Raw genomic sequence first — 144179 nt, forward strand, 5'->3', positions numbered from 1 at the left:
ATCATGCCCCTTCCTTCCATGCCTTTTAGTATGCCTACTTTTAAACAGTTTTACTAAGATTGAAGCCAGGTAAAAAGCAAGTGAACCAGCCGCCCCATTCATTCATTACCTTCTGGCCACTCTAAAGGGCCCCAGGGCTCCACAGAGACTTGAAAACTCCCCTACTAGTTTACATACTGAATGACGCTCACAGCTTGCTTGCCCTTTAACAATTTGTTTTTGTCTTGAGACAAACACGCTCTAAAACCACCACGGACCCACTTAAGAGGGGATGCGTTGGCACACACCTTTATCCTAATGCTCAAGAGGCCAATTCCAGGACAGCTAAGGCTACACACGGAGAAACCCTGTCTCTAGAAAACAAAAACAGAACTGCACCGTGGGCTGGGCTAGGGTGGGCTCAACCTCAATCTTAGATTGCTGGTAATGAGCAGTGGTGAGTTCATTTAGCTTCCTGCTCTGCTGCCGGGCTGACGGTGGGCTCCTACCCTTCTAGAACTGTAAACCCTCTATAAGCTTTCTGTTCTGAGTCAACTTTGGGTTGTTTTATCACGGTTACCTTCTTCGAGGCTATAGGGAGGAGAGCTCTAAATTCAGGGCCAGCCTGGTCTACATAGCAAGTGCTAGATCAGCCAAGGCTACATAGGAGACCCTATCTCCCTATCCCAAATAACCCCCCCCCCAAAAAAAAACAAAAACAAAATCTGTTGGGTCCAAAGAAAACTCCAATTTCCAAACTCCAAAAGGCAGTCCAAATATCCAGAACTATAGTCAGGAGGGTTTCTAGCCCTTAGACAAAAGCCAGCGTTCCTCAGGAACTTGTGAAGCTGGTTCCCTCTATCAAGATGAGTCACTTCCCTTACTTCTGGTGGAAGGGATATACTTCATGGTGGCCCCCAGGCTCCCTCACACCTGTCACACATTTCAAAGTCCAAGCTAACATCCTAGCCCTTCTCCTCTTCCCTAAACACTCTCCAGCTCCTGAGCTTCCCTCCCCACTGCTGTTTTTACAATGCTTTCTCTCCCTCTTCCCCTCCTCTCCAGGGTCTCACTGTGTAGCCCTGGCTGACCTGGAGCTCAGAGATCTGCCTGCCTCTGCCTCCTGTGCAGCCTTAGGATCCCAGCACCTATACACAGATGTGGTCTCACTTGCACCTATAATCCCAGTGCTATGGGGCTGCCCTTTATGTGTGAACTATTGGCTATGTGCAGGTTCTCAGGAATGAGGAATCACTCCTCAGTTGTGTGACCTACTACTGAGCTCAGAAGGGCTTGAAACCCAGTCCACACAGATGGCTCAAGAAATTGTGGTGGACGTGAGATTTTTATGAGACAGGAGTCAGGGGAAGGGTGGTCAGTATGCAAAACTACTATTTAGGCTTGATGAATAAAAAGGCAAGGTCTACACCCTCCTGTGTGGAGCATGTTTGTCCCTGCTACACATGAACCTAGTGGTCTAAAGAGTTGGGCTTTTAATTTAAAAGTTGACAGGGCTGGGAGAAATAGCCATTTCTTACTGACAGAGCTGGGGGTGGGGGACATACCTGAGACCACCAGGCAAGGGGTCACTGCCACTGGGAACTTGAAAACCTGCTCCAGAAAGGGATGAGAACAGTGACTACTGAACCAGCAGGCTTCTGAAATTTAAACATTTTATAGTGTTTATTCTTTATTGAACATCACTGCCTACTTTTATAAACATAGATTTAGGGTTAAAAAAAAATCCAATCATAGCTGTCAGGGTAACTGAGACCTTAATCTTTTCCGTTCCTGCAGCTATCCAGACCAAGTAACCTTTGTCTAACCAGTGAGCATGGAACTGTCTAATAATACCTACCCACATAGACCTATATATGGCCCACACTGGAATCGTTTATAACAAAGGGCAAAGTGGAAAAACAAGCTTGTTTTTCCAATTCTAGAAAAAATTAAGAGAATGCTTAAGTTATTTCAGAATGTTTACATCCAGACTGTCTTGATGACAACCTGTCACAAACTAATCACATAATTTGTTAGTCTTCATAGCAGTGGCCAAACACTTGGGCAGATATTAAGTCAGACATGTAAAAGTTAGAGATAAGGTGATTTTCAGTACTGAAAAACAAGTGCTTCTAGGTAAATAACTAATATAAACTATAGAATATCCTGGTTTGGCAGCAATGACATGGTGCGTTTCACGGTCATCAGTCTGGATGAGGGGTTGCAGGCTGGCTTACCCATGCATCAACTCTGTACACTATACATGAGCTTAAAGCTGACTAGATCTAGAATTGAAGCTTATAAAATAGAGCCAATGAGAGGGTGCAGTCTCAGTGGGTAAACGCACTTGCTGCCAGGCCTAATAAGAGTCCACAATATGGAAGAGCCCTGAGCCCTGAAAACAGCCCTATGACTTCTGCATGCACAGTGGTACGCACACACTAAATCACGATTAAAAGTAGGCTTCTATTTTGTTATTTTTAACAAAAAAAAAAAAGAGTTCCTGTAACGAACACTTGAGAGGTAGGCTCAAGAGTTCAAGGTTATTCTCAGCTACATAGCTAGTTTCAGGTCAACTTGGACTGTTACACGTTTTGCAAATTCTCTTTACTAATAAGACCTGTGTCTGCCACATCAGGAGCTCTGCAATCTGAACCCTTCCTTCCTGCCTTTGACATCTGGAGATGAGAACCATGGCCATTTGAGCTACGTCAGTAGATACTATTGATCCCATGCACTCTCCGGGGGCCCTGAACATATGACACTAAACAGATGTGCTCCGTTTGCCTGTTTGAATAAGGCAGGCCATTAGGTTATCTAAAGAAATCGCCTAAAAGAAGGTGTTATCCACCTCAGCAGCTAAATATGGCTGCCCACTTTGCCCAGGGCAATCCATGCAAGTGCCAAGTGTAGAACAAGCAGCAGCCATGGGCAGTCGCTGGAGTCCCTCCTGACCTACATCAATCAATCAAAGGTTCAAGTTGCAATGCCTTATGAATTGATATGATCAGAAACGATCTTGGAAATTAACAAAGCAAGTTTTAGTATATGTGGAAGTGAAGATTTTTTAAATATCTTTATAAATAAAAGGCATATCTAACTCTAGAAAATGTAACTTGGTATTAAAACTATGAACCAGAGAACTGTTGTGAACATCTCCACATTGAAGCTGTAGCAGCTGCTGTGCTGCTCTGGCCCCAGCAGGGTTTGGAGGGGCTACTTTAAGTCCCTTGGAGATTTAAACTATGACCAGATTATTGATGTGTGTCTTCTGTCTCCTGAGACCATTTCACCAGGCAGGCCAGGCTGGGTTTGGGTATCCCCAACACAAACTTAGCTGCCTGCCAGCATCTATAACCATGTCTGAACTATAGAATTTAAGCTGTATACGTTCTTAGAAATAACCTAGTTCGCCACAATCATCTGGACAGCAGATCTGGAGGTTACAAACCATCTGCTGACTCACTTTCCTTGCTGAATGTCCAGAACCCACACAGTGCAGTTCACTCAAGCCTAAAAGACAAGGGTAACACTGTATCTAGACAAATGCTATGCTGGTATGTTTAATAGTTACTAAAACAATTGGAAAATCAAAGCTTATAAGTTTTCCCCCTGCGTGTAGTCTTTCTGGAATCAGCTGGCGACGCTCTATGACATGCGACTCAACAACAAGTTCAAGTATTCTTTATTCAAAGTTGAAAAATGTACCACACTGCATTATTGCAAAAATTCACTGGTACAAAAAACACTTTGCAGCTGGTGAGAAGGCAATAAAAAGTCGATTTTAAACTCATTACTATAAATTACTGTTACAGTACTTTGCAAATTCAGAATTTCAAACTGCATTTTCTTTTTCTAAATTGCCCACAGTACTCAAGGTTCCTGAAGCTAAGGCAGCTGTTTCAGAGAGGAGGGGAAGAGGTAGTGATGTCAAGGGATTTCCATTTCTCTTTCGATGCCCACATACTTGAGGGCATCAGCCTGGCTGTATCTGAAACGACATGAACAAGAAATGACTACTGTCCAATATTAGGAAGACCAAGCCTGCTGACATGGAGAATTAGGTCCCTAAAAACACACACACCCCACCCCAGTACACAGCTGCAGGCAGGAAGGGAAGCATGCACCCGCCACTGATGACAACCAGTGGAGAAGGCCTGTGCTGGAAGCATCCCCAGCCCTCCCTGTGCCCTGCTGTACTCTGCTCTGAACCAACTCCCCATTGTGATGTCTGGTCTAATACTGGGAAAGCCATAATCATGATTTGGAAAAAATGGCTGGTGCCACAGAGCAACCCCATTGGCTGTGCTGAGTCGGAAAATAGGCGCCAAGCCGGGCACTAAGGAAGCTGGACAGCTTTGCCTCTAACCCTGGCCTGCTCGTAGTGACCTCCCCACGAGGACCCTGTTCCAGTCGCCAGATGTCACCTAATTCCCTCCAGCTATACATACACCACAGTGTGCTAGAACTAGGCACACACAGGCCCCCATTGCAGCAACAGGAATTCTCTGACTAGAAATCTTTACCGATCACCTTAAATAACTGTTTGGTCAGGTTTGCCCCACAGCCCGGTGGACGACACTGCCAGCCTGCCTCCTGCCAGTGGGCTCTGCACTGTCAGTGGTTGGGAATAGCTTCCCCCAAAGAATCCAGTGACCACAGGGTAGCACACGCTAACAATTAAAACAACCAAGATATAAATGTGCCACCCATGAAGATATAAAAACTGCATCAACGAGAAAGGGTGCTGTAGAATACAGATGTGCTGTGAGACATAGCAAACCCCAGGGGCACAGCAGGGTGCTAAATGCAGGTTTCGGCATGGGGTTTGTTTGTTTGTTTGTTTGTTTTCAAATAAACATTGTATAATCAACACACGAGAACCTACATTGAGGGAACATATACCTCTCTACTGGTGCCCATGGCAAACAGGGACTCGAGTTAAAAGAATGCCCCTTCCAATGAAGATGGCAGATCTGGTAAAGAACTTAAAACTAGCCTTTTACCTCAGCCCACAGTACAGGAAGGGAAAGCCTGTAGATTATACTAAAAGTGTATTTTACCAACCTGTAATCAAAAAACAGCTCTTCACCAGTCTGGATGGCTCTCTTAGCAAAGATGCCTATCCTGTGGTCACCGTTCACCATCATAACTGCAAAGAGAAACAGGGGGGCTGGTAGTGAGCATGAAGATAGGCCGGGAACAGGGACTCTTCACGCAGCAAGTGCCCCAGAGGTACTGAAGTCTGCTCTCTCTTGATTGGTTTAAAAAAAGGAATTTTTACATGAAATTGGCAATTCCAACTTAAAAGCTTACCTTTTGCATAGCAGTTTGGATTTACGGAATGATTAGCAAAACGAATTTTGTTGCCCTTGCGGGTTGCGTCCACCACAAAATCTAAAAGGAAAAAACAATCCAGTGAGTAGTTTCAATCATGGATCAGCTATTACCATTTTATTTTAGGAGGAGTTCTTCGGGATTCCACTTCAAAGGCAAATAATACATTCAATTTCATTCAATATGAAATGACATTTGGAAGAAAATGCTATTTTAGATTAAAATGAATCCTTGGTTGTTAAATATGGCTCTCAAATGCCATGAGTTCTCAATTACATATTGCTGGGCAAACATGCCTTAAAAATGCGGTCCTGCCGGACTTCTCTGAACATCAACAAGTAGACATATTAACATTCAAGATTACAATATTTCTACAGAACATTTTCATTAAAAAACAAAACAAAACCGTTCTATTGGTCTAGCTGTAAGTTTCTCTGAATGTATTGCGTGCACATTTTCACAGACCGAGCTGCTCCCTTCCTCACAAGCTGTGGGCAGCATCCTGGGCTGTGGGTGCTTCCCCAAATGTGCCTGTCCTCCGAGGTCAGAGGCACTGACTGAGAGGGGTGCTGAACGACACAGACCCCAAGTCCCAGGGAACATGCGGCAAGCCACATCAGTGGGAGACACAATGTCCCTTCACAGCCAGAGTCTGTGGCAGTGGCTTGGACTCATTGTTTCCTGCAAACACAGCCCTTCTACTCAATGGGGACTTCCCCTCTCCTCACACAGCCCCAAGCCTAGGTCTGGTGATAAGAAATTCCAGGAGCTGTTTCTGTGGACAGATGCCTCATTTCCAGCATCTTGCTGACCTCAACCAGCAATCAGATCCCAAACCAATTCCAAAGCTCAGAACATACCATTGTTCAAGTTGAACAGGAAGCTGCACATATATTTGTCATACACTTTCCCTCTTCTGTCTGCTTCATCCTGAGAAATGATCTAGAAGGAAGAAGGTGTAGGGGATCAAGTGATGACACCTGTTAGGACATCAAAGAACCAACGAACAGAATTTTGGTCCCTCTTCAAAGGGTCACATTCTCTTCCCTTTTTAGGAATGTACAATAGTAAAGAATTTTTAAATTTTATTTATTAATTTATGGGGGAAGCAATTGTGTACCCATGCCCCAGTATGTGTGAAGGTCAAAAGACAACCTGTGGGAATCATGACTCTCCCTCACCATGTGAGTCCTAGGAACTAAGGTCATCAACTTGGCAGCAGGTACCTTTACCCACTGAACTGTCAAAAATGACTTGTTTTTTGTGTTTCAATACAGGATTTTTCTATGTAGTTTTGGGAGCCTATCCTGGAACTCGCTCTGTAGACCAGGCTAGCTTCAAACTCACAGAGATCCGCCTGCCTCTGCATCCCGAGTGGTGGGATTAAAGGCGTGCGCCACCACCTCCTGACACCGAAGTGACATTTTTAAGAATTCCTAATCAGAGAGGTTTCTAAGTCCTAAGCAATATGCCTAGAGAAAATGACAACATCGGCTTTCTGATGAGCAAAAAAACAAAACAAAAATGCAAACTGTGACTTTCAGAAGCTATCTTACAACTTTTTCCCCCAGCCCTACAACTAAAAAGGCCAAGTTAGTAATGCTGTTGTTTCTGGGTCCCATTCAGCTCATCTGCCAATTAAGTAGGACCACACAGCAAAGCTCTTGTTCCCAAGCCCCTTATCTCCAGGTAATAAAAGCCAAACATGACAAGAACTAAAGCAATCTAGGTAGTTACTATGCAAACCAAGTCTACAAGTAAGCCCGGGCTAACGGGTATTTAATATTAGTTCATTCTAATATGGACTTGTCCAGTGAAATCTATCCAAAACAATGCAAGCTGCTGCTCTACACAAAACCACTGCATTATGATGGCCTTACCTCTCCACAGTACTCTGAGATGAATTCATTTTTCTGTACAGGATCTTTGATAAAGATCCCCCAGCCCGCTACATCAGACGGTGCCAGCAGTAAGTGCTAGAAAACAAGCACACCCACATGTGAGCAGAGCGAGGCGGGCAGACTGCAGGCTGCAGAGACCGCAGAGCCGTCTTTCCCACGTCATGTGACAGGTTCAGAGTTGTCAAGTGTGTCTGGAAAAAGTTCAGGATAAATATCCCCTCATAGGAAACCAAACCAAGCCTTTGGTGTCGTGGCCACTGCAGCAAGAGAACTATGTAAGATCTGCTTGGCTCTTACTTCTGATCGTCCTCTACTGACTCACTTTCAACCAAACACACTCCAAATGGTCCACGTGTCCTAAGCTCGGGCCCCAGCATGTGGACTGATCACCTAGAGGTGACTGAATTGTGAGGGCTCTGAACTAATTAACAGATTAATCTCCAGGTAGACTCAAATTGACAGCATTCCTGGGAGGGGATACAGACTAAGTGAGCTCTGGTTTGGAGGAGGTGGTCACTGTGTGTTCTTCGTGATGCTCTGCCACACTCTGCACAGGCCAGGAGCAGCAGACCAACCTCAGCCCTCCCTTCAGCTGTTTCTCCTCGGGTATTTTGTCACCATGGCAAAACTGAGAAATACAAATTTTACTTTTGTTATTTATCTATTTAGTGTGTTTATGTATGTGTATGCATGTGTGTGTACATGTATGTTTGCCTATGTACGTAACATGTGCAGGTTAGGAGCACCTTCAAGTACTGTATCTATTGCTCTCCACCCTACTTTGGAGACAGCATCTCTCTCACTGAACCTGGAGCTGTTTCAGATAGACCCCAGGCTATGCCTGGGTTTCAATGTGGGTGCTGGGATATAAACTTTTGTCCCCACATCGGCACCCATAGCACCATCTCTCCAGACCCTGGTTTTTGGATTGAGACAGACATGGTGTCACTGAGGGACCCAGGCTGCCATTGAATAGGGTACGCCACCACAGCTGGTTGCCGAAACAAATCCAATGGAGCGCAGCACAAATCAACCTTCCACTCTGCAGCCTGCTCAAGCCCACAGCACATTCTGGGGTTTTTGTATTTGTTTTGTTGTTGTTTGCTTGGGGTTTTTTTGTTGTTGGTTTTTTGTTTTTTTGAGACAGGGTTTCTCTGTAGCTTTGGAGTCTGTCCTGGACCTAGCTCTTGTAGACCAGACTGGCCTCAAACTCACAGGGATCCACCTGCCTCTGCCTCCCGAGTGCTGGATTAAGGGAGTGTGCCACCACCGCCCTGCCATGTTCTGGTTCTACTGGTGTTTATTCTGGAGACACTGCCATTTCCTCCATAGCAGCTTCCTTCTAGCGATTTCTCATAACACAGAAAATTGCCATGAAGTGTGTCATGATTTATCAGTCCTACTAAGAAGGCCAAGATGACCACTGTTTTCTGTTTTCCGAGCCAAGGTTTCTCTATGTTGCTCTGGCTATCCTGGGACTCTCTGTAGACCAGGCTGGTCTCACACTCAGAGATCCGCCTCCCTCTGCCTCCTGAGTGCTGGGATTAGAGGTGCGCACCACCGCCTCCCAGGTGACATAACTTTTCCATCATGGCTCTTTAGCATGCTTCACTCAGAACCTTCTTGTGGCCTTTAAAGGGATTCCCAGATCAACCTATTCCTATTCTGTTCTACCCTTGTCAGGTACATTCCCAGTCTTTTACTATGCACAAAAAAATAAAACAACAGCAACAAAAGCCCACATGCAGAGAATGGACCTGTACTCTGACAGAAATCACCATCTGTTTCTACTGAGGGGACAGAATGTCTTTGTGTTAACAAAACAAGAAAGTTTGAACCAACTATTAAAATACTAGATAATAAAGCCTAATTTCGATAGCATTTCCAACTACTTTTCAGAACATCAGGGTCACCTTACCACCTAGTACGGCATTTATTTTATGGGAAATATGAGAGTGCAATGGCTCATTGAGGTGGCTGACTGTGTCAAGACGAGGCTGGGTATCTGCTCTCCAGCCACCAGCTGTCAACACTGCTCACTGAAATAGACAACGAATGCAAACTTCGCACATCTATAAGAAGTTCCCCACCACAGAAGAAGCTGCTCATGTGGTCCGAATCAGCGGTGGGAAACAAAAGAGGCTCTCCCATGAAGCAAAGTATCTTGACCTATGGCCAAGTGTGCACCTGCAATTGAGACTGGGCATTCTTGTTACAGACAAAGGAGAACTGGAAAGAGAAGTTCAAGTTTGTTTGTGGATGCCAATATGAGTGTTCTCAATGTGGTAATTTTGTTGAGAGAGAGAGAGAGAGAGAGAGAGAGAGAGAGAGAGAGAGAGAGAGAGAGAGAGAGCTATTTATTCCTGGACTGAAAGATACTGTTCCTCAGTGGTCTGGGCTTAAAAGAACTAGTAGAATCTGAAAGCTTTTCAGTTTCTCTAAAGATGATAATGACCACCAAAGTATTGCCAGAAATCCCTTAAACAAAAAAGGTTGAGGACTAAAGCATCCAAGATTCAGCATCCTGTTACTCCTTGTATCCTACAACACACACAACCAAGAAGAAACAACACACTAAGAAAAACAAGGAGGAAGCTACAGAATGTACTAAACTTTTGGCCAAGAGAATGAAGTCAAAGAAAAATGCCAGGAACAGACTGCCAAGAGATGGAAGCTATCCTTGTTGGGAGTTTCCACTTATAAGTTCAGTCAAAAATATAAGTCTTGAAGAGTAACAAATGATCAAACCTTCGATCTGGGATGGGGAGGGGATGACACCTGCATTATCCAAACAACACCTGAGCATTTCTCTCTCTCATCAGCTGTACCTTTAAGGGTCACTTTTATTTCTGTCATTGCCACATAAAATCTGAGACCATCTCCCAAAGGATGCGGATGAAGGTGAGCTCCTGGTAGAGTGCTTATCTAGCATGCACAAAGCCCTGGGTTCAACCCACAGCACCATATAAAATCACACGTGGGCCGGGCGGTGGTGGCGCACACCTTTAATCCCAGCACTCGGGAGGCAGAGGCAGGCGGATCTCTGTGAGTTCGAGGCCAGCCTGGTCTACAAGAGCTAGTTCCGGGACAGTGACCAAAAAGCTTCAGAGAAACCCTGTCTCGAAAAACCAAAAAAAAAAAAAAAAAAAATCACACGTGGTAGCATATACATAGGTACAGCACTCAGAAAGTAGAGGCAAGAGGATCAGAAATTCAAGTTCATTCTCAGCTACATAGAGAGTTGGAAAACAGCATAGGTTACATAAGATGCTATCAAAAAAAGTTTCCAGACATGACTATTATTTACCTTTTTAGAGCCCCGCTGAATACTGCAGTTCTTGCAGGACACGTTTTTACTGTCCCAGTGGTCGGCAGCTCCACATGTGAGACAGAGGTCAGGGTCACACTCTCGAACAGCCAGGTAGCATGGACACTGCTTGGTGTTGCACTGAGCTTTGCACCGGCATCCAGGAAAGCGGTTTTGACCTTCGGGGATAAATTCATCACCATCACCACCATATCCAGCAATCATCATCTTATACAATCCTTTATAGGAACGTAGCCAATGTCTTGCTGAGCCCATGAATCCTCACAGCCTTCCCCTTACTATTCCACTGTAGGGATGAAGAAATGGAACAGCAAACATGAAGCTGCTAGGACTGAAAAGGAGCACTGCTGGGGTTTGTTGTCCGTTTTATAATTATGAAATGGCATATGAGTTTAAGTTCTATGATTAAATATGTGAAGGGAGGTCTTGGACTGAATGGTATTCATGGCCCTTGACCATTCCAATAAGCCAGCAGTTCTCAACCTGTGGGTCAAAACCCCTTTGGCAAACTTTCATCTCCAAAAATATTAACATTATGGCTCATAACAATAGCAAAATTACAATTATGAGGTAGCAACAAGAATAATTTTATGGCTTGGGGTCACCACAGCATGAGGAACTGTATTAAAAGGTCACAGCATTAGGAAGGCTGAGAACCAGTGTAATAAACCGTATTTCTAATCCATCCCGTGGTATTCAAATTCTTTGTACAGCATCGTTAAGTGATTCTAAAAACCTACTGCCCGTATGCTATTTTCCTTTACTCTGCAAACTAAAACCCTAACTCACTCCTCTGATGCCCACAGAAGGCTTGGGGAGATTGTCCTTACAGTCTATGTCACTTTGCTGCAATTCAAATGACCAAAGAAAAGAACAGACAAATCCAATCCATTACTACAACTCTGCCTAACTCGTGTGTACACACACACTCACATTGCCCAAAAGGCTGACTAGACATTAGCACATAAAGGCTCAATGGTCCTACAGCAAGCAATAAGAGAGCACTCCCAGTCCTTAGGTCTTAATATAATCACCATTTCAGTTGCTGACCAAAGGCCTATTCAATTCTCATGCAATTTCACCAAAGCAACAAATACTTACACTCTGAACTACATTGACAAAACTTTTCACAAAAATTTTGTGCTATCACACAAGGGCACGAACTGTCACAAGGCTGTCGTGGATGGTCACAGGGTTGATAGTTGTAAACATGGTTAGAGGAGCCGTCTGAGTAAAGATAACAGCACGCAGCCAATGAATCCAGGGAGATGGGAAATGATCATCACAATTAACAAGACATTCTTCCCCAGTACCTCTGGAACGTCCTTTACTGGCTGCCTTCACTGAAAGACACACAGTCCTGCGGGAAAAAATCACCTCCCACCCCCCCAAGTGCTTAAAACCCTGCTTCACCTGTCAGCCCCCCTGCCAAAGTGCTACGCCCCTGCTTCTCACTGCCTCACTCCATCCAACTCACTTTCCCTTTCTGAACAGCAGTAACTGGAGAGCAACAGACACATTCCATTTAGATTGATTTGCTAAGCAGAAGTCAATTAAATCAGAATAACCAAAACTTCAATCCAGTTTCTATTCTAAAACAAATGACAACAAACCAAGTTTTAGGCTGATAATGAGGTTAGATGGGAAGATACTGACCCTTTTTCAGCTGTATTTTTCTGCAGTGTGCAGCCCACAACCTGCAAAAAAAGAAAAAAGAAACTTCTGTGTGAAGGTGCAAGAACAACCAGCTACAAATCACCCAAGACCTGTTTAAGTGAACCTGTCTGTGTAGTAAACGCGCGGTGCTGGAAAGTGCTGGAAAGTGCTGGAAAGCCACGACGAGCCTGCCAGTCCCTCTCTGCTGGCTTGTCAGCTCAGACTCACCTGGGAAGCAGCTCAGGTTGCTGTGCCACGCCCAAAAGCCGGGCAAGAAAGCACTTGTCCATGCGGCCTATAAGACTACGGAGGCCTTGTTTGTATCTACTGATTTAGTCTTGTCTGAATTACATGGATATTGGTACTTTTCATAATTTCAGCATCATTAACCATCCAATTGAACTGCATGGTAAGAAATTGTTCAACCAAAAATTTAGAAGCATCTACTAAAGCCTAAATTCCTGTTCCCATGGGAAAATTTCTCTAAAGTTTTAAATGATTTACAATAGCAATGAAACACATACAATATAGGCCTATATAGAATTTTTGAAGCATAACCTAACTGCTCCCATACCTACTCAACTACATTTTCATTTTAAAAAACAGTGGGTTGGGGAGGGGGATCCAGTCATCGTTTCCCTGGCTCTACATTTACAAAAGTATTCTGTATAGTCATTCACATAAGTATTTGTGAGCGGCCATAGCCACAGACTGGGAGGAGGCTCACTTTAAATATCAGAATGTAATGGTACACACTCAGAAAATCCAGGCTCCTAGAGTAAGACACTTCCAAACACTGGCCCAGAGAGCAAAGCAGGAATACATCTTACAACGTTCCACACCAAATGGCTAAAGGAACTGTTTATACAGTGTGTACTGCAATATGTCATTCTCAACCAAAACCAATATGGTGACATAACAAATATACTGAAGTGACCACATATAAAAAGTCACAGCAGCCATGAGAGAGAAATGAGGTTTCTCTAGGTCTATGTCTGAGGCAGTTTATAGCCTTTTTCATAATCACTCAGGTGAAAACTGACTCCTGTTCAGCACCGGCTCCTCAGCAGACTTACCGATGTTTTCTTTTCTTCTTTCTTGGCGGAGTATCCACATCCTCAGTGGGGACAGGCGCTATGACACTGGACTCTTTGACTCTGAACTCATACACCTAGGTGAGAGGCAGATTAACATGAACAGCCATTCCATGCTTTTCTTTTTTTTTTTTTTTCTGGTTTTTTGAGACAGGGTTTCTCTGTGGTTTTGGAGCCTGTCCTGGAACTAGCTCTTGTAGACCAGGCTGGTCTCGAACTCACAGAGATCCGCCTGCCTCTGCCTCCCGAGTGCTGGGATTAAAGGCGTGCGCCACCACCGCCCGGCTTCATTCCATGCTTTTCTATACTGGGAAGATGTTCGTCTCTCTCGCGACAGTGCCAGTACACTGTAGATACACAGTAGAAATCACTGCCATCCATCACACTGGGAGCATAGCTAAATTTAGAGTCTGGCCAAATTTCAATTCTGTCTATTTAGATATACCAGATTCAAATTGAATTCTAAACTGGGGAAATTCAGAAACTTAGCTAAAGAATACTATTGTTTTAATTTTCTTAAGGGAAGGAGAGAAATAATTCTTTTCAGAAGATGAACAGAATGAAATTAAGACACTCCAAGTCTGGACAATGAGCACCTATTATCCCTGTACTTAAATCTCTCTGAACACACATGCTTACCTGTCTACATGTTTTGGTCCCAATTAGCCTAGCAATGGCGCAAAAATTATCGTAGTAAGTACCGATGAGCACTCTAAACATGGAGGCTTCAGCACCGCTCCACTCCACGTTCTCAGGAGGTTCAATATTTGGCTTCATCTTTATTGGTGTTTGACAACGAGAATTTGCTTCTACAAAACCAAATGTTAGCACTAGTCAACAAAATAATGACTAAAAGATTGGGGAGATGAGTCAGGGGGTAAAAGCTCTTATCATGCCAGCACAAGGACCAGAGTTCAAATCCTCTCAACCACATAAGTCAGACACATAGCACAGGCATCTGTTATCCCAGCACTCCTACAAGGAAATAAGACAGAGACAAGAGACTCGCCAGCAGTTCGCAGGCCAGCTAGCCCAGAGAAGGCAGTGAAAAAGCAACCAGAAGATCTTATCTGAAATAAGATGGAAAGTGAGGCCCTACCCAAGAGTTTATTCCCTCCCATTCATATGTACACCATGGCATGCACACATGCACACACACACACAATATGAACAAGCAAAAACCGGGGTATGCTTAAGAAAAACACAAGGCACGTAATTGTATTTTAGAATTAAGTAAAGCTAGAAACAATATCAGAAAGATCTTCATCCTCCCCGACAGAGCCCATGAAATTCTGCTTCCTTTAACACAGACTTATCAAATAAACACATATGGGGTCTATTGTCATTTACAATATTGTTCGCAGAGTTGAAAGAACTAAAACTCAGTAAACAGAAGATAAACTCAGCAGCAGTATTGATTTTCTCCCTACCAAAACTATGCATAGGTCCTCAGTTTCATTGTGCTCCATCAAAGACAGATGGAACGGGGAAGGATCCAACAGCAAGAGCAAGGGGCAGACCTTCCTGCTGGAAGACAAGGCTGGCAGGAGGCACAGTGGGGAGAGAGCACAAACCATTCGGCCAGAGCACTGAGAGAACTCTCGGATCTTAGCAATGAAAGGGGAGAGAGCCCTGGAGAGATGGCATACAGCTCTTGCAGAGAGGATCTAAATTTGGTTCCCAACACGCACATCAGGTGGCTCACAGTTGTCTGTACCTACATGCATTCGGTGATCTGAACCCTCAGAAAGTTCAACTTTCAAAGCAATAGCAAACTCACTTATCCCACATATCTTACCAGAGGAGCTAGAAGTTTCATCTTTCTTCTCTTCTTCTTCTTTATCATTGTTCTCTCCCCCAGTTTCAGTCCCTGCTTCCCTGTCGCTGTCTGTATCCTTTGACTCCAGCACACTGATGGTGGGGGTGCTGGGTCTGCTGCTGTTATTTGGAAGTCTTCCTCTTCTGCGGCCCCCTGGGCGTTTGGGTGGTGTCTTTATCCTCTCAGCAGTAAGGGCAGCAGCAAACTCCTTAGCTCCCTCCTGCAAAATGAAAAATGGAGGAAGCATCAGGGTAAAGTTCTAAACCTTATTTTGATGGAATAGAATTAAGACATTGCATAACACAAGTTGGTCACGAATCTATCACGGTATCCATTACCAGAGTCATTTGTATAACAACATACCCAACTTTTCATCTGCTTTTGATAGTTCCAAGAGTTCAGAAACATAAAAATAGGTTCAATATTTTGTTCTAATGATGCAAAATCAGGCAAGGCAGCTCTACATGATGAATTTATAAAATATGTTAAAAGTATTTTGCATAATAAAGGTATTTTCTCTACATATACATACAGTATACTTAAAAGAGAATCTCACATACTAAAGTGTGTCAAGTCAGACTTCCTATTTCAAAACTTAAAATAATGCATACCTCTTTAAAGGCATTATTTAAAGTATACAAGGACACAAAACATATACATGCATGACTTAGTCACTTCCGGTCTTACTATTAAAACATCCAATATTTTTTCCTGTGAAGGATGCAAAGTCACAGGAAGACATGAAAGAACTTTTAGGAACAAGAGAAGGGTTACATTTTGCATTCTGAAGTATCACAATCCAATCTCAGAAAGTATAAAACAATGGTAAGAGTATGGTTTGTAAAAGAGACCACAGAAACATTTTAGATGAGCCAATAAAGTTCTGCCTTGTAAAGAATATAAAACAGTGCTCAAGAATTCCTTTTTGTAATTTTTATTTATTTTTTTAGTGGAAATAGAAGGGAAGTTTGAAAGGAGCCAACAGTTTTATACTTCACTCTACAAAACCAAATTGCTTAAAAATAGGATACCTTCTGTAGGTGCCATTCATTGAATCTTCTGTCCAAAATCCAACAGGCAATATATACCCACTTAGTTCCTAGGTAGGAGTGGCTTGGTTCAAAGAGGGGAAATGGTAAAAAATAAGATAGTACCCGTAAAAAACAACTTTCCTGCCTCATATTTTCCTAATCCCTTACTCCTAATCTCTATAACTTAAAAAAAAGAAAATCTGTGGGATCTATGGTACAGCTCAAACTACAAGTGGCCTAAAACATTCACAGAAGGGATATGTCCATGCGAAAGGCTTAGGAACGCCTGCACACGATTACTGAGTTTCTGGTGTCTTAAGTGGGCTATCTATGCCTCATACGCTCATAAACTTTGTAGAGAGTCCTTGATCCTAAAGACCGAGAAACATTGCTGAAGAAGTAACACAGATAACGAAGAGTAATACAGGATTAATAGACTACACTGTGCAGTACACAGCTATGAGAGGAACGAGGGTGAGAACACTGCCTGTCATATGGCCATGTAAGTGTGGATCCAGACAGCATTAGCACTGCTTCACCACCTCCACCAAGTTCTTAAGAGCCCTCCAGAGAAACAAAGCACTAAATCTCACCAGATGCTGGTAACACTGTGGTCCACAAGGCTTGTTGTCCAGAGCTGTCTCTGTGTTCTTCCGTTTATATGTATTAGGTGTTGCGTGGAAGGCTGTAAAATAAACACAAAGTATCTGAATATGGCTATAAAGTTTACTTTTTCATTTCCCCAAATCCACTGAAAAAAATCTCCAATATCTTTCAAGTATGCAGTTTATACAACTCCCTCCATCTATCACGGGGTATAGATCATTCTTCCTCCAACCTCCAAGAAAGTTAAAAAACATGGCAAACTCTGGAATGATTCATAATTTTTATTTTCCCCTTGCAAGTATGATTGATGGGCATAAAGTATGACTACAAACATTTACGTGAGTATTTAGTATCTCCAACAAGTAAAAATATTGCAAAAAGAAACCAAATTTCCTAATTTTATAAAAAATATTCTGGCATCTACAATTTCTCTGTGTAGGGAGGGTTTTTTGCGGGAGGGGGGGTGAGATAGAAGGGATGTATCTTTCCCAAGCTGTCTTTAAACTCAGGGCAATCTTCCTGCCTCGCCTCCTGAGTACTAGAATTACAGATGTTTATCACTGTGCTGAGCTCTGACATGATTCCTTGATTTCTAGAGGAAGGTCAGTTTACTCGGCATGGGGTAGAAAATGGTTCTACTTGCTATGTATCTACAGAGGTGCCCCCAATGGCGGGATTCAGTTCCAGGAAGTACGCACCAGTTGTTCTCACAAGATGGAAAACGCCATAACTATTCAAAATCACCAAGATGAAAATGATCTTAATTTGGCTAAATAAATGATATTAACAGAACCAACCATGTGGGATATTTGGCTGTTTTCTCTTTGGTGGTAGCATTTGTAAAGACCTTTTCCCATAAAGGCTCTGTTCTATCTTCTCCCCTCAAATATTAGGGATCCAAACCAGGGCCTTGTTAGGCAAGGCTCAACCATTGAGCTAAGTTCCCAAGTTGTTTTCAACAAACAAACCTTTTTAGTGGTAGCTGGGTTTTGTTGTGTTGGTTTAGTTTTGACCAAAGCTGTGCTATATAGCCTAGGCAAAGCAATCTTGCTTCTGCCTCAATAATGCCTTGTAACTGCCTGTACTCCAAGTTAATGGGAAGCAATAACTGGAATTAAATGTGTATAAAATGTCAGAGGAATCCTCTACCGAGGTAAAAATAACAATACAGGGATGTAACATACTTCTCAACCTTTACTACAAGATATATCGGCACACTCTAGCTGCGGTAGATGACAAAACTTGCTTTAATACATATTTCAACAACAAAAGTAGAAAATGAAAACGTACAATAATTGCACTTACGATGTAGGAAGCAGTCATACTTAAAACATCGCCGACAGAAAAGTGTATGAAATGAATGTAAGCTCTGCTCCCTCTGAACAGACTTAGCATTTGGTCCATCTATGTTTGGGGTGCATTCAGGAGGCAGAGCACCGGGGAGCTGCTGCTCAGTGAGTTCTTTATATCTGACAACAAGCGAAACATGTAAGTAGAGCAGGAAGAAAAATTACTTTTTAAAAATAATATTTCAAAAAGGTTTCCATGAGTTTGATTTTTTTTAATGTTTACCTTAGCTAAAACACACACACACACAAATATGTAACCCATAATAGTCTTTACTTATACAAAGAACCAGTCATGGTATCGTGCATGGCAAAGCAAGAATCAAGCTCATTAATACAATTCAGGCACACCACAGAAGAGGGTATTATATTAGTCTCAATTAAATATAAAAATCTCTGCCAGTACCCAGAAATGGTTTGCTACAATATACTAGTGCAAACTGTACATGAACACTCATGTGTACTTATTGTCTATGCAATAAACATTCTATAACACATAATACAAGAATGGGGTGTATTATAAGCTCAATGTCCTTTATTTATGGCTAGAAACCAAATATGAGTGAGTACATCCCATAATCCTCTTTTTGGGTCTGGCTTACCTCACTCAGGATAGTGTTTTCTATTTCCATTTATTTGTATGCAAAATTCAAGAAGTCCTTGTATTTTACTGCTGAGTAATACTCTAATATGTATATATTCCATACTTTCTTCATCCATTCTTCCGTTGAAGGGCATCTAGGTTGTTTCCAGGTTCTGGCTACTACAAACAATGCTGCTATGAACATAGTTGAGCATATACTTTTGTTGTATGATAGGGCCTCTCTTGAGGTAAGCCAGACCCAAAAAGAGGATCATGGGATGTACTCACTCATATTTGGTTTCTAGCCATAAATAAAGGACATTGAGCTTATAATTCATGTTCCTAGAGAAGCTAAATAAGAAGGTGAATCCAAAGACAAACACATAGGCATCCTCATGAATATTAACCTTCATCAGGCGAGGAAAGGAGACAGAGACAGAGACCCACATTGGAGCACCGGACAGAAACCTCAAGGTCCAAATCAGGAGCAGAAGGAGATGAAACACAAACAAGGAACTCAGGACCGCGAGGGGTGCACCCACACACTGAGACAATGGGGATGTTCTATCGGGAACTCACCAAGGCCAGCTGGCCTGGGTCTGAAAAAGCATGGGATAAATTTGGACTAGCTGAACATAGCGGACAACGAGGAAGAATGGGAACTCAAAAACAATAGCAATGGGTTTTTGATCCTACTGCACGTACTGGCTTTGGGGGAGCCTAGGCAGTTTGGATGCTCACCTTATGAGATCTGAATAGAGGTGGGCGGTCCTTGGGCTTCCCACAGGTCAGGGAACCCTGATTGCTCTTCGAGCAGATGAGGGAGGGTGACTTGATCGGGGGAGGGGGAGGGAAATGGGAGGCGGTGGCGGGAAGGAGGCAGAAATCCTTAATAAATAAATAAATTAACAAAAAAAAAGAATGGGGTGTAGGTGTGTATGAGAGAGAGACGTGAGCTGTAAACTATGGAACGGCTCATCAGACACAGTAATTCCATTTAGAATAAACTAAGACTGCCCATATTTTTTTTTAAAAAAAAAAAAGTTACTTACTTTTCTTTAAGTTCTTCTGCTGTGCCCTTATCTGGAAACATTGAGGAAATAGCTTCAAAAATTTTATCAGCGGGGAACTTCCGAGGCGGGCAGTGCTCTTTATTATCTGAAGTGAGTTGTGATGAGGGAGGTGAAAGAAACAAGTTCCAATCATTTTCTCTGCATCACAGTATCTCAACAAAGCTGACTTTCTAAGAAACTATCAACTTTGGTTCATTTTGGGGGAGGCTGGAAGACAAAGACTCCTACTATGTAGCTCTAGTTGGCCTGCAACGAAGTAGAACAGGCTGACTTCAAACTTTTGGTGGTTATTTTGTTATTTTTAGTGTGTGCACCATGTGTATGAGAGTCGGTGCTCTTCTTCTGCAGTGAGATTCGAGCTCAAGTCACCAGGATTTGCTCAACAAGCACTCTTGCCCGGTGATCATCTCGCCAGCCCACTTTTCTAGTCTAGTGTTTCTAGCTACGACTGGCTGGGGTTTTTGTTTTGTTTTGTGTGGGAGGTTTGCCTAGGGTAGCCCAAGACGACAGAAAACTCACAACGCAGCTGAGGATGACCTTGAACTTCTGACTCTCCTGCCTTCACTCTCAAGTGCTAAGATTACAGGCGTATGCCAACAAGCTCTATCACTTCCTTCTAATGAAAAAGCCTGTGGAGTATTTGATGAACAAACATAAAATTCATTTTAAGAGCTCTGGAAGACAGAACCCTCAGATTTTGATTATTTGCAACTAATAGCTTTGTGTCAGAGATGATCACTAATCTTACTAATCCACTTTCAGATCTGCCAGCAGCGTGCAGAACTTTGCGCTCATCCAGTTGATCCTTAAGGTGTGTTTCTGTTACAAAGAATCCATGCCTTGTGAAATCGCACTTCTCCCCTCAATTCTACTATGCTTTTAATACTAGGCTTGTTGGGAGAACAGTGTTATGGGCTCTGCCATAGGACAGACTGGTTTCTAATAATCCGTAACAAGTGCACAGGCAATGGCACAGCTCTGGAGTGAGACCTAGGTCATCGCCTTGGAGCGCAGGGTTCTACCTCCCACTATTGCAATCTTCAGTAAGTTCCTTAGCTTTTAGCCTCTCTAAGCCATTTCCATTATATAGTGGATCTGATAACACCTGCATGAGAGCTGTGGAAGGTGAGTGAGCTGGTGAATATGAAGTCAGAATACAACGTACATAATATATGATGTTATTATAAAGATTATGATAATTGATCAACAAAGTCCAAAAGGATGATCTTCCTTTGCCTGGCAAAGGAAATTAGCTCCAATGAAGAATGACATGCTGCCAAGAATATATTTGATTGTATTACTAAGATGTAACAGTTAATGAAGCCGGCAGTAGTGGTGCACACCTTTAATCCCAGCACTCGGCAAGCAGAGGCAGACGAATATCTGTGAATTTGAGGCCAGCCTGGTCTATGTAAGTGCCACAGTGTACACTCATGTGAAGATATGAGGGCAACTTAGGAGAGTCAGTTCTCTTCTCCCACAGTGTGGTTCCCAGGGATCAAACTCAATTCGTCAGCTTGATGGTGAGCACCTTTACCCACTGAACCGTCCACTGACTCCACACATTTATTTTAAATGATGGAAGTCCCATACAAAAAACTAGCATTAAACATACCATCTCGACTATCCTCTAGATCTTTCTGTTTTTCTTCTCTTTCATCAGGATCATCTCCATCATCATCATCGTCATCATCATTGTATTGGCCAAGAGCATTTACCAACTCCACAAAAATTTCATCATTTATAAATCCACATTCTAAGGGTCAGTAAGGAAGAGAGGGGAAGTGTAACTGACACAGATTATGTGTTTCCTAATCTGGAAGGACAGGCATCGCTATCAGCACAGCACTAGAACGTGGGGGCAGATAAGGCCAGTCAAGATCATTTCACAGCCAGCAAGAAAACAGTATCTATCTTTAGCATCTATTGCTCTCTCAGGAATCACCCCAACCTAGACGGTCCAGAGCCCATTATTCGCCTAATCTTTTAGGACCTGTGGCTTTAGCCTTCTCCCAACATGTGTCACTGACTGGCCACTTCAAACCTTATTTTCACTATAATATGACCATATCTCCCTTCTCATAGGTATCAAGGGAGCCTCCTATACACAGAAACCTGAACTCAGGATTCTGATGACTCACTCAATTTCAGGAGTTACGGCAGCCCTGACGAAAGGCATTTTGAGCAGGGAGGCTTTCTGAAGCACACATCCCATAAATAGAGCCTTAAACCTAATTAATTTTACTATTTAAAGCTTACCAAATACACACACTCCATTCCTATAAAATCCACATGTCGCTGCTACAGTTCATAACCAGTTACTGGTGGTTACCAAGTAGCAAATAAGATCTTCCAATGGAAAAACAAAAGAAACGCTAAAAATGTAGGTCTGTAAGTCCAGGCTAGCCCTTTATAGTCAAGCACAAAATTAATTTTATTACAATTTTTTTTGCAAGCCCTATGCTTAAGAAACCAAGCATTTCAAGTCCTTAGCAAAGTCTCCAAGAGAATATACATATAGCTCACCTCTGTCTCCATGAACTTTTCCATCATAATTTTTTATTAGTTCTTCAATGAAAGTGCCATCCTGATCTAGCACTTCATCTCCCATATAAGGAATGTTATGTAAAACAGTTTCATCCTCCACCTAAAATTAAAAAAAAATTAAAACCAAGTGTATTCTAATTATTGAAATATTTTTAAAACTCATTGCAAGGGCCAGAGAGATGGCTCAGCAGGTAAAGACGCTTGCTGCCAAACCTGACAACCAGATTTCACTCCGCAGATTCATGTGATAGGAGAACTCCCAAAAAGCTGTCCTCTGACCTACACACACACACACAATTTTAAGCCCTCAATGTGAGGAGTACTGCAAATATAGCTCATTAAATGGGAGACACTTGTTCAGCATGCTGAAAACCAAGCTCAATTCCCAGCACCACACAGAAAAGTCAATGAATAACTAAAAACAGTCATTTTCAAGAGCACTTGTCTTTACCCAGATCTCTAGAGCAAACTCTTAACTACTATAACTGTATTTAATCTCACATGTAATCCTCCCTTTAAGAACCTCTAAGAGTTGGGCGGTGGTGGCACACATCTTTAAACTCAGTACTCAGGGAGACAGAGGCAGGCAGATCTCTGTGAGTTCAAGGCCAGCCTGGTCTACAGAGTAAATTCCAGGACAGCCAGAGCTACACAGAAAACTCCTGTCTTGAAAAATCAAAGGGATGGGGTGGGTGGCAGAGAACCTCTAAGAAAGAAAACTGCTGCAGGTTACATGAGACAGAATGATTAATAAAAAACCAGAGACAGATACCAGGGTTCAACCTAAAGGTTAGAAAAGCAAAATAGCCACTGGCTCTTACCTCTACCTCAGTTTGAAATAGCGATCCTGCCTCCAGGAATCTCAGAATGAGACTGTGTCTGAGAGCTGTCTCCTCTTGTTTTATAATCTTCTCTAGAGTGCTGGGATTAAAAGCGTGTACCACTACCACCCAGTTTCTATGGCAACTAGTGCCACCAATGCCTGGGTGGTCTGTAAGTCTGACTAGTGTAGCAGTTTTATGATTTTCAGGCAAGCTTTATTTATTAAAATACAAATGAAATATCACTATAATAGCAAGTTTAAGACATTCTTATTGCAGATATTGAAATGGAAGGCATTATACTAAAACTGATGAATGTGACTTATTAAAATAAACTATAATCATCAAAAAAGTAAAGAGTTTTTCACTTCATTAGATGATCTAGGAAGTAAGGTATTCAATACAATAAAACTCTAAGCAATACTGCGGTAGTCTCAATGAGAAATATCCTCTATATATTCACGTATTTGGACACGTGGTCCCCAGTTGGTAGTGATGCTTAGAAGGCTAAGGAGGTGCAGCCTTACTTGAAGAAGCATGTCACTGGGTACAGGCTTTTAAAATTCCATAGCCTTACTTCACTTCTAGTTCTTTCTCTCCCTTTCTGCCCACCTTGTCTCTGCTTTGTAATTCAGTTGAGGATATGATCTCTCAGTTTCTTGCTCTGGCCACCATGCCCTGCCTGCCATGGTGGAGTCTTACCACTTCTGGAAACATAAGCCCAAATAAGTTGCCTCTATAAGTTGCTTGGGAATTGGTGATTTATCATAGCAACAAGAAAATAACTGATACAGATATAAAACAGAGTATCAATGATCCTGTTATAAAGTTTATGCCAAAATGGTTTGTGCTTCTAAAATCAGAATATTCTACAGCGACAGAAAATATTTTCAATACTTTGATGAACAAGACATACATCAAAGTTGATAGTGCTAATAAACAGGATGGGTAAGTTATATCAAATTCTAACTGACAGCTGGGAAGGGCAAAGAACAGTGTGGAGGAGACTAGAATAGTTGAGAACACAGAGGACAAAAACCAACAATATAGAAGGAAGAAAAGTTTCAAAAATGACAGCAACTATACACGACTGGATGGTTCTGAAGCATGTATAAAGAAACCAAGTTACAGCAGGCCTGTACAAGCCCTTAACAGGTACTAATTAAAATTTGAGTTTTAGAAAATTAACTCTGAAAAACAGGACAAACTGGCTAAGACTCACTCAAGGTCATGGGGAGTATTTTAAGGATTAAATGTTATAAGCCTAGGACCAGACTACGACAATAATCAACAGGAAAGAACACACTAGAAAAGACCATGAGAGACATAGGTGACCATCAGCCAACTAAGAAACAGGACGATACTTTTTTTTTCAAATGATCACTAGATAACAAACTGAGTTTATTATAAGTTTAGATAAAGAAAGAAATGAAAATTGAGACAAAAGCAAAGTCTGAAGTACAAAAGGATAATGTAGAGATTAATGTATTTGTTCAGGCTCAAGCATATCTGCACACTCTCTCAGGTCCACGAATATCTGCACACTCTCTCAGGTCCACGAATATCTGCACACTCTCTCAGGTCCACGAATATCTGCACACTCTCTCAGGTCCACGAATATCTGCACACTCTCTCAGGTCCACGAATATCCGCCCTCAACTCAAGTTTCATTTCATTTTGCATGCACAGCTCCCATCTAAACTGAGTACATTTCTTTGAAAGTAAGTCAAAATTAACTATCTGTTCACTTTATCTTCTCGGTGGTAGCCATCTAACCTTTGTTCCTGATGTATATGTTAGCCATAACAGCCATCTAATTTGTTTCTGATGTATATGTTAGCCATAACAGCCATCTAACCTTTGTTCCTGATGTATATGTTAGCCATAACAGCCATCTAATTTGTTCCTGATGTATATGTTAGCCATAACAGCCATCTAATTTGCTTTGGTCATTGACGAAAGCCCAAAAATGATCAAAACTGCCCTCTGGCAATTTTAAACATTAGATTCTTTCACAATCCCAATCTGAAAATATGAAGCCTCACTTAAGGTACCAAAATGGTTCTCAAATGCAGTATTTTTTAGTAAAGCCTTAAATGCAAACATCTACTCAACTTCACAAGAGTAACTTTAACTGACACTGTCAGAGTGGAAGAAAAGTCACTAACTGCAAATGTCTGCTGTTCAAACAGCAGCAAGACAAAAACCTTCCAGGAAGCTATTCTGTACAGCGAGTCTCTAACTTCATCAAGATATTCTCTCAACATTTCATTCCATACATCAAGTGAGTAAAGTTAAGGTGCTTTTATTTTGTGTGGTGTGTGCGTGCATGTCTGCATGCATACGCGCAGCATTCATGAGTACATGATGACTATGTGTGTGTTGCGGCCAATAGCCAACTTTGCCTGTTGTTCTTCAAGAGCATTCACCCTGAGTTATTCTGGACTTTAGACTACAGATTACTGATTAGGCTTGCCTGGCTGCCCAGCCAAGGAGCCTGTCTCCACCTCCCCAGTGTTAGTATTACAAGTCAAGCCTATACCAACATGCCTGACTTGCTCATGCATGCATAGAGCCATCTCCCTAGCCCCAATGTGTGTATTTTTTATTTAACAATACAAGCCAAGAATACACTCTTCAATTTCTTTTGTTCAATCTTCCTTCATTCTATTTCCATTAAGAACTAAATTAGCATTTTATTACTAAAGTTTGGACTGGTGTTCTTTGTTATGCAGACCAGGCTGGCCTCAAACTAACATAAAGGGATGCCACTATCTCTTAACTTTTCCTTAAACTGTTTGATGACAAGCTCTCAGTTAACAAAATGGAAAGTCAGGATGAGGTCACAGAACACTGCACTTTTAAAGAATAAGAACTATAAACTCCATCTTTTAACGTGTTTACTTCTACTTTTGTTGTGGAGAATGTAGGAAAAGGAGATTAAACAGTTTTCAACTATTATTTTTTAAAAATCACTCCAAGTGATATCGTTTTGGTAGCTTTTAAAAATTATTTTATCTTTATCACCATGACAAAAATTAACATGTTTCCTATTTAAGTACATTATCAGACAGACAGAAGCTATATTACTTACATACCATAAAGTTCTGCTGTAAGGGTGACCAAGAATACATTATGGGCACCGATGCGACCGCATTCAGGGTCTTTAATGGGATGACTTGTGCTGGAAAATCCAAGTCACTGGTCACTGAACACTGAAAAAGAACACAATAAAATTTCCTCTTAAAAATAAAAAGATCAACCTTAAGCTACAGTCATCATACTGTGAACAGATGCTGAATTCTTAAGTAGCTTGGAACAAGATTTTTACCTAAGATGGAAAGGCTCATAAAATCTCAAGGTGAAAACATTTTAGAATTTGCAAGTTTTAAATCCTTCCAGCCTTTCTCATAACTGTTAATGGTACAGTTAGGATCAAGAACAATTTTCATATTAGCCTCAGAAATCTAATCTGCTGCTGCAAACTTTCTCTAAAAACTTGAGCTTATATTAAATTCTGACCACCCAACCATATAGAATAGAGTGTAATATATATACCAACTGTGTACTTAAATCATAAGATTAAGAATGTTACATTGAACTTTGTTTTTAGAGATGGGGTCTTGTTATTGAACTCAATGTGCAGACCAGGCTAGCCTTGAACTCACAAAGATGGACCTGCCTCTGCCTCTTGGAATACTAAACCCAGGCACATTAAACTTTCCTTTTGATTTGCATACTACATCTTTTTTCTGTTTGTTTGGGTTTTGAGATTGTCACATTATACAGATCAATCAGGCTGTCCTCAAATTCAGTCCTCCTTCCTCAGCCGAGAATGCTAGGATCATAGGCAGACATCACCACATGTGTCTAACCTTTCTTTTCTTTTATCTTCCTTTCTGTAAAATGCCATCCTTTATATCATCAAATAATACATTAAAAGTAACAGATTTGGGCGGGAGAGAGGGCTCAGTGGTTAAGAGCACTGACTGCTCTTCCCGAGGACCCAGGTTCAATTCCCAGCACCCACATGGCAGCTCACAACTGTCTGAAAATCCGGTTCCAGGGGATCTGACACCTTCACACCAATGTACATAAAATAAAGTTAAATAAACCATAAAAAGATTTAAAAAAAAAGAGTAACAGACTTAAGTTTCAATTGCAAAACATATATTCTAATCATTTTGTATAATCTCTAGCTGTTCTTATGAAAAGCACTACATTGAGCAGAGTAAATGTCTCCCCATAGTTCTTATTATAACACTTATAAGCTCTACTTATTATAAGACCTACTTTGCAGTGAGAAGTACAGGTAAAGAAAATACAAGTAGTTTGCCCAAGTCATACATAGAGCTGTGACATAAACACAAGTCTGACTGTGGTAATACCGCTCTGACCCACTACACGCTGCCATGATACTTCACCTGTATAATGCTTACACCTTCTGATCCCTTGAAATGCCATTTTATATCATCTATGATGATAATGATTTAATGTTAGATTTCTGAGGCGGCGTAAGAAGACAGAATTTGATAGGTAGAACTGTTTATTATTGCACACAGAGGGGGACAGCTTCTCTTGAGAGGAAGAAACTGAGGGGTCCGTCAGGGACAATTATAGGTGTGGAGTGGCTTGAGTGAGGAAATTGTAGCCACGGTCTCTCCTTCCTGAGACTGTTTGCCCGAGGCCAGACTATACAACTGTAATCTCACAGGAATCCTGTTTCAGCACTGAGGCTCTCCTTTTTCATAGCACACTATTTCTCCTGTATCAGAGAAAAACCTGCCAATTACACTGTGATGGAATGTTTTCTTAACACAGTGACTTTAACAAGTATGTTCCTTTAAAACTGTTAATTTTTGCAATTTTGATTCTAACATATGGTACAAGTCTGTTCTAATAACCATATTACTTTCTATCCTGGTGAGGACTCCATCTTTTCTTAGAATTAATTCTGTTCTCAAATGTCAAGACCCCAAAGCCATAAAATACCCTATATATGTATGTAATAAAAATAGAACAGAAGGGCTGGAGAAATGGCTCAGTGGTTAAGAGCACTGACTGCTCTTCCAGAGGACCAGGGTTCAATTCCCAGCATCCACATGGCAGCTCACAACTGTCTGAAGATCCAGTTGCAGGGGATCTGACACCTTCACACCAATGCACATAAATAAACCATAAAAAATATTTTAAAAAAAATAGAACAGAATAAAAGGGTCCCATATCAGTCATATATGTACACACACATATACAGAGTCAATGTCTAAGTTTTATATAGTGTGTTTCCAAGTCAGCAAGATCAGAAATGGATCACACACAGGCCATGAGCCCTCAGCTCTACCCAGCTACTGGGTTGTTCTACCACAGTGCTCACTGCCAAAGATGACCTCTTCCTGATAGAAGTGAAAGAAAGTCAGTACAGTTCCAAACAACTACAACAGTGATGTCTACTAACGTGCTTTCCAAAAAGGCAAAGGCAAAAATAACAGTACGAAAAGCTCAAAGTCAAGTAAATAAGGTGGGAATGACTTGTCAATGTTCTCTTCCTGCTAAATGGCTTCACATACAGATCTTTGTCCCTCCATTCACCAAAAACAACAGTTAGTGGTAAAATTTATTGAGCACATACTATGTTCCAGCCACTGTGCTAAGTAACTGCTTATATACATGATCATAAAAAGCTTTCATTATGACTTTACGATAAAATTTTAGTATCACAATCCAGGGGCCAGAAGTCAAATCTTCCTAAACAGAAAGTAAATTTAGAAGACAGGATTAAAAGCTAAATCTAACTGCAACATCCAAGAACTTCTTTAATTTATTGTGCTCTAGTTCTTTCTGCCAGAGCTCACGGGGAAAACTCCTGACAGCAGCCTACAGCGTCTGCTGCAGGGAGCAGACAGCCAAGGTCACACAGCGTCTCTTCAGTCCCTCACCTGACTCCTCTAGCACAGTTCCTTTCTTTCACCCTAGTCAAGAAAATTTAGGTATGGAAGTGGTTATAATTTTATTCTTAATTTTATTTACTTCTTAAAAAAGTTATTGATGAGCCGGGCCGTGGTGGCGCACGTCTTTAATCCCAGCACTCGGGAGGCAGGGGCAGGCGGATCTCAAGGAGTTCGAGGCCAGCCTGGTCTACAAGAGCTAGTTCTGGGACAGGCACCAAAGCTACAGAGAAACCCTGTCTCGAAAAACCAAAAAAAAAAAAAAAAAAAAAAAAGTTTTTGATGTTTGTTTTATATTTGGTGGTGAAAAACTAATTCTGAGGCTTTAATTTTAAAGAGACAGGTTAGCTCTCCAGCTCTGACTTACCTGTTTTAGCTTGTGAGTCCAAGCTCACACGTAGACAGTTAAATATTCTTTTCAACCTCTAGATGGGGGATAACGGCTCTGCAGAAAACTCTCTGGATACACTAAATAAATGAAAGCTAGGTAGACCATAAGCAGAACTGACAGAAGCAGAGAAAACAGGACGGCATGGGCTGCAGCATAAATGACCACACCTCCTGTGCCGCATCTCTGCCACATGGCAGGCACCCATCACTTCAGTTCTGCGGCATCCACAAGCCCCAAGGGATGAAACATAAGCTCTGTAAGGGGAAAAGTAACTGAAGGAAAAAGTACGATTCTCCCTCTCTGCCTCAAAATAATGCTCAGCACAGTATCTCAAACAGATTTATGGAATCACAGACTGCGTTTGCTGATTGTCCCCAACAGAAAGTTCGGTTCAGAGCCCTGAGAACACCTACATGGAAAACTGACCTGAGCTCTGCAGCACCTCAGGATCCTACCCCACCCTTAGCCGCTAACCATGATGTAAGCATACCCATCTCCCTAATGAAATGATCCGGAAATGCCACGGAATTTGCAAGTAAGACAAGTAAGGAAATGTTATGTGTGGATTTACAGGAAAATTACACAAAACTGCCAGCTACTTAGCAACTTTACCTTCTTTGAATCTTTCACATTCAATACTTTAGTCATAATTTAGCAGGCCAAAAACTGTTGCAAGTCTCTGTAACATTTTTACCAGTTCAGTTGTGTCTCTAGGAGGTCTACTTTAGCAATTTGAGTTTCTAATTCTAATTCCAATTTCAAGATCACACAGGACATTACAGAAGATTCGCCAGCAATAGTGAAGACAGAAAACTAGTTATAACGGTGCCACATTTTCAGAGAAACACAGCTCACTGCTAAGTAACAAGGCTCTTCTGAGCTTGGAGACTCACATCAACCAGCTGGTACAATAGGCAACTGTGGCTGGAGAGGGAAATCAAGCCAAAAATAGTAGTTGTAGGAATACACAACCAAACAGACTCTTGGCAGAAGAGTGGTTCCCAGTAAAAATTGTGTTATGGAAAATCGTAGAGGGAGTGCAGGTGAATGAGTGCTGGAAAGGGGAAAAATTAACACATCCTACTATGTGCCAGGCAGAGACTTTACTGAAGCTGACATTAAAATTCACCACTACCCCATGAGTAAATTGTCCCCATTTTAGGTAGGACACCCCAAAGGACAACAACAGCTATACCCATTGCGCCTCTGTGTGATCTTTAGCCTGTGGTCAGTTAAGACCAACTCAAAAAAGTACATGGGAGTTATACCAACAGCTACCAAGTGTGTAATCATACATCTTGGATACTCGGCTCATTTAATTAGTTCATGCTGAGACACAATGAACTGTCAATAGTTTCACACATACTTCTATTTCTCCAGGAGAACAATGAAGAAGGTACAGGAAAGCGTTCATCCCAAAAGAAAATGTAAGCTACCATCAACTCTAGGAAGGCCACAGCCAAGAAAAGAGGAGAACTCAGCTTCCATCAACCCTAAAGAGAAGCTGAAAATTATTTCTGAAACTACCTTAATTTTTCTTCAAGACTTAAGGAAAGAAAGGGAGCAAACCCAAGTTTTTGTGCCGTGTTTGTTGTTGTTATTGTTTGTTTGTGATAAGATGTCATGGTGTCCCTAATTGGCCTAGAACTTGCTTTATAGACAAGGCTATCTTTGAACTCAGAGATCTTCCTGCCTCTGGCTGGGTTAAAGCTATACACCAGCACATGTATCCCTCTGCATCTGTTTCCAGAGTAATAAGATTATATGCAGCCTTTCAGGTGGATTAGTATGACAGCAATTCTTGATTTTCACCTTGAATTAACTAAAACCCTAATTAATTAAAACCCAATTAACTAAAACCCAAATGGCTAGGTACACCTGTGAGGGAATTTTTTATTTAGTAAATCATTTCAAGTGGGAAGACCCACTTCTAATCCTGATCTTTGAGGTAAGAAGATACATCTTCAATCCAGATCTTTTGAATGGGAAGATCCACCTTTAATCTGGGCCACACGTTCTGCTGGTAGCCTATATAAAAGTCACAGAAGAAAACTTGCTCTCTCTTTGCTTGCCTTCAGGTCCTTCACTGGCATTAGAACACTGGATTAAGTGTACACTGAAGACCAGCTGAAGCATCTAGTCTCATGGACTAAACAACTACTAGATTTTGGACCTTCCATTGGTAGACAGCCATTGCTGGACTAGCTGGACCAGCCTTTAAGCCATTATAGATAGATAGATAGATAGATAGATAGATAGATAGATAGATAGATAGATAGATAGACAGACAGACAGACAGACAGGTGATAGATGGACGGACAGATTCATTCACTAATTCAATCAGTTCGGTTACACACACACACAAAAAAAAAACCTGAATACAGATTTTAATACCAGAAGAGGTTTTAGAGCAACAGAAAAATGAGGATAAATCTTTTAAGTATCTGGAATAGGCTTTCCACTTTGCCAACACCTATTACTGAAACCTCTCTAGTTACTGAAGCCTCTCCCCGATGCTCAGAGAGTACTGAAAGCCCAAGGTGTGGACTACTTTACAAACTTGGGACAAATGCATTTGATTTTCCTGATTCACAAAATGTGAAAGGCAATGGACTCAATAACTCTGAATATAAAACTTTTGACAATTTGTGGAAACATAAGGAAAGTGATGGTACTAGTTGGTTGCCCCAGCATCTCTGCATAAAGTTTCAAAGGAAGGGGCTGGAGAGATGGCTCAGAGGTTAAGAACATTGCCTGTTCTTCCAAAGGTCCTGAGTTCAATTCCCAGCAACCACATGGTGGCTTACAACCATCTGTAATGAGATCTGGTGCCCTCTTCTGGCCTGTAGGCATACACACAGAAAGAATATTGTATACATAATAAATATTAAAAAAAAAAAGAGTATGGGCTCTGGAAGCTGGGGGGCAGGGTAGCGCATGCCTTTAATTCCAGCACTCGGGAGGCAGAGGCAGGCGAGTTAGAGGTCAGACTGGTCTACAAGAGCTAGTTACAGGACAGCTAGGCCTGAAACAAAGATAAACCTTGTCTCGGAAAAACCAAACAAACGAAAGAAAAAAAAATTGACAAAGGAAAAGAATCATGATAATGTTAACCCAATTTCTAACATCTCAGAATAAAGTTAAGGACAACGATGAACTCAGTTATAAAACTGACCAGCCCTAGATGCATATACAGCCTAAAGTAGTGGTTCTCAACCTATTGGTCATGACCCTTGGCGGGGGGGGGGGGGGGGGTGTCACATAGATATCCTGCATATCAGATACTTGCATTACGATTTCTTTCTTTCTTTCTTTCGGTTTTTTTTTTTTTTTTTTTTTTTTTTTGGTTTTTCAAGACAGGGTTTCTTGCAGCCTAGGCTGGCCTCAAACACCCAGAGATCCACCTGCCTCTGCCTCCCAAGTGCTGGGATTAAAGGTGTGCGCCACCACCGCCCGGCTTACATTACAATTTCTAAGAGTAGCAAAATTACAGTTATAAAGTAGCAACAAGATAATTTTAAGAGTAGAGCCACCATAACATGAGGAATTGTATTAAAGGATCATTATTAGGAAGGTTGAGAACCACTAGTCAAGGTTTCTATGTATGCCCTGGAAGAGAATCTTCTCACCAACAGCCACTGCTCAAATTGCAGAAAATCAAACTAAAGCCTTTATTATATTATTATAAGACTGACTGAATTACAAAGAAAATTCAAACCCCAGCCTCAGAGAGTGTTAAAAATTAAGGGCACTAATTGGTAAAGAATAAAATTTAACTTGGGATGTAGATGTGTGGAAGGACCTTATTGAAACTAAAAACTCTGAACTCTCAGATTCTAAAAAGTTTTATTTATCTCACCCAAGGAAGTAGTTTCTCCACCCTCAGTAGAAAATGTACTCCCACTCCCACCCCCTGAAATAGTGCCTTTACAGTTTTATCTCAAGGATCTATTAACTCTCTGATCCTGTGTCATAACTTAGTTCAAAGAGATTGTGAATGTCTGTCTCTTCTGCAAAATATCACACTGTTTCACTATACTGATGACATCAGTGAAATTCTTAGGAGTTCAGTAGTGTGGGGCATGCAGGTATTCCTTCTAAGGTGAAAGATAAGTTATTGCACCTGGCCCCTCCTACCACCAAGAAAGAAGCACAATGTTTAGTGGACCTATTTGGATCCTGGACACAGTACATTCCACACTTGGGTGTGTTACTCTGGACACACATTATCAAGCTTTGAGTGGGCCTGGAACGGGAGAAGCTCTTCAACAGATCTAGGCTGCTGTGAGGGCTCATCTACCAACTTGGACAGTATGATCCAGCAGACCAGAAGCGGACAGCTGCAGCATTAAAATCTGGGACAACCCTGAAAGATACTGGCAAAGGGAAATCTTCACAGTGGCAGGACTTCAGGTAATACAAATAGCCATATGCTTTGTTTGGAAGGAAAAATGGCCAGATGTACCACTGCTCACTGACTCATGGGCTTTATCCAACAAAGTGGCTAAATGGTCAAGAACTTAGGAAGAGCACAACTAGATTAGTAAGAAAGACATCTGTGAACAATCTCTCCAAATGGGTGAAGGATGTGAACATACTTGGTTTCCTTTGTAAATGGTCATCAAAAGGTGACTTCAGCTGGAGGAGTTCAATAATCAAGTAGATGATTTGTCTTATGGATAGCCAGTCTCTTTCCCCAGCCATTCCTGTCATTACCCAATGGACATATAAACAAAGTAGCCATGGTGTGACAGAGATGGGAATTATACATTGGCTTGACAACATGGACTGCTACTCACAAAGCCCAAACTGGCTGCAGCTGCTGTTGAATGCCAGATCTGACAACAGTGGACACCAACACTGAGCCCCAGAGGTGGTACCATTCCCCAGGAAGACCAGCTAGTAACCTGTTGGCAGGTTGACCACACTGGACTACTTCCTCCATGGAAAGGACAATGCTTTGTTCTTACTGGAGTACATACTTTCCTTTACCTAATGATTCTACCAAAACTACCACCTATGAACTTTCAGAATGCCTTATCTACTGTCTTGGTATTCCACACAGTATTGTTTCTGACCAAGGAACTCACTTTATAGCCAAAGAAGAGTGGCAGTTGCCCAAGATCCTGAAATCCACCCATCTTACCATGTTCCCCATCATCCTGAAGCAGCTGGCCTAATAGAAAGATAGAATAGCCTTTTGAAGACCAATAGAGCACCAATTAGGTGGCAGCAGTCTGGGGGGCTGGGGCAGAATTCTCCAGAAGATGCTATATGTTTTTAATCATATTGGTACATATTGGTACAGCTTTTCCCAGAGTTAGAATTCATGGTTCCAGGAATCAAGGGGTGGAAAAGGAAATAGTTCCACTCACTATCGTCACTAGTGATTCACCAGAAATTTTTGCTTCCTGTTCCCGTGACCTAGAAATTTTGGTTGCAGAGTGGGAGTTCTGCCAGTAGACACAACAAACATTCCATTGATCTGGAAGTCAGACATCTCCCTGGCCTCTTTAAGCTTTTGATGCCCTGAAAGCCAACAGGCTAAGAAAGAAATAGCCTTGTTAGGGGAGGTGGTTGATCCAGATTACCAAGAGGTAATTGGATTGCTTCTCCACACTGAGGAAAGACTGTCTGCAGTGTAGGAGATCCTTTAGGGCATCTCTTGGTGCGACCGTGTCCTGTGATTAAAGTCAATGGGAAACTACAACAAGCTGTTCCAGGCAGGATGACAAAGGCTCCTTCAGGAATGAAGATGGGTAACTCCTATAGGAAAAGAGCCAAGACCAGCTAAGGTTATTGCTGAGAGTGGGGGAAATACAGAATGGATAGTAGAGGAAGGTAATTATAAAAACCAGCTCAGACCACACAACCAGCTGCAGAGACATGGATTATAAGGTACACAAGTAGTTCTGATGTACTTTGTTTGTGTTTGTAAAGATATTTGTATTTTCTTTCCTCAGTTTCTTTATCATGTACTACAATATCAATTAAGAGAATATCAATGGTCATCAAATTTAAATTTGAGATACTAAAGACTGTCCCTCAAAGGACATAGCCACCTATTCTAAATTTATAATGTGTTTCTATGAGGGATAGTTATATTGTGCTAGATTTAATTATGAGCTATTGTTTTCATTTGGAAATTAAGCATGACATAAGGAGATATGATTGTATGTCCAGCTGACAAGGGGTGGCCTTGTAATAGCTATTACTGGTGTCAACTTGACTACGCATGAAATTAACTAAAATCCAAATAGCTGGGCACACCAATGAGGAATTTTTCTCAATTAAATCATCTGAAGTGGGGAAATCCACTTCTAATCCGGACCTTTGAAGTAGGAAGATTCACCTTTAATCTGGGCCACACTTTTTGCTGGCGGCCTACAATAAAGGACATGGAAGAAGGAAGTTTACAATCTCTGCCTGCTTGCTCTCACTCTCATTAGCAAGTCAATTCCTTCACTGATGCTAGAGTTTACTTCTTTGGGATTCTGGTGTAAACCAGCTGAGACATTCAACCTCATGGACTGACTAATACTGGGTTCTTGGATCTTCCATTGGCTGAACTAGTTGGACCACAGCTGTAAGCCATTCTAATAAATCATCCCTTTATATAAAAGGCAGACAGACAGATTCACTATATAAGTTCTGTTCCTTAACGCCCTTCCTTGTATCCCCTTCTTCAGAAGTTTAATCCTAAATGAAGGGTTCATAAACAACAAACCTAATCCTATGGTAAAATCCAAGACAGTCTGTTGGCTAAGGCCATGAGGTTAAACATATCCTTCATTATATGCTGTTCTGCTAAAAACCAGTTTTGTTAAAACTCAAGATCACAAACAGAGCATAGCCCTAAGACATAAATTATAAAATGCTCAAAACTCTAGGTGTTTTGGTGTATGTCTAAGCCCCAGCACTTGATAAAGATGGAATAAGGAGTTCAAGAGTTCAAGGTCAGCCTGGGCTATGGAACCCTTTCCAAAACAAAAATCAAAATTACAGGGGAAAGTCGGGCAGTGGTGGAGCACGCCTTTAATCCCAGAACTCGGGAGGCAGAGGCAGGCGGATCTCTGTGAGGCCAGCCTGGTCTACAAACGGAGTTCCAGAGAAACCCTGTCTCGTAAAACCAAAAAAAAAAAAAAAAATCACAGGGGAAAAATAAAACACCAAAAGAAAAGGAAAGCAGGCGTGAGGGGCAGGAGACAGATAATGGGACACCAAACTATTGTGCACATGCAGTCTCAAGTATCTACTTCAATAATGGCGCTGTGACATAAAACTAAACCATTACTACCACAGAAAGGAAAGAAACTAAAACCTAAACAGAGCATTATGTGAGTTTGGGCCACCTATAAGCTGTGACAGCAAACCTGTTCCAAAAACTAACAACGCAGAGCAGTCCCACTAAACATGAACAGGCAAAGCTATCACAACTCCGGAGTGAGCTACACTTAGGTTTTGGTACAAGAGACCCTGCAGAGTTGGCAGCTTCTGCTGACTTTGCCAACAGATAATTAAGCGCTCTCTACTGTTGACTGACTAGTCAAAATAGTATTAAAGCAACCAGACAGCTCAACAAAAAGGTACACCCCACCTTCACTCACTGTTTTTGCCATGAAAATCCTTAATGGGTTAAATGGTTATTAGAATACAAAACTAAACAGAAAACTAAAAGATAGGTAATTTATAATCCTGAATAATTTCTAAGTCCTTGAGGAATAAAAAAAAAATCAAAAATTTAAAATATAACTAAATTTACTAGAGATGATATCAAAATGGAAAAATATGAAAGATGTGAAGAATAAAAAACTACTATTTCTAATCCAAATTGTATGAAAATCTCAATTAACTTAGGCCAGATACCAAAGTAGTCAAATACAAAACAAACAGAGGAGGCGGAGAGATGGCAGCGCTGGCAGGGACTGCAACAGTCACTTGGCTGAGCTGTAGACCCAGGGCTTCAGATAATCTTTTAAAGGATTATTCAGCATCAAGATGCCATTAAGCAATACCAAGAATACATACCTATTGCTATTAAGTGACCACCACACCAGCTTCAAAACCTTAAATTCTTATAATCTCAAAACTTGCAAGAAAAATGCTACTGTACTGAAGCTTAAGAATGTATCTGAGGACTGGGGTGTTGCAAAATGGTAGTGCTGTTTTTAATTATGTGCCTGTGGGTATGTACACCTGAGTAGGGGTTCTTGAAGAGGCTCAAAGGAAGCTATGGAACCCCTAGAGTCCCGGAGTTACAGGCAACTGTGAGTCACATAACAGTGGTTCTGCAGCTGAACCCTGCTCCTTCTTTTACTGCATGTATGTCTGTGTGAGGATGGCAGATCCCCTGGAAGTGGAGTTACAGACAATTGTGAGCTGCCATGCAGGAGCTAGGAATTGAACCCAGATCCTCTGGAAGAGCAGCTAGTGTTCTTAACGGTACTAACACCTTGCCTACACTACGATTGTTTTTTCTTTGCAAATTGTAACTAAACGTCCTATTTACAATCACCTGAGTAAAGGCACTAAGCCATGAAATCAAGTATTTACATACCTGTAAATCAGACCCAGTTTTTCTTCAACAAAAAATGATCAGTTTAAATTGCACTTACATGTTCTATTATTTTAACAGAACTTTTTAAAAAATATTACTTGTATCATAAGTCAATTATTTTAATTGCCTCAGATATTACCAGAAAGAGCAAACCTGCATAATATATTTAAAAGTCCAAAAGTTTTAAAGTTCTTCATGAATATAAAAACTACTATATCTACCTAATGCTATTTCTATTGCTAACAACACCACATTTACATGCAGACCAAAATTCTCACTTTTCTCATTAATAAGACACAGACACTTACAAACATTCTCCTAGAGATAGATATACATGGTGAGTTATTTTATTACTTATCACGTCATTTACCAAGCAGACAGACATTATCTAAGCAAGGCATTCACAGTACAAACAACAATCTACACTCAAAATAATGAAGGGCAAGTGTAGCGGCATGCGCCTCTAACTCCAGCAGGCAGTGAGTTCCAGGCCAGCTAAACCTACATAGTGAGATTCTAGCTCAAAAAGCAAACAACAAATCACTGAAGAAAAAATACTTCATAGTTTTTAGTGGGGAAAAATGACAAATATGAGGAATACACTAAGAACATCAAGAGCAATGCCAATTTCTTTACTAAACCTAGGTGGAAAACAACTAAAAAAAAAGTGAAGACTCAAAAGTTTTTCTAGTTGTTAAGATAAAGTTAGTCACTTGGAAACTGTATTTTGGTGAACAATCACTTAATAGCAATAGGTATGTATTCTTGGTATTGCTTAATGGCATCTTGATGCTGAATAATCCTTTAAAAGATTATCTGAAGACCAAAGAAAATTAATGCAAAACATATTGTCACTGCCTTCAAGTCAGAAATATATATAAATAATATATAATATATAAATAAATATATAAATATAAATAATAAAATATTTTATTTAAAAATAAATATAAATAATAAAATAATAAAAAGAAATATATTTATATATAATATATAATATAAATAAATATATAAATATATGTGAATATATAAATATGTGATATATAAATAATATATAATAACATATATTTATATATATTAATGAACAAAGGCATTAAAGAGATGGCTTAACCATTGAAAACCTTATGATTCTTGCAGAGGACCTGAGCTCAGTTCTTAGGATCCATGTCAGGTTGCTCAAAACAGCCTGTAACTTCAGTTCCAGAGGATCTGATGCCCTCTTTTGGCCTCCCCAAAAGAGTGGGAGGAGTGATGGGAGTGATGGAGGAGCAGAACGGTGCAGGTACCAGGGCTAAGATCAATGGTGGTCATGTCCTGTGCAGCAGCCCGGAGCGCAAGCAGATGCAGACTCAGCCCCGGACCAAACAAAAGTACAAGCACCATTAACTGGACACAGTAGTGTGTGTGTGTGTGTGTGTGTGTGTGTGTGTGTGTGTGTGTGTGTGAGAGAGAGAGAGAGAGAGAGAGAGAGAGAGAGAGAGAGAGAGAGAGATTAAATAATTCATGAATTTACTCCTGAATGAAATACTATAAATTTTAAAAAGGTCACCAAACAAAACTTTCAAATGAAGGGGATAGAGAGATGGCTCAGTAATTGAGAGCACTTGCTGCTCTTGCAGAAGACCTGAGTTCAGTTTCTAGCATTTACAAGGTAGCTTATAACCAGCCTTAATTCTAGTTCCAGGGGAATGGGTTCCTTCTGATCTCTACAGATACAAGGCACATACAGTCCATTTATACACATACAAACACTCATACACATAAAAATAATTTTTTTAGATGGGGGCTTTATTATGTAGCCCTAACTAAACTTGAATTCACAGGTTATCTGCCTGCCTCAGATGTAGGCTATTATACCCCATTCAAAAATAAATCTTAAACAAATAAACAAACCTTGCAAAAGAATCACCTGAAAGGCCTGTCTTAGAATGTTCAGGCATAGAGAAGCACCCTTTATCCTTCATATGATAACGAAAGCTATCACCTCCAATGTCTACTCTTTGATTTGCATGAGATATTGGGGAAGGTATCAGTATAAAACATGTATTTATAAAATTATAAATCAGACTTTAAAGAGTTGCCACCTAACAAATTATAAATAACTAGGAGCCTTTCCAAATCATGTATTCTCACCAAAACCACACCATTAACATCTAAGGATCACATAGCTACTTAAGCCTTTGAAGCCTGTGTGTCACACCACCTCCACAAGCTTCATACGACAGCAAATTATGCCTTGTTTATTGTAATATGGTATATTTTAAAATTCTCATTGAATAATTCCTTTAAAACAAACAGATGTTCCCGTTTATACACTCATAAATAATCTACTACAATGGTATAATCTTAATTCCAAATTACTTTTTTCCTTTGGTTTCCATTTAACACCCTATACCAAGTCTTTCTACATAAAACAGGCACCTTAAAAGAAATGGTCAACCTGAATGCTAATAATGACCTCTCTTCTGTTTAGACCTTTGCCATTCCCCTCATCTGCTGGCAGCATGCTTTGGTGAAATATTTAATTACAGACCCTACCATAGGACTGTTGAGATTATAACCTGATGGTGATTAAGATCTACCTCACTCAGAAAAGAAAATACCAATCTCAACACTGAATTTTTTAAATTCTCATAGAAGCCTTAGCCTTTAAACAAAATACATAATAAGCTTTCTAAGCTCATAAATATGAAAAAAAGTTTGCTTACCACATGGCTAATTTATATTAAGGAGACAAGGAGGAAAGCAATTGCAAGTTTGAAGGCTTTGCTCTAAATACTGAACTGATGAGCATTTTAGAGATTTGATTTCAAAGTTATTTTAATATGCTTGGACACTCTGACCAGGAATTGCGAGTAGTGTGATCGAAGGCTGCCATTCGCACAACATCCTGAAGCCAGGGACTTCTTCCCAATAAGCAATAAACATTCCAACAAGAAAAAAAAATGTGTGTGGACAATTATCACAACACGTTGTGTTCACCAACCTCCCTGGTCCCGCGCAATGAGCTCACAGAAGTCATGATGTGCACAGGTTGTATCCTTCGCTGCTTCCATTCTTGGTTTAAGGTTTCTGTTCTTTCCAAAATTCTCTGACGATTGGAACTAAACATAGTCTTTTAAAAACAAACAAAAATGGTTCACTGTTACAATATAAAGCATCTCTAAAGCATGTTAAACTCTAGTAAATCCTCAGAAGTACCATGACCATGTCCTCAAATGAACACAGACTGTATACAGTCACTACAGTTCCCACACTCTAATACATACAAAAACATCGCCCTGCTACTTCACTGTAGATGAGACAGGAACCGGAAACTACTCCCATCCTCTTTAACTTTGTACTTCAGAAATCACAATGACTTTAGAAACACAAACAAAAGTCTGTTTGGGCTGAGTCTACACAAGCAGTGCAAAGGTACACTGAAAAGACTAATTTCCAATCAGGCTAAATAATCCTTAGACTAATGTATTTCTGTTACCATTAATGAGCACGATTTTTTTTTTGAGAAATCTCATGTATCCCATGCTGACCTCAAATTCATTTATATCCCATGATGATCTTTAACGTCTTTATGATTTTATTACATTGTTGATTCACGAGCTGTACATGTATATGCCACAGGACTTCTATGGAAGTCAGAGGACTTGTGTGACTTGGTTCTCTCCTTCCACCATGAAGGTCTCAAGATCAAATTAGGCCATCAGGCTTGGCAGTGAGTGTGTTTACCTGATAAGCCATCTACTCAGTACAGTCCTGAACTCCTGATCCTCCTGCCTCTACCTCTCAGGTGCTGGGATTAGAGGCTACACCACTCCACCAAGCAGTCATAATGCCATTTTAATTAAGAAAGATCAAGGACCATAGCTTTCAAGTCTTTGTTGACTTTACTGTAAATATGACTGTAAATTTGACTGAAATGTATCATTTCAAAGAAAAACTATTTAACTTGGGGGGTGAAGGAAACTAGTTTCAATTATATATGCAATTTTGTAAAAGATTAAAATTACCTTTACTTCATCAGCTCTTCTGAACCTCTTGAGCTGTCTCAGTCTCATGTACTCTGATTTTACACGTTTCCGCCAACAAACCGGTCCCTTCTCAGATTTCTTCCCAGTCTGGCCCATGATTATTCTAAAAGCAATGATTTCATATTAAAATCATTTATCCAATTTGTTGAATAAGATCTTTTAGTCCCAAGGAAGCTGATATCAACAAAACATTTTTACTGATATTTGTAGAGAAATGCTTATGTGTTCTATATGGTTAGATCTTGGAAATGTGTCATTGAATGATTTCATTTAATGACATCATTTAAAGCATATTTTTATTTATAAATAGTCTATCATCCTAAATAGTAATGGGTTTACAGAAATGTGATCTGATTATAGAAAGTATGTATATTATACCACAAGCTAGTTTTTACTCCACAAAATTCATTTTTAGAGAAAAAAAATGTAAAACATTAAGTTTTTAATTGTTAAAAGGCTATTATAGGGGCTAGAGAGATGGCTCAGTGATTAAAGGTACTGGCTGCTCTCCCAGAGGACTCAGGCCAATTTCCAGAACCTACATGCCGGCTCACACCCACCTTTAACTCCATTTCTAGGAATCTGACACCATCTTCTGGCCTCCTCAAGCTTCAAGCACACAATGGTGCACAGACATAATATGTAGGCAAAACACCCACATATAAAAAATAAAATACAAAAAAAATAAATGAAATAAAATACACTTTTAAAAGTTATTATAGAAGCAATGTGTAACTGAATCTTACTCCCAATAGTCACAGACTTCACATTTATGGACTCAACAAATTTCTGTTCAAAAATATTCAAGAAAAAAATATTTCCAGAAAATAGGAAACAAAACAAAACTTGAATTTATTACACACTAAGTACTATGCGTTCCACACAAAAAATGAGGGTAAGCACACACTGTTATAGCCCAGCCACTCCACAGATCCCTAGCCAATTTCCAACACTTGAAGCATTGTCTATCCCACATATCACTCTGGCTCTATGGAGCCAGGTCTACAACAGTCACTTCTATAGTGAACATGTACAAACTTCCGGTAATTTCCCCTAAACAGTAGTAAACAACAAACAGCAACTATTTAAATGTGTCTGCATTATATTAGTTACAGTAAGTATACTACAGATAATCTGAAGTACACAGAAGATGTGCACAGGTTATGTCAATTATCTTCCCATTTTATACAAGGAATCCATGGGTTTCAAAGGGCTACTACGATCAATCTCCTGCATATGTAAAAGGACCACCGCAGCTGCAAAAGGTGCATTTCACGCATCACTAAGGATAATAGGGGCAAATCAGGGTCAGGTGTGGTGGTGCTTGCCTTTAATCCCAGCACTTGGGAGGCAGAAACAGGCAGATGTCTAAATTCAAGGCCAGCCTGATCTAAGTTAAGTTCCAGGCCAGCCAGGGCTACACAGAGAAACCTTGCCTGGACGGATGGGGGTGGGGGGGTGGGGGGGGTGGGGGGGGTGGCAAATGCTTCAGCTTTATCTTTAATTGTAGACTCTGAGCCAGTTATATGTCAATGTGGAAACTATAGTTCAGACAAGTAACACATTCTAGAGCCTATATCCGAGGTCTAAACCAGTGTCCTTTTCTAGAACATTTTCTTATACAAGTATTAGAACCATACTGAATCTTCAAGAGATTACACGAACATTTCTAGCTGTATAAAATTCTATGATTTTCAAATTTATCTTGAAAGCATAAAAGGAGAGGAGAGGTGATTTACATTCTGAAAAGACGAGGCTTGGCAGCCAAATAGAAACGGAAGAGGAGACAGAGGAACTGAGAGTTAACTGTGTGGCAGGCTAGATGCCACTACAGAGCAGTCCCTGAAGCAGAGGATACTAGTTTAGAACACACTGGAGACCAGAGAGAAAAGTGATCACTTAGTCCCCAGCTGGTTGGCACTAGAGGTGAAAGAAACTACGAGGTGGGAGTAGCCGGAGGAAGTCACTGGCTACAGCCTTGAAAGAAGACTTTCCAGGCGCTTTCCTATTCTCTCAGCTTCTTGTCTATCAGAGGTGAAAAGCTGATTCCTCCACAAGTCCCAAATTCCACCAGTGCCATATAACAGTTAAAATCATAATTTTCACTGTCCACTACCCCCACTGTAAATAAATTCCTCACTATCAAGAGCAGGAGGTTTTTACTCATTTATAAAATCTCAGACTGTCTCTGCATCTAGCAATAATGACTTAAAAACAAATGCAGGTTTATCAGTAATTTAAACTCAGAGTGAGTCACCTGCGTCTTATTAACACACCACTTGTAAGGTTTAGCTCTGCTGCAAGGAAGAAAAGGAAGGGTGGACATCCTGGACTATCTATGCAGAAGCCAGAAAGAAAAGAGGGAAGAAAAGAGGAAAAGGGAGAGGAGAGGAGCAGAGGGGAGCGAGTGGAGGAGAGTAGAGGGGAGGAGAGGAAAAGGAAGGGGAAAGGACAAAGAAAGAAATGAAGAAAAAGTAAATGCGCCCAATTCCTAAGAAGCCAGGAGAAAGGAGCATGAATCTCAGGGACACATAGGATCCTGGCTGAGCTATTCTAATGACAACACTCGAGCCCTACCATCAAGCGAAGAGCAAAATCAATTTTAATAACTACTCAGTTATATGAGCTTTAAAAAAAATACATGCAACGCCCCCCCCCCAAACACACACACACACCAAACTAACTACTTTGGGTTAGGCTTTCTAACCATCACAGATGGTATCTGACTCATGTTGGATGGCTTTTCAAAGCTTGTTGTGTTACCATCATCACAAAGAACAGATGAACAGTACCTCGGTTCTGCACCAAACGCTTCCTCCACTTTCCCTTTTTGTTCCATAAGGATAGAAGCCCCTATGAAGTGGTAAAACACAGCTTTCAACCTCTAAGTGACCAGACAAGACCATCCCAGGGATTCTATGCTTCCCAAGGAAATCAGGTGCAAACCACACCATGGAATATATAAGCGTTGCCTAAAAGACACACCTGACTCTCCTTACCCAGCTGCCAACAACTAAGAGACTACAAGAATTGAAAAAGTAGTTCCCAAGCAGTACTGTGGCCCTTGATACCTTCTTTTAAGTCCTTACTAATCAAGCCAGCAGTTATTTTCTCTTGTCTAATAAATGTTCTTTTTTGTACTTGACTGGAAAACTGATACACAAACTACTTATCTTTCCAACTAAATTAGCAGCTTTAACCATGACTCTTTTTTTTTTTTTTTTTTTTGGATTTTCGAGACAGGGTTTCTCTGTGGTTTTGGAGCCTGTCCTGGAACTAGCTCTTGTAGACCAGGCTGGTCTCGAACTCACAGAGATCCGCCTGCCTCTGCCTCCCAAGTGCTGGGATTAAAGGCGTTTAACCATGACTCTTAACTAAATTATCAGGCTAAATAGGGTCAAATCCAAACCCAAAAAAAGTATAAGATTCTCCATGTTTTTACCTTTAAAAATACCCTTTGGCTTTTCTGTGTCAATATCACCCTGTATATGGCCTAAGACCCACCAGACTTTCTGCAAGATACGCACTAAGAAGCAGCCCCATGAAGTGCCACAGCACATGAAGGGCAAGGATTCTCTGTATGCCCAGGGAAAGAGGCATTACGACAGGAAAGAGTAGCTACAATGGGCACACTAAGCCTGTTTTCTGAAAAAATACTAAAACTACAAAGAAGCTTGTGCAAGCTTGAGTATGCTGAGCCTAACTGCTGCTCTAAGATGATGCTGGCTAGTAAAAGATTCAAGCATTCTGAAATGGGGGGGGGGGGAGACACAACAATAAGAGAAGGGGCCAAGTGATCCAGTTCTGAGCTGATTTTGTTGTTATGAAGACAATAAAATGAAAGCTTTTATAGTACAAGGCTGCCATAAAAGGACATATTTTGAAAAACACATCTGTCTCCAACACCATTTTTTAGTATTTCTTTTGTGTGTATAGGGTACACGCTTGCCATGGTGCATGTGTAGGTCAGAGGACATCTTTCAGTTCTTTCCACCATGAGGGTCCCAGGGACTGAACTCAGTTTGTAGGCTTGGCAGCAAGCACCTTAACCTCTTCAGCTATCTCACCAGCCTTTTTCAATTGCATTTTAATATTTAAATGTTTTGATGGCAGCTGTTAGTCTCAAGAGGTCCTGAGTTCAATTCCCAGCACCCATAAGGTGGTTCACACCATTTGTAATGAGATCTGGTGCCCTCTTCTGGCCTGCAGGCAAAACACTGCATATATAATTTTTTAAAATGGCATTACAGAAAGCAAGCTGAGCAAGCTATGAGGACCAAGCCATCCATGCAGCACTCCTCCATGGTCTCCCCTCAGTTCCTGCCTCCACGCTCCTGTCTTGAGTTCCTGTCCTCATTTTCCTCAGGGATAGTTTTTGGTGTAGAAATTTAGGCCAAAGCCAGGCGGTGGTGGCGCATGCCTTTAATCCCAGCACTCGGGAGGCAGAAGCAGGCGGATCTCTGTGGGTTCGAGGCCAGCCTGGTCTACAAGAGCTAGTTCCAGGACAGGAACCAATAAAGCTCCAGAGAAACCCTGCCTCGAAAAATCAAAAAAAAAAAAAAAAGAAAAAAGAAAAAAAAGAAATTTAGGCCGAATAAGACCTTTCTTTCTCATTTTTTGCTTTTGGTCAGAATGTTCAATTTTATCAACAGACCCTCTGAGGGTTATTTAACAGTGGATGGAAACAGCAGTGAACGCCTGTAATCCAAGGCAAGCAGGACAGGCAGTTCAGTGCTGGCCTCAGTTACATGAAACATGTTTGCTGGGGACGCAGCCCCACCGCCGCTCATATTACTACAAATGACGCCCAGACGTGTGGCTAACTGAGTCCACAGAAAGCCTGAGAAAGCTTGGAAAAGAATAAAGTATGTTTCTTATGGCAATTTCTTGGGTCTGCTCTGCTTGCTAGAGGCAAGCAAGCGCCTCATCTAAGAGAGGCTTCCTGACTCAGCTTTAGCTGCAAAGCCTGCAGCTCATTAAGAGGTCCTGCCACGAAACACTTAAACGGTGTTGATGAAAAGCTGAAGGCATGCTTTTCGGTTTTCAGCCGTAGCAGGAAAAAAGCTGCGCATTTAAAAATGCCGGCTTTCTGGGCCATCCTGCCAGGGCAAACTCTGACTGTTTGAGGCAGGAGGGCCGGCTACCGAGAGAGGATTTGAGTGTTGTCTGTTGTAGCTCGCTGGCTGGCAGGGACCTTGCAGCCAGTACCTCAGCCATGAGGCTGGAAAGCTAAGGAATGGGCTACATCTAGCCTGCAAAGCCACGCCTTTAGTCCTACTGAGATTGCTTGGTAAATTAAAGACTCATGTGGTCAGAAAAAGAGAGATATACAGTAAAGAGAGATTCAAAGACAGAGAAAATTTTTAAATGATCTAAAGTGTGTTAAAAAATATATGCAGACTAAAAGTTAAAGTTCTTAAAGTAAACCTCTGTGACTTCAAGGTGTGGTAGCACACGCCTTTAATCCCAGTGCCTAGAAGGCAGAGACGAACAGACCTCTGTGAGTTCAAGGTGTAGTAGCAAACACCTTTAATCCCAATGCCTGGAAGGCAGAGACAGGCGGATCTCTGAGAGTTCAAAGACAGCCTGGTCTACAGATATACGCTCAAAAAGCAAAAAGTTAATTTAGGAATGTCACAGCTTAGATTCTTAAGCGTCTAGTGATTTAAAGGCGTAAATCAAAAGTGCTCCTGGATAGTAAAAAATTGCAGATTCACAATAGGACAGATTCAGACCACTAAATGAGTCACACTGTTGGATGAATGTACGTAGGCTTGAGAGAGAGAAGAAAAGGAATATAGAGAATAAAGTTAATGGTTAAAAAAAAAAGGTAAAGTCTTTAAAGAGACAGAGTACAAATAGTTAAGAGATTAAAAGAAATAAAGAAAAATAAGCTACGTAAAAAATGGAAAACTCACAGAGAGTCTGGATTATGTACATTGTGTTTTCTTTAAAATTTTTGACTGTGAAGGAGCTAAGTACAGAGAGACATTTCATTATATGGGCTGCCCAGTGGAACCAAAACGGATATCATGAGGGTATGATTTCAGAATTTGGGTCTAAGGATATGATGCTTTGGAGAGAGTCTTCTTTTGTTTTCACAGAGGATGAGACCCTGTTCATTTCTTCTATTCTGATTTGGTATGATGGACCACGTCCTCCTGAAGGGTTGTTGTGAACACCTTCAGAAAATTGCTTCACTCAACTGCCAACTGAGATGAAACTAGCACACAGGTTATACCATGAAAGACCTAATTAACGACGCCCCCATTCAGCAGGAAGCAGTTTGGAGAGAAAAAACTGCGCCCATGTTCCCAAATATGGTTTATAAACGTTCTTTTACATTTAAAGGGGGAAATGATATAGGTATGAATAATTTGCATTAGTATGGATTTTAAGGTCAATTTTGTCATATGTATATGCATATTTCTGCTATTGATTAAGATATTGTGATTGTGTAGTTCATTAAAAAATGTAATGTATAATTAAGAAATACAGATTAGTGGATAATCATCAGTAATAGTCAAGCTTGTAGTCATGTTAGATTTTCTAGATATATAGAGATATATTTTAGATAGACATTCTTCATGTCTTTCAAAGATTACAGAATAGGACATTTAATGTTTTAATAACTTAGGACTTTTCATGACGAGACACTCTGCTCCTGGCAGCACCAATCTACTTCAAGAAGAAGATGGGGGGCTGGAGAGATGGCTCAGAGGTTAAGAGCACTGACTGCTCTTCCAAAGGTCCTGAGTTCAATTCCCAGCAACCACATGGTGGCCCACAACCATCTGTAATGAGATCTGGTGTCCTCTTCTGGCCTGCAGGTATGGAGGCTGAACTCTGTGTACATAATAAATAAATCTTTAAAAAAAAAGAAGAAGAAGAAGAAGAAGAAGATGGGCATCGAAGAGGATCCTTCTGGAGTTTGATAGCCATTTGGGCAAGAAACTGTTCTTGCCTGGACTGTTGCATAAGCTGGACAAAGAGAACCCGCAGAGAGAGGACTACTGAACTTGCCTAAAGGTGAGATAATCTTTCGGGGTTCCTGATTCATGAAAGAGTCTGCGAGACATTCTGCAGGACACAACAGATAGTGACTGAACTGACTTTGAATTTTCCTGCTTTATGGAAATGTCTGCTGGATGCTATGGGCCTGAAGGCTGAAGATGGATGCCCCAACAGTACAGAGGAACTTTGGGTGACTGTCCAGGCAGTGAGATGTCTCTGTCATTTCTAGAGTTTAAAAGTTGCTTTTTTCTTGTTTGCTTATGTAGTATTGTATCTTTCTGGAGTCTTTGATGGAGTTAAGAATAGTTAGTTATAGTTATAGTTTTCCTTAGTTATGATAAAGATTATTGTAACTTTTACTTGATAACTGTTTCGTTATATGTAATTTTGCTATGTTAAAGTTAAAGCCTTCCTCTTTTTTTTTTTTTTTGTTTAAACCGAAAAAGGGGAAATGATGGAGGAAGGTCATTGGCTAATAAAGGAACTGCCTTGGCCCATCTCATTGGTTAGGAGATAGGTGGGAGGAGTAAATAGAACAGAACGCTGGGAGGAAGAGGAAGTGAGGTCAGACCTGACAGCTCTCCTCTCGGGAGCAGATGCCTTCAGCAGAGACGCCATGCTACCTGCTCCAGGGAAGACGCACGCTATGAAGCTCCGACCTAGGATGGACTTAGGCTAGAATCTTCCCGGTAAGCGCACCTAGGGGCGCTACACAGATGATTAGAAATGGGCTAAATTAATATGTGAGAATTAGCCTAGAAGAGGCTAGATAGGAATGGGCCAAAGCAGTGTTTAAAAGAATACAGTTTCCGTGTAATTATTTCGGGTAAAGCTAGCCGTGCGGGCGGGTTGCTGGGGACGCAGCCCCGCCGTCGCCCCTATTACTACACATGTTCTCAAAATAAAGGGAAAAATAAGCATCATCTTTATGCATACTTAAGCTTTCTATTTCTGGTAGGCAAATACTCTCCAAAGACATAAAATTACTTAAGGAGAGAAATGGGAAAACTCTAACACTACTTCCTCTATGCTGTTCCAGCAGCATTTCCATTAGCTACAAGTCCACACTGCTTAATTTAGAAAGGTTACTTCCCCCACCTTCCCTGACTCTAAAATATTTTTTTTTAAAAATCTATTGATAATTTGATGTCAAGTCCTTGCCAAGAATATTTTTTCTTTTTTTTTTGTTTTTAAATATTTATTTATTTATTATGTATACAATATTCTGTGTGTATGCCTGAAGGCCAGAAGAGGGCGCCAGACCTCTTTACAGATGGTTGTGAGCCACCATGTGGTTGCTGGGAATTGAACTCAGGACCTTTGGAAGAGCAGGCAATGCTCTTAACCACTTGAGCCATCTCTCCAGCCCCTCTAAAATATTTTTTAAAGATTTATTTATCTTTATTTTATGTGCACTGGTGTTCTGTCTGTATGTGTGTTGTGTGAGGGTGACAGATTCCCCTGGAACTAGAGTTACAGACAGTTGTGAGCTGCCATGTGGATGCTGGGAATTGAACCCAATTCCTCTGAAGAGCAGCCAGTGCTCTTAGCCACTGAGTCATCTCTGTAGCCTCCATTCCCGTGTTTGTTGTTGTTTGTTTAGGGTGGGGGGGTCTCGAGTCAGGATTTCTTTGGGTAGCCCTGGCTGTCCTGGATAACTCTATAGACCAGGCTGGGCTTGGACTCAAAGATCCACCTGCTTCTGCCTCCTGAGTGCTGGGATTAAAGGTGTGTGTCACCACCACCTGGCTCTTAAATATTTTTGACAGCCACATATCTTATAAAACAAGTTAGGAATTTAAAAATAAACTTGTCAACTTTGTTTATACTATAAAACAATTTGAATATAATACATCTAAATTAGAATTTCAAATACTACTGTAGCTTTTTGCTACCGGATGATAAATTAAAAGAACTTATAAAGTTCACATAATGCAAACTGTCTACATGTGTATGTGTATCTGCATGCTCATGTGGGTACGTGTGTGTGTGCGCGCGCGCACACGCGCGCGCAGGTGTGTGTGCATGTATGCATAGCCTGTATTAACCTGAGTATAGTTCCTCAGGTACCAACCATCCTGTTTACCGAAACAAGAAACTCTATGACGAGGTTAGGCTGCCTCCTCAACCCTGGTTTGACAAGCATGCACCATAACACCCAGCTTTTTCATATTGATTCTCAGGATCAAACTCAGGTCTCCATGCTTATGAAAAGTACTGACTGAGCTATCTCACCCACCCAAGACAATTTTTTATATATACTTAAGAGAAGATGCTCCTTTCCCCAGTTAAGTGTAGATTTACTTTTACACTAAAATGCATGATTTTCAACAAATTCAAAAGTAAAATATTGAAAAGCAAAAACACGTGAAAAGATGTTGAGAAGCCCTAGTGCAATCAAAACAAGTCAGGCATGGTTCTTGCCTGTCCCAGCACTTAGAAGGCAGAGCCACGTAGATCTCTTCCAGCTCCAGGCTAGTCTGGTCTACATATTGAGTTCCAGAGATACACAGTGAGACTGTCTAAAAACAACAAAACCCACTGACACATTTGGATGACCACTATACAAAGAACAGAAAATGAACTGAAAATGACAACACACAAACAACCTGGAGATGGTGGAGGCAAGAAAATCATGAGTTCAAGACCAGCATGAGAGAAGTAGGAAGACTCTGTCTCAAAATACTTAGTAGGTGTAGTGGAACATGCTTGTTATCCCATTAGTTAGGAGGCAAGGGGTTAACCCTAAGTTTAAGGTCACCTAGGCTACATATTGAGTTCAAGGCCAGGCTAGGGTACATAACTGGAACCTTTGTTTCGGATGAGGTGTGGTAAGGAGGGGCTGTAAAATGGCATACTCATTATAGAAAATAGTGCTGAAGTTCCTTAAAACTTAAAGAGAATCACCTTGTGACTGAGCAGTCTCCCATTTGAATGAATATATAACCAAAAGAATTCCAATCACAGCCAGCATACGGGAGATAAAAGCACGAGCCAGAGTAAAGGGTTAGGGGAGAATAAATTCAGAGCAGGGGGAAGAATTTGTCCAATATGCATTGCAGCACCATTCAAAATAGCCAAAAGACAGAAACTATGCACATGTCCATTGGCTCATAATATAACAGATTTGAAAATATGGTTTATATCTATCATGGGATAGTAAAATGCCTTTTAAAAAGACAATTCTAGGGTTTTTAGTTTTTGATTTTTTGTTTGTTCATTTTGCCTGTTTGCTTTCTAAAGACAGAAAGATTTGGAGTTGGACTAGTAGGGAGAAGCAACCATGATCAGAATAAACTATCAATTTTTTTGATTAAAAGAAGAAAAAAATTGTGGCACCCCCTACAACACAGACGAACTCATACACTGAGGAAAACAAGCCAATCACAGGAGGACAGATAGTCCATTTCCATTCATACAAAGTTGATGCGAAGGTAATTTCAGTTTTTAACTTATTGAAATTTGACCTGTGTTAAATAAACATGGTTCTGTTATACATCATTTTAATGTGTTTTTCTTGCTTTAAGTCTTTTTCTATGACTTACTCATTGCTATTTTACATTTATTTTGTACTACTTGAAATGATGTTAGACAAAAGGTAAATTCAAAAGATTTCATTATTCAAGTTCAAAATGGGTCACAAAGCAACAAAGACAGCTTGAAACGTCAGCACACATTTGACCTAGTAACTGCTCCAGAGTGTACCAGGAAATAGCAGTCTAACAAGATATGTAAAGGAGATGAAGCCTTGAAGATGAGGAATGAAGTGACTGGCATTGGAAGCTGACAAAGCCAAATGAGAACAATCTCACAACTACAAAAGAAGCTGCCAGAGCTCAGTGTGCACCACCCAATGGTCATCCGCATTAGAGACAAACTGGAAAGGTGAACATTCCAGTAACTGGGTACCTCATGATGAAAAGGCAACACTTGATGTTTTGAACTGATCTCCTCTCTTTGTCTATGCATCACTTACCTATTTCCCCACCTGACTGTGATATACAAAAGCGGGGGATTATACACAACCAGGACAACTAGCTCAATGGTTAGACCAAGAAACTCCAAAGTAATGCCCAAAGCCAAGCTTGCACCAAAAGGTTATGGCCACGTTGCAATCCACTACAGCTTTCTGAATCCTGAAAAGATCTTTATGTCCAAGACGTGTGCTCAGCAAATCAACAACATACACCAAAAACTACAACTCTTGCAGCCAGCACTGGCCAACAGAAAGCCCAATTTTTCTCCACAGTAACACCTGACTGCATATCACACAACCAATACTTCAAAAGTTGAATAAATTGGGCTATGAATTTTTACCTCATCCACCATATTCCCCTGACTTTTCGCTCACCAACCATCACTTCTCCAAGTACCTCAACAACTTCTTGGAGGGAAAACACTTCCATAGCCAGCAGGATGCAAAAAATACTTTCCAAAAGTTTGTCAAATCACGGAGTATAGCAATGCAATACTCTGAAAACATCTCTTCCATTCTAAAAGACTGGAACTTTTGGTGGACCTCACACCCAAGTTAATAATATACCTTGAGGTCACGTAAGACTTAAGACTGCTAACCTACTGTGTACTCACATTGTTTAAGAGAACAATGTAACAACCAACCTTACTTGCCTTGGATTTCCCGTATAATCAACTTTTACAACTGAAGCTAATGTATAGCTGGAATCTTAAATTGTATATTCTTCCATGCCCCTGACCTAGAGTAATACATGTATGTCATTTCCTGAGAGCAGCAAATACAGAAGTTGAAAGCAACTTCCTAAAATCTACCATAAAGATTGAAAGCAACTTGTGGTTATTGGTTGATAAGCAATGATGTTTGTTATCTGGGTTAGCTGGGTTCAGTTGGAGCCAATGACTTAATCCCTTGTAAAACTCTGTTAAAGATTTCTTTAAAAGTATCCTATTCCTTCACCATGTGATGCTTTCTGTGCATTTCAATAAATACAGAGCGAAGGATAGTCTGTTAAGGACAGACCTATACAGCTGATATGACAGGCACACAGCTCATACAACAGACACAGGGACAGATTCACAAGACAGGTCTTCCAGCAGGTACAGGTTCAGATTCATGCAACAGACAGAGGACAGAACACACAGGGGTTATGAAGTAGAAGAACCACTCTGTTGGTTAAACAACTCCAAAAGGAAGTGCTTTTATTTCTTTCCTTAATGAGACACCAATGCATTATTGACAAGTCAAGAGTGGATCCTGATACATTATAATCCATTACGTAGAGCAGTTTTTTTGTTTTGTTTTATACACAACAGAAAGAAATGAAATTTATTTCTATTCCAGGCATGGGGGTGCATACCTTTAAACTCAAGAGGGGGATCTGTTTCAAGCCAGCCTTATAGAGCAAGACCATCTCAAAAAAAAAAAAAATCTTGCTTGCAAAAAATGTGTTAACTGTAATAGTACTTAATTTTGATTAATAAACATGTGTGAGCCTTTTATAATGATTTGAAATTCAGCCCAAAACACAATTCTTTTCACATTAACTTAAGAGTCAAAAAACTCACAGAAACAAAAAGTAAAAAAGTACTTTCCAAAGGTTGTGGACAAAAAAAAATAAAAGTTCTAAAGATATGTTACACATCAGTGTGAATATATTTAACATTAGTGAACCAAACACTTTAAAACAGTAAACACAAGGGCTGGATGGATGGCTCAGCTGTTAACAGCATTTACTGCTCTTGAAAAGGCCCCAGGTGGTGGCGCACACCTTTAATCCCAGCACTCAGGAGGCAGAGGCAGGCGGATCTCTGGGAGTTCGAGGCCAGCCTGGTCTACAAGAGCTAGTTCCGGGATGGGCACCAAAGCTACAGAGAAACCCTGTCTCGAAAACCAAAAAAAAAGAAAAAAGAAAAAGAAAAGGCCCCAAGTTCAGTTCCCAGCACACATCAGGTGGTTCACAACTGCCTGGAACACAAGCTCCAGGGACTATGATGCCGATCGATGATCGCGGAAGGTACCATCATTTATGTATATATTCCCCAGAGAGACATACACACACATGTGATTAAAAATAATCCTTTTCGGGCTGGAGAGATGGCTCAGAGGTTAGGAGCATTGCCTGCTCTTCCAAAGGTCCTGAGTTCAATTCCCAGCAACCACATGGTGGCTCACAACCATCTGTAATGAGATCTGTGCCCTCTTCTGGCCTGCGGGCATATACACTGACAGAATATTGTATACATAATAAATAAATAAATAAATAATCCTTTTTAAAAAATGGTAAACATGTCTGTAATCCCAGTACTCAGGAGGCAGAAAGGTAGAAGAACCTCAGTCAGTTTGAGTCCACCTGGCCTACACAGTTAAGTTCCAAGCCAGCCAGGGTTACACAGCTAAGACCCTATCTCAAAAACAAACAAACAAGGACAGGAGAGAGGCTCATCATTTAAGAGTGCTCACTGCTCTTCTCTTGCAGAAGACAGGGGTTCAGTTCCCTGTACCCACATGGACAGCTCACAATCATCTGTATGTAATTCCAATTCCAGGAATCCCATGCTTCTGACCTCTGTAGACTCCTGAACCAACAGGATGCAATACATGCATACTGTCAGGCACAACACAGGCACATAAAATTATATACTTTAAAATATATCTTTCTAAAAAAACAAAAATATAAACGTGGTATAGTGATTATTTCATTTGTATTTTAATAAATAAAGCTTGCCTGAAGTTCAGACAGAGTAAAATAGCCACACTGGTCAGTCTTAAGAGACCAGGCAGTGGTGGCATACGCTTTAATCCCAGTAGTTTGGCATAGAAACCAGGCAGTAGTGGTGCATGCCTTTAATCCCAGCACTAGAGAGAATTATAAAACAGGAGGAATCAGCTCTCAGACAGTCTCATTCTGAGATTCCTGGAGAAAGGATCGCCATTTCAGACTGAGGTAGAGGTAAGAGCCAGTGGCTGGCTGTTTTGCTTTTCTGACCTTCAGGTTGAACCCCAGCATCAGTCTCTGGGTTTTTATTGATCGTGCTACAATGTGGTTTGGTTTGGTTTTGTGGTGCTCTAGTGGATTAAACCCAGGGATCTGTGTATACTAAGCATATATTTAACCATCAAACTATCCCCAGCACTGTTCTGAGTTGTTTTTTTTCTAAAGAGCACTGTTTCACTTAGAAATTTCATCTACAGTAGGCACAGTAGAGGTCCAACAAATAATTAGTTCTATTTTTTACAAGCACATGGTTGGTACTCATATGTCAACAAACTAAATACACTGAAGCTTCTCTACAGACTATTAACATCCAACACTAGAAGGCAGCCTTCAATGATGATTTCTGTCAGCTCTCCCACTCCCTAAAGAACATCAACTATCTCACTCAGTTTTTGTTTCTTTTCCAGTCCTCAGTCTTTGTGATAAAAAAAAAAAAAACCACAAAACACTAAAACAGATAAAATGTTTGGACTTGTTGACACTTTTTTTTTTTGTTTTGTTTTTTTGTTTGTTTGTTTGGTTTGGTTTGGTTTTTTTGAGACAGGGTTTCTCTGTGGTTTTGGAGCCTGTCCTGGAACTAGCTCTTGTAGACCAGGCTGGTCTCGAACTCCCAGAGTTCTGGGATTAAAGGCATGCGCCTGCGCCGCCGCCGCCGCCGCCACCCGGCGACACTTTTTCTTTAACTTACTTGAAGATAACTTGAAACATTTTGCATAAATTTGGTTCCTAGAAATGATCACTTGGTAACTTTGCAGAATTGTCAGTTTCCTTCCTTATCCACCCCTCTGCCCCACCCCCTCTTGTTTTTCATGGCTGGGATTTCTAAAACTTTCTGGCTTTAATCAAGTCTAATAATTACTTAAATGAAATTCTTGTAATAATAAAATGAGTTAGCAAAGTCGCTATGTGATAGAAAATGGCCATGTAAAGCCCATTTGCTGGCTCCCCCTTACAGACTCTACATTCAGGAGGAAAGGCAATATTTAAATAATGGTTCAATCCCTTTTGCTGAAGCTATCCAGATCTTCTTCTTTAACACACCCAAAAAGGTGACAGACTATGCCAAGAAGTGAGGTTGGGTCCTGGGCCCTAACAACTCTTACAGCTTTGCCAGCCAGCAATAGAAGCTAGAAGACACCACCATCCTCTCCACTGAGATGGCCAAACAGGTCATGGAGTATGCCCAGCAGCTGGCGATGATTGTCTGAGCTTCAGCCTGGGTGGGTGGACATGGCTGGTAAAAAAAAAAAAAAGCAGTATGGACTGGCCTTCAAAAAAGGCAGATTAACCTCTTAATAGTCCCCCCCAGTGTGATGATGGGAGAAAATTTGGGAGTTTGGGGGCCTTTGGGCCTCCTGGGTGTGTGTTACCCAGTGGTCAGGGCTCGGGGTTTTTAAGCATAAATGCCCAGGGGCCTACAGGAGAGCACGGGCCCAGGTGAAGGACCCTTGTAGCCAGCTGTGAATGCACTGTGGCACTAGGCACAGTGAAGCACCATATCTCAATTTTCTTTTAAAGTTTTGGCCATGGATTAAATAACCTTTTAAATGAAAAAAATAAATGCACAATAATTTCATTTTCTGCTACAGAAAAGAGCTCTCAAGTTTGCAGGGTTCTGGTTGATATAAACCTCTCACTAGTGCCTCCCACGTCCAACAACCCTTCCCAAGCTCTGCCATAAAGACGAACTTTTTAAGTGAAGGGACTGGAATTGAGAAAAACTGAGCAGCATATGTCTCTGAACTGAAGAGCCTTCTAATTCAACTGGGACAGGAAAATAAATATTTTGAACCACAGGCTAGACAGTATCTTGACATATTAAAATTGTAAAATATTCCAGAAAAGAGCAATTGATTATCTCATAGCAATCTTTTCATTCATTAGTTATCTTTTTTTGGGGGGGGGCGGTTTCAAGGCAGGATTTCTGTGTAGTCCTGGCTGTCCTGGAACTCCCTCTAAAGACCAGGCTGGTCTCAAACTCAGAGATCCGCCTGCCTCTACCTACCTGGAGGCAGTGCTGAGATTAAAGGTATGGGCCACCACCACTCGGCTTCCTTAGGTATTTTCATAGGAGCTGTATTTCCTATAAACAAGAAGACTTGACAGACTGAATGACTGATTGACTGATGGAGATAAATGTTTATTCTGTACATTACCCAGAATGCTAGCTTTACAAGTTTCTTACTTGATTCTTCAGCCATGGCAAATTTAGCTCAACAATGAATGGCATGACCACCTACAGAGGTAGCGCCTTACACAGAGGGAAGAATGATACATTAATGAAAGAAAGCTAAAATTGTTATGGGGCAAAATTAACTGTTGTAGAAGAACAGGCTGATATTTTACAAAATGAAAACAGTATACCAAAATCAAATATTTGAGGATGAAATTTAAAGTCAACCTAGACTACAGTAAGTTCTAGGCAAGCCTGTGCCAGAGTAAGACCTTGCCTCAGAAAATCAAAATTACCATAATTAACATTTTAGATGGCCATCAATTTTTTTAAAACTTTTTAGGGATGATTTTGCCTATATAATATATATGTGTATTATATGTGTGAAATGCCTGAAAAGCCCAGAGCGGGTATTAGGTTCCCTGGGATTGGACTTACCCATAGCTCTTAGCTACAATGTGAGGGCTGAGAATTGAACTCGGTCCTCTGGAAGAGCAGCCACCAGGGCTCTTAACTGCTGAAGCGTCTCTCTATCCCAGTCTCAAGACAACCATCATTTAAGGACTACCAATACCAAACTCGGTGACAACTGGGGACACTGTAGTCCCTGTGCCGTTTCCACCAGAACTAACACTGCCGACATAAGCGGCATAGCCACCGTGGGAAAGCGTGGTGCTCTCTTCTCAAGTGACATCACTATTTACAACACGTCACCACAGTTCAACAAAAACTAAAATGTGGGAGCTGGAGAGATGGCTCAGAGGTTAAGAGCACTGACTGTTCTTCCAAAGGTCCTGAGTTCAATCCCTAGCAACAATATGGTGGCTCACAGCCATCTATAATGGGGTCTTCTGGCCTGCAGACATACATGGAAGGAATGCTGTATACATAATAAATAAATAAATATTTAAAAAAAACTAAAATGTGGGCAATAAGGATCCATGCAAACGGCAACAGCTTCCTTAATAACCAAGAACTAAAGAGTTCCATTTGTCCATCAACAGACAGAACGAACAAACAAAAACCTAGAAAATTCACATAACACAATACTGTAAGTTACAGTATAAATATACATCAAAAACATGCTGGATGGAAGAAGCCAGTCACAAAAGAACAGTCTACTGTACTCATGTAAAGTCCTGAGCAGGAGAAATCTGATCAACAGTTGAGGGTAATGAGATAGGTGCCAGTGCTGATGTACACATTTGACAAAACTCCTCAACCTGTGCGTTATATACAAATCACAGTTCAGTAAAGTGTACTGTTAAATGAAAACTGAATGCCGTTCTAGGAAGTAATGTGACAATACTCAAAGCTTGAAAAGGAAGCTCTCCTTATAGAAAGTTACCCTACAAATGTTCAAAAGACTCCTGGGGAAGGATGCTAAGATGGCTCACCCAGTAAGGCTCCTGCTGCACACACCTAGCAACCTGAGTTCAATCACCAAAACCCACATAAAGGTGGATAGAGAGACACAAACGCAAACATACACACAGTTTTTTAAAAAATAAAGACAAAAGATGTATAAGGGTGATAACTTCATATGCTGATAAGGGCAACAGTTTTTCCTGTAAAGGGTTACATGGTAACTATTTCAGGGCTGGCAGAGGACACAGCAGTCTCCCTTACATAATTTAATCTTGAAGGGCCCACTGTTTTACAACTCTTTTCTTTAATGCTAATATTCTTAATTTGTAGACCTTACATAAAACAAGTTGTAGGCTGGGGTGTAGGACAGTGGCAGCAAACAGGAAGTATTAGGTTGCATTCCCTATGCTGCCCCGAGCAAACAAGTGGAGAGAGATCAGAACTTTAAATCAAAACCCAATATCCAAACGCCCAAGTTCACCTTTCTCTACCAATAACAGGCTCTTCTTTCTAGTCTTTCTAGTCCTTGTTATTTTTTCCTACATAAAATAAAGTAGCTGAGCATGTTAGCAAATAACTCTAATCCCTTGGATCAGGAGTGCAAAGCTAGCTAGTCTGAGCTACATGAGACCCTGTCTCAAAAAACAAAAGCAGAGCTCATGAGGCTTCATCCCTAGCTGAGGAGTTATTGGAAATTAATGGTTACTAAAGAAAGGGAAGTCATTTTCTTCAGTTGTGTAGATATTGTTTAAACTGTCCATGCTCCAGTAAATTCCATGTCCATGCAATCAACCCTAATTAAGCTCAATAAACTATTAAAAGGGGAGGGGCAAAAGCAGGAGTGAAAGTTTTTTGGGGAAGAGTCCAGAGGAAGGGAGATAAAAGAGGGCAATATGAATGGAGAGTGAATATGAAGAAAACACATTATACATTTATGTGTGAAACTGTCAAAATACATTATACATATATGTGTGAAACTGTCAAATAAAATACATTATACATATATGTGTGAAACTGTCAAATAAAATACATTATACATATATGTGTGAAACTGTCAAATAAAATACATTATACATATATGTGTGAAACTGTCGAATAAAATACATTATACAGATATATGTGGAATTGTCAAATAAAAAACTCTTCTAAAAAGAGATCAGGGGCTAGACAGATGGCTGAGAGGTTAGGAGCATGAACTGCTCTTGCAGGACTGGAAGGACCTGAGTCTGGTTCCTGGCAGCCATGTCAAACAGCTCGCAACTGTCTACAACTCCAGCCCGGCTCATGTACACACAGCCACACACAATCACATGCATAATTAAAAATAATAAAAATTTTAAACAAATAACATAGTCGATTACTGTTTATAATTAGAAGATATTTGGAGGCTAGAAAGGCTAAGAGATTAAGAATGTATGCTGTTCTTGCAAAGGCCTGAGTTCGGCTCCCAACATCCAAGCCTGGCAGATCACAGTCGCCTGTTAACTTTAACTCCTTCCATCATGTAGGTTCCAGGAAGCCAACTGAGATTGTCACACTTGGCATCAAGTACCTTTACCCACTGAGCCATCTACTGGCCCACTGCTGTTGTCTTGCCATAGGGTCTCAGTATTTTGCCCAGGCTGGTCTTAAACTCAAGAACTTAAGGGACTCTCCTACCTCAGCTTCCCAAGTGTATACCACAATACCTAGCTATCCTATATACTTCAAATCATCTCTGAATTACGTATAATACCCAATATAATACAAACACTATGTACATAGCTGTTATACTGTATTGCTTAGAGAAAAATAGCAAGAAAATTTATCTGTTCAACACGAACTATTTTTGGTAGTATTTTCGAGGAAAAGATAATTGACTCTGGATTTAGAAGGCTAATTATATATATTCAATATACTGTTAAGCTATCTGGAGAATTATTTCATAATTCTGAACAAAAACCCTATTCACTAAACAATAACCCATTACCTATCTTCTGAGCCACTGACAACCTCTATTCAGTCTCTAAGAAGTTGCCTATTCTAGCTACCTCATATAAATGGGATCATTTGATTTTTGTTTTCTATCAAAGTTGTTAAGGGGATTCAGAAGTTAAGAAAGAGCATGAACTACCATTACTATACCCAAGTTCAATTCCCAACACTAATATCAAGCAGCTCACAACTGCCTGAGCTCCAGGGGAATCCAACACCTCTAGAATCTGGGGTCACCTGCATTCACAAACATGCCCCCCCACATACACATAATTAAAAATAATAAAAATAAACCTTTTTTGAAAGGGCTTTTAAAAGTTGTTGAGGGTTTTTTGTTTTCCTTTAATAATACTTTTGGATTTTTGTGTGTGTGTGTACATATTATGTGGTGTGGAAGTATATGTGTTGCTTTTATTGGTTAATGAATAAAGAAGCTACTTCGGGGGGGCTGGAGAGATGGCTCAGTGGTTAAGAGCATTGCCTGCTCTTCCAAAGGTCCTGAGTTCAATTCCCGGCAACCACATGGTGGCTCACAATCATCTGGAATAAGGTCTGATGCCCTCTTCTGGCCTGCAGGCATACGCACAGACAGAATATTGTATACATAATAAATAAATAAATATTTAAAAAAAAAAAAGAAGCTACTTCGGCCTGTGATAGGGTAGGATAGAGCTAGGCGAGGAAGACTGAACTGAATGCTGGAAAGAAGAAGGCGGAGTGAGGGAGAAGCCATGTAGCCCCGCTAAAGACAGACACCAGACACAGGACGGAATGGAACCTTGCAGGTAAGCCACAGTCATGTGGCTATATAAAGATCAATAGAAATGGGTTAACCGAAGATATGCTTAAGCTAATAGGCCAAGCAGTGTTGTGATTAATATAGTTCCTGAGTGATTATTTTGGGCCAGAAAATGAACGCGTGCCCTACTACTACAATTATGCATATGGGCTCGTGTATTCGCACAGTACATATGTAGACGTAAGAGAACTTAGGAGTTGATTCTCTTCTTCTGCCACATGGGTCCCTAAGATGAACTCAAGTCATCAGGCTTGGCTACAGGCTCCTTTACAGCCATTAAGTCATCTTACCAGCCCTGTTGTTTTGAAAACAGGGTTCTCACACAGTTAAAGTTGAGAATTATTTTGAATTTATGATCCACTTACCCCTAGTCTTGCTATGGAGTTGAGAATTACCTTGAACTTCTGACCTACCTGCCTCCATTTGCTAAAATTAAAGGTAAGTACTATAACAGCTGATTTTATGTAGCACTAGGGTCAATGCTAGGCAAGCATTCTACCTAATGAGCTACATACTCAGCCTCAAAAAAAAGTTAATTCAAGGGAGCTGTAAAGGTGGCTGGCTCAGTCAATAAAGTGCTTGCCATGAAAACATAAAGACCTAGGTCCAGATCCCCAGCACCCACACTAAACAAAACAAATCAAAAAAGCTTGGGTTTAGGTAGACGGTAGTGGCGCACGCCTTTAATCCCAGCACTTGGGTGGGATGAGAGTTGAGTTCGAGGCCAGCCTGATCTACAAAGCAAGTTCCAGGACAGGCTCCAAAAGCTACACAGAGAAACTCCATCTTGAAAAACCAAAAAAGAGCCGAGCAACGGTGGGGCACGCTTTTAATCCCAGCACTCGGGAGGCAGAGGCAGGCGGATCTCTGTGAGTTCAAGGCCAGCCTGGTCTACAGAGCTAGTTCCAGGACAGACTCCAAAACCACAGAGAAACCCTGTCTCAAAAAAAAAGAAAAAGAAAAAGAAAAAAAGCTTGGGTTTGGCATTAAATGTCTGTAATCCCTACACTACAAGACAACTTAGCTCCATCAGTGAGCTCCACATATTAAAATGTTTGAAAGACTGTCTCTTTCAAATAAGATGGTATCTTACTCAAAAATAAGATGAAAAAAATAACTGAGAAAGACATCGATATTAGCCTATGGCTTCACAAATATCCACAAATACAATACACCCCACACACAGAAAGTTGTCTCAAGGCTGGTATAGCGGTACATGCCTATAAATCCTAGCATTCAGGAGGCAGAAGCCAAAGTTTGAGACCAGCCCAGTTGATATAGTAAGTTTCAGACTAGCAAAGTCTATAATGTACCCTTCTCGTGACACATCCAGGCATGCATTCAACCTTGCAGCCCACCTAGGTCCAGCACCTCTTGCACCAGAGCCCAACAGGATAAGAGTAGATCTTATCGTTCATTGAAGACACTTCTCTTTTCAACAAATAGAAACTACACCAAGTCAAAGTGCAGAGAACAAGTGATCATGTGTTGCCCAGCCCCAATTGATACAACTCCTGCACCTAAAGAACGGGGAATATATCTAAAAAGGGGGAATAAAAATGTTAAGAGCTTTAGGACCAGGAAATCTGCAGTGAGATGTTTCCTAGAAGTAATAAGAAAGCATCTTCATGATATCTCAATAATATAGCTGCCTAAACAAGATCTGAAGTACAACACCAATAGACATACTAACATGGAGGAGGAAAATCTCGGGGTCCCACCCCTAAACAGAGAACTACAGGAAAATGAAGAATGCTGAGTGGGAGGAAATCAGGAGGAAGACCCTAGATTGGTTATCCAGTAATGATCAGCCCTGAAATCATGTATGTACACATAACATTAAATGGACTGAGTGTGCTGTATTTATATATTTAGGTAAATACACACACACACACACACACACACACACACACACACACACACACCCTAATAACAGAGAAAGTGACCATGAGCAAGGGGGGGGTACATGGGAGGACTTAGAGAGAGGAAAGGGGAAGGGGAAAATGATGTAATTACATTTTTATTTTTAAATTTTTTTTGTTTTGTTTGTTTTGAGATAGGTTTCTCTGTGAAACAGTCCTATCTGTTCTGACACTCAATTTGTAGACCAGGATGGCCTCGAACTCAAAGATCCACCTGCCTCTGACTCCAAGTGATGGGACTGAAGGCATGCACCACCACACCCAGCTTTTATCTTTAAAAATTAAAAAAAAAATCTCAACAAAAAAATTAATAAGCTAAAGAGATGGCTTAGTTATTAAGAGAGATTACTCTTCCAGGACAAGTTGTTCCCAATACCCACAAGTAGCTCATAAAACCATCTGTAACGCCAGTGCCAGGATACAAAGAATGCACTCTCCTGGCCTCCATGGGTTCCAGGCAGAAACACGGTACATATACACACAAGGAAGCAAACACTCAAAACACATAAAATAAAAACAAATACATCTTAAAAGTATATAAAAAGTTGCTTCTGGCTTATTTCACTTAGCATAAGGTCCTCAAAGTCCCTGTAAGTTACACCACACGTCAGAATCTCGCTCCTTTTATGTCAGGATATCTTACTGTGTAGGTAGGCGTTGACTGTATTTTGTCATCTGCTGACAAATGAATTAAAAATAAAGTAACATGTCACCACAATTTTTAAAAAATATGGAAACAGTAGATATTTTAATATCACAGTCATAAACTGTTTAATGACAGAGATACATTTGTAACACCTGGAGTGTACTTACACAAACTGAAACAGCTACATTGTCATTAAGCAATAATATTATTATATTATTATTATTGTATATTATAATATTATATATTATTATATTATATTATTATAAGCAAATATTATATATATATATCATATACATGGTATCACTGACCAAAACTTCATTATACAGTGTCTCATTTCATTATGTAGAAATCCCTTTTCTCACTTCATTTCTGCCATATTTTTGTGTCACAGGGGTATATTCTGCTATAGTATGGAACTATGTGACTATTTAGAAATTTATCAGCTACATGGGCTGATGAAATGGCTCATCAGTCATGAGCACTTGCTACACAATCATGAGGACCTGCATTCTGATCATCGCCCAGATAACAGCCAGGCATCTTGCAAATCCCTGTACCTCCAGCTTGAATGGATTGGAAACCCAATTTTGGCTTCCTGCACACACACACACACACACACACTCATGTACACTCACACACAAAAAAATAAATAATTTTTAAATTGTGTATATGCGTGTGAGTGTGTGTGTGTTTTGGTGCGGAGGTCAAAGGACAACCTGCAGGAATCAAACAGTTCTCTCCACCATGTGGGTCCATGGAGAAGCAAACTCAGATCACGAGACTTGGCGCAAGCACTTTTGTCCACTGAACTATCCAGACAGCCCAATAAATAAATTTTTTAAAAAGAAAAGAATCAGCTCTAACTTCTATAACTTTTGAGATCTTACTAGATTTATCTCTACTTTTGCCATTGAGAAAGAATGAAGAGCAGGCTGCAGAGGTACACAGCAGTATACAGGACCATCAAAGAACGATGAAGACCACAGCCCAGTAAGTGACATAATGACACTGGCACTGCTTCCTCCAGTTTTAGCTTCAAAACAACTTACCTGAAGTTATTACAGTAAAGAAAGAACTCATTAATTCCAACAAGATATCTTTCAATTATAAGACCGGCCATCTTCAAGCTAAGCACAGTGACACATGCTTATAATCTTAGCTACTCAGGAGGCTAAGGTGTAGAAAGATCATTGACAGCCAATAATTTGAGGTTATTCTGAACACATCAAGATCCACTTCCAAAAAAAAAAAAAAAAGAGGAAAAGGAAAAGAAAGAAAAAGCAGAAAAAAAGGAAAAGCAGAGCGTGGTGGTGCACATTTACAAACCTAGTACTCAAGAGGCTAAAGCAGGAGGACCTCAAATTCCAGGTCAGACACAGAAAGTGTAGCACGGTGGCATGTGTCTATAACCCCAGTACTCAAAGGCCAAGTTATTTCAGTGTATCTTTTCCTCTTTCCTTAATTCGTTTGATTATTAAAATCTCGGCTCTCTGCAAACTACCAACCTAGGTGTTAGGCATACAAACAAAACTAGGGCAGAACCTCTGCCAAGGCACTTACACAGCGTGACGCATAGACAACTGAACCATTTGATATGTGCTATAATAAAAGTATGAATAAAACCCTGTGGGAATGACATAAGTGTGCCTAGGAATTCTGGGATGGCCTCTCCAAAATAAAGTACACAATCTGCTGGACCTTTCTCTTGATTTAATGTATTGTTCCTTTCTACCTGTGCCCCACTGTAAAGATTTCACCAACCCAGGAAGAAGAAAAAGACAAGATCTCCTGAGTAAATTGGGAGCTTGGGGACCTTGGGAGAGGGTTGAAGAGGAGGGAAGATGCAGGGAGGGGAGCAGAGAAAAAAATGTAGAGCTCAATAAAATCAATTTTAAAAAAAAGATTTCACCAACCCATAACTTCTAATTCACAGAAAGACTCTTCATATCTATAGTGACATAAAGACTTCAAAGCTAATCAATAAACAATTCTTTTTTTTTTTTTTTTGGTTTTTCAAGACAGGCGTGTGCCACCACTGCCCAGTGATAAACCATTTCTAATTAGCCCATAATTCATTGTATCAGCAGAGGAACTTTCCTTGTTGGCTTTTCAAAAGCAAATCTACTTTCTTCTTTATTATTTAAAGGGTAATAACAAAATAAATCTAAAGTTCTTGAGCATACAACCTCAAACTATGAAGGTCATCCTAAAGCAAAAAGAATTTCAGATTTGAGAAAATGTGTGATTTGGGAAACCTGCTAAAACCTTTACATGGCCAACACTAAGATAATGGATACATGTATCCATGCAAGAGAAAATCAGTACCAAAAAGAACACTTCTAGCTACACTAAATCAACAAGTGGCTTTCTTTTCTATCACTAGACTGCCTAAACACTCAATTCTACCAGAACTAAGGCGAAAATCTTAACCAATTCCTGAAAAAGAGGTTTTAAGAAATATCTGTGGCCAGTACAAGATAGCAGATGTCAACTAGAGAACAAATCACATGTTCAGGCAAAACAGAAAATTTTAATTTCTAACACCCAAGTTTCTACCAAAATTCTACACAACTAGCTCACATCATAATGAATGAGATTATCAATAGGATTTTAAAACAAATGCAAACCTTGTTTCACAATCTCAACACTTGGAGCAGCACCTGGAATGTCTGTTCCGAGGTGCTCCACTCCACAAATCAGAAGCAGTAGAGCTTCGACACTGCATTTCTTTGTCTCCATTTGTAGGAAGCTGTAAGTCAGCAGATGTACTTTAGGTCTCCATCAAATAAAACAATGCAATAAGGAGAGTCAGGGCTTTCCTTTTGGTTTGTTTTCTTATTAAAAAATATATTCAGGTCCCATCAAAATAAGAATTTAGGATGCAATTTTCCTAAAGTGTGTCTGGGACTTTAAATATTTTGTCCTCTAACACACCCGAAGAGAAAAAGCAGAGTTCTTTTCATTTAAGACCAGAATCCAATCCTTTTCCAACTTGAGAAAACAAGAACAGAAAATTAATTATAACCTAAATATTTCCAAGATCTTGCAAATAAAATTATAAGTTAATTATACGAACAAATATGAATTCACTGCTAATGTTCATTAGGGAAAAGTAATAGAAAATAATTCAAAAATCGCCAGAAACATAAACTACATTCAACTGTGACAGCATTAGTATTTTAAAATATTTTTTAAAATGTTTTATGTGACATTAAAATTCCAGAAAATTAAGCTGGCAACGACTTTCTTGAAACTAAGAAAGTGTTGTTGTAAAGTATTTTAAGTATCAAAGGCAGATTTTTACGTCAAATGAATTTAGATTCTACCGATCCTATGTGATAAAGGAAGTTTCATTGAATTGTGACCAGAATACATTCGAATTTCTTAGACAACAAACGTCTTTTCTGACTCACCAAAGCTATTGTTCAAGGGAAACATGACCCACTAATAAGAAATTGTCAACCCTACAGCCTAACCCACATTTCTCGTGGGCATTTTATTTCGATCATCTAGTTCTACCATCTCTTCCACCGTCTACCCCTGGAGATTTGGGGAATAATAGCTGAGTAAATGACAGTTGATTTCTTTAGCACCTGTCGCCATTCTCAAAAGCACACAAGTTGGCCAAAACAGCCCGTAATTTTTTTTCTTAAGATTACGATTCTTTAGAAAGTGGAACTCCCACGGCGTTCACCAAGTTTTCGAAAGCCCGTGTTTTATCAATTTCTCCCATTTCAAAAAGTAGACCTGCGGCATAGATCTAGTGCGTGCAAGGGAGGGGGTTGTACAATGAAGTGAGAACTCGGCAAGAAAGCCCTCCTCGCCAATACGAGAAGGGAACACAGCTCGACTCTACCAGCGAACTTAGCACAAAGCCAGGCGAGGACACCGGTTGCCCCAAGCTGTGGGAAGACTCCCGGCTCTCGGGGAAATGTCAGCCTCGGGGCTAAGGGAGTTCCCACCTCGCGCACAGTCCCGAAGCAGCCGGGCTGGGCGCTGGTCGGTCGCCCCCCAGCAAGGGCCAGACAGGGACCAGCCCTGCCCACTCGCACTCGCGTCGTGCCTCCCCACGCCCCCACCAGCGCGGCGGGAGCCCCGAGTGTCCTCCCCTCCCCTCCCCTCCCGAGACACAGTCTGTCCTTTGTCTGAGTGCGGACTCTCGGCTCGGTCCCACCAACTTGTGTGTAGGTCCCGTCCCACCCGGGCGCTCGCGCCGCCCCGCCACACAAAGGAGACTTGCAGCGCGGAGCTACCGGCCCCGATCGGCCACAGAAACGCCCCCAGCCCCAGCCCGGCGGGATCAGGCTCCCGGACAGAAGCCCCCACCGCCGGCCCCCGCCCGCCCGCATCTCCGGGGACCCACACAGTCCACTCGTGGGACCGCGTGGACAGACCCGCACCTCACGACCCCCTCGGAAAGGTCTCCCCTCACCCTCCCACCGCGCCCACAAAAGCGGCGCCCTGGTGAGCCCCGCTTGGGCGACGCCGGAGACTGGCCGGGCAGCCGCGCGGAGGTCCCGCGATCGCCGCCGCCGCCGCCGCCGCCCCGGGGCGCGTTCCAGATCCCTGCCTGCCAACGGCCGATCTCGAGCGCTACCTTCGCCCCGCGCGCCAGCCCACGCCTCTCCCGCGCGCCGCCCCCACGCGCCGCCACCGCCACCGCCACCGCCGCCGGGACTCCACTGCCTTCGATGTCCCACTGGGTGTCGGACGCGACCGGACCGAGCGCCAAACGCAGCAGCCCAATCGCCATCGCTTTTATTTGGCCCCCCCTCAGCACAATCAAGCGCCGCCCCGATTGGCGGATGCGAAAGGGCGCCCTCCAATCAGAGGGCCCGTCGGGCTGGGAGCCTTTCGGGCGAGTCCCAGCCCAGAGAGCGCGAGGCTCGCAGGCGGCAGCGCGTGCGCGAGTGACAGGGCTCGCTCGGAGGAACGCGGCTGGCTGGGTGGAAGCGCCCCGGTCACCGTCTTTGTTCTTTTGCCAACGTGGCGTAGCGCTCAGGAAAGCCGTGGGCAGGCACGCGGGGAGCCGGCGCTTGGCGGGACCCGAAGCCCGCATGAGCGGGAGGCGGGGAGGTCGGGGTGGCGGGAAGCGGCCGGAGGGCGGGCCAGCTCTTGGCGGGAATAGGCGCCGAGTCGTTCTCGGGAGGGGGAGGGGGCGGGCGGGCGCCAGAGCCGAGTTTGAAATAGTTCAAAACTCGGGGGTGGTAACAGTTTTAACCGCCGTCTTCTGGCGTGCACGTCCTGGGCCGGGGGTCCTACGCTCGTGTCGGCGCCGCGGAGGAGAAAGCGCGTGGCGGGCCTCGCGGGGCGTGTTCTGCCGGGTGGGCCGTCTCCTCGCGGCTGACAACCACAGGGCTGAGAAAGTTAGTGCGGTTCCTTTCGGCCCCCGGCGGCTTTGGCTAGCAAAACTGCCGCCTAGTGCCCCGGCAACGTAAGAAAAAGCGACATGACGGTGACTTCAGATTTCTCTGAAAGGCCTTCCAAGCCATGCTTATGGTTCTCAGCACTTGTCAGGTTTCAAATTGTTCGTTAACAACTTTTGAATGCAGATCGCTTACCCCTGTCAGAAAGATTGTAACATTTGTCAATGGTTACAAACCATCTTGGGACAGAGGAATTAGAAAAAGTGCTTAGTATACACTCTGTCCCCTGTTGGATTATCTGGCAACGGAGTGAAAGGTATTTCGAATTTACTTTTAATAAAATGGACCTGTATGGCAAAATCCCACAGACCTGTAAAAACAGATTCAATAATAGTTCAGACTGAGAGTTTATGACACTGGAAATTGAGTTGTGTATCTGTATTAGTCATGGTTCTCTAGAGGATCAAAACTGATAGAATGAATACATATATGTTTGTGTATATACACATGCATATATGCATATGTAGGCATGTACACAGTTATATATTTATAGGATTATATATATAAGATTTACATGTATATTTATAAGATATATATTTTTCAGGATAGCTTACAACCTGTGGTCCAGCTAGTCCAACAATTACTGTCTACCAATGGATAATCCAAGAATCGAGTAGTTGGTTAGTTGTTCAATCTGCAAGCCTGAATGTCTTTGACTGGTCTTTAATAAACACAGGAAACCCGAAGAAGTGGTCTCTTCTCCTGCAAGAGAGACTGGATTTGCCAGCTAGGTGGGAAGTAGGTATATCTTCCCACCTCAAAAGACCCAGATTAAAAGCCAAAAAAAGTGCTTGCAGGTGTACCCAGCCTCTTGGGTTTTAGTTAATTCCAGATATAGTCAAGTTGACCACCAAGAATAGTCAACAAAGTATCTATCTAGTCCTTCATGTATACAGAAACAAGTCAATGTCGAGAAGTGTACGTAGAATCTATAAGATTAAAAGCAAATGCAATCATATCCAAATAAAAACAAAATATGTACACACAGAGTGCTCCATAATGTGACAAATCCCAGCAGCCATACCGAAGAATTATCAACATATTAACCTCTCATGGTAAGCATGTTTCTGGCCAGCTGCATCAGCAGCTTATACTTGCTTTTTCCATAAACAATTTGAACTCAGGAGGTAACTACTTATCTCTTAAGTTTGTGTTGCTATTTCATCTGTACTTGAATATTAAGTATGATAGCATCTTATAGAGGAAAAATCAAGGAAATTATATTAGGGGCCATTAGTATAGAGATGGGGCTTCTGGTGAAATTCAAGAGTTGTAATGAAAATTGTTAGGTGTTTAGAAGAAAAAAATGTTGTTAAATATTTATACAAAACTTTTTAAAAAGGACATTTTAGCCAGCTTCAGAAAAAGCACAAGACCCAAAATGGGTAGGGCAACAACAGTACTTGAAATAGACATGCACCACTCGAAAGCCAGCCTACAAACCACAATCCCAGAGAACCTAGACAACAATACGGACACTAAGAGAGACTTACATAGATATAGTTGACATGGGAAGTAGAAAGTAGAAAAAGACAAGATCTCCTGAGTAAATTGGGAGCATGAGGACCTTGGGGGAGGATTGAAGCGGGGAGGGGAGAAGCAGGAAGGGGAGTATAGAAAAATGTAGAGCTTAGTAAATATCAATAAAAAATTTAAAAAAGAAATAGACATGTACATCTACATAGAAAATATAATTAGAGCTGAAATTGTCATTTGAAAGATTGAGCAGAGGTGTTTCTGTATTGTTTGCTTCTTCATATTTAAATGTAAAGGCAAGGTTGGAACAGTGAGGTTGAATGGATACCAGTAACTCAGCATTGCCTTAATTCCTTACAAGATAGTTTAGGCTATAGTGATGGGCAGATAAAAAGGGGTAACTGGACCCTACAAATCACTTGCCTAGGTGTGTGACATCCTAAGGTCAGTTTCTAGCATAACTGAAGCAGGGAGTTCCACTTAGACATAAGAGAAGTAAAAGTATGCATGCAAAATGGTGTCCTCTCAGGAGAGAGAAGGGGGAAGGGATAATTACTAGGTCATGGTCACGCATGACTTTAATCCCAGCACACAGCCGAGATGGGTGGATCTCTGAGATCAAGACTACCCTGGTCTACAGAATAAGTTCCAGGACAGCTAGGGCTACACAGGGAAACCTTGTCTCAAATTTTTTTAAAAGCTATATTAATGTATTCCTGTAATTTTGAAAATTAAAACTGTATAATTAATTTTCAGAGACTAATTTTTAAATACCATTTAAAACCGTGCGTGTGTGTGTAAAAGTGTGGGTACATGATGCGTGTGAAGGTGGTTTTGTCCTACTTTGGGGCCCAGGGATTGAACTATGGTCATCAGGTTTACATGGAAGAACTTTTAGCTCCTGAGTTATCTCTCCAGTTTATTAGTCTTTTGTTGTTGTTAGTTTCTTTGAGATGGGTTATATCTTATGTCAGTTTTCTGAAGGAACTTCAACTGAAAATGCTTCGGTAATATCTGTAGGCAAATCCTCAGGGCATTTTCTTAATTTGTGATCAATCTGGGAAGGCCCAGCCCATTGTAGGTGGTGCCTGGGTTAATTGCCTTGGGTGCTCTAAGAAAGCAGACTGAGCCAGCAAGGAGAGTCAGACCAGTGAGCAGCATTTCTCTGCCTCTGCCTCAGTTCTCGCCTCCGGGTTCTTGTCCTGTGTGAGCTCCTTTCCTGATTTCTTTTTTTTAAGGTTTATTTATTAAGCATACAATGTATTGCTGGCAAGGAAGGTCTCATTACAGATGGTTGTGAGCCACCATGTGGTTGCTGGGAATCGAACTCGGGACCTCTGGAAGAGCAGCTAGTGCCCTTACCCTCTGAGCCATCTCTCCAGCCCTCCCTTCCTGATTTCTATGGTGAACTATTATATGGAAATGAGTGAAATCAACCCTTTCCTCCCCCAAGTTATTTTTGGTTACCATTTTCAACATATCAGTAGAAACCCAAAATAAGGCATGTTTCTTGTAGCCAAGGTTGACCTCTATCTCACAGTGTAGCTGAGAATGATTCTCAAGTCCTGATCCTCCTACCTCTACCTCCCTAGTGATGGGATTATGGGAGTGTGCCACCGTGCTGGTTTCAAATAATACTCTTTAGATTACAAAAGGTATATTTATTCTAAAACATATAATACAAGAAGGTATAATTAAGAAAGAAAATCACCAAAAGCCCCCTTCCTGGTAGAATTAGTCTGTCACTCTCACAGACCCCAGAACAGAACCCAATTTCCCATTGTTACTTGACTTCATTTTGAGAGAACTTCTAATTTGCAAATCCGATATAGAAAAAAATTAATATGCACAGAGACATATTAGGACATGTACAACAAGGTGTGGGCCACTTGCTGTTCCTAGAGACTCCAATGAGTTTATGAACTACACTGTGAAGCAAACAACACACTCCCCACTGCTTGGCAAACTGAGATATCTGGTTGCTCTTTCTAGATCTAATTTGATTTCCTTGACAATGTGAAACTTCTCTACCCACTGTGCTAATCTAACAACTTCTTTTTCTCTCTAGGCTTAAGTTTCTCCAACTAAATCAAACATTTATCACCTGACCTGACATTTCATTAAAATGACAGTCACTTCATAGAAGCTAGTACTAAGTATACCAACTACAAAAAAGTATGACAAAATGACAATGCTTATCCATGAATGAACAGACCAGAATCAATCAACAGCACTTTTTGGGGGGAATTCAAGATAGGAATTCTCTGTGTAACCACCCTGGAAATTCGTTCTATAGACCAGGCTGGCCTCCAGCTCACAGAGATCCACCTTTTTCTGTCTCCCAAGACATCTTAATGAAAGACCTGAACCACCACCTCCTGGCAACAACATACTTTTAAAAAGGCTCCTACTTGGGGGCTGGAGAGATGGCTCAGTGGTTAAGAGCATTGCCTGCTCTTCCTAAAGGTCCTGAGTTCAATTCCCAGCAACCACATGGTGGCTCACAACCATCTGGAATGAGGTCTGGCGCCCTCTTCTGGCCTGCAGGCATACAGACAGAACATTGTATAAATAAATAAATATTTAAAAAAAAAAAGGCTCCTACTCTCCTGGTAAGTGCTAAAATCCCTTAGGTAGTTATACCATTTGTTGTCCATCTCTGCTTAACAGGAAAGTTCAGGGCTTGTCTCGAGTCCTGGCTAGAGTAGTCTGTTAGGCCAGATCATCTTAAGCCATCTCTAAATTGTTTTGAGCAGTTTGTAGTTCAAAGCTGATCTTTAGGTATTGTTTTGAAGCTTAGTGATATTATCACAGTCCTGGAGGAATCATCATTGTGGTGCCCCATCCACTTTATGGAGACTTCAAAGTTCGCTGTTAGGTGTGCTCTTGGTTCACTACAGAAAACTGATAGAGACTCAAACGCGAATTCATGTACAGGAAGGTAAGAAAGGCTTTTTCTAGAATTAGTTAGTACTCTATATGATGATTAATATTATGACAAAAGTTTAAAATATATTAATATTTTAAACATTATACCTTTATACCTAAGAAAAGCTGTTAAGGAGTCCATATAAAACCAAAGAATTATGAGATTAGTAACAATAAGATTTTGGTTTATCTTCTGTCCCATATCAGTTGGCTCTTCTAACATGAGGCAGAGATTTTGGATTTCACGCTATCTCCCAAGGCAGCTTTGATTTTAATTAGACTGGAACTACAAAAAAAAAAAACAAAGATTTATATTATTTGTATGTAGAGAACAACAGAAACAAACATTTGGGAAGATTAATGACTATTTACCCCGATGCCGAAGCGTGTCCACGCCCCCTTCTCTCCACCCTCCTTGTTCCTGTTCACTCATTTGGCTTGTTTTGGATCGGATTTCCATCCATCGTTCAAGCAGAGAATTCTAATTTGTAAGTTTTCCCCCTAAATAAATAACTGTCTACCTCTCAGTTCTGAGCCAGTGTCTCTACCACCGTGCCTGAGTGACAGATGGTGAAAGCTGCACAGCTGGAGTACAGAGCACAAGTTTGGTAACTCAGCAGATTGGAGGGTGTGTTTTTCAGGTGACTTCAGTTGGTCTGAGCTGCTTCCAGGTAACTCAGTTGGTCTCTACTTCTTCCTGGCAGCTTAGCTTATCTGAGAATGTCTATCAACAGTCCTTAAAGTTTAAATATGCTGGGAGTGGGGAGTTTAGTTCCTCTGGTCAGTTTCAGGACAGAATGTCCTATTGTTTTATTTCCAGCATCCTGTGTTTAACGAGCTTCCCTCCAACATGTAAATTTAATTTTAGAGGAAGCTACTACACAACACACCACCATCCAGAAGACCCCCTGGGGAAATTGTCATGGTATCTGCGGCTGTCCAGAACCCTTTATCTCCTGGCTGTGAGGTCACCCCAGAGTGGAATGTAAAGCTTACCAGCAAGGCTTTCCATATTACTACCTCCAATGTGTCTGTCCTGGATCTGACGCATCACCTGGAGGAAGCTGACACACACAATGACACCAGGAAGTGATGAAGTATGCACCAGAGGGCCCCCTGAAAGGCTTCCTGAACTGCTAGACTGAGGACCAGATTATCTCCTGTGACTTTTAACCTTTAAGTGATACCTTTGATACAGGGGCTGACATTACCCTCAATGACCACGTTGTCATGCTAATTTTCTGGTATGACAACAAATTTGGCTATGAAATTTACAACAAAATTGGCTACAGCAACAGAAAGTCCACAGACTCTAAGGTCTCTAAAGGTAAGAAACTCTGGACAACTCACCCCATTGAGAACAAGAGAGGGACAGAGTGGCTCTCAGCAGCTGGGGACTCCCTGCCCCTACTTAGCCCTAAGACACTGAACATCTACCCTCACATCTTCCAGGTCAGACTTCCATAAGAAAGAGGGGGACTTAGGAAGCCTTTCTCACTCACATACCACTAATAAGGTCTCCTACACGGGATGGAGAGAGGGTTCCACGGTTTAAAGTACTTGCTGCCTTCCCAGCGGACCTAGGCTTACAATCTTCAGTAACTCAGTCCCAGGGGGTCTAATGCCCTCTTCTAAAGTTCACTGCTCTCTGTCCCCCACAAAAGGATTTTATTTGTGTGCAGGGGCAGTCCTGAAGTTCAGAAGAGAGTGCCAGAAGTTTAACAGCAGTTGTGACTGCCCAGTGTAGGTTCTGGGAACTGAACTCAGGTGCTTGAGAAGAGGAGCAAGTACTCTTAACAGTGAGTCATCTCTCCAGCCATTATCCATTACTATATATTTATTTACATGTGTGAAGGAAAGGGAGTGCCCATCTCGCAATGCATATGTCAGTAATATAGGAGTCTGTTTTCTCCATCCACCATCGGGGCCCTAAGAACTGAACTCAAGTGTCAGATTCTGTGGCCAACACCTTAGCCAGCTGAGCCATTCAACTGGCCCCAAATCCTATTTTAAAGCTTTATCAATGACAAGCATCTATTGCAAAATAGTGTACATAGGTAACTACACAGCTTTAGCTCCTCCCAAGAATTAATAATCTTAAGCTCAGGTGTTGTAGTCATCAAATGAAGTGGAAAGACAGTTAATGTTGATAATATTTGATGAGTTTCAGAAGTGTAACCTGTTTTGAAAATGGAAAATTCTGAAGTCAAATTCAAATTCTATGCATTTGGACAAATTAGAGCTCACTGGGAATGTCTTAGATTACATCTGCTAAATGGAATACTGTATCTGGGCTGGTATGATGCTCCCTCAACCCTTCAACACATAAGTAATAGCTTTGTTTTGGTTTTGTGGTGTTGGGGTAGAACTGTGAGCCTCCCCCACATTAGCCAATTACTCTAACAGTGGGCTATGTCCCCAAACCCTTAATAAATAGATGTAATAAAAATTGAAAGAATACTGTGTCTCCTTTGATTATGAAAGAACAGTGTAGCAGTATTGTGTGCAACCCTGTGTTTAAAATGTAAATTAAGCCAGGCGATGGTGTGTGTGGAGGTGCACATCTTTAGTTCCAGCACTTGAGAGACAGAGGCAGACAGGTCTCTGTGAGTCTAAAGTCAGCCTGGTCTACAAAGTGAGTTCCAGGACAGCCAGGGCTGTTACACAGAGAAAACTTTGTCTCAAAAAACAAAAAACTCTAAATCTGTGGTTCAGATGATCACATTCTTCTCCAGCACTTCTTTGCTTAGTCTCAGCAGACCTCTGTGCTTCACACTGCTTCTGAGCTCATGAAGACCTGACTCCTTCTGAAGAATTATGATAGAGTTTCAGCCTAGAGCAGATGGAGACATTAATTCAAAAGACAAAAGAGCCTCAAGCAGCCTTCTGCTAAGCAGTGGCCATCCCATCAATGATTTCAGGAAAAGCCCTTGCACAGAAAACATCAGCATGGTTGGCAGATCAGCAGGGCCAGGGGAAGCAGAGCCTGGATTCTGTTGGGTTAAGGTTTCAGTGAAAGACAATAAGATCCGATTTCCTCCCTGCCTGACCCAGTCAGCTAAAGCTTGTTGGCTGCCTGCGATTGCACCCGGTCAGCACCTTATCACTGCCTTCTGGCTGCACAGTGAGCTCAAGTACATTTCCTAACCTGCTCCTGACCTACTGTGTCTCCAACCTTTCTAGGACTTCACGGAATGCATAAAGGCCTGAATCTCAGGAAAAACAGTAGATATTCCCCTTGAACTATGTAAAAAGTATAGTGACATTACCTCTATTTTCTTCTCCTTTTCTGTCTTTTTGTTCTATGTATGCTCTCTTGGAGGTTCTTTTTTAAAAAAACAAATTTAGATCATAACCCTAACATTCCAGTAATCTAAAAGTTACTTTAGTATTAAATTTGTATTGCATTTCATGAATTTTCCCCATTCACATCAACTAACCATTTTTAGCCAAAGACTCAAATGCATATAAAATTAATAAACCCGAACATGGTTTAGCAGCACAACCATGGTAAATCTACAAATTGAAATCCCTGTTGCAGCCCAAACAGCTTTTATATACTAAAACCATATGGGCTATACATGGTACCACATGCCTCTAACCTCAGGCAAAGGCAGATGGATCTCTATAAGATCAATGTCAATGTTTGGTCCTCATAGTGAGTTGCAGGACATCCAGAGTTTTATAGTGGATTTCCTAACCAAATAAACATTTGTCCTGCAGGGAGTGTTTTGGTACCAGTGTAAAATGAACCACAAGAGCAAGTTCAGATGTTCTTATGATCCTTGTGTTAAGATAACAGCAAAGGGGCAAAGGCTGGGAGTCCGTGGAACTATCCTGAAAGAAAAGAGTCAGTTTCTCTACAGTAACCAAAAGCTGCAACAGCAGAAGCTCCAGCAGGAGAGGCAGAGGTGGGAGTGGGGAAACCGACAACTGTGGAATATTTGATAAATGCCAAGTGCTGACTGCTTCCTTCACATCTACCAGCTCCTTAAATCTCAGGTTTACTAAATGAGGAAAGGAGGTTCCCTCTTAAAGAAAGGAACTGATTCTGGGGAAAGCCTATGTATGAGTGGCCTGATACAATAGATCCTATTTCTTTTATTCTCCTTGTAGTTCTGTGATTTTTATACCATGCCCTGTGCATAGAAGACATTTAATAAATATGTGTTACATAAACAACCTGCCCTATCTGTTTTCCTGATGAGGTCCACTCAGAGCAGATGGTGCCAGACGTTAATAAGATGTTTACTAATTAAGGGTGCTCTCTGTCTCCTTTGAGGCAGAGGATCATCTATAAGCTCTCTGATATAAATCAGGACCACATGCTCTGTCCATGTTTGTGTCTTGATCCTTGCATTCATCTGAGCAAGTTGCTCTGGGGGTCAGGTTCCCAGATCTGCACTCCAAGCCCTACAGTAGACATGGCTATCTTTCCTCATGGATTTTCTCTAAATAATACAAGCATAAGACAACCAGTGTCTTTCCTTCATCTGACTTATCATCCCCCATCAAGTATCTTAATAATAATATTGTACCCTGTGTCCCCACAAACATGAAATAAAAGCATTTGGAACAAATGCAGGTTCTTAAGAGGATTATAGTGCTATTATTTTTAATTTTACATCTACATTAGTCAAATTAATTCCTTCTGAACTGATAGTTACATATATTTCACAATGGTTATAACAAAAAACCAGAATACTTTTGTTTTCTGTTCTGATTTTAGTTAATTACATGTCTTTGTAACTAGCAAAGAGATTGATTCTCAAAATATCTGAGAAGTTGAGGCAACTACAGAATTAGTATGCATGATCAACAATTTCTTTGAAATTAATACAATTGAGTTTTTATTGTTCCTTACCCACTCCAATATACGTACACATTCAGATATTCCTCTACCCCACCACCCCTCCCCACTGCTCCAAGGCTTCTAGACCATGTATTTAAACTTTCTGTTTTGATTTTGTTTTAGAAAGATGTAGACTGAGAAAAGAATGAACAAACTAGTATAAACAATTCTCAGCTTCCCCAGTATTAATATTTTACACATTGGCTGACTTCATCGTTCTTGGTTTCTCTGTCTTTCTGTTTACAATAGATAGATGATAGATAGATAGATAGATAGATAGATAGATAGATAGATAGATAGACAAACATTTTCTCCAGAAACAAAGTAAACATTTGTTAAACTTCCTGTCCTTTAAATAATTTAGTATTGTTTTCCTAAAAAAAATAAAAAGACTTCCCAGATGGGCAAGATGGCACATTCCTATAATCCAGTACTCAGAAGGTAGAGGCAGAGGGATTAGCAGTTTAAGATCAATCTGTGCCACATAACGAGTATAAGGCCAGGCTGGGATAAATTAGACTGCCTCGGTTTTTACCCTTGTAGCTCTGTAGTACAACTTCCAAAACCAAGTTTTTAACACTGGCATAACTGATAGAATTAATGGTGCCAAACTAACTTAGCTTTTATTTTTAAGAAAGGATCTTGCTGAATAAACGGCCCTGGGTACTTGCTATGTAACCAAGCATCAAGACTGGTGCAATCCTCCTGTCTTTACCTTCCAAATGCTGGGATAATGTGTATCACTATACCTAGATTTTGACTAACCCTTTTTATTTTTCATTTCTATTTTATTTTGCCTGCACACATGTCTGTGCATCACTTTGATGCCTGGTGCCCGGCCTTATAAGCTTTTATATCCTCAGACCTATATACCTTAAAACATTTTTTTTAAATAAAGAGACCTAGTAGCTTTAGAAAAAGCAAGGCCTGATACGTGTGTGTGTATTATCACACACATACAATGAGCTAACAAGCTGGCTATAGCCTCATGGAAGGATCTGAATGTCTGCACTGCTAAGCCAAGCTACAAAGTTACAGCTAGCCTAGCCATCAATACTCTCAGAGATCACAGAAGAATAAATAAAGTATACCTGAGAACAGACCAAATAGTTCCCGAATCTATTAAAAATGACAGGAACCAGAGTCCGTATATAGTTAGTCATACCCAGGTCTTCATAGCACTGGAGGCAGAAGTATCCAGAACAGCAGTCTTACAGTCTTAGCCAGGCCCATAAGGTGATTTTTTTTCCCCTGTGGAAGAGAGACATGGAAAAGACTGACCTTATTTTGTCTAGGCAAAAGTGGTGCAATCAATTCTCCAATGTCCTGCCGTTTGTCCACAGTCTGGACCGGGTCCTGGCAGCAGGTGTTGCACTGGGGCATCTCACCTAGTGGTCAGCGTCATCATAGGCCAGGTGGAGACATCATGGTGTCCCATAATCCTCTTTGGAGACCTTGGATTACTGCTAGGATCTTGGAGTCTCTGTCTAATATAAACTTTTTAATCATTATTTTAAATGCCATATTCTGCAGATCTCTGAAGTATGAGAGCTGCCTAGGTTTGTCTGCTTAGACAAACTTTGTTTCTAGTTACTCGTTTTAAGTTTTACTTTGAAAACATATACAGGGACCTAAATAAGGCTTATTCCTGTAATTAATTATATCAGTACTTTAAGGATGACTAACTTGTTGTACCTAACAGTCTATAATAAGTTAGCAGTTTTCATAAGACTTTACATTTTGTCAGGTTTAGCCTTAAAAAAAAAAGTAATGATTTTGAATTGAAACTAATAAAAAGTAAAAACAGAACAAGTTTGTATCCAACTGTTAATGTTGTCTCCTGCTAAGTCAAGGAAAAGTCCCAGGGTGAAGGGAACAGGAGGGAACCTAGGCGCTAGCATTGCCCTTGACAAGTTCTGAGGCGCCACAGCCTTGTGTTGGGAAGAGCCACAAGTTCTTTTTCCCAGAGATAAGAAGGGTGACACACTTTTTAGGGAGTAAGAACTTTCTCCACACAAGCTGAGGGACTGGGAGCTTTATCCTAATGCCCGACCTTGGGGAAAGGACTTTGTAGTTTTATCTCTGTTAAGTATGAGCCTTAGAAAACAACAATTTTCCAACTGAATTATACAAAAAAAATTATGACTCATTTTATTCAAATAGCTTAAGCTTAGCAGAATTAGCAAAGACAAGGAGGCTAGATATACATCCTTATGACTGAATAGACTTTGAGTAAAGAGAGACATTTTTAAGCCATTGATTCTTAATTTTTTTAATGCTTTGAACTTTTAATATAGTTTTCCACGTTGTGGTGACCCCCCCATTACAAAATTTTTTCCATTGTTATTTTACAAGTGCAGTTTCATTATAAATCTGAACGCAAGCATATGGCATGCAGGTGGTCCTAGGTTACCCCTGTAAAAAGTTTTGGTTTTTTTTTTTAAACCACCCAAGGGTCAAGACTCAATGGACTGAGACACTGTTCCTGGCAGACTGCTTAGGTCATTGTCTTGCTGTATTACAAGAAATGAACATCCCAGTTTCTGGTTAGCATTTTGTGCTTATGGCTGTGACCCCAATTTTTAGCTTTTTAAGTCCAAATATTAACAATATAAAACATTCTATAAGCACAAATGTTCCATAGTCTTAACTGCTCTTTAAAAATTAAAATCTGCCGGGCGGTGGTGGCGCACGCCTTTAATCCCAGCACTTGGGAGGCAGAGGCAGGCAGATCTCTGTGAGTTCGAGACCAGCCTGGTCTACAAGAGCTAGTTCCAGGACAGGCTCCAAAACCACAGAGAAACCCTGTCTCAAAAAACCAAAAATAAATAAATTATATATATATATATATATAAATTAAAATCTCTTGAATGCCTTCCTGCACTATCAAAACTAAAGTACCTCTTTTGTTCCATCTTTGCTGGCACACACATAGCCTCTCTTTTAGACCTCGGGCTCTTCGACTTCACTGTGGCTGGTACCGCTGGAGACTACCACCTGGCACTGGTACCACCTGTCACTGGCATTTCTAAAACTGTTAAGATCCATTCTTGCAACTGCACATTCTTTGGGACTCTAGTCCTGCCATACATTTGTAAACTTCAGCTGTGTCCTATAATCTCTTATGTCTTTATAACCATTGTCACCCAGGTGACACTCTTAAATTAACAAAGTCTAACTGGCAGAGCAAGATACATTTTTTAGTATAAAAACAATGAGGTGCAGTTTTAATATCTTAAATTCAATATGTATTTTTTAAATCCTGTTTTCAGAATGGGACTTGAGTCACCATTCAAAAACCTATCCCAATCCAAACTATCTCAGAGATCTGTTGCCGCCTCCTATTCAGACCCACCCACGTGGTCACCTTTAATCAAAATGTTGGGAAATCATGTGGCATCCATTTTTTCTTAACTTTAGCAAAATGGCAATCCAAAATTTAAAATGGAATCATGTCTTATGGTTTTTTAAAAAAATTATCCATGCATAGATTTTAAATTATTAATTCCCGGAGTTACTAATTAACTTGTAACTAGTTTTATTTTAATGTTAACACATTTTTGACTGTATCTAATAAAATAAACGTATAAATGTAAAGCTACAGAATGTTCACATAAACCAAGTTCAAATATTTTTAACTGTTCTGCTTTATTGTCTTCTCCTTGTCTTTGTGTCAGGGGCTCATATTGACAGAGTGACAGAGGAAACTTTTCAATAAATATGGGTCTAGTAAAGGAAGAGCCACCCTCCAACTCTGCAGCCAGCTTTTCAGTAAGAACAGCAAAAACAGTTCAACATTATCTATACCAAAAAGTCATCTGTATCTCTGCTAGCCCAAATTCAGTAACCAGAGCTCAGAGATAAATTCTGAAGTCAGGCCTGTAATTGTGGCCACAGCACTGATGGGTTGCAGAGACAGCAAAAATATCCAAACCATTTCTGTCTCAGTTCCATGCTTGCAAGAAAACTTACATAGACAAACTTTTCACCAAAACAAGCATATTCCATATTTGCAGGTATGAGAAACCACAGCAAACATTTCGCTTCTGACCTATAACTTTTTTGGGTTTTTGTTTGTTTGTTTGATTGATTGATTGATTTTTTCAAAACAAGGTTTCTCTGTAGCTTTGGAACCTATCGTGGAACTAGCTCTTGTAGACCAGGCTGGCCTCGAACTCACAGAGATCCGCCTGCCTCTTCCTCCCGAGTGCTGGGATTAAAGGTGTGTGTCCCCACCACCCAGCTATAACTTTTTATATACCTTCAATCCGTTTTTCCTCTCTTTATTCTTTCAGTCTCCTGCTTTCTCTCTCATCTTCCAGACAACATACCATAGTCTTTCAGACAACATAAAAACTCTTACCAAAGTCTTTCTTGTTGTTTCTCTCAGAGGTTTATAATATATTGTATGGCTATACATGCATATACTATAACCAAAATAACTTTAAATTTACATCACATAACATTCTGTACCAGCATGAAATATCTGAGACTAACAGAGTTTTTTTTTTTTCCCATACCCTAATAGTAATTTGTAACCAGCCCTTCTAAATGATGACAGATATTTATAACCCATTGGATCTGAATGACCAAAGCAGTTCTGGTGGACAGAAGTCTGGCTATAGTATCACAGCACAGCCACTGCAGTTTAACACCCATAAAGCCAGTGCCCTTGGCCCCCGGAGCCAAACCTTGGTCAGGTTTGGCTAGAAGTCGAGGTACACAGCACCCAGGGCAGACCGAAAGAACTTATCCATCAGCATGGGAGGGGGCAGAGTGGCATGCAGCATGGGAGAAAAAAGATTGTTAACTTCTCCAGCCATAGCAATTAACTCCAGATTCTCTGTTCAGTGTTTGAAATCTTATTGGGGCACATCTTCCCCCTACAACTGTGGCTGGCAGCCTTGCTACATTGTAACAACAAGGCTGCGTAGCCCAACCACCCATCCCCCGCAGCCTTTTGCTGGTACCGCAAACCTGCTCGTGTTGTTCCCACACTACAGACCAAGGCTGACTCCTTTCAATAAAATGTTTAAGGTGACTAGAGGTTATTTGTCTTACCCCTTTTAGGAAAATATACCCCTATGCTTATGGTCCTATTTCTAAAGTTCTGTAAGTGATCCCAATATCAAAGTCAAAGAAGTCGGGATTTGAGTCTGTCTCGTCAGGTTAGTCTTGTTAAGTCAGAAAGAGGACGCACAAAAGACAAAAACAAAACAACACACAAAACAATACAGAGTCCTCCTGGTGCCCGGAGGCAAAACCAAACCGAAGCCAGACAACAGCCTCAAGCTGTTTTGTGATCCGCCCATCTGTCTACAGAGCTGAGATGCCAGGAGCATCCCACACATCTGTCTACAGAAACCATAGAGACCTACTCTCATACAGAAGGACCCTGGGGACGTCTCCCCAAGTACCCCACCTGTGATCTTTTCACGCGTCCATGTAGACAGTCATAGATGCCCATTTACAGAAGGATATCCAAACAGAAAGACATGAGAAAAGAAACACACACATGCACACACACACACACACACAGAAAACTTACAACCAGCTGAAGGCTCTACTACTACAAGGCAGTGGGCCTGGGGGAATCTCGGAGAGCCCCTAAATGTTATGCTTAGATCATGGAGTCCCCCCAAAACCAACTAGAAGTCCTGTATGAAAGCCTTTATTCTTATACAAGTTTGCAAACTCTGTCTCTCCATGTGTCCAACATATTGGAGTGGTCGGAGCTTTTGTAGTAGCAAAGGTGGGGGTGAGGGATTTCTAAGGTTCAGGACCCCTGATTAACTGACATTTGTCTAGGGGTGTCCTGGTGGAAAGCGATGGGTGTGTGCTGGCAGGTGATCCTATCTACAATGGTTGGAATGTTAGAGATTTCCTTTGGCTGCTCTGTTCTTGGGTGGTGCCTGGGTCATCTCAGACTCGGGCCTCTGTTAAGCTCTTCAAGGCTGAGTCCTACAAGCACACAACTCCATCCATAAAATAGGGTAGTGGTGACTAGGGCTGTTTTCTTTGCTAGTGTTGTTTAGTCAGGGGGCTGTTTGTTTAGAGACAGAGTCTAACCCTTCTTGGTCTGTTACTGCGTTCAGAACGGCCTCAAACCTTCAGCAATCCTCTTGTCTTGGCATCCTGAATGCTGGAATAAGTGTTGGACACGAAGTGACCACACCCTGCCATGGAAAAAGAAAATTCCATGTAGCAATAAAAATTGGGGATTGACATTCCTTCAGTGAATATCTGGCTATGCCAGAAACACAAGCTAAATGTGTAAAAAAAGAGCAGGCCAAGTTAAGTTTTTCAAAGTCAATGTAGAGATACTTAAAACTCACTGCTGGGCCAACAAAATGGCTGAGCAAGTAAAGGCCCTCCCGTGAAGGTGATGACCTAGTTCAGCCCTTGAAGGAGAAAACTGACACCCACACGTCAGTGCCCGTTCTGACCTCCACGTGGGCACTATGGGATAGACACACAATCATCTGTGCCAAATAAATAAATTAATTTAAAAATAAAATGAAATGTACTGCTCAGAGGTTTGCCTTGCTTTTATTATGGAGGATTTTTTTCTTCTTTAGGTGTTTTGTTCATTAATCTCTATTTTTTTTTAAGCATGGAATTTTTTTTTAACAGAACTTGCCTCAAGTTTATTTATAAAAACAGCATAAGGTCCTGAACATCTGCAAATACTGTATAGATATTCACACCAGTCCATCTGTCTTCACATTGGCAGACTGAGACTTTTTTTTATGGGGCCTTCACAGGGGCCTGGGCTCCTTTGGGAGCCTGAGCTGCAGCTGAGGCCTCTGCCTTGGCTTGAACCTTGAGCTTTGTTTTTTGGAGCCTACTACCCCTGGCCATGTAGCTTCTAATCTGCTTCCCAAGCTTGGGGTGAGTGATGAATGCCAGACGGGTAAGTCTGCGGCTGGGGCCCATTTGTCACCTTGGGCTTCACCACCTGGGGCCCTTTTTCACCTTGGGCTTCACCACCTGGGGCCCTTTGGCACTGAAAGACCCTACAGACACCCTCCCCTTCAAAACCCACAGCTAACGTGCTCCTGTGAGAACGTCCTGTTTGTTTGAACGATTTTTCAGGACTAGCAGCTAGCCTGCTCTCATGAGAACATCCGTTTGCTTAGGAAAACAGGATACCTGTAGTCGGCACATGAGCCAAACTTAGAATATTAGCAGTTCACAAAAGGAACAGTCGCCCCTATGAAAGACCCCAGCTTAGCTACTGTAACGTCATTTTGCAAGGCTTTAAAAAAAACAAATGTAAGTGCAGGGTGAGGTCAGGGATAAACAGGATATCTGTGAAATAGGACATCTATAAAACAGGATATCTGTGAAATAGGATGTCTGCAAAAACAGGATATCTGTAAAATAAGAACAGGATATCTGTTGCCATACATCTGTGCTGGGAGAGGAAAAACCATTTATGCCCCTCGCCTCATTCCAACCGACCAATAACCATGCTTCTGCGTCTGTAAACTTGCTTTTGCTGCCCTCTTTCCTATAAAAAAGACCTTCTCCCAGTCTGCGGGTGTGCAAGTCCTCTGAAAGACTTTGCTGCCCACAGGTACCTGTGTTTACCTAATAAACCTCTTGCTGATTGCATCCAGTGGTCTCGGAGAGTCTGCCTGGGTCCCGGGGTCTTCACGGGAGGGAAGGTCCTCTCCGAGGGTCTTTCAGGCACCTTGGGCTTCACCACCTGGGGCTTCACCAGGGCCTTGATGGCCTCCGCACATGCTCTCATGGCCTTTGCATTATTTGCCTGCATCTTCTTCAGGCCTTTCTTGTTGTGCTTCTTGACAAAGCGCATGTTCCTCAGGAACTTGGGGTCGACCCCCTTGAGAGATTCGTATCTTTGTGACCGGGGTTTCTTGATGCCGTTTCTGTGCCATTTCCGGGACTGGTTGTGTGTGGTGTGGTTCTTGGACTTGGCCATGGCTGGACGGTAATCGGCGGCTCCCGAAGTTCCTGTGACTGGAAGAGAAAGACTAAGCTCGGAATTTTTATCTAAACCCATTGTCGATGAAGAGCAGTAGCTGACCATCTGGGTGATTTCTGGAAAACCAGGCTTTCTAGACAGAACCTTCACTCATTTAAACCATTTATTAGACTCCTGTAGTGTATTTTGGTGTGGGAAAGGATTCACAGCCTCACACACCCCCAGGCTGTGGCCAGGGCCCTGTTGTAGACTACACTCTGAGCATATTCCTCTATAAAATGACGTAATGTGCGTAGAATACTTTCCCCCAGGGATTCCTTCAAAGAATTAAACTGATTCTGATTCAAAAGCTATAATTTATATTTTCCCATTCTGAATTAAAGAAAATGCTACGTTCCATTAAGCTTAATGCATTTCTGAGACCCAGAAATGTTGACTGCAAAATTACATCACCACCACTTCCTCCATGGTGATGCTTACGGATTACGGAGCAGTGAATAGGAAGTCTCGTCCAACCATTAGAGGATAAATTGTGCCTTTTGTACTTTCTGTTGTATGATTTTGGGGGGAGGGAGTCGAGACAGGGTTTCTCTGTAGCTTTTGGAGCCTGTCCTGGAACTAGCTCTTGTAGACCAGGCTGGCCTCGAACTCACAGAAATCTGTCTGCCTCTTCCTCCTGAGTGCTGGGATTAAATACCTAGTAAGGCAAATCTGAGTCACAGGGCTCATTTGAAAAGAATACAACTCTAGAAAGAGTTTTTTTTCTCCCTGTACCCCACCTCCCGCCCCCAGAGGTGAATCTTGAACCCAAAGTCTTAAACATACTAGACAAATAAATACCACTGAGTGATCATCTATCCCCTTTTTTGAGACAGGGTTTCTCTGTGGCTTTGGAGCCTGTCCTGGAACTCACTCTGTAGACCATGCTGGCCTCGAACTCACAGAGATCCGCCTGCCTCTGCCTCCCCAGGGCTGGCATTAAAGGTTTACACCACTGCCTGGCCCCTTTTCATTTCTTATTTTTATATAAGATTTCACTTTAGTCAGCCAGACTGGTCTTGAACTTGTCATTCTCCTGTTTTAGCCTTCCCAGGTAGCCGGGATTACAGGTATGCACTCCTAGCTGTAGCCAGATTTAGAAAGGGAAAAGAGTAAAATTAGTGTGGGGGAAGAGGCATGCTCGGAGAGAGGCCGTGCTTATCATACACAGTTTCCTTTGCACACTGGAAAACATCTCATATGATGTCGTGGAAAAGTGTTAGGATTGTTCACTTGAAACTGGAATTGTGTGCTGGATTCATCCTCCAGATATGTCTAGTGTGAAGCTTTAATGACCATAGGAACATTTACGAGAATGAATTACTTCTAGAAATGAAAGGTACATTGTATAAGATACAGGTTAGCGACCACACAGCCTGACACTAGTAACCAGATAATATGAATGAAGGTGAGAAAGACAAAAGCTGACAGTGTGTCTGCTACCTGATGAGGGCCTAACAGCAGTTTCTGTAACTCCCAATGTACCCAACATGGAGCATCTGTATCAGGAGCCCACAGAAAACTAAAGGCCATGTCTTTGTTCTCAGGCAGAAGTAACAACTTCACTCTCTGTTCCCATATCCTTGATAAAAAAAAAAAAAGACAACTTTTTTTTCATAGCACTTGGCCCCATCTGTGGGAATTTTTTGCTTCTAGTTTATCTGGCCATCTTGGCTCTGAGTGTGTAGGAGAGACATTGTTTCCATTCTCTTCGTTTACCTGGGGTCTGCCCACGCCTCAGGTACAGAAGATGACCAGTGACCAATAAACAATCTCTCTCTAGTCCTTCAGCTGGCAGTAACGGGCGCAAAGAGACTCCCGTGGGAAGGGACGGAAATCACGCTGAATTAGAACAGAGTTCTTCCCTCAGGCAGGGGCCAGCCGGCAAACAGCTATTGTTTCTACATCCTTCCCCCATCCCCCCGTCCCTGGGGCACAGGAACTTTCCAGCTGTTTCGGCCTGTTGGTGCTCTTTGGTTCTCAGCCCCTGAGCAGCTGGTTCCCTGGCACCTGCCACTTCCTTACTCAGAAAGCAAGTCCAGCTGGCCTTTCACGGTTTGCCTCAGAATTTCAGAATCACTCAGGACCCCCTCAGGGAGCTGGAGGTCATGACTCACACGTGCTGATGATGAAAGAAAGGGAAGCAATCTCAAGAAAGACAGTTTTGTGACATGATGGAGCACTTCAGGATTGGTGTGTACGCATGCCGTCCACATAGCCCCTTCTAGATGCCAACTAGCAAAGGGCTGCTTTTCCTGATTGAGGCGTCTGCCACCAGCTCCCTGCCTCAGGCTCCTTCCTTCTTAGATTGTCATCTCTGATGTCTGGGGACAAGCCTGGCAACTTCACTCCCAGCTTCAGGGGTCAATCCTGTGATTCTTTTGGGGAGGTCTGCAGCATCAGATACTGGAGCAGAAGGGGAAGGGCTTTTTGGACAGTAACGGCTTAATATGGCATTGAGGTTTTCTGTGCAAGGTCTCTCTCAGTAAATCCCACCAGAGCCTCTTCAGTAGCTCTAGATGCTTTTTCAGAATTCTTTCTTCCTTCTTCCTGGTCATATTGATCCGTGGATAGGAGCTCAGTTCTGCCTTTCAGCGTTGCCATCCCACAAAAGGGACAGGTGGCAGGGCCTGGGACATGGCTGAGTTGCGGAAAGTAGCTGAGTTAAAAATAGAAGCAAGAGAGAGCCAGAGACTGCTGAGGGTCTGGACGTGAATCTGGGACCTTCAAGGGAGCAGACCTAAGCCAACACCCTGGTGGGTCTTGGCGAGAGTCTATGACTTCTCAGGAACTAGGCTGGAGCCAGGACCTCTGTCAGCCTGGGCGTGAGTGAACTGGGGTCCTCCAAGGGAGTAGGCCAGAACCAGAGATCTCAGCGGGGCCGGGCCTGAGAGGGAGTAGGCCTAAGCCAGGTCCTCTGTGGGTTCAGGCCTTGGTCTAGGACATCAAAGGGAATAGGCAGGAACCTGGAACACCTGCGGGTCTGAGCACAAGCCTGGGCCTTCTGAGGAAGTAAGCAGGTCCTCTGCGGGTTCAGGCACACCCGAGCCTGGGACCTCCTAGGCAGTAGGAACCAGAAACCTTTCCAGGTCCAACTCCAACCCAGGGACTTCTGCAGGAGGGAATCCAGACCAGGATTTACAGATACAGGATAAAGCAGGTGTCTAGGCCAAAAGTTTCCCTGAGGCAAGGAACACCACCTTGGGCAACAAATTCCACAAGAGAGGAACTGAACTTAGACTCCTAGGACAGAGAGAACTGGAGGAAACAAGCTCCACCTGGATCAGAAGCCAGGTGCAAATCCAGCCCTGGGAGCCAACCCAGACCTGGGACACTGGCAGATCAGGACTGAGCCAGCAATCAGATCCAGAGTCAGCATCTCCACAAGAACAGATCGAACTTCAAGCCTTCTGCAGGAGGGGATCCAGACCAAGATTTACAGAAACAGATCAAATACAGCAGCCTAGGCCAAAGTAGGCCTGTGACAGCAAACTCCAAGGGAGCAGAGCAAAGCACAGGAGCACTGAGCTACCTCCAGGAACAGGAATAACCAACGGGGTAACTAGAACTGTGACACTGACTGTACCACGAGGAACAACCATCTGAGCTCTGGATTCACTAGCACCTAGAAGATTACTTTTTTTTTATTTTTTATTTTTATTTATTTTTATTTATTTATTTTTTTTTGGTTTTTCGAGACAGGGTTTCTCTATGGTTTTGGAGCCTGTCCTGGAACTAGCTCTTGTAGACCAGGCTGATCTCGAACTCACAGAGATCCGCCTGCCTCTGCCTCCCAAGTGCTGGGATTAAAGGCGTGCGCCACCACCACCTGACTGTCTAGAAGATTACTCAACAGAATCTCAGACAGCCCCCAACCATACCTCTTAGAGGAAAAGATGAGTAGAAAAGGTAAGATCACACACTACACCACAAAGAGCAACACAATACCAGTAAAACCCTACAAAAGCAAGACCTGAACAACCAAATATGGCTGAACAAGAATAAAATGATCTAAAAAATAACCTCAAAAGAATGTTTGAATGTCCTGGGGCTGGAGAGATGGCTCAGTGGTTAAGAGCATTGCCTGTTCTTCCAAAGGTCCTGAGTTCAATTCCCAGCAACCACATGGTGGCTCACAACCATCTGTAAAGAGGTCTGGTGCCCTCTTCTGGCCTGCAGACATGCACACAGACAGAATATTCTATGCATAATAAATAAATTTAAAAAAAAAAAAGAATGTTTGAAATTCTTAAAGATGATCTGAGAAATTACCTTAAAGAAATGGAGGAAAAGACAAACAAAAAATGAAAGATATCAGCAAATCACTTAAAGAAACAAAAAATAAATAAATAAGCATATAAAAGAAACCATTCAGTGTCTGAAAACTGAGATAGAAACAATAAAGAAAACACAAACCGAGGGAATTATAGAAACAGAAATCATGAGAAAAAGATCAGGAACCACAAACACAGGCATGAACAGCCGAATACAAGAAATGGAAGAGAGAATCTCACTCAAGCACTGAAGATACAATAGGGGAAATAGACTCATCAGTTAAAGAAAACACTAAATCTTACAAAAGCTTAACCCAAAATATCCATGAAATATGGGACAACATAAAAAGGCCAAGTCTTAGATTAATTGGTATAAAAGAAGGATAAGTTCAACTCCACAGCACAGAAAATTTATTTAACAAAATTATAAAGAAAACTTTCCCTACCTAAAGAAAGATATGCCTGTGAAGATACAAGAAGTTTACAGAACACCAAATAGACTGGATCAAAAAAAGTCCTCTTGCCACATAATAATCAAAACAGTAAACATACAGAGTAAAGAAAGAATATTAAGAGCTGCAAAGGAAAAAGGCCAAGTAACATATAAAGGTAGACCTATGAGAATTACACCTGACTTCTCATTGGAGACAATGAAAGCCAGAAGGTCATGGTCAAGCATTATGCAGACATTAAGAGACCATGGATGCCAGCCCAGACTACTATACCTAGCAAAACTGTCGATCACTATAGAAGGACAAAACAAGATATTCCGTGACAAATCTAAATTTTACCAATACCTAGCCACAAACCCAGAAAATACTAGAAGGAAAACTCCAACCCAAGGAAGATGGCTACACCAACAAAAACACAGACAATTGATGATCTCATTACAGCAAATCCCAAAGAAGAAAAAAAATGCACAAAAAACATCACAATGAAAACTAAATTAATAGGAGATAGCAACCACTGGTCATTAATATCTCAATGTAAATGGACTCAACTCACCTATAAAAAGGCACAGGCTAACAGATTGGATACGAAAACAGAATTCATCCCTCTTTTGCATACAAGAAACACATCTCAACCTCAAAGACAGACATCATCTCAGAGGAAAAGGTTGGGGAAATATATACCAATCAAATGGACCTAAGAAACAAGTTGGTGTAGCTATCTTAATATCTAACAAAAATAGACTTCAAACTAAAATCAGTCAAAAGAGACAAAGAAGGACATTTCATATTAGTCACAGGAAAAATCCATCAAGAAGAAATTTCAAATACTAAACATATATGCCTCAAATACAAGGGCACCCTCATATGTCAAAGAAACACTACTAAAGCTTAAATCATATATTAAACCCCACACACTAATAGTGGGAGACTTCAACACTCCCCTCTCACCATTGGAGAGGTCAATCAGACAAAAAATGAACAGATAAGAGAACAGATATTATGACTCAAAAGAACTTAACAGACATCTGTAGAATATTCCATCCAAACAGAAAAGAATATACCTTCTTCTCAGCACCCCATGGAACCTTCTCAAAAATTGACCACATACTCAGTAACATACAAACCTCAAGAAATACAAAAAAAAAATTGGAATAACCCAATGTACCTTATCAGATCACCATGCTTTAAAAGTAGAAGTCAATAGCAATACTAATTCCAGAAAATACACAAACACATGAAAATTAAACAATGCTCAACTGAATCATCAATGGGTCAAAGAAGAAATAAAGGGGGAAATTAAAAACTTTCTAAAATTCAATGAAAATAACCACATAACATACCCAAATTTATGGGGCACAATGAAAGCAGTGTTAAGAGGCAAGTTCATAGCACTAAATGCCTACATAAAGAAGCTGGAAAAATCTCACACTAGTGAATTAACTGAACATTTGAAAACTTTAGACCAAAAAAAAAGCAAACTCACCTAAGAGAAAGAGAGGGCATGAAATAATCAAATTGAGAGCTGAAATCAACAAAATAGAAACAAAGAAAACAATACAAAGAATCAATGAGACAAAGAGTTGGTTCTTCCAGAAAATCAACAAAATAGACAAACCTTTATCCAAACTAACCAAAAGGCAGAGAGAGAATATCCAAATTAACAAAATTAGAAATGAAAAGAGGGACATAACAACAAATACGGAGGAAATACAGAGAATCATCGGGTCATATTTTGAAAACCTGTACTCCACAAAATTGGAAAACTTAAAGGAAATGGACAACTTTCTGGCTAAATATCACTTACCAAAATTAAATCAAGACCAGATAAGCGAATTAAACAGACCTATAACTGATGAAGAAATAGAAACAGTCATCAAAAGTCTCCCAACCACAAAAAACCCAGGACCAGATAGTTTCTGCTCAGAATTCTACAAGACTTTCAAAGAAAAACTAATACCAATACCCCTCAGATTATTCCACACTATAGAAATAGAGGGAACATTGCCAAACTCTTTTTATGAGGCTACAATTATCCTCATACCCAAACCACAGAAAGACAATGCTAAGAAAGAGAATTACAGACCAAACTCACTCATGAACATTGATGCAAAAATACTAAATAAAATACTAGCAAATTGAATCCAAAAACACATCAGAACCATCATCCACCATGACCAAGTGAGCTTCATCCCACAGATGCAGCGATGATTCAACATACGAAAATCTGTCAGCGTAATCCACCATATAAATAAGTTGAAAAATAAAAACCACATGATCATGTCATTAGATGCCGAAAAAGCATTTGACAAAATACAACATTCCTTCATGATAAAGGTTTTGAAGAGAGCAGGGATACAAGAAAAAAACCTAAACATGATTAAGGCAATATACAGCAAGCCAACAGCCAACATCAAACTGAATGGAGAGAAACTCCCAGTGATTCCACTGAAATTAGGAACAAGAAAAGGTTGTCCACTCATTCCATATCTATTCAATATTGTTTTTGAGGTTCTAGCTAGAACAACAAGACACCAAAAGGAGATCAAGGGGATATAAAGTGAAAAAGTCAAACTCTCACTCTTTGCTGATGATGTGATAGTTTACATAAGTGATCCAAAAATTTTACAAAGGAACTTCTAAAACTCATAAACACTTTCAGCAATGTAGCAGGATACAAGATTAACTACAAAAAATCAATAGCCCTCCTGTACACAGATTATAAAAGGGCTGGGGAAAAAAAATCAGAGAATCAACACCCTTCATAGTAGCCACAAATAACATAAAATATTTCATAATAACTCTAAACAAACAAGTAGAAGACCTGTATGTCAAGAACTTTAAATCTTTGAAGGAAGAAATTGAAGAAGACACCAGAAAGTGGAAAGATCTCCCATGCTCTTGGGTAGGCAGAATTAACATAGTAAAAATGGCAATCTTACCAAAAGCAATCAATAGATTCAATGCAATGCCCATCAAAATTTCAGAAAAATTCTTCAAAGACCTCAAAAGAACAGTACTCAACTTCATTTGGAAAAGCAAAAAACCCAGGATAGCCAAAACAATCCTGTACAATAAAAGAACTTCTGGAGGCATCACAGTCCCTGATTTCAAACTCTACTACAGAGTTACAGTACTGAAAACAGCCTGTTATTGGCTTAAGAACAGACAGGAGGACCAATGGAACCGAATAGAAGGCTCGGATATCAATCCACACACCTTCGAACACCTGATCTTTGATAAAGAAGCAAAAAATATCAAGTGGAAAAAAGAAAGCATATTTAACAAGTGGTGCTGGCATAACTGGATATCAACATGTAGAAGAATAAAAATAGACCCATATCTATCACCATGCACAAAACTCCACTGCCAAGTTTGGGGGATAGTTCATGGAATTGCATCTTTTTTTTATTTGGTTTGCTGTTGTTGTTGTAGTGGTTGGTGGTAGTGATGGTGGCAATGAGTTTTTCTGGTGTTTTTGGTTGTATTGTTTTGTTTTGAAGCAGAATCTAGCTATGTAGCTAGCCCTGTCTAACCTGGAACTCTCTATGGGGAGCAAGGAGGCCCCAAGCTCACAGAGATCTGCCTGCCTATGCACTGAGACTAAAAGCCTGTGCCAGGACACCTGTCCTCATTTAGTTATGTCCTGCAGTACCTTCGCCCTCTGTTTCTACTTTATCGTTTATATGGACATCTCAAATTTTAAACCATTTGAAAATCTGATCGTAATTTTACTGACAATTCTATTGTGTCAGAGTTCAAGTTAGAATGTTTAGGTCAATCTTCCCACAGCACAATCTGTGGACAAAGGTCCAAAAATGTTCCCCGCTGCCAAAGAATAGGCGGAAAGGCTGAGATATACCATAAGCAGTAGAGGCTGGCAAATTACCCTCCCCTTAATTTCAGATTACTCTGTATAATCCTCCTGCCTCCACCTCCAAAGAGCTTTGTTTGTTTGGTCAGGTCTTTATTGGGGGGGATAGAGTTTTGAGACAGGGTCTTGGTTACATAGCCCTACCTAGTATTGAACTTAGAGATCCTCCTGCCTCTGCCTCCCAAGTATTGGGCATGTGCCACTATCTCCAGTTTCTTGGGGTTTGGGGTTTTGTTTTCATTTTATTTTCCAGTAACTCATTTTTATTGATTTTTATCTAAGCATTAGTCCAGAAAGAAAAGCAAAATTTGCCTTTGACTGTGAATGGTCTCCGAAGACCTGCTTACTCGGGAAAGGGGCGCAATGAACCCTGCAGTGTGAGAAGGCCGCTTCTGAGAGTAAAACGAACTTCCACAGATCCTGTTCCCATTTGGACCAGCAGTTATGATTCATGAACCTAAGCATAACCTTCTAACTTCTTTCTTCGGGACCTCGTGCACAGAATACATTTCCCGCTGAGCTGTGCTCCCAGACTGCAGAGTCATTAGCCATGGCACGAAGCACAGCCTCTAGCTGCAGGGCTAGCTCTCATCTCTGTTGTGGTTGAGTCAGGATCTCTCACCCCTGGCCCGCCTGGAACTTGCTATGTAGACCATGGTGGACTCAGTCTGTTTCCTGAGGACCAGGGGCATGCTTCAACATGCCCAACTCCATCATGCATCTTCTTTAAGATTTTCCTCATCTATGCAAACACACCTCAGCTACCCGTCTGGTGGACTTTCAAGGGGTAACAGATCTTTTCCTGTTCAAACAGTGTGGTGGCTCACACCCTCACATACACAAGCAGGAATCACCTGTGATGGATGACTCTGTCACTAGACTGCACTCACGGGCTTTGAAATAATATTCTTCTTGTCAGTGTCACCAACTTCAGTTCTGAATATTAATATATCCTTTTTATTGCAAAAGCAATCTATGCTTATTGTAAAAATTCAAATAATGCAGAATATGCAACTCTACAGGCAAAAAAAAAACAACAACAAAAACCCTCTATAATATCACTCTGCCCTGGTGCTTAGCACCACTGAGAAGTGTAGTGTTTAACCTTTCAGTGAGCATGTGTAGATTTTAAAAGATGGCATCCGACTGTGTATCCCATCCTACAACATCATCCTTAGGTAGTAAAGGTGACATACAAAATGCCAGGCAAAAGTAAAGCAAAGACTTGACCATGAGTACATGTTTCCAGATTATAGAATTATAAAAACCCACCAATGTGTAGCCGTATGGCTTTGTTCTTTGAAGTTACCCTGTTTGTGAGGTCTCTATCTTATAGAATTTCAGATGAAGTTAACCATGGCTTCAATAATTCTGTGTGATGGCAAAATCTGCAGAGCTTAACCTTGTCTGAATAGTGGCCAGCAGAACTTCAAATTCAACCTCCTGTGGGATTTCACCCCACTTAACAAGTATAATCAATTGCTCACAGTGGGTCCCCAGAAGGTTACCGTGCTGCGGAACAATCTTTGTACACTGTAAATGTGTATTGCTAATAAAAAGCTGGTTGGCCAATGGCTAGTCAGGATTTTCATGACAGAGAGAATGCTGGGAAGAAAGGCAGAGTGAGAAGAGTCTCCAGTCATTCCAACAGAAAGGAGGCAAGACTTGCAGGAGAGGTAAAAGCCATGAGCCTTGGGGCAGCACATAGATTAATAGGAACAGGTTAATTTAAATTGTGAGAAAGAAAAGAAGAAGAAAGAAAGAAAGAAGAAAAGAAAAGAAAAAAAAAAGAGAAAAACATGACAGGAAATGGTGGCCTGTGCCTTTAATCCCAGCACTTGGAAAGCAAAGTCAGGGGAATCTCTGTGAGTTCAAGGCCAGCCTGGTAAACACAAGAGTTCTAAACCGATCAGAGCGGCTCCTATTTCTTTAGTGCTGGAATTACAGGCAATTGCCACCAATTCAGCTCCAGACATCATAGTGAATAGCGAAATCTCTCCTGAATTTCAGCACTGAGCATGGGTTAGATTTAAATTAGTCCCTCCCTCCCTCCCTCCCTCCCTCCCTCCCTCCCTCCATCCATCCATTCAAATAAAGCCTCTTTTTAGAGAAAACAGCAACAGGACTGATTGATTATTTATCAGGGTTTTTATCACTCACCTGTAGCTCTCTCTTCTGAGAAAATGCCTTAGATAATGACATAGCACGAGGCTACGAAGCTGGGTTTAGTGAGGTTGCTTCAACCCTCACAAGTTTGTACAAAATGAGGTGGTGATGGCGCCTGTCGATGAAACCGTAGAGGAGGGTCAGGTTTTTAGTTGTCTGCATCAGAACGTACCTCATTCGGAGCCCCTCAGATGGAATGAATATCGACCCCCAAAAGACAGGTCCACTTAGAGTCTGAGAGAATGAGCTTGTTTCGGGAAAAGCTCTTTTCAGACTGAAGGAAACTCTAAGGACAAAGTCACTTGAGTCAGAACGAACCCGAAATCTATTAAGCATCCTAGAAGAAAGGAAAAGAGGCTTGGGAAGGGAGGCAGAAGTTGGGCGGGCGGTTGATCTGCAAGATAAAAGACTCGGAAATTTGTTGATCTTCACTAGACGCTAGGAGAGAGGTCTGGAATAAATTTGTCTTCCCTCCCCTCTGGGAGAAAACAACTGCGCCCAAGTCTCAGGTTTTAAGACTGACAGCCCCAGGGGCTCAGAGGTTAAGAACATTGGCTGGTCTTCCAGAGGACCTGAGTTCTGTCGGAACTCAGTAACCAACCACATGGTGGGATCTGATGTGATGCCTTCTTCTGGCATAAATGCACCCATATTCTGGCATAAAGGAACTCATATACCATAAATACATCTCTTAAGCCACCCAGCTAGGGCTAACACTGCCACTAGGCTTCAGGGGGAGGTTTTCTGCTTCCCCTCTCACCCTCCCCAGTCCCCAGAATGCCGCAGCCCTTGCTATGCTGGACTGCCTTCCTCCTGATACATTTCCTAAGGCCTCCCTTCCTCAGCAAGGACAAAGTAACCATGCAGCCCTCTTCTTTTCCTTATTTATTTGCTTGTTTGTTTATTATTACTTTTTATTGTTGTTTTGTCTGTGTAGTCTTGGCAGTCCTGGAACTGAGTTCCAACCTAAATTACGTGCTTCTAGGCTTGACCATTTTTTTTTTAAAAAATTTATTTATTTATTTATTATGGATACAATATTCTGTTTGCATATATGCCTGCTAGAAGAGGACACCAGACCTCATTACAGATGTGGTTGCATGGCTTTGGAAGAGCATGCAATGCTCTTAACCGCTGAGCCATCTCTCCAGCCCCCACTCCCCCCCCCCCATTTTCTTATTTAAAATTCCCCTCTAAAGCAGGGTATGCAACTGTCTCAAAAAAAATTTTTTTTTAATTAAATTTAAAAGGCTTCTTCCTAGGGATGCAATTCTGTGGTAGAGGTCTAGACCAACATGCATAAAATCTTGGGTTCAACCCATAGTACCACATGTTTAAATGCACGCATACTTGCTGTACAACACACACACTCACACACACACTCACACATATGCATCCTTAGTGAGTTTTCTCTACAACACTCAGCCACCTAACAGACAATGAATGGCCGTTATTTGACTTTTTAGTTTGTCTCCCCTAACTAATCCCTAAGCTCCATGAGGATAGTAAGTACTCAATAAATTTTGGTGAAATGAATAACATACCCTTCCATCACTCAGCAGAACTCTGCATCACCGTTGCCTTTTCTTTCTTCCTCTCGCATCTAATTTCACAAGATTTATTGATTCCTCATTTCCAGTTATTTCTTCACACATAACTTTTTTCTCATCTATTTGTTTATTTTAAAAGTTTATTTATTTGTTTTATGTGTACAGGTGTTTTGCTTGCATGTTTGTCTGTGCTATATGCTGCGTGGAGCCTGCAGAGAACAGGAGAGAGCATCAAATCGCCTGGAACTAGAGTTGTAGAGGGTTGTTAGCCCTTGTGAGTGCTGAGATAGGCATCGAACCTGGGTCCTCTGAAAGAGCAGTCGGTCCTCTTAACCACTGAGCTTCTGTTTTTAATCTTTATTATGTTTAATTATGTGTTTGTATGTGTTCATCTGTGGAAGTCAGAGGTGTTGGATTCCCCCACTGGTGCTGAAGTTACATGAGGTTGTAAACCACTTGGTATGGATGCTTAGAACTGAGCTCAGGTTCTCTGGAAGAGCAGAAGATGCTCTCACCACGGAGCCTTCTCTCCGGGCCCACTCTTTCTCTTTTCAGTCACTGCTACCATTAACTTTTGGCCCAGTGGTCATTACAACATCCTCTTGAGTGGTCTTCCTGCCATGGTTCTTCTCTGGCATATCCTAAGTTGCCATTATTCCTTAGGGCAGCATTTAAATCATTCTGCTGAAGAATCAGTCTGCCTCCATTTTAGGCTCCCACGTCATCTTATAGTAAAGATTAACTAGGTTCATTCCTGCTTACGACTAATCCTCTCTAGAATTGGGCTATGCCTCACCTGAAACCTTAACTAGACAAGATCACCTGACAAAATTGGGAGCATGGGGGCAGAGGGAGGGTTGAGAAGAACTTGAGGGAACAGGATAGTCGAGATGAAGGAAGGACAGATATGAGAGCAAGGAAAGAGATATCTTGATTGAGGGAGCCATTATTAGGGGTTAGCAAGAAACCTGGCTCTAGAAAAATTCCCAGGAATCCACAAGGATGACTCCAGTTAAGATCCTAAGCAATAGAGGAGAGGGTGCCTGAACTGGCCTTGTCCTGTAGTCAGAATGATGATTATCTTAAATATCACCATAGAACCTTCGTCCAACAACAGATGGGAACAGAGGCAGAGAACCACATCGGAGCATTGGACTGAGCTCCCAAGGTCCAGTTGAAGAGTGGAAGGACTGAGAGTATGAGCAAGGAAGTCAAGACCATGAGGGGTTCACCCACTGAGACAGTTTGCCTGAGCTAATGGGAACACACCAGCTCCAGCTGGACTGGGAGTGAATGAGCATGGGATCAAACTAGTCCCTCTGGATGTGGTTGACAGTTGGGGCAGACCGAGGGGCCACTGACAGTGGCACTTGGATTTGTCTCTACTGCATGTACTGGCTTTTTGGGACCCTATTCTCTTTGGATGTATACCTTGCTCAACCTAGATGTAGTAGGGAGGGCCTTGGACTTTTCACAGGGCAGGGTGCCTTGCCTTTTCTTAGGATTAGAGGGGGCAGGGGTGGGAGAGTGTCTGGAGGAAGTGGGAGGAGGGGACGGAATGGGAATTTGGACTGGTATTTTTTTTTAAGTAATAAAATAATAATAAAAAAGAAAAGACACAGCATTTGACAATATTCCTAATATTTTTGCTAAATGGGTTGTAAGTTTTAAAAATCATTGAGTTAGCTATCTTAGTCTTCAGAAATCCCTAAGCTTTTGGCCCCACCATTTAAAAATTTAAATTTTTAAAAAGTTTTATTATTTTATGTGTAGAGGTGTTTTGCCTACATGTCTGTCTGGGTTTTACATATATGCAATGCCTGAAGCAGCCAGAAGAGGGTGTTGCATCTCCCAGAACTGGAGCTAGCAGACAGTTGTGAGCTGTTGGGAATCCAATCTGGGTCCTCCCGAAGACAGCCGATGGTTTTATTTTCTCTATTTGTAATTATGTTTATGTGTCTCTGTGGATATATGCAAGTGAGAGCAGGTCTTTGGGGAGCAGAAGAGGTGTCAGGGCCTCTGGAGCTGGTGTTTCTAGTGGTTATAGACCGCTTGATGGGAAATGAACTCTGGTCCTCTTCAAAAGCAGCAGCAATCGCAAAGGCTGAGCCATCTCTGTAGCCCCCTGCACTACCATCTTATCCAGGGTAACTTTTTAATGTTAATTTAAATTTAGGGTTTTATTCATGGTTTTGAAATTACCAACTCAACCCTAATGGGCTTTTTTTTTTTTTTCTGAAAAACTCTGTGGCTTTTCCTTCACAGGAAGAACATCAGCCTACTAGGAAAACCCTAAGAAATATTTTCAATAAATTGCTTTATTTTGAATCAGTAAAAGAACTCTAACAAAAATCCCCCTAAAGGTGCTCGCGTGTGTGTATTGACTAGGGACTCAAAGACTTATCTATGCTAGGCAAGCGCCCTACCTCTGAGACACTTTCCCAGTCCCACAGTTCTAAAGGAATTAAGTAAACAAACAAAAAAGACAAACGCATCCTGAGATAGAATTTAGATATTCGAACACCCTCCAAAGGTTTGGGTATGAGCTCTGCTTTATATTTTAGTTTCAGGGCTTAATTTGTAGCTAACTTCGTGTTATATTGGCAGTTTTGTTTTTTTGGTTTTTCCAGACAGGGTTTCTCTGTGGTTTTGGTTCCTGTCCTGGAACTAGCTCTGTAGACCAGGCTGGCCTCGAACTCACAGAGATCCACCTGCCTCTGCCTCCCGAGTGCTGGGATTAAAGGCGTGCGCCACCACCGCCGGGCTTATATTGGCAGTTTTTATGTGCATAAATAACTCTTAAGTATAGGCAAACTCTCCCTTTGTCCTTGGATTCTTGTTATAAATATTTAAATTTGTGAAAAGTCATTTTCTTAGTTCCACAGGGGGTGGAGAAGCCATGAGTAATATAGGGAGTGATGTAAAAGGAAAAACCCTTCATAAAGGGGATTTTACACGCACAGAACCTCACAGAAAGCAACTGAGATTACTGAGAAAAAGCTGGGAGCCATGCTGAAGACACCTGCTGATCTAACCCTTATTCTCCACCTTCGGCGACCGAAGCATGGACCACCTTCTCTGGGGGGGACACGCTAGACTCCGCCCTCACCAAGACGCTGTTGGACCTCGGGACACTTCCAGTCCTCAGTGGCACTGCCTCCCGCCCCACGTGCCCGTCCCGTCAGAGCAGGCTCTGAGTCTCAAGACTTAGTGTCCTCGTTTTGCCCTACCTACTGGCGCAGAGCGAGAGTTTCCAGCAGGGACTCTTACAGCCGCCCACAGCCTCCGGGTTTACTTTCATATTTAGCTAGGTTCTACCCACAATGCATTTGTAAAAAAATGAAATGCAAAACAGCTCGGTGATTAACCTAATTCTCAAAGTCATTACTTGTGAGAGTGTAATTTTGTTTCATTTTCATCGCATTTGGTGTGGTGATTTTTTGTGTTTTATTTTTAATGGTTATGGCATAAAGCCCTGAAAAATCTCCTTACTTAGAAAAGATCCTAGAATGGAACTATAAATACTCAGAGATTTGCCTTAGCTTCTAGTTGGTCCGAAGGCTGTGGGTTATTGTTAAGTTGTTTAACATTGTCTCCCCCAACACCCCTACTTGACTAGCTTGTGGTTTGTGGACAGCAATTGGGAATGGCAACCCTCAAGGACGTCCATGACTTCAAAAGAAAGCTTCTAAAACAGACCATTTGCTTATAAGTATTTTTTGGTAAGATTAACTTTCTAGTTACACACATGTATTAATCTTCAAAGTATGTGAAAAGAAAAAACGGTATGCAAAAAGAAGCCATCATGTTTTAGTTAGCTTACTAAAGAATATATTAATTTCTGTTAAACAGCAGTGAGTTTCCATTGTAAGAAATTATGGAGATTGGTGTTAATCCCATCGGTGAGGAGAAGATCACTACCACAATCTGAACCAAATTTGAAGTAAGCTTGATTTTTATTGGGTTGCATCCTAGAGCTGGCCAGGTACTGCCTCCTAAGTAGGGTTTAAAAGAACACCCCAAATACATCTCTTGCCCCCGCCTTTTTTTGGTTTTTTGAGACAGGGTTTCTCTGTAGCTTTGGAGACTATCCTGGAACTAGCTCTGTAGACCAGGCTGGTCTCGAACTCACAGAGATCCGCCTGCCTCTGCCTCCCGAGTGCTGGGATTAAAGGCGTGCGCCACCATCGCCCGGCCTTAATGCACTTGTTAATCAATGAGTTGTGATATTTATTTAACATTTAACAAACATGGCATTTTCTACTGGTGATAGTATATTATTGCTCTTATGTGATCATCTCTGCTTTTGTGTATTTGTGTGCTGTGTGTTTATGAGTCTTCACACATGTGCATCCTCCCCTTGGCACTTTTTTTTTGCTTTGCTTTTGTGTTAAAGTTTTTTTAAGGGCTGGAGAGATGATGGCTCAGCCATTAAAGACCAGGCTCATAACCCAAAATATAAGAATCTTTAGGATGTGTAGGAGTATTTTGCCTGCATGTATGTAAGTGCACCATGTTTTGTTTTGTGCCTGGAGTCTGAGGGGACCAGATTCCCTGAATCTGGAGTTACAGGTGGGTGTGAGCTATGATATTGGTGCTGGGAATTGAACCCTGGTCCTCTGCAAAAGCAGCAAGTGCTTTTAATTGCTGAACTATCTCTTCAGCCCTCAAATCTTATCTTGCCCATTCCCTTTTTGAGACAGTATCACTATGTAGCCCAGGTTGCCTGTTTGTGTGTGTATGTACATGGGGAATCCCACTCAGGTACTGATACTTGTACAGCAAGAACCTTATGGAATGAGCCATCTCTCCAACCCCTTATCTCTATTTCAGAGATGAGGTAACTGAGTCAGAGACTTAACCAAGGACACACAGCCAGGAAAACGGTGACGGGGTATCACGCAGGCAGTACAGTTTTTGAGACCGCTGTTCACTGAAAGGCTGTCTTGCTTCTGTGTTTGTTCAATTTGTCCATCTAGTGTCTCACACTCTGAATTCAAGACAATAGCAAAGGCTTCCTTACCTTTGTTGTAATACAATCTCTCCTCTATTCTGATATTATTTCAAGTTGACTAATTTAGAAAACATGAAACACATAAAGCTGATTGATGGTCATGCAATTTCCTGAAAAGACTGAGAAAATGATCAGAACAATTGTCTTTATCCAAATCGACATACGGGCAAGTTCAATGAAGCAACATTAAGAGTTTGGTCTTTATTCAAGGTCCAATGCTTCTTAAGTTAGTAACACGTCAGAGTCTGACTGTGACTTTCCGTTCATTTGACTGTCCCACTGCTAATATGACCACAGCAATGTGATCAAAGCTCCTGCTCCATTTGAGGTCTGGCTCCTGGGAAGAGGTCTTTATGTCAGGCATTAGTGCTGGTGCTGTTAGAGACGTCAAAAGAGAGCGCCTCTTCCGATGACCTCCGCCTTTGATTCTCTCCTTTGTCTGTGATGGTGTCTCGCTGAGTGTACCCTCTCTGGACCTAACTGAAAGAAGTTCTTGTTGAATGACAATCTCGCGGAGCCAGATCCTTTCAGTTGACTCCTCCATTCTGTAAATAAAAAAGAGCCCTTCCTCCCTTCCTTTGGTAGCTTAGCAGTCACACACTGTTTTCTAATTTGCATATGGATTTTTATGTACCTGGGTAGAGAACATTTTCAATGCTGGATACGTAATGGTGGCCATGTCATTAGCCTTGCAGTGTCCAGTACCACAGGAGCTGCCTATTTGTATTTTTAAAGTGTGTATGTCAAGCCGGGCGCACGCCTTTAATCCCAGCCCTTTAATCCCAGCACTCAGGAGGCAGAGGCAGGCGGATCTCTGTGAGTTCGAGGCCAGCCTGGTCTACAAGAGCTAGTTCCAGGACAGGAACCAAAAAGCTATGGAGAAATCCTGCCTCGAAAAATAAAAATAAATAAAAAATTGTGTATGTCTCTGTGTGTGTGTGTGTGTGTGCACGCACGCATGCGTGTGTCAGGGCACACAAGTGGAAATCAGAGGACTACTTTCACGAGTTGGTTCTCTTCTTTCCCTGAGGGTCCTGGAGATCCAATCCAAGACCGTAGACTTGTACAGCAAGTGTTTTAACCCACCAGGCTGTTGCACCATGTCACTGGTCCATGAGATTGCTTATTTTTATTTATTTATTATTAAAATTGCTATTATAGAGGAGGAGTGTGCCGTGTGGACAGCGGTGGAGCTGGTTCTTTCCTTCCACATTTCTGTGGGTTCCAGGGATTGAACTCAGTTTGCAAGGCTTGCAGCACAAATGCCTTTACCTGCTGCACCATCTTGCTGTTCTGTGAAGTGAAAAAGCAAGTGTCGGTCCCATAAGCTAACTCCCAAGTAACTACACAGAGGCTTAATATTAATTATAGATGCCCGGCCAATATTTCAGGCTTGTTCCTAGTTAACTCTTACATTTTCGGTTAACCCCTAATTTTATCTATGCTTTGCTATGTGGCTTGGTGCCTTTCCTCAGGACGGCATGTCTGTCTTGCTTCTCTCTGAATCCGCTCTCCGCAGCCTCTGACTCTTTCCTTCTTTCCCATACCTTATCCTGTTCAGCTATTGGCTAGTCAGCTTCTTTATTTAACCAATCACAGCAACATATATTCTCACAACGTAAAGGAATATTCCACGAAAAGCTATTTGAATTATTTATCTCCTAAGTACCCAAGCAAAACAACTCTCCCTCCAAAAAATATCATATGACCAACAGAACATCACCAAGATTCCAAACTGCTGGGGTATTAAAAGCTGCAGCAGGCCTGGTGAACCCAGCTACTTTGGTGACTTCCTAACTACAAGCTGTTGGATACCACTATTTACAAATAGTTATGTAACATGTACACACTTGTGTGTTCAGGGGCTTTCTGGTTCAGGCATTTATCTTTTTCATGTCTAAGAACCTGAATTCAAAAGGCACTCCAAGTGCCCATGCCTTAACCCAGAGTTCTCCCCACTTCTCCTCTGGTGTTTACGAGGAGGCATAAACAAGGTCTCCGTCTTAACGAGGAGACCGACAACAAATATTCTCTGGCTGCTATTGGCAAGCACTTTGGCAAGGAGTACACAAAACAACAACCTCTGTCCTCAAGTAACCCATGGAAAGTGTGATTTCCTGCCACCATTCTCTCTGTGTGGGGCTTTACAGTCCAAGTCTGTAGTCCCAAACACTCAAGAGACTGAGTAGGGGAACTGTTTCAGATCAGGGATTCGTGCCCAGCAAAATCCCAGCAAAATTCTTCAATGACCTCAAAAGAACAGTACTTAACTTCATTTGGAAAAGCAAAAAACCCAGGATAGCCAAAACAATCCTGTACAATAAAGAACTTCTGGAGGCATCACAGTCCCTGATTTAAAGCTCTACTACAGAGCTACAGTACTGAAAACAGTCTGGTATTGGCATAAGAACAGACAGGAGGACCGATGAAACCGAATAGAAGACCTGGATATCAATCCACACATCTTCAAACACCTGATCTTTGATAAAGAAGCAAAAAATATCAAATGGGAAAAAGAAAGCATATTTTACAAGTGGTGCTGGCATAACTGGATATCAACATGTCGAAGAATGACAATAGAACCATATCTATCACCATACACAAAACTTAAGTCCAAATGGATCAAACACCTCAACATAAAGCCAGACACACTGAATCTTATAGAAGAGAAAGTGGGAAGTACCCTTGAACACATTGGCACAGGAAACCACTTCCTAAATATAAGCCCAGCAGCACAGACACCAAGAGAAACAATTAATAAATGGGACCTCCTGAAACTGAAAACCTTCTGTAAAGCAAATGACATGGTCAACAAGACAAAATAACAGCCTACAGAATGGGAAAAGATCTTCACTAACCCCACATCAGGCAGAGGTCTGATCTCCAAAATATACAAAGAACTCAAGAAATTAGAACCCAAAAAATCACATAATCCAATTAAAAAAAATTGAGTACGGACCTAAACAGAGAACTCTCAACAGAGGAATCTAAAATGGCTGTAAGACACTTAAGGAAATGCTCAACATCCTTAGTCATCAGAGAAATGCAAATCAATACAACTCTGAGATTCCGTCTTACACCTGTAAAAATGGCCAAAATCAAAAACACTGATGACAACTTATGCTGGAGAAGTTGTGGGGAAAAGGGAACACTTCTGCATTGCTGGTGGGAATGTGTAGACCGCCCTGGCGGGTCTGTTAGTCTAGGGGTTGTAACCCGCCTGGCAGGTCAGTTATTCCAGGGTCCCGAAGAGGCGCTATCTGAAAAGACATGGGCGGGAAAGAGGAAGGAGGCCAAGCAAGGTATTGTCAAAGTCTCCATTTATTAGCGTAATGGCAGCAGCTTATATAGCCCTTGGATGAGGAATTTGGCTTGGGATGGGGGCAGAGGGCATGGCCAGGGCAGGAAGGGATAGTCGAGCCGGTCACGGGGTCGTGGGTCAGGAGATTACGATTGGTCAGGTCACGATTCCTCAGTCAGGAGGTCACAAGTTGACACACCTAGTTCTCTAGATAGTTGGAATGTGCGGCAGGTTCCACTAAACAGATAGCTCTCAAGATAGTTGGGTGTGGGGTGGGCTCTGCCAACAAAACAGTTCTTAATACAGTTGGGGTGTGGGGCTCTTTGCAAACTCCCCAGGACAATGGTCCCTGCAATACTTTTTGGGGGAAATGGCTCCTGACATATCCCCCTTCCTTCTATAAAGGCAGGCAGCTATCAAGTGGAGGGCACCAGGTCAGAGTCCAACCATGTTGTCAGATCTAAAGGAGAAGGGACTGGGACAAGGAGAGACGCTCCTCTCGAGTGTTGGAGCAATTTACCTCTCCTGGGAACAGAGGGGTGTCTTATGAGTAGCATTAGTTCCTTGGAGCTCCTCAAATAAGCAGGTCTCTGACTGCAGCGTTCCCTGTCTTAGGCTATGTGGAGGGCTATCCTCGTCCTGACATCATGCCATGTTGAGCGGGCCTGTACGGCCTCTGTATGATGTGCTGTTCAGGGGAGGGCTCCACAATATTCCCGTCATTGGGCCTCTGCGTGAATCATTAATGAAAAGACTGCGAGGAGCTCCTTAAATAAAAGATATCACATGTAGGCTGAGTAAAAGTATAATTTGGGCACCAATAACTCCATCTCCGGACAAGAAGAAGGGGCACCTTCCAAACCCTGTATACACCTTTTAGTCTGGCCCATGGTAATAACTCCTTCCTAAATGCCTACTCCAACATAAAATTACGAGTGCTGCCTGCCAAAAATTAGGGCAGTGTAAAGGGGTCTAAATCTAAAATTCTTAACATATGCATTAAACCCAAACACTTTACAGTGTGTGTCAAACCTTTCCCAACATCTATAAGCAGTTACAAATATCATTAGATCAATTCCAGTAAGAGTACAACGACATACATTGTTGTTATTAAACACCACCAGTTCCAGTGTCTGAGCAACAGTCAAAACCCCAATCTTCCCCCTTCTTAAGTGAAGAGGGGTTAATATTTTAACCAAAATAAGTTCTGTGTCCCAAAGATTAAAATAGTCAGATGTTTAGTCTGCATCTTAGCTCCAAAGCAAACAGAATTTAAACTGCAGAAGCAGCTCAGCATTTGTGCTTCAGGGCAGGTGGGATTCCTGAGTGAGGTGAGCTGGATTTTGGCCTCGTTCCTCTCTCCTGCCCATGTCTTTTTCAGATAGCGCCTCTTCGGGACCCTGGAATAACTGACCTGCCAGGTGGGTTACAACCCTAGACTAACTGACCTGCTGGGCGGTTACAGTGGCGCCCGTACCAGGAACCTGAAGCACGGCTAACCATCGGACAACGCCGCGTAGTCCCAGGACAATGGTCCCTGCAATTCTTTTTGGGGGAAATGGCTCCTGACAGGAATGCAAGCTGATACAACCCCTTTGGACATCAGTGTAGCAATTTCTCACAAAATTAGGAAACAACCTTCCCAAGACCCAGTAATACCACTTTTGGGTATATATCCAAAAGGATGCTCAGTCGTGACACAAGGATACTTGCTCAACTGTGCCATTGCCAGAACCTGGAAACAACCTAAATGCCCCTCAGCCAAAGAATGGATAGGGAAAATGTGGTACATTTACACAATGGAGTACTACACAGCAGAGAAAAATAATGACAGCTTGAATTTTGCAGGAAAATGGCTGGAGTTAGAAAACATTATTTTAGTGAGGTAACCCAGACACAGAAAGACAATTATCACATATACTCATTCATAGGTGGTTTTTAAACATAAAGCAAAGAAAGCCAGCCTACAAACCACAATCCCAGAGAATGTAGACAACAATGTGGACACTAGGAGAGACTTACATAGATCTAATCTACATGGGAAGTAGAAAGTATAAAAAGACAAGATCTCCTGAGTAAATTGGGAGCATGGGGACCTTGGGGAAGGATTGAAGGGGGGAGGGGAGAGGCAGGGAGGGGAGCAGAAAAAAAATGCAGAGTGAATAAATATCAATAAAAAAATCTTTAAGAAAATAAATAGAGGCCAGGCGATGGTGGCGCACGCCTTTAATCCCAGCACTCGGGAGGCAGAGGCAGGCGGATCTCTGTGAGTTCGAGACCAGCCTGGTCTACAGAGCTAGTTCCAGGACAGGCTCCAAAAAGCCACAGAGAAACCCTGTCTCAAAAAAAAAAAGAAAGAAAGAAAGAAAATAAATAGATAAAAATAAAAAATGTAATATTTCATGATATATAATAACAGGCACAGGGGCTGGAGAGATGGCTCAGCGGTTAAGAGCATTGCCTGCTCTTCCAAAGGTCCTGAGTTCAATTCCTAGCAACCACATGGTGGCTGACAACCATCTGTAATGAGATCTGGTGCCTCTTCTGGCCTGCACACAGACAGAATATTGTATACATAATAAATAAATAAATATTTAAAAAAAATAATAACAGGCACATTCTTGGGGGTGCTGAACGCCTTGCCTTCATGTATGTCTGTGCACCATGTGTGTGCCTGGCATCTTTAGAGGCCAGAATCAGTCACTGGATCAGCTAGGATTTTTTGTAAGCCACAGTGTGGTCCTAGGGACTGAATCCAGGTCCTCTGCAGGAGCAGTAAGTGCTTTTAACCACTGATCCATCTTTCTGCCTCTTCTATTTGATTTTCAAAATGGGTCTTTCTAAGTAGCTCTGGGTGGACTGAAATTCTCTGTTAACTCAGAGTAATCTCTAATTAACCATTATCCTGCCTCTAAAATGCTGAATTTATAGATGCGAGCGCTGAGCTTACAGATGTGAGCCACCATTCAGAAACAAAAAGCAAACAAAAAAACAAAAAAAAACTGTCCTCCATTTACTTTTTAAAACTTTTATTTGATGAGATGAAAAAAATGGTTTGGTGCAAATTAGTTTATTTTTTTGAGATAGGTTCCCACCCCCTAGGCTGACCTGCAATTCACTATATAGTCCAGGCTGGTCCCAAACTCATGGTAATCCTCCTGCCACAGCCTCCCAAGTGGTGTGATTATGGTTTAGGTAAACGGAACTAGAAAATTCTTTTATCCTTATTTATTTATCTTTTTATATCTATTTATTCACGTGCGGGTTGTTTACATCAGTGTGAGTGCACATGCACTTCAACACTTGCACGGAGATGAGAAGGCAACCAGCATGAACTGATTCTCTCTTTCTGCAGTGTGGTCCGGGGAGCGAACTCAGGTCCTCGGGCTTGGCAGAAAGCACCTCTCCTTGTTAAGCCATCTTGACAGTCCAGGAAATGCTTTTAACCAATATTCTTTGACTTTACTTACAGTGATTTGTTTTTAGAGTCCAAGGAATGCTCAAGGCAAACGAGGTCCTGACATCCCCTGCTACTCACTTGGGTTCCTGGACATGCTTAGGGCTGGCACTGTGGCTGGAGCTGCAACTGAGTCATCTCCATTGACCACTTTGTGAAGCAGGGACCATGCAGGAGAAATGAGCTCGACCACTAGAATATTGCTCTGCAGGAGAGAAAGATCCCTGCTCAGTCTGGAGGGGTAGTCACACAGACCTGTTTGGACAGGCTTGGTGTTCTGAATTTGTGTTGTTTTCTGTGTTTGGTGTTTTGTTTTGTTTTCTTCTGAGACAGGGTCTCTGTTCTGACTGTCCTGGAAATCACTATGTAGACCAAGCTGGCCCAAAAGTCCCAGAGATCTAAGTACCTGCTGATTTTGAAGGTGTGTGTCAACATGCCTCTGCATCTGTATTGTTTGATTACCCAGGTCCTCTGCAGGAGCAGCAAGTGCTTTGAACCACTGACCCATCTTTCTGCCTCTTCTATTTGATTTTCAAAATGGGTCTTTCTAAGTAGCTCTGGGTAGACAGAAATTCTCTGTTAACTCAGGGTAACCTGAGTTATCTGTGACCCATTCTGAAAATCTTGCAGTAGTTCTACAGAAAGGATTTTGGCTGTCATTTTTTTTCCTTAGGATTTTGGACTTGAGACAACTCTCCATATATTTGATTTCAAAGACAACAAAAAGGCCTCTTCCTTTGCTTTATCTTTTCATAAATCTAGTTTGCTCTCACACAATATACACACTCATGGCATGCTGTCCTGAGTATGCAGCTCTTCCAAAGCATTTCCTAGTTCATAAAGATCCTGCCTCACAGAAGAACCGAGTGAAGCTGCTAAAACTCCTAACAATAACCAAGGGCATCAGTGAACATATTTCCTTGTTAAGACTCTGCAGAAAATTGTGCACTAGGGAATTTGAACATGGAATCATATATTATTTTCCTTATACTTGGTTCCCCTAACAGTGACTGTCTCTTCATCCAGGAGGAAGAAATCAAAACAATGACTTGAATGGGTATGAGGTCAATGTAATGGTTGTTCTGTCTCTTTAAGAGACAAGCCACACCCACTCCCTCTCCCATCCACTGAGGCAGGCTGATCTTCAGCTTCCAGCCTGAGCTTGCTCTCTTTTTCATCTTCCTCTCGGAGAGGCAGCTTTGCTTCTGCTTCTGCCTCTCTCCCCACTTCTCTGCTTTTCTCTCTCTCTCTCTCTCTCTCTCTCTCTCTCTCTCTCCCCATCCTTCCTTCTCCATAACCCCCTGAATAAATATTCAACCTCACTCTGCATGTCATATCTATCCATGTCTCTGTCTCCTGCCTGCCCACCATGTATCTCCCTGTCTGGGAACAGCCACTGCTCAGGGACCAGCAGAGCCCGCTGTCTGCTGCCACATGGCCCGCTACCACCATTTGGGACCTACAGAATTTCTGCTGCCTACTGCCGCTGGGGATCTTGCAGCATTTAAAAAAAAAAATTATAAAACCTTCCCTATGCACGATTCTCCTTCTCCCTACCTTGCCCTGAACTCCAGCGCGCCACTCCCCCTGGCGCCCGGCCGGGAACTGACACTCACAGCCGACCAGAACCCCCACCCACCAACAGGCGGACACTGGCGGCCTCGCCGCCCTGCCCCGACAGTGAGCTGCCATCACTGGCCCCAAAGCCCCGCTCCTGCCCCAACCAACCCTCTGACACCCAGCCCACGCGCAGATCCCCTGTCTCTCCCCCTTCTCTTCCTGGTCCTTCCCTGTCGCCCCCCACACTCACACATTCTTCATAAGCCAAACTTCGGGGAAGGATCAGGAGCACCGGGCCACGCAGCGACACGGCTGCACTACGTGAGAGGCCCTTCCTCACTGGCGGCTGACCCACAGCGAGCCCAAAACCTCAAACTCTGAGCTCTGGCCGGGCTTCTCCACCGGCCCTCTGCTCTCCCCGACCTCAAACCTTCCCTGACACTTCTCCACACCTTGTCTTGTCCTGAGAGAGCCCCAAGGTTCAGAGGACGTATCCCGTCCCCACCGGTAGGTTTCCTGGCCACCCGTGGCTTCGGGATCACCACGCCTCGGAGAGTGGCTGCGGGGACCGGACTATGCGTGGGAGCTGGGAGGTGTTGTGCTTGGGTGGGGACGGAGGTGTGCCCTGGACCTGGTCTCCTCCTGCCTGCTAGGGACAGCCAGGTGAGCAAGCAATGGTGACACCCTATAGGGACTCCCCTTCTTCCCACAGTTCCTCCTGAGGACTCTCTCCCCTTAGATGTCCCCAGGGAGGAACGAGTTGTGAGTTTGGGGCTGTGGGGGACCGGAGAGGGAAAGGCTACCTGACGGGACAAGGCCCAAGACCCCGAGCACAAACCAGGGACTTTCACCACCGAGACCCAAGCCATGTCTTCATGGAAGCACACATGGAGCACCTTGTTCTAGCCGAGACATCTCTGGCAGGATGTTTGCTTTGCTGAACACCGACATTGATTGAGGACATCCTGGACGAACTGGCATGACCATTTGATCAAGAAAAGAAAACAAAAGGACAAGGAAAGTGAAAACCAGAAGAAAGAAAAGGCGAGAGACAGACAGACAGACATAAAGAGTTACAGCGACAGAGACATTCACCATGGAGAGAAAGGGGAGCGGGTGGGGTGAGGTGGGGTGTCACCCTGTACACGGGAGAGGGAAGGGAGATGAGATCAACCAAAACTCCATTCAGGCTCAGTCTACATTGTGTTGCAACAGGAACTGTGGCGGACTTCTCGACCAGAGAGGAAGAACGACCACCACACCAGGATTCTACTCAGAACACGCTTTACTGGAGTGTCCTTGATTGATGGGGAGCAGGGAGCGAGAGGGGGCAGGAAATGAGGGCAGGAAGGGAAGGGCAGGGAGCTAAGGGGAGAGAAAACATGAAGCGAAGGGGGAAAAGCAAGCGAGAGGGGCCGAGGGCACTGAGGCAGCTGCTTAAATAGGGAATTGACACATGGGTCGCCCTGTGATTTGGCTGCCACCAACAGCTGACACCAGACCGCATCGGGATAGGCTCAAGGATCCTCATCCACTGCGCATGCGGGAAGCGGGGACACGCAGCTCTCAAAGGTATAGCCAAATATGGAGTTGTTTATTTCCAACAAGACAGGATGTCGGTGCCATCTTGTAATGGCGATCCTATCCGGCTCACTACAAGGAACCATTCTCGCATACAGGACCCAACGAGCGGTTTAATCAAAACTACACCCAGTCCAAAGAACCCAATGACTGTATAAAAAATGAGAGCTGAAGAAGCAGAAGAACTTGAGTAGAGGAGGTGGGTGTGTGCAGGTCAGGTCCTGCTAGCTAAAGATCAGGAGGCAGGGACTGTAGCTGAAAGGAGGAGCAAAAGAAGAGAGAGGGTGAGCACTAGCAAGAGATGATGGTCTCCTGCTACTTACTCCCTGCCTCTTTCTTCTTCTGATCCTGCTCAGAGAATGATGGCCCGAAACACCCGTCAGCTCTGTTGTTCTTCCTTCCCCTTCTGGCTGACCACATTGACACCAGTGAGATTCTGGCCCTGGAGGGAGCACCTGCTCTTGGCAATCTGCTCACCATGATGGCCAGAAACCGCTCAGGGGATTGCAAAGACAGTGAGTTGACCAGCCACACATCTGAACACACCTCCTGCCTGTACTCCTTCCATCTTCCCCGCATCCAACCATCCATCCATCGTTGTACCTTCCCTCGACATTTCAGGATTTTTTTTTCCTCAAACTTTCTCAGTGGTGATGCCTGAGGGTGGGGAGGTAACCAACCTGACCCATGTATGTCTTTCTTGTCTTCTGCCTGGCTCTCCCAAGACGTGTCAGAAGCAGTTTGACCCAGATGGACACAATTAATACTGGACTGGGTTGTGCCTCAGAAGGCATTGGGTACTCGGCACCCTTTCCAGTTTTGTGTGTATGTGTGTGAGTGTATGTCGGTGAGTGTGTGTCTCTTTCTCTCTCTATCTCTGTGTGTCTCTCCAACCCTCTGTATCTGTCTCTGTCTCTCTCTCTTTCTGTGTGTGTGTACCTGAACTTTCCCTACCCCAACACTGGGGAACCCAATACACCTAGTAGGCTCTCAATGGCAAAAATTTCTGGGATGTCCCAGCCCTGGCAGAATGTGGTCAGCCAACAGCTGTTGAAGGAGCTGTGGGCCTCTTCCCACAGCCCGGCTCCCAGCTGCCTGGCTAGTTTATGCCCTGAAATAACAACACACAAATTGTAATCATTTAAACACTGCCCATTAGCTCTAGCTTCTTACTGGCTAATTCTTACATCTTAATTACCCATTTCTATTAATGTGTGCAGCACCCCAAGGTGTGCTTATCGGGAAGATTCTAGCCTACGTCCATCCTGGGTTGGAGCTTCATCGCATCTGCTCCAGAGAAGAGAGCTATGGAGTCTGTCTGAGGCATCTTACCTCACTTCCTCTTCCCCCCAGCATTCTATTCTGTTTATTCCACCCACCTATGTTCTAACCTATCAGGGCCAAGCAGTTTCTTTATTAATTAACCAATGACCTTCCTCCATCAAACAGCCACTTCCTCAAACCGCCTTGCTACACATGGGCTAACAGCTCAGGGCAGACCTCTCCCTCTGTCCAGTTGTGGTACTGGTGCTGCTGTTGGTGGTGGTCTGGTGTATGTTGGGACATTCCAAACTGCCCGGATGGTCTCTTTGGCCCTGTCCTTGCCCCCTTTGGCACAACCACTCCTTTGGCCTTGGCCTTTGCTTCTTTGGGGTTTTCACTGTCAACCCATGCCGCTGAATCCTTTATTAAAAGCATCACAATCTTGCCAACTGTTCACATCCTCATCTTTCTGTGGTTAAATAATAATAATAATAATGAAAAGAAGAAATAGAAGAAGAACAAAACAACAACAGTTTCAACAACAACTACTGCTACAACAACAACCAGCACGTTTTCGTTGTCATGCCTACTACCAGGCAGTACTTTTGATCTTGTCTGCCTTGCTTGGGCGATTGTCACACCAACCACAGGAAGTGGGTAGATCCTGTTCACAAAGAGGCATGTTGAGCAAAACGCAGGCCAAGTCCACGACAGCTAACAGGGATTCATTTGGTAGGTAGGCTGCAAACCTAGAATGTTCAGAAAGCTTTGAATACACAGCTCAACTCTGAGGTTTTCCTGTCCAGTTGATTGTTGTTGGTTGGGTGGTTGGCTGGCTGGTTTCTTTCCGTAGTGTCTTTCGACATGACAACATGAAATTTCTGGTCACATTTTCAGTTCAGGCAGTAACCAAGACTCACTGTCAATGCTGAGGCCTACTGATGCCCTCAGTCAAAGAAGAAGCTCCTTCTGAGTCTGCTGCCCTGCCCTGGTTGTGCCCAGCAACGATTCCCTAGGTGTTTGCGTTTTTTCCGTGCTGGGGCCCCTGAAGGGAAACATCCCAGACAAGAGCACAACAAGCTCCTTTTAACTCTATGATCTAGGTCTTTGCCTTCGTTGGCTCCACGAGTTTCTTCTCCTCTTCTTGCTGTATTTCAAGGAGCAGAGACACCTTTTTTTAACCTCTCTCTGCATTGGCTTAGGTGGGTATCTGAAGAGGCTGTTGCTGCTTTGGATGGATGGATGGATGGATGGATGGATGGATGGATGGATGGATGGGTGGATGGATGGATGGGTGGGTGGATGGATGGGTAAATGGGCTGCAGGGAGTAAGTGAGGGGTGGATGGAAAGAGCAAACCAAAAGGAAAGGTCATGAGAGGTCAGAGTTCAAAAGGCAGCATGCAGAAGGCAGGAAGACCCCGATAAACGCACAGTTAAAATCTAGGTGTTCCAGTAACCTTAAGGATACAGGCAGGGTTGCATCATTAATTGAAGAGATGGATACCAGTTAACCCCTACCACCTGCCAAAAACCAAAAAATCTGGGAATGGATGTAGCTAAAAGACCTAAAAGATAGCCTGAACTATGTCGAGGGCCTGGCCCAGCTTCAATCCCCGGACTATTTTGTGTGTTCCAGACTCTCCGGCCCAAGGCCTTTGTCTTGAGCACTGACTGCTTCTCAGTCAGACCCCATCCTTAGGGGAAGGTGTATGTCACCTGTACTCCACACAGGGAGCAGAGCCTAGGTGACCTCTCCTGCAGGTGCTCCCTGCAGGGCCTGGCCACACCTGACTCCTTCAGACCTTTCCGTTGAACTAACTCAGTGGCCACTGTCACGGATGTTCAAGTCAATTTCTGTGTTTTCCCGGGAGAGTCCCGGGCGCCAGATGAGAAGGGTTCCATCGACCCACACCCCACACAGGATGAGTGAGACCGCCCTGGGCGCGTGAGCAGTGTTTCTCAGCCAGGGGAACCCATCTTGCACTTTGCAAAGAGTTTTAACGGAAACACATCTTAAGCTTTGTGGTACACAAGCAGCTGTGTTAATTAGCTATCGCCAGGAAGCCTTTTCCCAAGATGGATGGATGGATGGTGGTGTGCTTCAATAGGCCTAAATAAATGGCCCGGCTTGTGTCAGACTCTCGACGTCTGAAAACGACACCGAAAACTGAGTCGTGCTGAACCAGGTTTCCTTCTTGCCTCACTCTGATCGTCACTCTGCGGGTCCCCGCGTGTGCAGAGCACCCCCGGCCCGGTCGAGTCTCTGTCAAGTCTGAGTCCCCATGGGAGTGTGGGCGGGGCCTCTGGCGCTCAAAGCGGAGGTGCTGCCTCCTGGGACTGGACACTGGTTGAAGTCGAGGCGGCCTTGTGACCGGTCCCCGTTTCCAGAAGCAGAGGAACCAGAAGGAAGGAAGAGCAGAGCTGACGGGTGTTTTCCGGCCTCTTGCTCTGAGCAGGAGCACGAGAGGGAAGAGGCCTGGAGTGGCAGGAGACCATGCTCTCTTCCTAGTGACCGCCCTCTCTCTCTTCCCTTTTGTCTGTACCCCTGTCTCCATCCGCTGAAATCCAGCCTTCAGCTCCCGGCAGTCCCCGATCGCCATCCCCACCTCTCCCCCGGCCGGCCGCAGCTCTCCTCTGCTTCTTCGCCTTTCATGATCCCTCTTTTTTAGTTGTTCATTGGGCCTTTGGGTTTTTTCTTCTTTTTACTTTCGTTTGGTATGGTTTGGTTTCAATATATCTATCGCCTTGATACATGTTGCTTTTGCCAGCGAGGCTCTTGCTGTGACACTGGGTAGGCCCAGATGGCATGGAATTTTGGTTGATCCTCCAGTCTCGGTTTCCACCCGTGTGCAGGGATTAGGGGTTTAAGACCCCACTCCACCCACTCTCCAATTCTCTCTTTGGTCAATCCCTCAATTGCTCTCTCTTGCTCTCTCTCTCTCTTTCTCTCTGTCTCCGTCTCCGTCTCTGTCTCTGTCGGTCTCTCTCTGTGTGTGTGTGTGTGTGTCTCTATTTCTCTCTCTCTCTCTGTCTGTCTTTTTCTGCCTGCTTGTCTGTCTCTCTCTCTCTATCTATCTATCTATCTATCTATCTATCTATCTATCTATCTATCTATATCTATCTCAGTATTTATATCTATCGAAATATATATATCGATGGATCTATCTTCTCTATCTCTCTCACTATCTCTCTCACACACACCAACACACACAAACTCTCTCTCTCTTTGTCATACACACACACACACACACACACACACACACACACACACACACACACACACTCAGAGTCTCTCTTTGTCAATCAGCCAGTCTCTGTCTCCCCGTTTTACCTCTGTAGGTGTGTTAGTGAGTTTTGTGTGAGTGTACGTGTATGTGAGTGTGTATCTGCCTTTTCTTTTTATGGTTTCTGCCTTGCCTTGAAATTCTGATTTCTTTCTGGCCAAAGTGCTCCTCCCAAGCGGTCCAGGGTGTCGACAATCAAAGTGGTCAAGTGGCTTCTGAGACTAAGGTGTTGAGCACCAAAAGGCATGGTGCCTGGGATGGGTGAGCTGATATAAGGTGGTCCGGGTGTGCTTCTCTGAAGAGACATAGGACCTGGATCCAGATGCGAGGACGTCCCTGAGTTGTGCTCGGGGGCTTGGGCTTGGGCTTGGGCCCTGTGGTGTCGGGAGGCCGGTGCGCGCTCTGGTCCCACCACCCAAGCCCTCGCCTCCTGCTTGCCTGGGGACGTGTGGCAGGAGAGGGTCGCGAGGGTGGGTGGGTGGGGGTGGTGCGAGCGATCTCACTGTGTCCTCCATTGCGTGTCACCGGGTGTTTGGCCACCTGTCTGCTCCTAGCAAGGTGTCCAGGTCCAGGTCACCCACTCGCCCATCCCCGAACACGTCCTCGCACCCATGCAGCCATGCAGACTGTATCTGTCGCGTGGAAATTCCGAAGCCGCGGGTGTCCGGGGAACCTACCGGATGGGGAACGTTGTGCCGAGTCTGCGCCTGCGGGTTCGCTTGGGGAGGTGTGGAGAACTGTCAGGTTCGGGGGTGGGTGGGTGAGTGTGCGGTGAGAGGTGGGAGGGGGCAAGGGCTTGAGCAAGGGCGGTGGAGAAGAAGCCCAGCGGCAGTTGAGAGTTAGTTTGAGGTCTTGGTTTTGCTGTGGGCCAGTTCCAAGCAGCGAGGAAGGGCGGGCTCGCGGTGCCTGTGCGCGCACCAGGGAGGCTGTCTGTCTGGCCGGGGTGCGGGTCCGGCGGGCGCTTCCTGAGCTGAGCTGTGTCGTGCGGCTGTGTGCCAAGCGAGTACGGACGGCGACGGGGCCGGAGCAGGGGGAGCAGCGAGAAGGGAGAGACGCTCGGCTCGGCGATGCTGCTGCGTGTCAGAGGGTTGGGGCCCGAGTGGACTGTGAAAGGAGGCCAGCGTGCGAGCGACGGGCGGGCGGGCGGGCGGGCGGGCGGGCAGTGAGCGGCGGTGAGTGTGTGTTCCCGGGCCGACCGGCAGGGGTCGTGTTGGCGCAGGAGTAGCGGGCGACGCAGGGAGTGAAGAGGAAAGAGGATTCCCGGGGTGTATGGCGCTGGGTTTGGGGCGTCAGAGGTCGTGCGTGAGGGTGTTGGATTGGGTGGGAGGTGTGAGTCTGTCGGTGGTTTTGTCGTTTGTGTCGTCTTGGTTGAGTGCGTTGGTGTGCGTGAGTGTGTGTGTGTGTAAGCGTGGAGTGTTGTTTGTCGTGAGGAGGTGTTGATGTTTTGTGTGTGTGCGTGTGTGTGTGTGTGTGTGTGTGTAGGTTGTGGCGAGTGTCCGGAGCGCGAGAGCAGGACGGGCCGGCTTGGTTGGGAGCCGTCAGGGGGCGTGTCTTGGATGGTGACGTCATGTGAGGGCAGGTTCGAGTAGGTCCGCGTCGCGCCGTTCTCTCGCCGGTTGTGGTGGCGCACGCCGGTAGGATTTGCTGAAGGAGGCAGAGGCAGGAGGATCACGAGTTCGAGGCCAGCCTGGGCTACACATTTTTTTTTTCTTTCTTTGCTCCCCTCCATTGCACACCTCGCCCGCACCACCCACAGCCCACCTTTCTCAACAAATTTCACACACACTCACCGCTTCAAACACACTTCATCACCCGAAACAACCACAACGCGCACACACACACACTTACACAATACAAAACATATTCTCTGCCTCACCATCCATACACCTCCAGTGCTACACCCTGCCCGCAATCACTCCTTCCTTCACTCACTCACTCACTCACTCACTCACTCACTCACTCACTCACCCGAATAAACTCACAGAGAAAGTCTAGGGAATCCAACAACCTTAAGCATACAGGCAGGGTTGCTTCTTTAACTCAAGAGATGGATACCAGTTAACCCCTACCACCGACCACACCCCCACACCTCCCAACCCTTCCCCCCCCCAAAAAAAACCAAAAAATCTGGGAATGGATGTAGCTAAAAGACCTAAAAGATAGCCTGAACTATGTCGAGGGCCTGGCCCAGCTTCAATCCCCGGACTATTTTGTGTGTTCCAGACTCTCCGGCCCAAGGCCTTTGTCTTGAGCACTGACTGCTTCTCAGTCAGACCCCATCCTTAGGGGAAGGTGTATGTCACCTGTACTCCACACAGGGAGCAGAGCCTAGGTGACCTCTCCTGCAGGTGCTCCCTGCAGGGCCTGGCCACACCTGACTCCTTCAGACCTTTCCGTTGAACTAACTCAGTGGCCACTGTCACGGATGTTCAAGTCAATTTCTGTGTTTTCCCGGGAGAGTCCCGGGCGCCAGATGAGAAGGGTTCCATCGACCCACACCCCACACAGGATGAGTGAGACCGCCCTGGGCGCGTGAGCAGTGTTTCTCAGCCAGGGGAACCCATCTTGCACTTTGCAAAGAGTTTTAACGGAAACACATCTTAAGCTTTGTGGTACACAAGCAGCTGTGTTAATTAGCTATCGCCAGGAAGCCTTTTCCCAAGATGGATGGATGGATGGTGGTGTGCTTCAATAGGCCTAAATAAATGGCCCGGCTTGTGTCAGACTCTCGACGTCTGAAAACGACACCGAAAACTGAGTCGTGCTGAACCAGGTTTCCTTCTTGCCTCACTCTGATCGTCACTCTGCGGGTCCCCGCGTGTGCAGAGCACCCCCGGCCCGGTCGAGTCTCTGTCAAGTCTGAGTCCCCATGGGAGTGTGGGCGGGGCCTCTGGCGCTCAAAGCGGAGGTGCTGCCTCCTGGGACTGGACACTGGTTGAAGTCGAGGCGGCCTTGTGACCGGTCCCCGTTTCCAGAAGCAGAGGAACCAGAAGGAAGGAAGAGCAGAGCTGACGGGTGTTTTCCGGCCTCTTGCTCTGAGCAGGAGCACGAGAGGGAAGAGGCCTGGAGTGGCAGGAGACCATGCTCTCTTCCTAGTGACCGCCCTCTCTCTCTTCCCTTTTGTCTGTACCCCTGTCTCCATCCGCTGAAATCCAGCCTTCAGCTCCCGGCAGTCCCCGATCGCCATCCCCACCTCTCCCCCGGCCGGCCGCAGCTCTCCTCTGCTTCTTCGCCTTTCATGATCCCTCTTTTTTAGTTGTTCATTGGGCCTTTGGGTTTTTTCTTCTTTTTACTTTCGTTTGGTATGGTTTGGTTTCAATATATCTATCGCCTTGATACATGTTGCTTTTGCCAGCGAGGCTCTTGCTGTGACACTGGGTAGGCCCAGATGGCATGGAATTTTGGTTGATCCTCCAGTCTCGGTTTCCACCCGTGTGCAGGGATTAGGGGTTTAAGACCCCACTCCACCCACTCTCCAATTCTCTCTTTGGTCAATCCCTCAATTGCTCTCTCTTGCTCTCTCTCTCTCTTTCTCTCTGTCTCCGTCTCCGTCTCTGTCTCTGTCGGTCTCTCTCTGTGTGTGTGTGTGTGTGTCTCTATTTCTCTCTCTCTCTCTGTCTGTCTTTTTCTGCCTGCTTGTCTGTCTCTCTCTCTCTATCTATCTATCTATCTATCTATCTATCTATCTATCTATCTATATCTATCTCAGTATTTATATCTATCGAAATATATATATCGATGGATCTATCTTCTCTATCTCTCTCACTATCTCTCTCACACACACCAACACACACAAACTCTCTCTCTCTTTGTCATACACACACACACACACACACACACACACACACACACACACACACACTCAGAGTCTCTCTTTGTCAATCAGCCAGTCTCTGTCTCCCCGTTTTACCTCTGTAGGTGTGTTAGTGAGTTTTGTGTGAGTGTACGTGTATGTGAGTGTGTATCTGCCTTTTCTTTTTATGGTTTCTGCCTTGCCTTGAAATTCTGATTTCTTTCTGGCCAAAGTGCTCCTCCCAAGCGGTCCAGGGTGTCGACAATCAAAGTGGTCAAGTGGCTTCTGAGACTAAGGTGTTGAGCACCAAAAGGCATGGTGCCTGGGATGGGTGAGCTGATATAAGGTGGTCCGGGTGTGCTTCTCTGAAGAGACATAGGACCTGGATCCAGATGCGAGGACGTCCCTGAGTTGTGCTCGGGGGCTTGGGCTTGGGCTTGGGCCCTGTGGTGTCGGGAGGCCGGTGCGCGCTCTGGTCCCACCACCCAAGCCCTCGCCTCCTGCTTGCCTGGGGACGTGTGGCAGGAGAGGGTCGCGAGGGTGGGTGGGTGGGGGTGGTGCGAGCGATCTCACTGTGTCCTCCATTGCGTGTCACCGGGTGTTTGGCCACCTGTCTGCTCCTAGCAAGGTGTCCAGGTCCAGGTCACCCACTCGCCCATCCCCGAACACGTCCTCGCACCCATGCAGCCATGCAGACTGTATCTGTCGCGTGGAAATTCCGAAGCCGCGGGTGTCCGGGGAACCTACCGGATGGGGAACGTTGTGCCGAGTCTGCGCCTGCGGGTTCGCTTGGGGAGGTGTGGAGAACTGTCAGGTTCGGGGGTGGGTGGGTGAGTGTGCGGTGAGAGGTGGGAGGGGGCAAGGGCTTGAGCAAGGGCGGTGGAGAAGAAGCCCAGCGGCAGTTGAGAGTTAGTTTGAGGTCTTGGTTTTGCTGTGGGCCAGTTCCAAGCAGCGAGGAAGGGCGGGCTCGCGGTGCCTGTGCGCGCACCAGGGAGGCTGTCTGTCTGGCCGGGGTGCGGGTCCGGCGGGCGCTTCCTGAGCTGAGCTGTGTCGTGCGGCTGTGTGCCAAGCGAGTACGGACGGCGACGGGGCCGGAGCAGGGGGAGCAGCGAGAAGGGAGAGACGCTCGGCTCGGCGATGCTGCTGCGTGTCAGAGGGTTGGGGCCCGAGTGGACTGTGAAAGGAGGCCAGCGTGCGAGCGACGGGCGGGCGGGCGGGCGGGCGGGCGGGCAGTGAGCGGCGGTGAGTGTGTGTTCCCGGGCCGACCGGCAGGGGTCGTGTTGGCGCAGGAGTAGCGGGCGACGCAGGGAGTGAAGAGGAAAGAGGATTCCCGGGGTGTATGGCGCTGGGTTTGGGGCGTCAGAGGTCGTGCGTGAGGGTGTTGGATTGGGTGGGAGGTGTGAGTCTGTCGGTGGTTTTGTCGTTTGTGTCGTCTTGGTTGAGTGCGTTGGTGTGCGTGAGTGTGTGTGTGTGTAAGCGTGGAGTGTTGTTTGTCGTGAGGAGGTGTTGATGTTTTGTGTGTGTGCGTGTGTGTGTGTGTGTGTGTGTGTAGGTTGTGGCGAGTGTCCGGAGCGCGAGAGCAGGACGGGCCGGCTTGGTTGGGAGCCGTCAGGGGGCGTGTCTTGGATGGTGACGTCATGTGAGGGCAGGTTCGAGTAGGTCCGCGTCGCGCCGTTCTCTCGCCGGTTGTGGTGGCGCACGCCGGTAGGATTTGCTGAAGGAGGCAGAGGCAGGAGGATCACGAGTTCGAGGCCAGCCTGGGCTACACATTTTTTTTTTCTTTCTTTGCTCCCCTCCATTGCACACCTCGCCCGCACCACCCACAGCCCACCTTTCTCAACAAATTTCACACACACTCACCGCTTCAAACACACTTCATCACCCGAAACAACCACAACGCGCACACACACACACTTACACAATACAAAACATATTCTCTGCCTCACCATCCATACACCTCCAGTGCTACACCCTGCCCGCAATCACTCCTTCCTTCACTCACTCACTCACTCACTCACTCACTCACTCACTCACTCACTCACCCGAATAAACTCACAGAGAAAGTCTAGGGAATCCAACAACCTTAAGCATACAGGCAGGGTTGCTTCTTTAACTCAAGAGATGGATACCAGTTAACCCCTACCACCGACCACACCCCCACACCTCCCAACCCTTCCCCCCCCCAAAAAAAACCAAAAAATCTGGGAATGGATGTAGCTAAAAGACCTAAAAGATAGCCTGAACTATGTCGAGGGCCTGGCCCAGCTTCAATCCCCGGACTATTTTGTGTGTTCCAGACTCTCCGGCCCAAGGCCTTTGTCTTGAGCACTGACTGCTTCTCAGTCAGACCCCATCCTTAGGGGAAGGTGTATGTCACCTGTACTCCACACAGGGAGCAGAGCCTAGGTGACCTCTCCTGCAGGTGCTCCCTGCAGGGCCTGGCCACACCTGACTCCTTCAGACCTTTCCGTTGAACTAACTCAGTGGCCACTGTCACGGATGTTCAAGTCAATTTCTGTGTTTTCCCGGGAGAGTCCCGGGCGCCAGATGAGAAGGGTTCCATCGACCCACACCCCACACAGGATGAGTGAGACCGCCCTGGGCGCGTGAGCAGTGTTTCTCAGCCAGGGGAACCCATCTTGCACTTTGCAAAGAGTTTTAACGGAAACACATCTTAAGCTTTGTGGTACACAAGCAGCTGTGTTAATTAGCTATCGCCAGGAAGCCTTTTCCCAAGATGGATGGATGGATGGTGGTGTGCTTCAATAGGCCTAAATAAATGGCCCGGCTTGTGTCAGACTCTCGACGTCTGAAAACGACACCGAAAACTGAGTCGTGCTGAACCAGGTTTCCTTCTTGCCTCACTCTGATCGTCACTCTGCGGGTCCCCGCGTGTGCAGAGCACCCCCGGCCCGGTCGAGTCTCTGTCAAGTCTGAGTCCCCATGGGAGTGTGGGCGGGGCCTCTGGCGCTCAAAGCGGAGGTGCTGCCTCCTGGGACTGGACACTGGTTGAAGTCGAGGCGGCCTTGTGACCGGTCCCCGTTTCCAGAAGCAGAGGAACCAGAAGGAAGGAAGAGCAGAGCTGACGGGTGTTTTCCGGCCTCTTGCTCTGAGCAGGAGCACGAGAGGGAAGAGGCCTGGAGTGGCAGGAGACCATGCTCTCTTCCTAGTGACCGCCCTCTCTCTCTTCCCTTTTGTCTGTACCCCTGTCTCCATCCGCTGAAATCCAGCCTTCAGCTCCCGGCAGTCCCCGATCGCCATCCCCACCTCTCCCCCGGCCGGCCGCAGCTCTCCTCTGCTTCTTCGCCTTTCATGATCCCTCTTTTTTAGTTGTTCATTGGGCCTTTGGGTTTTTTCTTCTTTTTACTTTCGTTTGGTATGGTTTGGTTTCAATATATCTATCGCCTTGATACATGTTGCTTTTGCCAGCGAGGCTCTTGCTGTGACACTGGGTAGGCCCAGATGGCATGGAATTTTGGTTGATCCTCCAGTCTCGGTTTCCACCCGTGTGCAGGGATTAGGGGTTTAAGACCCCACTCCACCCACTCTCCAATTCTCTCTTTGGTCAATCCCTCAATTGCTCTCTCTTGCTCTCTCTCTCTCTTTCTCTCTGTCTCCGTCTCCGTCTCTGTCTCTGTCGGTCTCTCTCTGTGTGTGTGTGTGTGTGTCTCTATTTCTCTCTCTCTCTCTGTCTGTCTTTTTCTGCCTGCTTGTCTGTCTCTCTCTCTCTATCTATCTATCTATCTATCTATCTATCTATCTATCTATCTATATCTATCTCAGTATTTATATCTATCGAAATATATATATCGATGGATCTATCTTCTCTATCTCTCTCACTATCTCTCTCACACACACCAACACACACAAACTCTCTCTCTCTTTGTCATACACACACACACACACACACACACACACACACACACACACACACTCAGAGTCTCTCTTTGTCAATCAGCCAGTCTCTGTCTCCCCGTTTTACCTCTGTAGGTGTGTTAGTGAGTTTTGTGTGAGTGTACGTGTATGTGAGTGTGTATCTGCCTTTTCTTTTTATGGTTTCTGCCTTGCCTTGAAATTCTGATTTCTTTCTGGCCAAAGTGCTCCTCCCAAGCGGTCCAGGGTGTCGACAATCAAAGTGGTCAAGTGGCTTCTGAGACTAAGGTGTTGAGCACCAAAAGGCATGGTGCCTGGGATGGGTGAGCTGATATAAGGTGGTCCGGGTGTGCTTCTCTGAAGAGACATAGGACCTGGATCCAGATGCGAGGACGTCCCTGAGTTGTGCTCGGGGGCTTGGGCTTGGGCTTGGGCCCTGTGGTGTCGGGAGGCCGGTGCGCGCTCTGGTCCCACCACCCAAGCCCTCGCCTCCTGCTTGCCTGGGGACGTGTGGCAGGAGAGGGTCGCGAGGGTGGGTGGGTGGGGGTGGTGCGAGCGATCTCACTGTGTCCTCCATTGCGTGTCACCGGGTGTTTGGCCACCTGTCTGCTCCTAGCAAGGTGTCCAGGTCCAGGTCACCCACTCGCCCATCCCCGAACACGTCCTCGCACCCATGCAGCCATGCAGACTGTATCTGTCGCGTGGAAATTCCGAAGCCGCGGGTGTCCGGGGAACCTACCGGATGGGGAACGTTGTGCCGAGTCTGCGCCTGCGGGTTCGCTTGGGGAGGTGTGGAGAACTGTCAGGTTCGGGGGTGGGTGGGTGAGTGTGCGGTGAGAGGTGGGAGGGGGCAAGGGCTTGAGCAAGGGCGGTGGAGAAGAAGCCCAGCGGCAGTTGAGAGTTAGTTTGAGGTCTTGGTTTTGCTGTGGGCCAGTTCCAAGCAGCGAGGAAGGGCGGGCTCGCGGTGCCTGTGCGCGCACCAGGGAGGCTGTCTGTCTGGCCGGGGTGCGGGTCCGGCGGGCGCTTCCTGAGCTGAGCTGTGTCGTGCGGCTGTGTGCCAAGCGAGTACGGACGGCGACGGGGCCGGAGCAGGGGGAGCAGCGAGAAGGGAGAGACGCTCGGCTCGGCGATGCTGCTGCGTGTCAGAGGGTTGGGGCCCGAGTGGACTGTGAAAGGAGGCCAGCGTGCGAGCGACGGGCGGGCGGGCGGGCGGGCGGGCGGGCAGTGAGCGGCGGTGAGTGTGTGTTCCCGGGCCGACCGGCAGGGGTCGTGTTGGCGCAGGAGTAGCGGGCGACGCAGGGAGTGAAGAGGAAAGAGGATTCCCGGGGTGTATGGCGCTGGGTTTGGGGCGTCAGAGGTCGTGCGTGAGGGTGTTGGATTGGGTGGGAGGTGTGAGTCTGTCGGTGGTTTTGTCGTTTGTGTCGTCTTGGTTGAGTGCGTTGGTGTGCGTGAGTGTGTGTGTGTGTAAGCGTGGAGTGTTGTTTGTCGTGAGGAGGTGTTGATGTTTTGTGTGTGTGCGTGTGTGTGTGTGTGTGTGTGTGTAGGTTGTGGCGAGTGTCCGGAGCGCGAGAGCAGGACGGGCCGGCTTGGTTGGGAGCCGTCAGGGGGCGTGTCTTGGATGGTGACGTCATGTGAGGGCAGGTTCGAGTAGGTCCGCGTCGCGCCGTTCTCTCGCCGGTTGTGGTGGCGCACGCCGGTAGGATTTGCTGAAGGAGGCAGAGGCAGGAGGATCACGAGTTCGAGGCCAGCCTGGGCTACACATTTTTTTTTTCTTTCTTTGCTCCCCTCCATTGCACACCTCGCCCGCACCACCCACAGCCCACCTTTCTCAACAAATTTCACACACACTCACCGCTTCAAACACACTTCATCACCCGAAACAACCACAACGCGCACACACACACACTTACACAATACAAAACATATTCTCTGCCTCACCATCCATACACCTCCAGTGCTACACCCTGCCCGCAATCACTCCTTCCTTCACTCACTCACTCACTCACTCACTCACTCACTCACTCACTCACCCGAATAAACTCACAGAGAAAGTCTAGGGAATCCAACAACCTTAAGCATACAGGCAGGGTTGCTTCTTTAACTCAAGAGATGGATACCAGTTAACCCCTACCACCGACCACACCCCCACACCTCCCAACCCTTCCCCCCCCCAAAAAAAACCAAAAAATCTGGGAATGGATGTAGCTAAAAGACCTAAAAGATAGCCTGAACTATGTCGAGGGCCTGGCCCAGCTTCAATCCCCGGACTATTTTGTGTGTTCCAGACTCTCCGGCCCAAGGCCTTTGTCTTGAGCACTGACTGCTTCTCAGTCAGACCCCATCCTTAGGGGAAGGTGTATGTCACCTGTACTCCACACAGGGAGCAGAGCCTAGGTGACCTCTCCTGCAGGTGCTCCCTGCAGGGCCTGGCCACACCTGACTCCTTCAGACCTTTCCGTTGAACTAACTCAGTGGCCACTGTCACGGATGTTCAAGTCAATTTCTGTGTTTTCCCGGGAGAGTCCCGGGCGCCAGATGAGAAGGGTTCCATCGACCCACACCCCACACAGGATGAGTGAGACCGCCCTGGGCGCGTGAGCAGTGTTTCTCAGCCAGGGGAACCCATCTTGCACTTTGCAAAGAGTTTTAACGGAAACACATCTTAAGCTTTGTGGTACACAAGCAGCTGTGTTAATTAGCTATCGCCAGGAAGCCTTTTCCCAAGATGGATGGATGGATGGTGGTGTGCTTCAATAGGCCTAAATAAATGGCCCGGCTTGTGTCAGACTCTCGACGTCTGAAAACGACACCGAAAACTGAGTCGTGCTGAACCAGGTTTCCTTCTTGCCTCACTCTGATCGTCACTCTGCGGGTCCCCGCGTGTGCAGAGCACCCCCGGCCCGGTCGAGTCTCTGTCAAGTCTGAGTCCCCATGGGAGTGTGGGCGGGGCCTCTGGCGCTCAAAGCGGAGGTGCTGCCTCCTGGGACTGGACACTGGTTGAAGTCGAGGCGGCCTTGTGACCGGTCCCCGTTTCCAGAAGCAGAGGAACCAGAAGGAAGGAAGAGCAGAGCTGACGGGTGTTTTCCGGCCTCTTGCTCTGAGCAGGAGCACGAGAGGGAAGAGGCCTGGAGTGGCAGGAGACCATGCTCTCTTCCTAGTGACCGCCCTCTCTCTCTTCCCTTTTGTCTGTACCCCTGTCTCCATCCGCTGAAATCCAGCCTTCAGCTCCCGGCAGTCCCCGATCGCCATCCCCACCTCTCCCCCGGCCGGCCGCAGCTCTCCTCTGCTTCTTCGCCTTTCATGATCCCTCTTTTTTAGTTGTTCATTGGGCCTTTGGGTTTTTTCTTCTTTTTACTTTCGTTTGGTATGGTTTGGTTTCAATATATCTATCGCCTTGATACATGTTGCTTTTGCCAGCGAGGCTCTTGCTGTGACACTGGGTAGGCCCAGATGGCATGGAATTTTGGTTGATCCTCCAGTCTCGGTTTCCACCCGTGTGCAGGGATTAGGGGTTTAAGACCCCACTCCACCCACTCTCCAATTCTCTCTTTGGTCAATCCCTCAATTGCTCTCTCTTGCTCTCTCTCTCTCTTTCTCTCTGTCTCCGTCTCCGTCTCTGTCTCTGTCGGTCTCTCTCTGTGTGTGTGTGTGTGTGTCTCTATTTCTCTCTCTCTCTCTGTCTGTCTTTTTCTGCCTGCTTGTCTGTCTCTCTCTCTCTATCTATCTATCTATCTATCTATCTATCTATCTATCTATATCTATCTCAGTATTTATATCTATCGAAATATATATATCGATGGATCTATCTTCTCTATCTCTCTCACTATCTCTCTCACACACACCAACACACACAAACTCTCTCTCTCTTTGTCATACACACACACACACACACACACACACACACACACACACACACACTCAGAGTCTCTCTTTGTCAATCAGCCAGTCTCTGTCTCCCCGTTTTACCTCTGTAGGTGTGTTAGTGAGTTTTGTGTGAGTGTACGTGTATGTGAGTGTGTATCTGCCTTTTCTTTTTATGGTTTCTGCCTTGCCTTGAAATTCTGATTTCTTTCTGGCCAAAGTGCTCCTCCCAAGCGGTCCAGGGTGTCGACAATCAAAGTGGTCAAGTGGCTTCTGAGACTAAGGTGTTGAGCACCAAAAGGCATGGTGCCTGGGATGGGTGAGCTGATATAAGGTGGTCCGGGTGTGCTTCTCTGAAGAGACATAGGACCTGGATCCAGATGCGAGGACGTCCCTGAGTTGTGCTCGGGGGCTTGGGCTTGGGCTTGGGCCCTGTGGTGTCGGGAGGCCGGTGCGCGCTCTGGTCCCACCACCCAAGCCCTCGCCTCCTGCTTGCCTGGGGACGTGTGGCAGGAGAGGGTCGCGAGGGTGGGTGGGTGGGGGTGGTGCGAGCGATCTCACTGTGTCCTCCATTGCGTGTCACCGGGTGTTTGGCCACCTGTCTGCTCCTAGCAAGGTGTCCAGGTCCAGGTCACCCACTCGCCCATCCCCGAACACGTCCTCGCACCCATGCAGCCATGCAGACTGTATCTGTCGCGTGGAAATTCCGAAGCCGCGGGTGTCCGGGGAACCTACCGGATGGGGAACGTTGTGCCGAGTCTGCGCCTGCGGGTTCGCTTGGGGAGGTGTGGAGAACTGTCAGGTTCGGGGGTGGGTGGGTGAGTGTGCGGTGAGAGGTGGGAGGGGGCAAGGGCTTGAGCAAGGGCGGTGGAGAAGAAGCCCAGCGGCAGTTGAGAGTTAGTTTGAGGTCTTGGTTTTGCTGTGGGCCAGTTCCAAGCAGCGAGGAAGGGCGGGCTCGCGGTGCCTGTGCGCGCACCAGGGAGGCTGTCTGTCTGGCCGGGGTGCGGGTCCGGCGGGCGCTTCCTGAGCTGAGCTGTGTCGTGCGGCTGTGTGCCAAGCGAGTACGGACGGCGACGGGGCCGGAGCAGGGGGAGCAGCGAGAAGGGAGAGACGCTCGGCTCGGCGATGCTGCTGCGTGTCAGAGGGTTGGGGCCCGAGTGGACTGTGAAAGGAGGCCAGCGTGCGAGCGACGGGCGGGCGGGCGGGCGGGCGGGCGGGCAGTGAGCGGCGGTGAGTGTGTGTTCCCGGGCCGACCGGCAGGGGTCGTGTTGGCGCAGGAGTAGCGGGCGACGCAGGGAGTGAAGAGGAAAGAGGATTCCCGGGGTGTATGGCGCTGGGTTTGGGGCGTCAGAGGTCGTGCGTGAGGGTGTTGGATTGGGTGGGAGGTGTGAGTCTGTCGGTGGTTTTGTCGTTTGTGTCGTCTTGGTTGAGTGCGTTGGTGTGCGTGAGTGTGTGTGTGTGTAAGCGTGGAGTGTTGTTTGTCGTGAGGAGGTGTTGATGTTTTGTGTGTGTGCGTGTGTGTGTGTGTGTGTGTGTGTAGGTTGTGGCGAGTGTCCGGAGCGCGAGAGCAGGACGGGCCGGCTTGGTTGGGAGCCGTCAGGGGGCGTGTCTTGGATGGTGACGTCATGTGAGGGCAGGTTCGAGTAGGTCCGCGTCGCGCCGTTCTCTCGCCGGTTGTGGTGGCGCACGCCGGTAGGATTTGCTGAAGGAGGCAGAGGCAGGAGGATCACGAGTTCGAGGCCAGCCTGGGCTACACATTTTTTTTTTCTTTCTTTGCTCCCCTCCATTGCACACCTCGCCCGCACCACCCACAGCCCACCTTTCTCAACAAATTTCACACACACTCACCGCTTCAAACACACTTCATCACCCGAAACAACCACAACGCGCACACACACACACTTACACAATACAAAACATATTCTCTGCCTCACCATCCATACACCTCCAGTGCTACACCCTGCCCGCAATCACTCCTTCCTTCACTCACTCACTCACTCACTCACTCACTCACTCACTCACTCACCCGAATAAACTCACAGAGAAAGTCTAGGGAATCCAACAACCTTAAGCATACAGGCAGGGTTGCTTCTTTAACTCAAGAGATGGATACCAGTTAACCCCTACCACCGACCACACCCCCACACCTCCCAACCCTTCCCCCCCCCAAAAAAAACCAAAAAATCTGGGAATGGATGTAGCTAAAAGACCTAAAAGATAGCCTGAACTATGTCGAGGGCCTGGCCCAGCTTCAATCCCCGGACTATTTTGTGTGTTCCAGACTCTCCGGCCCAAGGCCTTTGTCTTGAGCACTGACTGCTTCTCAGTCAGACCCCATCCTTAGGGGAAGGTGTATGTCACCTGTACTCCACACAGGGAGCAGAGCCTAGGTGACCTCTCCTGCAGGTGCTCCCTGCAGGGCCTGGCCACACCTGACTCCTTCAGACCTTTCCGTTGAACTAACTCAGTGGCCACTGTCACGGATGTTCAAGTCAATTTCTGTGTTTTCCCGGGAGAGTCCCGGGCGCCAGATGAGAAGGGTTCCATCGACCCACACCCCACACAGGATGAGTGAGACCGCCCTGGGCGCGTGAGCAGTGTTTCTCAGCCAGGGGAACCCATCTTGCACTTTGCAAAGAGTTTTAACGGAAACACATCTTAAGCTTTGTGGTACACAAGCAGCTGTGTTAATTAGCTATCGCCAGGAAGCCTTTTCCCAAGATGGATGGATGGATGGTGGTGTGCTTCAATAGGCCTAAATAAATGGCCCGGCTTGTGTCAGACTCTCGACGTCTGAAAACGACACCGAAAACTGAGTCGTGCTGAACCAGGTTTCCTTCTTGCCTCACTCTGATCGTCACTCTGCGGGTCCCCGCGTGTGCAGAGCACCCCCGGCCCGGTCGAGTCTCTGTCAAGTCTGAGTCCCCATGGGAGTGTGGGCGGGGCCTCTGGCGCTCAAAGCGGAGGTGCTGCCTCCTGGGACTGGACACTGGTTGAAGTCGAGGCGGCCTTGTGACCGGTCCCCGTTTCCAGAAGCAGAGGAACCAGAAGGAAGGAAGAGCAGAGCTGACGGGTGTTTTCCGGCCTCTTGCTCTGAGCAGGAGCACGAGAGGGAAGAGGCCTGGAGTGGCAGGAGACCATGCTCTCTTCCTAGTGACCGCCCTCTCTCTCTTCCCTTTTGTCTGTACCCCTGTCTCCATCCGCTGAAATCCAGCCTTCAGCTCCCGGCAGTCCCCGATCGCCATCCCCACCTCTCCCCCGGCCGGCCGCAGCTCTCCTCTGCTTCTTCGCCTTTCATGATCCCTCTTTTTTAGTTGTTCATTGGGCCTTTGGGTTTTTTCTTCTTTTTACTTTCGTTTGGTATGGTTTGGTTTCAATATATCTATCGCCTTGATACATGTTGCTTTTGCCAGCGAGGCTCTTGCTGTGACACTGGGTAGGCCCAGATGGCATGGAATTTTGGTTGATCCTCCAGTCTCGGTTTCCACCCGTGTGCAGGGATTAGGGGTTTAAGACCCCACTCCACCCACTCTCCAATTCTCTCTTTGGTCAATCCCTCAATTGCTCTCTCTTGCTCTCTCTCTCTCTTTCTCTCTGTCTCCGTCTCCGTCTCTGTCTCTGTCGGTCTCTCTCTGTGTGTGTGTGTGTGTGTCTCTATTTCTCTCTCTCTCTCTGTCTGTCTTTTTCTGCCTGCTTGTCTGTCTCTCTCTCTCTATCTATCTATCTATCTATCTATCTATCTATCTATCTATCTATATCTATCTCAGTATTTATATCTATCGAAATATATATATCGATGGATCTATCTTCTCTATCTCTCTCACTATCTCTCTCACACACACCAACACACACAAACTCTCTCTCTCTTTGTCATACACACACACACACACACACACACACACACACACACACACACACACTCAGAGTCTCTCTTTGTCAATCAGCCAGTCTCTGTCTCCCCGTTTTACCTCTGTAGGTGTGTTAGTGAGTTTTGTGTGAGTGTACGTGTATGTGAGTGTGTATCTGCCTTTTCTTTTTATGGTTTCTGCCTTGCCTTGAAATTCTGATTTCTTTCTGGCCAAAGTGCTCCTCCCAAGCGGTCCAGGGTGTCGACAATCAAAGTGGTCAAGTGGCTTCTGAGACTAAGGTGTTGAGCACCAAAAGGCATGGTGCCTGGGATGGGTGAGCTGATATAAGGTGGTCCGGGTGTGCTTCTCTGAAGAGACATAGGACCTGGATCCAGATGCGAGGACGTCCCTGAGTTGTGCTCGGGGGCTTGGGCTTGGGCTTGGGCCCTGTGGTGTCGGGAGGCCGGTGCGCGCTCTGGTCCCACCACCCAAGCCCTCGCCTCCTGCTTGCCTGGGGACGTGTGGCAGGAGAGGGTCGCGAGGGTGGGTGGGTGGGGGTGGTGCGAGCGATCTCACTGTGTCCTCCATTGCGTGTCACCGGGTGTTTGGCCACCTGTCTGCTCCTAGCAAGGTGTCCAGGTCCAGGTCACCCACTCGCCCATCCCCGAACACGTCCTCGCACCCATGCAGCCATGCAGACTGTATCTGTCGCGTGGAAATTCCGAAGCCGCGGGTGTCCGGGGAACCTACCGGATGGGGAACGTTGTGCCGAGTCTGCGCCTGCGGGTTCGCTTGGGGAGGTGTGGAGAACTGTCAGGTTCGGGGGTGGGTGGGTGAGTGTGCGGTGAGAGGTGGGAGGGGGCAAGGGCTTGAGCAAGGGCGGTGGAGAAGAAGCCCAGCGGCAGTTGAGAGTTAGTTTGAGGTCTTGGTTTTGCTGTGGGCCAGTTCCAAGCAGCGAGGAAGGGCGGGCTCGCGGTGCCTGTGCGCGCACCAGGGAGGCTGTCTGTCTGGCCGGGGTGCGGGTCCGGCGGGCGCTTCCTGAGCTGAGCTGTGTCGTGCGGCTGTGTGCCAAGCGAGTACGGACGGCGACGGGGCCGGAGCAGGGGGAGCAGCGAGAAGGGAGAGACGCTCGGCTCGGCGATGCTGCTGCGTGTCAGAGGGTTGGGGCCCGAGTGGACTGTGAAAGGAGGCCAGCGTGCGAGCGACGGGCGGGCGGGCGGGCGGGCGGGCGGGCAGTGAGCGGCGGTGAGTGTGTGTTCCCGGGCCGACCGGCAGGGGTCGTGTTGGCGCAGGAGTAGCGGGCGACGCAGGGAGTGAAGAGGAAAGAGGATTCCCGGGGTGTATGGCGCTGGGTTTGGGGCGTCAGAGGTCGTGCGTGAGGGTGTTGGATTGGGTGGGAGGTGTGAGTCTGTCGGTGGTTTTGTCGTTTGTGTCGTCTTGGTTGAGTGCGTTGGTGTGCGTGAGTGTGTGTGTGTGTAAGCGTGGAGTGTTGTTTGTCGTGAGGAGGTGTTGATGTTTTGTGTGTGTGCGTGTGTGTGTGTGTGTGTGTGTGTAGGTTGTGGCGAGTGTCCGGAGCGCGAGAGCAGGACGGGCCGGCTTGGTTGGGAGCCGTCAGGGGGCGTGTCTTGGATGGTGACGTCATGTGAGGGCAGGTTCGAGTAGGTCCGCGTCGCGCCGTTCTCTCGCCGGTTGTGGTGGCGCACGCCGGTAGGATTTGCTGAAGGAGGCAGAGGCAGGAGGATCACGAGTTCGAGGCCAGCCTGGGCTACACATTTTTTTTTTCTTTCTTTGCTCCCCTCCATTGCACACCTCGCCCGCACCACCCACAGCCCACCTTTCTCAACAAATTTCACACACACTCACCGCTTCAAACACACTTCATCACCCGAAACAACCACAACGCGCACACACACACACTTACACAATACAAAACATATTCTCTGCCTCACCATCCATACACCTCCAGTGCTACACCCTGCCCGCAATCACTCCTTCCTTCCTCACTCACTCACTCACTCACTCACTCACTCACTCACTCACCCGAATAAACTCACAGAGAAAGTCTAGGGAATCCAACAACCTTAAGCATACAGGCAGGGTTGCTTCTTTAACTCAAGAGATGGATACCAGTTAACCCCTACCACCGACCACACCCCCACACCTCCCAACCCTTCCCCCCCCCAAAAAAAACCAAAAAATCTGGGAATGGATGTAGCTAAAAGACCTAAAAGATAGCCTGAACTATGTCGAGGGCCTGGCCCAGCTTCAATCCCCGGACTATCTATTTTGTGTGTTCCAGACTCTCCGGCCCAAGGCCTTTGTCTTGAGCACTGACTGCTTCTCAGTCAGACCCCATCCTTAGGGGAAGGTGTATGTCACCTGTACTCCACACAGGGAGCAGAGCCTAGGTGACCTCTCCTGCAGGTGCTCCCTGCAGGGCCTGGCCACACCTGACTCCTTCAGACCTTTCCGTTGAACTAACTCAGTGGCCACTGTCACGGATGTTCAAGTCAATTTCTGTGTTTTCCCGGGAGAGTCCCGGGCGCCAGATGAGAAGGGTTCCATCGACCCACACCCCACACAGGATGAGTGAGACCGCCCTGGGCGCGTGAGCAGTGTTTCTCAGCCAGGGGAACCCATCTTGCACTTTGCAAAGAGTTTTAACGGAAACACATCTTAAGCTTTGTGGTACACAAGCAGCTGTGTTAATTAGCTATCGCCAGGAAGCCTTTTCCCAAGATGGATGGATGGATGGTGGTGTGCTTCAATAGGCCTAAATAAATGGCCCGGCTTGTGTCAGACTCTCGACGTCTGAAAACGACACCGAAAACTGAGTCGTGCTGAACCAGGTTTCCTTCTTGCCTCACTCTGATCGTCACTCTGCGGGTCCCCGCGTGTGCAGAGCACCCCCGGCCCGGTCGAGTCTCTGTCAAGTCTGAGTCCCCATGGGAGTGTGGGCGGGGCCTCTGGCGCTCAAAGCGGAGGTGCTGCCTCCTGGGACTGGACACTGGTTGAAGTCGAGGCGGCCTTGTGACCGGTCCCCGTTTCCAGAAGCAGAGGAACCAGAAGGAAGGAAGAGCAGAGCTGACGGGTGTTTTCCGGCCTCTTGCTCTGAGCAGGAGCACGAGAGGGAAGAGGCCTGGAGTGGCAGGAGACCATGCTCTCTTCCTAGTGACCGCCCTCTCTCTCTTCCCTTTTGTCTGTACCCCTGTCTCCATCCGCTGAAATCCAGCCTTCAGCTCCCGGCAGTCCCCGATCGCCATCCCCACCTCTCCCCCGGCCGGCCGCAGCTCTCCTCTGCTTCTTCGCCTTTCATGATCCCTCTTTTTTAGTTGTTCATTGGGCCTTTGGGTTTTTTCTTCTTTTTACTTTCGTTTGGTATGGTTTGGTTTCAATATATCTATCGCCTTGATACATGTTGCTTTTGCCAGCGAGGCTCTTGCTGTGACACTGGGTAGGCCCAGATGGCATGGAATTTTGGTTGATCCTCCAGTCTCGGTTTCCACCCGTGTGCAGGGATTAGGGGTTTAAGACCCCACTCCACCCACTCTCCAATTCTCTCTTTGGTCAATCCCTCAATTGCTCTCTCTTGCTCTCTCTCTCTCTTTCTCTCTGTCTCCGTCTCCGTCTCTGTCTCTGTCGGTCTCTCTCTGTGTGTGTGTGTGTGTGTCTCTATTTCTCTCTCTCTCTCTGTCTGTCTTTTTCTGCCTGCTTGTCTGTCTCTCTCTCTCTATCTATCTATCTATCTATCTATCTATCTATCTATCTATCTATCATATCTATCTCAGTATTTATATCTATCGAAATATATATATCGATGGATCTATCTTCTCTATCTCTCTCACTATCTCTCTCACACACACCAACACACACAAACTCTCTCTCTCTTTGTCATACACACACACACACACACACACACACACACACACACACACACACTCAGAGTCTCTCTTTGTCAATCAGCCAGTCTCTGTCTCCCCGTTTTACCTCTGTAGGTGTGTTAGTGAGTTTTGTGTGAGTGTACGTGTATGTGAGTGTGTATCTGCCTTTTCTTTTTATGGTTTCTGCCTTGCCTTGAAATTCTGATTTCTTTCTGGCCAAAGTGCTCCTCCCAAGCGGTCCAGGGTGTCGACAATCAAAGTGGTCAAGTGGCTTCTGAGACTAAGGTGTTGAGCACCAAAAGGCATGGTGCCTGGGATGGGTGAGCTGATATAAGGTGGTCCGGGTGTGCTTCTCTGAAGAGACATAGGACCTGGATCCAGATGCGAGGACGTCCCTGAGTTGTGCTCGGGGGCTTGGGCTTGGGCTTGGGCCCTGTGGTGTCGGGAGGCCGGTGCGCGCTCTGGTCCCACCACCCAAGCCCTCGCCTCCTGCTTGCCTGGGGACGTGTGGCAGGAGAGGGTCGCGAGGGTGGGTGGGTGGGGGTGGTGCGAGCGATCTCACTGTGTCCTCCATTGCGTGTCACCGGGTGTTTGGCCACCTGTCTGCTCCTAGCAAGGTGTCCAGGTCCAGGTCACCCACTCGCCCATCCCCGAACACGTCCTCGCACCCATGCAGCCATGCAGACTGTATCTGTCGCGTGGAAATTCCGAAGCCGCGGGTGTCCGGGGAACCTACCGGATGGGGAACGTTGTGCCGAGTCTGCGCCTGCGGGTTCGCTTGGGGAGGTGTGGAGAACTGTCAGGTTCGGGGGTGGGTGGGTGAGTGTGCGGTGAGAGGTGGGAGGGGGCAAGGGCTTGAGCAAGGGCGGTGGAGAAGAAGCCCAGCGGCAGTTGAGAGTTAGTTTGAGGTCTTGGTTTTGCTGTGGGCCAGTTCCAAGCAGCGAGGAAGGGCGGGCTCGCGGTGCCTGTGCGCGCACCAGGGAGGCTGTCTGTCTGGCCGGGGTGCGGGTCCGGCGGGCGCTTCCTGAGCTGAGCTGTGTCGTGCGGCTGTGTGCCAAGCGAGTACGGACGGCGACGGGGCCGGAGCAGGGGGAGCAGCGAGAAGGGAGAGACGCTCGGCTCGGCGATGCTGCTGCGTGTCAGAGGGTTGGGGCCCGAGTGGACTGTGAAAGGAGGCCAGCGTGCGAGCGACGGGCGGGCGGGCGGGCGGGCGGGCGGGCAGTGAGCGGCGGTGAGTGTGTGTTCCCGGGCCGACCGGCAGGGGTCGTGTTGGCGCAGGAGTAGCGGGCGACGCAGGGAGTGAAGAGGAAAGAGGATTCCCGGGGTGTATGGCGCTGGGTTTGGGGCGTCAGAGGTCGTGCGTGAGGGTGTTGGATTGGGTGGGAGGTGTGAGTCTGTCGGTGGTTTTGTCGTTTGTGTCGTCTTGGTTGAGTGCGTTGGTGTGCGTGAGTGTGTGTGTGTGTAAGCGTGGAGTGTTGTTTGTCGTGAGGAGGTGTTGATGTTTTGTGTGTGTGCGTGTGTGTGTGTGTGTGTGTGTGTAGGTTGTGGCGAGTGTCCGGAGCGCGAGAGCAGGACGGGCCGGCTTGGTTGGGAGCCGTCAGGGGGCGTGTCTTGGATGGTGACGTCATGTGAGGGCAGGTTCGAGTAGGTCCGCGTCGCGCCGTTCTCTCGCCGGTTGTGGTGGCGCACGCCGGTAGGATTTGCTGAAGGAGGCAGAGGCAGGAGGATCACGAGTTCGAGGCCAGCCTGGGCTACACATTTTTTTTTTCTTTCTTTGCTCCCCTCCATTGCACACCTCGCCCGCACCACCCACAGCCCACCTTTCTCAACAAATTTCACACACACTCACCGCTTCAAACACACTTCATCACCCGAAACAACCACAACGCGCACACACACACACTTACACAATACAAAACATATTCTCTGCCTCACCATCCATACACCTCCAGTGCTACACCCTGCCCGCAATCACTCCTTCCTTCACTCACTCACTCACTCACTCACTCACTCACTCACTCACTCACCCGAATAAACTCACAGAGAAAGTCTAGGGAATCCAACAACCTTAAGCATACAGGCAGGGTTGCTTCTTTAACTCAAGAGATGGATACCAGTTAACCCCTACCACCGACCACACCCCCACACCTCCCAACCCTTCCCCCCCCCAAAAAAAACCAAAAAATCTGGGAATGGATGTAGCTAAAAGACCTAAAAGATAGCCTGAACTATGTCGAGGGCCTGGCCCAGCTTCAATCCCCGGACTATTTTGTGTGTTCCAGACTCTCCGGCCCAAGGCCTTTGTCTTGAGCACTGACTGCTTCTCAGTCAGACCCCATCCTTAGGGGAAGGTGTATGTCACCTGTACTCCACACAGGGAGCAGAGCCTAGGTGACCTCTCCTGCAGGTGCTCCCTGCAGGGCCTGGCCACACCTGACTCCTTCAGACCTTTCCGTTGAACTAACTCAGTGGCCACTGTCACGGATGTTCAAGTCAATTTCTGTGTTTTCCCGGGAGAGTCCCGGGCGCCAGATGAGAAGGGTTCCATCGACCCACACCCCACACAGGATGAGTGAGACCGCCCTGGGCGCGTGAGCAGTGTTTCTCAGCCAGGGGAACCCATCTTGCACTTTGCAAAGAGTTTTAACGGAAACACATCTTAAGCTTTGTGGTACACAAGCAGCTGTGTTAATTAGCTATCGCCAGGAAGCCTTTTCCCAAGATGGATGGATGGATGGTGGTGTGCTTCAATAGGCCTAAATAAATGGCCCGGCTTGTGTCAGACTCTCGACGTCTGAAAACGACACCGAAAACTGAGTCGTGCTGAACCAGGTTTCCTTCTTGCCTCACTCTGATCGTCACTCTGCGGGTCCCCGCGTGTGCAGAGCACCCCCGGCCCGGTCGAGTCTCTGTCAAGTCTGAGTCCCCATGGGAGTGTGGGCGGGGCCTCTGGCGCTCAAAGCGGAGGTGCTGCCTCCTGGGACTGGACACTGGTTGAAGTCGAGGCGGCCTTGTGACCGGTCCCCGTTTCCAGAAGCAGAGGAACCAGAAGGAAGGAAGAGCAGAGCTGACGGGTGTTTTCCGGCCTCTTGCTCTGAGCAGGAGCACGAGAGGGAAGAGGCCTGGAGTGGCAGGAGACCATGCTCTCTTCCTAGTGACCGCCCTCTCTCTCTTCCCTTTTGTCTGTACCCCTGTCTCCATCCGCTGAAATCCAGCCTTCAGCTCCCGGCAGTCCCCGATCGCCATCCCCACCTCTCCCCCGGCCGGCCGCAGCTCTCCTCTGCTTCTTCGCCTTTCATGATCCCTCTTTTTTAGTTGTTCATTGGGCCTTTGGGTTTTTTCTTCTTTTTACTTTCGTTTGGTATGGTTTGGTTTCAATATATCTATCGCCTTGATACATGTTGCTTTTGCCAGCGAGGCTCTTGCTGTGACACTGGGTAGGCCCAGATGGCATGGAATTTTGGTTGATCCTCCAGTCTCGGTTTCCACCCGTGTGCAGGGATTAGGGGTTTAAGACCCCACTCCACCCACTCTCCAATTCTCTCTTTGGTCAATCCCTCAATTGCTCTCTCTTGCTCTCTCTCTCTCTTTCTCTCTGTCTCCGTCTCCGTCTCTGTCTCTGTCGGTCTCTCTCTGTGTGTGTGTGTGTGTGTCTCTATTTCTCTCTCTCTCTCTGTCTGTCTTTTTCTGCCTGCTTGTCTGTCTCTCTCTCTCTATCTATCTATCTATCTATCTATCTATCTATCTATCTATCTATATCTATCTCAGTATTTATATCTATCGAAATATATATATCGATGGATCTATCTTCTCTATCTCTCTCACTATCTCTCTCACACACACCAACACACACAAACTCTCTCTCTCTTTGTCATACACACACACACACACACACACACACACACACACACACACACACACACTCAGAGTCTCTCTTTGTCAATCAGCCAGTCTCTGTCTCCCCGTTTTACCTCTGTAGGTGTGTTAGTGAGTTTTGTGTGAGTGTACGTGTATGTGAGTGTGTATCTGCCTTTTCTTTTTATGGTTTCTGCCTTGCCTTGAAATTCTGATTTCTTTCTGGCCAAAGTGCTCCTCCCAAGCGGTCCAGGGTGTCGACAATCAAAGTGGTCAAGTGGCTTCTGAGACTAAGGTGTTGAGCACCAAAAGGCATGGTGCCTGGGATGGGTGAGCTGATATAAGGTGGTCCGGGTGTGCTTCTCTGAAGAGACATAGGACCTGGATCCAGATGCGAGGACGTCCCTGAGTTGTGCTCGGGGGCTTGGGCTTGGGCTTGGGCCCTGTGGTGTCGGGAGGCCGGTGCGCGCTCTGGTCCCACCACCCAAGCCCTCGCCTCCTGCTTGCCTGGGGACGTGTGGCAGGAGAGGGTCGCGAGGGTGGGTGGGTGGGGGTGGTGCGAGCGATCTCACTGTGTCCTCCATTGCGTGTCACCGGGTGTTTGGCCACCTGTCTGCTCCTAGCAAGGTGTCCAGGTCCAGGTCACCCACTCGCCCATCCCCGAACACGTCCTCGCACCCATGCAGCCATGCAGACTGTATCTGTCGCGTGGAAATTCCGAAGCCGCGGGTGTCCGGGGAACCTACCGGATGGGGAACGTTGTGCCGAGTCTGCGCCTGCGGGTTCGCTTGGGGAGGTGTGGAGAACTGTCAGGTTCGGGGGTGGGTGGGTGAGTGTGCGGTGAGAGGTGGGAGGGGGCAAGGGCTTGAGCAAGGGCGGTGGAGAAGAAGCCCAGCGGCAGTTGAGAGTTAGTTTGAGGTCTTGGTTTTGCTGTGGGCCAGTTCCAAGCAGCGAGGAAGGGCGGGCTCGCGGTGCCTGTGCGCGCACCAGGGAGGCTGTCTGTCTGGCCGGGGTGCGGGTCCGGCGGGCGCTTCCTGAGCTGAGCTGTGTCGTGCGGCTGTGTGCCAAGCGAGTACGGACGGCGACGGGGCCGGAGCAGGGGGAGCAGCGAGAAGGGAGAGACGCTCGGCTCGGCGATGCTGCTGCGTGTCAGAGGGTTGGGGCCCGAGTGGACTGTGAAAGGAGGCCAGCGTGCGAGCGACGGGCGGGCGGGCGGGCGGGCGGGCGGGCAGTGAGCGGCGGTGAGTGTGTGTTCCCGGGCCGACCGGCAGGGGTCGTGTTGGCGCAGGAGTAGCGGGCGACGCAGGGAGTGAAGAGGAAAGAGGATTCCCGGGGTGTATGGCGCTGGGTTTGGGGCGTCAGAGGTCGTGCGTGAGGGTGTTGGATTGGGTGGGAGGTGTGAGTCTGTCGGTGGTTTTGTCGTTTGTGTCGTCTTGGTTGAGTGCGTTGGTGTGCGTGAGTGTGTGTGTGTGTAAGCGTGGAGTGTTGTTTGTCGTGAGGAGGTGTTGATGTTTTGTGTGTGTGCGTGTGTGTGTGTGTGTGTGTGTGTAGGTTGTGGCGAGTGTCCGGAGCGCGAGAGCAGGACGGGCCGGCTTGGTTGGGAGCCGTCAGGGGGCGTGTCTTGGATGGTGACGTCATGTGAGGGCAGGTTCGAGTAGGTCCGCGTCGCGCCGTTCTCTCGCCGGTTGTGGTGGCGCACGCCGGTAGGATTTG

General features: G+C 44.5%; 1 protein-coding gene across 9 annotated transcripts; it reads right to left on the reverse strand.

The window, feature by feature from the left end:
• Nucleotides 1-3648: 3648 nt before the first annotated feature.
• Nucleotides 3649-69641, reverse strand: Ezh2 (enhancer of zeste 2 polycomb repressive complex 2 subunit). 9 transcript variants are annotated; one of them, XM_075955369.1, is made up of 20 exons: nt 69507-69641; nt 42022-42145; nt 41025-41126; nt 26220-26336; nt 22280-22400; nt 21369-21509; nt 19733-19838; nt 18057-18220; nt 16739-16830; nt 15094-15334; nt 13935-14104; nt 13278-13372; nt 12202-12242; nt 11647-11772; nt 10525-10703; nt 7197-7292; nt 6177-6258; nt 5296-5376; nt 5047-5131; nt 3649-3970 (listed from the first exon to the last, which is right to left on the reverse strand). In XM_075955369.1, the coding sequence occupies exons 2-20, from the start codon at nt 42136-42138 to the stop codon at nt 3910-3912; spliced, it is 2217 nt and encodes a 738-aa protein (XP_075811484.1). In that variant the 5' UTR covers nt 42139-42145; nt 69507-69641; the 3' UTR covers nt 3649-3909. The 9 variants fall into 9 exon arrangements, with proteins under 9 accessions (XP_075811484.1, XP_075811483.1, XP_075811482.1 ...); XM_075955368.1 differs by having other exon boundaries at nt 18042-18220; XM_075955367.1 differs by having other exon boundaries at nt 40998-41126.
• Nucleotides 69642-144179: the final 74538 nt, after the last annotated feature.

Source organism: Microtus pennsylvanicus, chromosome 21, assembly GCF_037038515.1.
Source record: "Microtus pennsylvanicus isolate mMicPen1 chromosome 21, mMicPen1.hap1, whole genome shotgun sequence".
NCBI classification, from domain to species: Eukaryota; Metazoa; Chordata; class Mammalia; order Rodentia; family Cricetidae; genus Microtus; species Microtus pennsylvanicus.

Bases quoted from the DNA above. Each gene is read 5' to 3' on its own strand.
- Ezh2 (XM_075955365.1), bottom strand. From the start codon at position 42,138: ATGGGCCAGACTGGGAAGAAATCTGAGAAGGGACCGGTTTGTTGGCGG. The intron at 15,335-16,738 runs GTGAGATTTAGT...TTCATTTTGCAG, and splicing joins CACAGTGTTACCAGCATCTG to GAGGGAGCTAAGGAGTTTGC. The intron at 11,773-12,201 runs GTCAGTATCTTC...ATCTTTACTCAG, and splicing joins AAAAATACAGCTGAAAAAGG to ACGGCTCCTCTAACCATGTT.